At 34.6% G+C, this 130,276-nt stretch overlaps 8 protein-coding genes, 1 long non-coding RNA gene and 5 other non-coding genes across 14 annotated transcripts; 5 read left to right on the top strand and 9 right to left on the bottom strand.

Moving 5' to 3' along the window:
* The first annotated feature begins 9,103 nt into the window (after nt 1-9,103).
* On the top strand, nt 9,104-9,613 carry LOC131182286 (pectinesterase inhibitor 6-like). Its single transcript, XM_058151278.1, has one exon. The coding sequence runs from the start codon at nt 9,104-9,106 to the stop codon at nt 9,611-9,613; it is 510 nt and encodes a 169-aa protein (XP_058007261.1).
* Nucleotides 9,614-12,187: 2,574 nt separating this feature from the next.
* Nucleotides 12,188-13,529, top strand: LOC110637921 (agamous-like MADS-box protein AGL62). Its single transcript, XM_021788305.2, has 3 exons — nt 12,188-12,341; nt 12,582-12,907; nt 13,197-13,529. Exons 1-3 carry the CDS (start codon nt 12,275-12,277, stop codon nt 13,527-13,529), a joined length of 726 nt encoding a protein of 241 aa, XP_021643997.2. The 5' UTR covers nt 12,188-12,274.
* A 5,565-nt stretch (nt 13,530-19,094) lies between these two features.
* Nucleotides 19,095-19,382, bottom strand: LOC131182028 (protein PELPK2-like). Its single transcript, XM_058150650.1, has one exon. It carries the CDS (start codon nt 19,380-19,382, stop codon nt 19,095-19,097), a length of 288 nt encoding a protein of 95 aa, XP_058006633.1.
* Nucleotides 19,383-38,606: 19,224 nt separating this feature from the next.
* Nucleotides 38,607-39,560, top strand: LOC110637917 (agamous-like MADS-box protein AGL62). Its single transcript, XM_021788301.2, has 2 exons — nt 38,607-38,927; nt 39,228-39,560. Exons 1-2 carry the CDS (start codon nt 38,607-38,609, stop codon nt 39,558-39,560), a joined length of 654 nt encoding a protein of 217 aa, XP_021643993.2.
* A 3,891-nt stretch (nt 39,561-43,451) lies between these two features.
* Nucleotides 43,452-43,805, bottom strand: LOC110637916 (protein PELPK1-like). The gene has a single exon (XM_021788300.2). It carries the CDS (start codon nt 43,803-43,805, stop codon nt 43,452-43,454), a length of 354 nt encoding a protein of 117 aa, XP_021643992.2.
* A 364-nt stretch (nt 43,806-44,169) lies between these two features.
* LOC110637915 (protein PELPK1-like) lies at nt 44,170-44,556 on the top strand. Its single transcript, XM_021788298.2, has one exon. It carries the CDS (start codon nt 44,170-44,172, stop codon nt 44,554-44,556), a length of 387 nt encoding a protein of 128 aa, XP_021643990.2.
* Nucleotides 44,557-49,289: 4,733 nt separating this feature from the next.
* Nucleotides 49,290-49,361, bottom strand: TRNAS-UGA (transfer RNA serine (anticodon UGA)). Its single transcript has one exon. It is a non-coding gene; the product is annotated as a tRNA-Ser (tRNA).
* A 583-nt stretch (nt 49,362-49,944) lies between these two features.
* On the bottom strand, nt 49,945-50,016 carry TRNAS-UGA (transfer RNA serine (anticodon UGA)). Its single transcript has one exon. It is a non-coding gene; the product is annotated as a tRNA-Ser (tRNA).
* Nucleotides 50,017-62,893: 12,877 nt separating this feature from the next.
* TRNAS-UGA (transfer RNA serine (anticodon UGA)) lies at nt 62,894-62,965 on the bottom strand. The gene has a single exon. It is a non-coding gene; the product is annotated as a tRNA-Ser (tRNA).
* A 550-nt stretch (nt 62,966-63,515) lies between these two features.
* On the bottom strand, nt 63,516-71,549 carry LOC131182285 (uncharacterized). Its single transcript, XR_009150562.1, has 2 exons — nt 70,732-71,549; nt 63,516-63,845 (listed from the first exon to the last, which is right to left on the bottom strand). It is a non-coding gene; the product is annotated as an uncharacterized LOC131182285 (long non-coding RNA).
* TRNAS-UGA (transfer RNA serine (anticodon UGA)) lies at nt 68,929-69,000 on the bottom strand. The gene has a single exon. It is a non-coding gene; the product is annotated as a tRNA-Ser (tRNA).
* TRNAS-UGA (transfer RNA serine (anticodon UGA)) lies at nt 69,588-69,659 on the bottom strand. Its single transcript has one exon. It is a non-coding gene; the product is annotated as a tRNA-Ser (tRNA).
* Nucleotides 71,550-106,995: 35,446 nt separating the features above from the next.
* Nucleotides 106,996-107,382, top strand: LOC110637913 (protein PELPK1-like). Its single transcript, XM_021788296.2, has one exon. The coding sequence runs from the start codon at nt 106,996-106,998 to the stop codon at nt 107,380-107,382; it is 387 nt and encodes a 128-aa protein (XP_021643988.2).
* Nucleotides 107,383-115,959: 8,577 nt separating this feature from the next.
* Nucleotides 115,960-116,307, bottom strand: LOC110637912 (protein PELPK1). The gene has a single exon (XM_021788295.2). The coding sequence runs from the start codon at nt 116,305-116,307 to the stop codon at nt 115,960-115,962; it is 348 nt and encodes a 115-aa protein (XP_021643987.2).
* Nucleotides 116,308-130,276: the final 13,969 nt, after the last annotated feature.

Genomic DNA, 130,276 nt, shown 5'->3' with positions numbered 1-130,276 from the left:
ACCGCATGTATTTCTATAATAATATTATGAATTACAGATAGTGGCAGTCCAGAAAAATTTTATTTTTGGAGTCAACATATAAAAAAATATAATAAATAGACTTATTATATATTTAATTGATTGTATTATAGAGTGATGAAATTAGAATATGTTCATTTCTCTCATTAAATTACTTTATGAGATGACAAATAAAAAATATATATTACATTTAGTTTCAATTTTTTTTAATAAAGATATAGATCTATTAATTGTTTGGCTATATTATTTGAGCACACATTATTCAGCAACACATTATTTATCTAAAAGATAGTTCAGCAAAATATTGTTCAGTCACAAATGATTCAACCACACTAGTTCAGCTAGAAAATAGTTCGGTTACATACAGTTTGGCTAGAAGATAATTTAGTCATAAATTGTTCAACCATGCATGGTTTAGCCATATATGATTTGGCTACAAAATAATTCGGCCACACATAATTTGTTCATAAATGGTTTAGCCACAAGATGATCCAGTTAAAATATAGTTCAGCCACATATGATTCGGTCATATATGGTTTGACCAAAAGATAGTTCCACCATACATTATTCGGCCACATATGATTCAGCCAGAAGATTACTCATCAGCTAAATTGCTCATTTGGAATAGATAGCTCATAAATTATATTACTTGTCCAAAATAGATAGCTCATTAGCCCCATTGCTCATCAGAATAAATGGCTCAACAGCCACATTACTTATCTAAAACAGTTGGCTCATTGTTTGCTTGGAAATTAATTTGACTAGATAACAGTTTAGGAAATGCAAGTGTAACAGATACTGAGTGTATCAATTACTCATTTTTTGACTTCTATTAAACGGTTGTGGGAACTTGATTAGACTGAATACAATTTTATCAAAATCTTACATAGATCAGATAGTAAAATAAAAGGAAATTGTATTGATTGCTGGGAAAATTAAATACAAAGCTTGAAAATTAAATATAAGGCTTGGGAATTTAAAAGACAGATAAAAAAAAATAGAGCTGTTGTTATTGTTATTGTTGAATTAATTGGGGCTTTGAATGGTTTACTGCAGATTTTATATTTAGCTGCACTTTGAACATTCTGGAACCAGCAATATTTCTTATCCACACATCCAAGAAGTTACACAACCGCTATCAATGATCTTTGCCAACCGTTGGTAACTTCCTCTGCTACTACAGGTAACTTCAATCACAACTAAGTAACTTCTTTTTGTCAGTTGATTAACTTCCTCTAATAAATATTTAATAATCACCAAAATAATAAATCACTTATTTCATGCCTCATAATTAAACTAATACAACAAAATTAATTAAATTAATTCCACAAAAAATTAATTTAATTAATCATAAGCTTAAAAATAATTAATGAGTTGATTAAATTATTTTTAGTGCAAATAATTGGCCTCACAGATTGATTGGCTGGTTAGACCTTTCTAATGTGGACAATTAATCTCCTCAGGACTTTGAACTTCACCTACTGCCCCTTCTACTTAGAAAACTTAACATGGAACTTACCTAAGGTTACTAATTCCTCTTTTAAGAATTTAAATTTAAATAAAATTCAATCTCTATGAAGTTTCCTAATGCCCATAAAATTTTTATCAAAGTCAAATCAATTTTTTACCTTCCTAAAGTAATTATTTGAGGGGTGGAAATTTGAAAAGGATTTGAGGGAATTTTGAAATAGTTCGAAAGAATTTGCAAGTGTTGTAAACTTTGTCATTTTGGGAATGGAATTGGTACCTTTGTGCTATTAGGTTTGTTTACACATTTGAAGTGTAATGGATACTCTATTGGTGTTGTGCTTGTCTTTAGATTTTGTATTGTGAAAATGTCATCCACTGCACCCATCACAACACTTGCCACCTTATCTGGTATTGCACTTGGTACCACACCTACCATTACACCAGCCATAAGTACTGGTGTGGTGTCTCCTCTGGTGGTTTTAGCCTTAAGTACTTTTGTCTCTAGCTTGTACTGCTCTGAAAGTTTTCTCACCACCAAGCTTCCCCATGTCCAATATCAACCCCTTTTTCCATAATGGCTACTGTACTTGTACTTAAATATGCGCTGCAGCTAGGTTGAGTTGTGTTATCTATTGCTCTTGTGCTTCTATGTTTTTCCTGCAGGTTGTGTTTATTGCTTTTTTCAAAGATTGGCCTTAAATTTTAATAGGCCAATTTTTATCCCCTCTAAGTACAGGGAAAACTCTGCTAAAATTTTCACTAACTAGGTGTTATTACTGCTTTTATAGGTGCTTCCTTAGGTTTTTTTTGTTCCCTTCTTCATTTGGCAGTTCTTTGAGTGCTGGTCCCCGCACAACAAGTTCATCTATGACAATAAGCATTCTTATCTCATTTTATAACTTTTCTGCCCATTTCTCCTAATGTTTTCTAATTGTTTTAACTCCTCCTTCATTTTCCTTTTGCAAAGCCTGGGCGTGGCCAATGTTAGCATTGGTCCTTTGCATATTATTACTGATTTTTCTAATCCTTCTTTCCTACTTGGCCGAATTGATGAGTTACTTGCTTGGAAGACCTTGAAGGCTATTCCTAAATTAGAGAAGATTAACTTTTGGCCGAGATAGACATTTAGATGGGCTGAGTGGATTGACAGATTATCTCCTATATACTCAGGCCTCTGGCCGAAGGCAGGCATCGAGAAGTTTATTTACTTGACTCACTTTGCACCTCCATTATGCCTCGGACTCATATCAAGTTCTTTCCATTTCTGATCCCGCACTTGCAACTTTTTTATCCTTCCTGTGGGACCCATCTCCATTACACTTAAGGATATCCACATGTTAACTAGTTTACTAGTAACTGGGAATAATGCACCCAACTGGATCACAAAACCTGACCCAAAATATCAACACAAGGGAAAGTTCACTTCTTACAGTGCCTTAATTACAACTAGGATAGGCAACACTACGGTTAATCACATTATTTTCTTCTAGTGCCTCCTTTGCAAGTACTTATTCTATTCTACATCTAGTCACCCTTCTGTTAAGCTCTTTTCACTGGCCCATTTTATAGCCATAGGAGGTGAGTGCGCCCTGGGGAGCATATTACTTGGTTCTAACTACCAGGCTCTAGCTCAGATGGTTCATGATGCCCCCTCTAAGGAAAATGAACTGGAGATTTTAGGTGGTTCAGATGTGGCTCTTCTCATACTTTTATTGTGCAAAATTTTGTGAGTGCTCAGATAGTAACAAGTAATAAAGTGATGAATGAGTATTATTCTCACAAAGACTATGTTGAGTATTAAATTAAACAATAATTACAACTATCTAAACAATCGAATCATAGAGAAATAGTAATTAAATGAAATAAAATCTAAAACAATTAACTAAACTTAAATGTCAATTAATAAAAGCATTTTAGAGCTAAGGGTTCACACTTCAATCAATGATACATTTAATATAATTCATTAAATAAATGGGAGATTATTACTTTGAAGGAAGTTAGTTCTAAGTTATCTTAAGCTTCTCTCAAGGCACTCAAGTTGTATTTTAATTAACCTAAATCCTACTTAATTTTGTGGCGATTAAATTAATTAAAACCCATTATGTTCTTTGACTAATTATCATTTTCACATAGAACTCTAGCCTATCTTTAGATGAAGAGTCTTAAGTTCAAAATCCTATTATTTCAATATTAATCTTTACCTTTTAGTCTCTCAATTAATACCCAAATCAATACTAAGTGGAGCTCAATAAAAAGTATGCATTAAGAACATAAGAGATTGAATCAAAGATTAAAATCTCAATTTATTAAAATAAAATAAAACTAAATCCATAACTGAATTGAAAGTGTTACATCCCTAACCCTAGAATAAAGAAACTACTCATACATGATGAGTTTTACAATCAAGTTTATAAAATAAAAGAGGAAAAAAAAAAAGCATGAGAACCTAGATAGAGAATTATAGCCTTGAACTTTTGGAACTTTAGTTGGACCTCCTCTGAAAACCTTGCAAATTTGTTTCTTCTTTTGCCTGTCTTGAAGGTAATATACTCTCCTGAATGCAAAAAGGTTCATCCTCCTTGAAATCCTAACTTATTATATTTATATCTGCTGAAAAACTCTTGTTTCATAGTTCTAAAGGCCTTAAAAAAACCTTCAGGAATGACTAGGAGTCATATGGGGTTGAATTTGTAATTCTGTTATTGACAACAGCATGAGTTGTGTAATGGGTTTAATTTACACAATCCTGCCCCATGTAATTCTCTGGATCTTTAATTTTCAATGTTTTGAGGCGCAAAACATGACGCATGCTTGTTATTTTAGGTACAAAAGAACATAGGCCATGTTATTCTCTGGCCCCATTTTTCGCTACACTTTTGCATTCCAACACTTCTCCAATCACCTCCTGACCATCTTGAGCCATCAATGCACACCTAATAAAGGTTAAAAACTAAGAAATCAGACCAATTTAACACAAAATTTTAAAAGAAAACTAAAAACACTCGAAAATAAGCATGAAGGTAATAAAATACTAACAAAATGCAATGAAAATAATAAAATACTAACAAAATGCAATGAATATGCTTTCTAAATGCCTATATAATTTGACTGTATTAACTGTCCCCTGTTATAAAGTTCTGCTCTAGCTCTAGCTCCTTTGATCAAGATCTTTGGGTCTCAAGTCGTGTCCTTTACCTATGATTAGAGTATAGAGCAGGTGTTGTAGTTTTTCCTTACCCTCTCTCCCAAAGACTTTGGTGATTTCACACCTTTTGACTCTCTAAAGGACCTTGCCACACTGCAACTACCATAGTGGTTGAGCTAGCATGATATGGCATCGAGTGAGACCTTTGTCCACATCTGGGACTCTTGCTACTGCGAGGCTATGTCTCTGTTTCTTTCTCTCTCTCTCTCTATTTTTTTTTTTTTTTTTTTTTTTTTTTTTTTTTTTTGCGGGCTCTATTCAAATAGGTGTTTTTCTTGACTACCTAATAATTACCAATTCCTATTGCCATAACACTTGCCTAAATCTTCAGCTATATAAGTTCATTCATAGCGCTGCTTTTTTCTTATCGAAAACCACAACAATTCAACAAATTATTCCCTTAGTACTACAACAACATCTTCTTAATTATGGCCACTTTCAATTGTTTCATCCTTGCTTTCTTTGTTTCTTTGTCATTTTTAAGCATGGGTGTTAGCTTAGCAGCTCGCAATCTTTTGCAATTGCTGTCTTTGCTTTCGATGCCAAATTTACCAAAGCCTGCAGTGCTACCAATCCCTGCTATTCCAACTCTCCCATAGCCTTCATTGCCAACCTTGCCAACTGCTCAACCTTCCTGGCCCAACCCACTCTATCTCCACTTCCCAGCTTGCCCACCATGCCTGCTGCGCCAAAGGTCACCTTGCCATCATTACCAAACATCCCCTCAATCCCCAATATCCCAACTACAATTCCCTCTATCCCATTCCTTTCCCCATCACCAGCTGGAAACTAAACCTTCATATCATGTGTTTGGAGTTTGGACTGTATCTCACCATTGCTTTGGACTATTGAACATCGTATTACAAGAGTCCATGTCTCTTTAGTTGCATCTCTTGGGACTTGGGCAATTTCTGTTTCTGTTTTTGCCTATTTGGGCAATTTAGTTTTTACTTTCATCTTCTTACTGTTCACTTTATCGTACTGTGAATGATTGCCAGTTTCAAATTCTTAGATGTTCTGAATTTGAGACATGAGTTGTCACTTCATATTTTTATGTTTAATAACTAATGGTTTTTTTCATCCTCTTTTACTATATAAGCATGGTAAAATTAATAGGTATGACTTATTTTCTAATAATTTATTATTATTTTTTAAGCAAATTTATTAATAGAAAGTTCAAGAAAAACTTAATATGTAACATCTGCCTAACGTTCTTTCAGTAAACCTTCTCACAATATCTAATTTAGGATGATAAATGTTAAATGAAAAATTCTGAAATCAAAACAACAGACAAAAGTTCTGAAAAGAAAAGGAGCCCCACGGCTAGAGAACAAAAATTCCAGAAATTAATTATTTGCTTTCCAATTGATTTATAATATATAAATTTCACAAATTAATCAAAAACAAAAAAAATATAATAATTACAATTACCTAAATTTGAATGCTTAACTCTATATTTTTCAATGTCGTGATCCAGCGAATGATGTATCGGTTGGATAATAACACTGTGACCCTGGGATGACAGCATCCCAAATTTAAGATTGAGGATGTCACTCTTTCTCCATGCCTTTAAGGTAGTCAGGCTCTTCCAAGACGTTTAGGGGTGACAAGTCCAGTGAATACGAGGCACACCTCTTGTAAATTAAAAAAAAAAAAATTATAATCCAATAGATAAGCAAGGCTGTGTTTTCATAGATATTTTAATTATTTTTAAATATAATGATAAAATACGGAGTGATACTTTAATAAATAATTTTTTTTCTCAAGTGAACAAGAAAAACAAACTGCAAAATAACATCAAGAAGGATTGTTCATTAAAAAAAATAAATAAATATTTGAATTTGTTAATGATTAATGAAAAAAAAAAGAATTAGTTATTGTTAATTTAAGAAAACAATGGAGTTGTTAGACCCTTAATAGGGCACCATTAAATGCTGCCACGTAGTGATTGTAGGAAAATATTATTTCATGACGGCGTAGGATGCTGAGGTTGAAGGAATAGGAAATATGTCCCATTACTCCTGCTTACGCTTTGAATCTCGATTGTTGTTGTTGAACCCAGTAACGAAGAACTAGCACGCAATTCCAGTTGATAAGGAGAAGACTATTAATTGTATTCCTATAAGAATCTACTTGATTTTCAATCAGCAGTTTCTTGGATTTGGTACAGAAATCTGACAAGAAGCAGCTTCATCCTGAGGATTGCAAACATTACCAGATTGCCTGAGGATATCCTTTTTGATTCAAGTAGATGCAGAAATCTCTGGACATTCTGTTCTGCTAAATTTCAATTTCATGCCTCGTCAAGTAATGGGAAGATCCGCAGAGTTGTGAACACTCTGCACGAAGTCTTGAAACAGCTTCAAGTACAATTATAGATGAATTTGAGATTTGACAGGGAATTCTCGGTTAGGTGGCGTTTATTATCATGAGGTTCATAGTTGGATAAATATTTCCATCAAGAAAAGAGTTAAGAGGCTTTGGTTAGACTTCAGGATTGTCTGCCTGTGTCCTTCACCAAGCAGCTACGCTAAAATTCTCTTCCAACACAATCACTTGGTTCTTTCAGGTTTAGCTTACTTATGGAACTCCACTCGGAGCTTGTGAAAGTGTCTAGCCATATCATCGAGTTCCTTTAAGTAGCTATGTAGGTGGCTTTAGCCAGCATTTGAAACTCTCTGGTAGTCCTTCACTGAAGCACCTTGATTTGCGTTGGATTGACATCAAATCTATTCACATATCAGCATTGCCAAATCTCATATCTTTCAACTATGCTGGGAAAAGGGCAACTGTGTGTTTACATGATATCCCTTATCTTGCTGACTTAGCTCTCAGGGATGGCTCTTCTCTGGCACTTACACATGATCTGTTTCATCTTTCCAATTTTATTTCTCAACTGGAGTCACTTTCATTGGACTATAGTCATCTATTTGAGTATGAGGATGAGGACTCTCCAATAATGTTCCCTACAATGAAAAATCTTAAGTTAATGCAACTCAAATTAGATGGGTATTCTGAACAAGGCTTAATCCAAGCACAGGGGAATTTGCTAGGCATCAAAAACAGCAATGACTTCAAAGACCTTTTTAGATAACCCACCAATTAGATCACAAAAGATCAACTACCAGTACACTCCAAAATTTATATTTTATTAATTTCTTTCCAATAACCACTATATATGTCTATTTTTAAGTAGATGAGATTGATGAGAAGGTGAACTTAAAATTGAAACTAATGGCCAATCGAAAAGAAGCTTCAGCTATATAAGCCCAAAATAAGACCTTGATTTCCTTATTCAAAACCATAACAAATTATTCCTTGCATTTAGCACTAACACTTGCAAATTGTATTGATGGCCTCTTCTTCATCCTTGCTTTCTTCATTGCTTTGTCATTTTCAAGCATGGATTTAGCTTTGCAGCTCGCAAACTTTTGCAATTACAACCTTTGCCTTCGGTGCCCAATTTGCCAATGCCTACACTGCCTCCATTGCCCACTATTCCGAATCTCCCGCAACCCACATTGCCAACCTTACCAACCACCCAGCCTAACCCCACTCTGCCTCCACTTCCTAGCTTGGCCACCCTGCCTGCTGTCCCAAAGGTCACCTTGCCTACACTGCCAAGCATCCCTTCAATCCTTAATATCCCAACCGCAATTCCCTCCATCACATTCTTCTCCCCACCACCAGCTGGAAACTAAAGTTACTAAACTGTATGCCTTGTGTTTGGAGTTTGGACTGTATTGAGATACAGTAGAAGTTCGTGTCTCTTTTGCATATCTTGGGAGTTGTTTGAGCCATTCATTTTTTTTTTTTTTTTTTTAATTCTATCTGGTTTTGCTCGCCTATTTGGGCATTATCAGTTTCTAATGTCACCTTGTAGTCTTGCGGTTTCATTCAATTATGTCATGTATGAATTCTAGTTTCCAATTCATGGATATGTAATAAACTTGATAATGAGATGATATGTTATCATGAGTTGTCATTTTATATTTTTATGTTTATTATGGTTTCTTCTATAAATCCTTATTTAGTAAATAATTCTGGTAAAATTAACAAAAGCATAATCATTTCATTCCAGCAATAATTTAGTTCAAAATATAAATCCCATAAATTAATTAATTGAAAAGAAAAAGAAAAATATAACGATTACAGTTCCCCTAGCTAGCTAGGAGCCGTCCATTAGCAACAAAAAGGAGGGGGCAAAAAGAATGTATGTTATTAGTTTGCTTTTGGATGGTTAAGCTTCTCTCATGGAAGATCTCAGCCACATAAAATCCTTTTCTTTAATTACAACATTATCTACAAAGTATATAAATTCCCTTTAAAATACCAAAACTTAAGATCACAAAGCAATCTTAATTTCTCTTGTATCTATATTTAAAAAAAAAAAAAATCCCACTAAACATCATGTCTCTCTCAATCTTCTTCTTTGTTCTTCTTCTTGCAATTCCTACTCTCCATGCCTCAGATTTAATAACCCAAACTTGTGACAAAACCTTATACAAGGACCTATGCATATCAACCCTAGGATCAACGAATGTAAAAGATATGCAGAGTCTAGCCGAATTAGTACTAAATATCACATCATCAAATGGAAGTGAAACGCAGAAGCTCATCGCCGAAATTCTTAACAAAAGTTCAAATAATAATAATTTCATGAAGATATACCTCAGAGATTGCTCTGAGGCCTATCAGAATGCAGTTGATCAGCTTAATAAATCCATGGCAGCCTTGAAATCTAAAGCTTTCAATGATCTTAATACATGGGTTACTGCTGCCATGTCCAATGCAGAGTCTTGTGAGAATGGATTCAAGGAAAATCCAGGGACTGTATCTCCATTCACGAACAGCAACAAAAAATTTAGCCAGCTTTGCAGTATTACTTTAACAATTACCAATCTCTTGGCTAAAAATTAACCTCTTACCCTCTTATATAATCTATGTATTTTATCATGTTAAGGTTTTATCTAAGAAGAAAAAGATGGCATTAATGAGAATATAACAGCAACTGTTGCTGTTGCTGTTGTTGTTGTTGGCTAATAGTGAAGTTGAATATAAGTGTTATTATATTATCCTTAATTAGTATAAGCAATCAGACAATTGATCTATATGTGTTTCCTTATCTAGCTGATTTGAGTTCATAAAATAAGTCCTTTAAATTGATTAATTGATTGTACACTCTGATACTAATTGTTAAAAATTGAATAACATTTTAGGTTGAATAAAGATTTTTTTTTCTTTAATGATCTCAATTGTTTATTAAAATTCTAAATGTGAATATATTTTACAAATTTTTTAAGATTAATTAGATAAAAAAAATTGCGCTAATTTACAATTTTATCTAAATATTTTAATTTTTCATCGATTATCATAACCTTTCAATTTTGAATAAATTTTTGGTAAAATTAAAATCAATTGACCAATTGACAATATTAGGAAACTTGAGCTATGTGTTTATGAATGCTTAACAAAATACTTATGAATCATGTTTCACAAAATCCTCATATACAAAATCATATTCTTCCAAAATTGAATTTCAATTTTGAATAATTTCTTTTAAAATTGAAATATTTAAATAATTGGATAGAAATTGAAACATTTGAATAAAATTATAAATTGAGGCAAATTTTTATCTTCTTTTTTTTTTTAAATTTCTAAATACATCCATATAAAAATGAACGCTAATTATTTCATGGCAGAGTTATAAAAGTGAACACTAATAAAAAACTTTCCTTCTCTCTCAAATGGGGGATGATTTATCTCAAACTAGCTAGTAATCTATTAAGCTGGATAAATTAATGAACACATTGATTTCCTGTACATGTGATTAAGTGTACAACAATAATAGTATTATATTCTACCTGTTTAGCCAACAATTCAACGACAACAACCTTCAACAAATGACACTATTTCAACGGAATATTGATAAGAACAGGCTTTGTGCCTCTTCTCCAACCACACTTCTATTCGTCATAGGTACTCCCCATTTGCATCTATATATAAACCCCAAGCATATTCTTATCTTGTTAAGTTTTTTCCTGGTTTATTAATTAACAAAATCTTATTTATTAAAAAAAAAAAACTAAACCAGTAACATGAACACATCTAATACATATATGTGTATATAAGTTAAGAATTCAAAACTTTTAACAAAAATTTGACACTTTAACTTCACTATTAACTGACATCTGGCATAATAAATAAATAATAATTTTAAATTTCACTTTAATTTATTTTTTAATTATAATTATAATTAATACTATTACATAATGTTTAATTGAATAATTTCATCTTAAAATATATAATTATTGAAATTAGAAATATAAGATAAAAGGAAAGATAATGTTTAAATAATATTTTTAAAAAATATAAATATTTAAAATTTAAAAAAGATAAAACATTTGAAATTTAATTAAATTTTATATATTTATATGTAAAGGTTTTGATGGTAAAAAAAATTACTTTTTAATAAATTTTAATCTGTCATTGTAAAAAAAGCTAAAAAGACAAGAATAAAATATAAGAATATTATAAATTGATTTTGTATATCTCAAATTATTGTTAAAAATTAATTTAAGAAAATAATATAAAATGTTCATAATGAATTTACATTTCTTGATTCATCGTAATTTTTTAACTAAATTTAATAATTTATTTATAATAAATTAATTTTTTATCATAAAATTAAGTGGTTAAAATTAATTTATTTATAATAATTTACATTTTAAAAGTGAATTTAGTTTTATCAAAACTAAACCAAATCAATAAAATCAGTTTTTAAAAAATTCAAAATCATCTAAATCTAATTATTGAATAAGGAAAGTATTGGTTCAAAATTTTAATTTGATCAGTTATTTTATTTTAAACAAAATATTTCCAAATCAATATATACGTTGGTATGCAAATTAATATAATAACTCAAATTTTTATCAATGTATAGAGAATATATAAAGAAAATAAATAATTTAACTAATTAAAGTTTATTTAATTTAGGTTAAATAAATTTAGGTTAAATAAAAATTAGAAGTAAAAAAGTTTAAATTATTACCGTACAATGCGCGAGTGTATGACTAGTATTAATATAATTAATATGAGTTATACATGTATATATATCATTTGAGATTAACCCATTAATATACGATCATTATACTCTAATTTTTTTAATGGAAAATTTTTTATTCACGTGTTGTGCTGATATATCTTAATTTTATTGATTTGGAATGCGGCATCATATATATTATGATCTAGTATATCAAGATTATAGAATAATTTCTCCTAATTATAGAAAATTAATTATTAAAAATGTGAGCAAAAATTACCATCTGAATGCAAGTTCAAGAAAAAGGTTTATATATGGAGAAATATGAGGAATTTAATTGCTGTTTTCAATGGTTACTTACACCTAAATGACATCATGAACACAAATGCTAAGCAATTTGTCGAAGCAAATTCTTCATTGTATCTGGTTAAGAGGGTAAGTAACTCATGAAGTCTATACCAAATTTACGAATCATACACTTGTTGGTCATAACTGGATACACCTACACCACCTTATCTTCATCCAATGAAATAACACCTATGCATAGCCAATCTTCACTGTATCTTGCTGTTAGTGATGAAATGGCGAATGATGTAAAGAATGAGAGTAGCTTTATTTGTTTATTACTCATTATTTTTATACCAAATATGTTATTTTTTAGGAGATTCTGGGAATGCCAAAACTAGTAAAATAATAAATGCAAGAAAAGTACAAAGAATTATCACCAAGAACACAGGAATATGGACAGTGATTCTGCATGTCAAATCTAGAATAGATGATCCTATAAATGCTGATTCATTTCCCTGCTTTGCATACTATTCCAAGAAATCTTTTCACTTTGATTAGCAGCCATATCAAGAAAGAGCACGGGTCGCCAAAAATTGGATATGGTGAAAATACCTAGAGAGAGTAACCTTTTGGTTACCTTCTCCAAACGTAGGTATGGCATTTTTAAGAAAGCTAGCGAACTTACCACTCTTTGTGGCGCTGAAGTCACCGTTATAATCTTCTCCCCTAGCATGAAGGTCTTCTCCTTTGGTCACCCTTCTGTTGAAGCGGTCATCGATCGTTTTCTCGCTGGAAACCCTCCCCAACCTTCGTCGTGTGCTCTACAACTTATCGAAGCTCACCGGAATGCCAGGGTCCGGGAGCTCAATATGCAGCTCACTCAGGTACTAATATTGTCCTAAACTTATAAAGAAAAATCTTTTCTCCGTAAGCATTTAAACCCTCTCTTTGCAGAAATGGTGACTTTGGTATAACGGTATAGTTACTCTATTTATGACTTAGACATCACAGTTCAGAGACAAAAACAGCCTTTCTGCAAACAAGGATAAGACTGCATACAAGTGTGGGATGTTTTGTGCATGACTCACTTTTTTCTGCATTAAAAGACTGGCACTCGGCTATTTATAGTGCTAGTATTAGCCACTAATCCAAACTATTATAATGATGCACTAGGTTATGAACCAATTGGAAATGGAGAAGAAGCGAGGTCAGGAGCTTGACAAAATGAGGAAAGTTGGCGCGGAACAGCGCTGGTGGGAGTCTCCTATAGAGGAACTAGACGTGCCAAGGCTTGAGCAGCTTAAGGCAGCTTTAGAGGTGCTGAGGCAAAATGTGGCAAAACTAGATGATCGGCTTCTGATTCAATCCACAAATCATCCTTACTTCTATAATTCAAAACTTGAAACTGAGGCTTTTCCTTTTAATCTAAGGAATGAAGGGTTCAACACAAACATGATGCCTTATAACTTTGATCTTGGATTTCCAAGCGGAAGTGGGTTCTCTTAAGGGGAAATTCTTGTTTACGCTCAATCTATTATAGATTTAAGACACAATATGTATAGTGAAACCTATATATAAAATAGGTGACGCCCACATATTTGTGTATTAGGTCTATGATAAATTAAGTCAAAGCAAGTTGTTCTTTTTAAAGTGGTTTAATAATTGGATTGTTGAAATTGGAATCCTTAACTAGCCACAGACCACAGTGTGTGTTTGTTTTTTTTTTTTTGTTTTTTTTTTTTTTTTTTTAAGAACAACAGTGTTTGGTTATTTCATTATCATCATGTACAATTTTTAGGTTGATTTGTGCATTTGTGCGTTTGATAGGAATGACCACAGTGATTTTAATAAAATTTGCTCAGACATGTTTAGCTTAATTAGATATGGGAATTAAGTTTGCAGAATATAGAATTAGAGATTTCATTTTCCATTGGAAAATTAAAGAGAATTCTGGACCTAATTAACAATTCACCATTAAAGTTTATAAATATGTCAAAGTGTGCACTTTTATATATAGCATTATTAATTTTCTTCAAAAATCATTAAAGAGTACATCCATTTGTAAAATAGAAATTTTTTGTTCATACCAAAATTATATACTCATTAATAATTGACGTATCATTAAAAGAGGAAGTCGCTGCTTTTATTGTATGTTCTTGCTTTTGGTATTCTTTGTAACACTTGGAGCATAAATTTAGATTCTGTATTGATCCATAGAAGCCACAGCCATAAGCGCAGAGTGGTGGTTCCATATTGTGTTGTGACTCCATTCTTTCTTTCTTTCTCTCTTCTGTCTTGATGATGTTGATTTTGGGATTTTGTGGGGAAATATATATATATATATATATATATATATGGGGAGTAAGTTTGCGTTTGATTTCACAATCTTTTTGGGATTCCAAGTACAATTGGATTTGAAAGAGGATGCAACTCTTGGAATATTTTTTTTTGAAGGTTATTTAATTTTATTTATAAATTTTGACAAACAGATTATTTATAGATTGCAGTTACTTTTTTAGTTATTTCTCATTAATTTATAGTTGAGTTGATTTAAAATTTTATTTAGACCATATTATCTTTTATAAAATTTATTAATTATAAGATTTTTGCCTTTAAATTAATTTTCTTGTATGACTAAATCTTTTAAAATTATAAGAAATAATAGATAAAAATATGAAAAATTTACAATTTAATCTATGGATTTTATTTTATATTACACTTTAGTCTCTAAATTTTTAAAAATTATTTATTTATTCCTAGGTTTGCATTATATTACATTTTAGTATCTGAATTTTAAAAAATTAATTATTTAGCCTGTAAATTTTGTATTATATTACACTTTAGTCCCTATAATTTTAATATATAAAACAATTTACTTCTTCTATTAATGAATGAAATTTTTATAAATTTTAAAATCACATTGACTAAATTATTCTATATATTAAAATTATAGGGACTAAATAATTTATTTCTCAAAATTCAGGGAATCAAGTGTAATATATTACAAAACTCAGAGACTAAATAGTTAATTTTTCAAAATTTAGAGGCTAAAGTGTAATATATGGCAAATTTCAGGGACTAAATTGTAAATTTTCTTGAAAATATTATAAATAATAATTAAATTAGTTATAAGGTTAATCTTGTATGATAAAAAATGTATATATATAAAAACAATTATATTTTTAAAAAATATAATATTACTGAATTCCTTATTAATTGAATTTTAATTTACTAATTAGATATTAGATTTGATATCAGTAAAATCAAATAGACAAATTTGATTTTGTTGAAGAATTATTAAAACATTCTCTAATTTTTAAAATTATATAAAAATATAATTTATTCAAACTTTTCGCCATGCTTGTAAAATTTTTCTACTTTAAGAGAGATAAAATCCTACTTAATATAGATAAATAAGATTTATTTATATAATTATTTTTCAAAATGGAGTGTGTGCATATACCTTGAATTCTTATTATGATTTTCTATTGATCTGTTTTCAGCATTCATATCAAATAAAGATGGCGGCCCAAAGAAGCAGCAAACGAAACATTCATGGTAATTGAGATTTAGATAAGAAGCCACAGTTCACTATATAGTAAGAGAAATTCTATGATAAATTCAGTAGAAAATAGCAATAGCCCTCCAGTATATAACCACGCTCAGATAGAAACAGCGCTCCAACTAGTAGAAAATACGAACTTCAACAGAACCAACACTCAAGAAATTGAAACAACATGTGTATATATATATATATATATATATACATGAACAAGACACTCAAGATGCAACATTTTCAGGTTTGATATTGTAACGCCCTCGCCGTAGATAGTCCGTACATTTTACTGTTCTGATAACTAATATCTGTTCGGACAGTCAAAATGTCTGGAACTACACCTAAACTATAGTGAGGAGGCATAAATTGAAGAAATAAATGTTAAGAAAATATAAGAAAAATTTAGAGAAAAATAAATTAAAGTTTAGAGGATTTATAAATTAGTACAAAAATAAAATTTAGAGAATAAAAATAATTAACACAAATTAATATTATGAGTTGAATTAGGAAAGAAGAAGAAAAGCAAAAAAAAAAAAAGAAAAATAAGCTTATGAAAATTTAAAACAAAATTAAATACAATAAAAATATAAATATATAAGCCACATACGACAAACCCCCAACCACCTTCATCTTCTTCCTCCACTTCTTCTCTCTCTCCCTCTCCCTTGTGCCGCCCACCTTGGCCCCTCAAATCCTCCATTGATATTCAAGCTTCCAAGCTTGATTTCCCAAGCTTTCACTCACCAAAACCCATAACACTCTTCATTAAAAATACTCCCCACACCCTAAGAAAGCTATAGATACCAAAAAGAAGCAAGGAAAGTGAAGTTTAACAAGTTACAAAAAAGGTTAGTGCTCAAAACTCTTGATCTCTTTTTTAAGCATGAAAATCATGCTAAAGCAAGTGAAGATTTACAAGAAATTAAAAAGAAAAATTTGGGAAAGAAATCCTTGAATTCAGTAGCCCTAGAGGAACCATGAAAATGATGGATTTTGTTGGTTTTAGTTTAGTTAGGGAAGTTAATTAACAAGGTATTATATGTGGGAATTGATTTCATGGTTATATATGTGAATTTGATATTTGAAATTAGGGTTGTGTACTTGAAATTGGGGATTTTGTGACATTTTTGAATTTGACCTAATTGTGTTGAGATTGATGCTAATAGAAGTGACATGTATGCTTATTTGGAGTTTGGAGAAGGAGGAGATTGAATTTTGTGAGTGTCAAATTTTCTGCAGGTTGGGACTCAATGAGTCCAGTGTGTTTGTTGAACCCTAACCGACAAAGTGTGACTCCAATTAGTATGAGGCCAATTGGAGGTGTTTTGGGACATCCAAATCTTCATTTTTCAAGAAGAAACCCTACCCAAATTTTGTCAAAATCATGACCAATTCTCTGCTAAAACCCGGATGACCAAACACTGCCAACCCAGAAAATGACCAAATGAACAGTACGTGTTCATTTGGTCATAACTCTCTCTATACTAGTCCAAATGATCTAAAATTTCATCAATGGAAAGCTTAGATATAGGGCTACACTTTTCATGAAGACCACTTGACCCAGTTTTGCCTTTAACCAATTCAAATTGTTAGCATAACTTGGGTCACTAAAACTGCCAACCCAGAAAATGACCAAATGAACAGTACGTGTTCATTTAGTCATAACTCTCTCTACACTAGTCTAAATGACCTAAATTTCATCAATGGAAAGCTTAGATATAGGGCTACACTTTTCATGAATACCACTTGACCCAGTTTTGCCTTTAACCAATTCAAATTGTTAGCACAAGTTGGGTCACTAAAACTGCCAACCCAGAAAATGACCAAATGAATAGTACGTGTTCATTTGGTCATAACTCTCTCTATACTGGTCCAAATGACCTAAAATTTCATCAATGGAAAGCTTAGACATAGGGTTAAACTTTTCATGAAGACCACTTGACCCAGTTTTTCCTTTAACCAAATCAAATTGTTAGCACAAGTTTAGTCACTAAAACTGCTAACCCAGAAATTGTCCCAAAATACTATTCCTTTGGTTTTTTGACCATAACTTGAGTTCTATAACCCCAAATTCAGTGATTCAAAAACTGAAATTCAAGTGGAAGTGTGACTAAATAGACATCCTAACTTAGTCATATTCCTAGATAAAGATAACACATCAACATGAACCTAAAGAAAGGTTCATGGGAAAAATGTTATATAGGATAATTAAAATACTCATAAGGAAAATTAAATATTAAAAATGATATGAATATGTAAATTAGGACTAATGTCCTATTAATATGAAATTAATGGTACCAATGAACAGTACTAAAAAATAGTAATAGTGAATAGTGCTAAATTAATTAAAAATGTTTAATTGCCCATAGTATACCTAGACTTATTTATTTAGTTTGGATAAATTGGTATACCAATTAGAGACTACAGATAGCAGTACTGCCTACTGAGAAAATCATGAACTGACAATATATGTCTAGTATGATTGTTCTACAGGCTATATGCTTACTTACTAGCCATTGTGCCTACTTTATTTCTGGCTTTACAAGCCCGACAACGGGTCTCGTGCCCAACAACTAGCCTTGTGCCTAACAGACGTATACTGGATAGACATACGGCTGTCTAACCAGTATACACTCGTGCATCCAGCTTTTATAATTTGTTATAGGTTTCTTGGGCACTGATAAAAAATTAATTAAGACTTAAAATATAATAAGTAATCATAAAAGATCCTGATAATGTTAATTGTTCCCAAAGAGCAATAAAAATATAAAAGACCCAGAAATTATGAGTTGCAGATATTATTTCATATGTTAAATTATTGTTATTATAAATTATGCACCACTAAGTGTTATGCTTAGCGTGTTGGTTTTCCATCGCGTAAATCGGAGATCGGTCCAGCAAGAATGACAGCAGTGAGTGCAGCGTGAGCTTTGACTAGATCTGCCATTGTCCAGAGTCACCTCACCAGTCTTTTGTATTTTTGTAGGGCCCATGTATAGACTAGTATTTTGGTTTATTATGTTTAGTCATTATGGAATTACTAGTTTATGATATATTTCATTTTGGACTTGAAATGAAAGCTTGTAATTTATTATCTATGAATTTCCATATGAATGCAATAGATGATACTTCATTTTGAGATCTCATAAATAGTTATGAATGATATGATAAAAGAGAATATGATATGGAAATATGTGAGATGACTATGAATATGTTAACAGGTGATAGTGGAACCCGCCAGATGCTAATAAAACAGAGGAGGATTTGTCCGGGTCTCCACAGAAACAAGATATATAAAAAAAAATTTACACATAAATTACCTGACTTAAATGACATTAAAATTTACAATAGATATGACAAGACAAGATAGGGTGCTCCGGCACCGAATGTGGCACTTCTTGCTCGGCTATACAATAGACTGGTAAGGGGCATCACAGATATCATATATGACACTGGAAATGTAGAAAAGTAATCAGAAAATAAAATATTGAAGCATAAATGGTATGGCTATTAATTTAAGGACTAGTAGTTGACTGAGGTGGTGTGACGTCCTTGGGAAGCATTGGTATGGTAGGCAATGTGGGCTTGGGCAACTCATCAGGAAGATGGGGAAAAGGTGGCAATTCAGGTTTTGGCAGAGTAGGAATTTCAGGTTTTGGCAAGGTTGGAACTTCAGGTAATGGTGGAAGCTCAACATTAGGCAGTGGTGGCAGCTCGAACCTTTCAGGTTTAGGAAGCTCGGGTACCTCGGGCAATGTTGTCTCCGGAGATGACGCCTCTACCCGATCAGTGTGGCGATTCATCGGGCAAATCGACCTTGATGGAAATATGAAGAATGAGGCATGAATTTTGGCCATAACTTGGAGCAGAGACAAGGACTACTTTAAAAGGTATAAAGAGCTTGCAGCAACTACTAAATGTTGAAATCTGTATTGAGTCTTGCTTGTGTTAATTTTGCACTTGTGCTGGGCTTTTATAGGGATATTGGGAAGTGGAAAAATTGGGGAGTTTCAAGTTTGAGTCGGTAGGAAAGCTTGTACGCAGGCAGTTCAACTCCTCACCTGTAAAACTTCCATGTTGGATATAGAAAGTTATCTATTTGACATATTCTTGTTTTATATCTATTTATGTGGAGATTTGTTGGCTATTTTCCTGTTTGCTGCAACCAAACGAAACATTAAACGTCTCCATTAGTTTAACTAAACAAGAGGGAAGATTATATTCCAAGCTAAACTATTACAAATATGGAAGCTAGGCTAGCTAGCTGTTGCTTCTTATTCCATATATAATCAATCAAAAAGCACAAGTCAATTATAGATGTCAAACTTACATATCTTGTAAGTACTGATGTGGCCCAACCGCAAGTGCACGGGTTGTATAAGTAATATAGAAAAGATATTGTTCCTATGAAGAGTTGTGTTAATGATTGAATTGTTGATATAAAAATTTGACTAATTTGAACTATTTTTAAAATTAAAGCAATATATTGATAGATATTGAAGTGTGAAATCTATATATGCAAAATTAATAATCTAATTAACAATGTGAAGATTCAATTAAATTTGCGGCAAATTAAAATAAGCAAATTGAAATATAGCAAGATTTGAAATGGCAAGCAATTAAATTTGATTAGAAATTAACAATGATAAAAGGGCAATTCCGGAGTTTGGGAGTTCATATTCAAGCTATGTTGGGATTTTTAAATTGGTTATCCAATCTTATGGAAAGTATGGGTTTTAAGGAGATTAATTCTTAAATCCTTTGAATACTCTTTCGAGTGAGACAAAGAGTGCCTTAATCAATCTAATTCTACTTTCGTAGAGTTAAAATTAATCAAGACCCATTAAGTTCCTTAATTAATCTGTAAATCCTCTTAATCCCTAGTCTATTTCTAGATCTAAGTTAATTAAGTCTAATTTCTTGCTTATCTATCACAAGGCTTTCTCTTTTCGGTGCTTCAACCATGGATTAAAAATAATACTTAATGTGATCCTACACTAAACATGTCATTGAGCACACAAAAAATGGATAAAACTTCATTAAAACCACAAAATATGGATTACCCAATCAAAATCCATAAAATATCTCAAATATTACATCTCAACTCCAGAATCTATTGAAAACTATTCACTATCCATAATATTTACAAGAAATTCTGAGTAAATATGGAAATAAATCTTAAATCTAAGCTAAGAACTAAGAAACCCAATGCCAGAAAGGTAGGAAATAAGGAAGAGAGGAAGAAAACTCCAAATCTGGTTCAGAAATGGAGAAGTGACGTTTTTGCTCTGTTTTTCTGACTCTTCCTCTGCTGCTGCTCTTTTCTTTCCTTTTTCTCTCTCCTTTCTGAAATGAGATAATGACATATTTATATCTTTTTGACAAGTAGCCCTAAAATGGTGTGTTTGAGGAGGAGTTCACGTGAGGGAATCTTCTGCCAGCTCATTATGAAGAGTTGCACAAGTTGTGCAAGTTTCTTATGCAGGTTCTATGCAAAATTGGTGGTTCCAGGTGCTTCCCGTGATGTTGCATAAGCTATGCAAGTTAGTTGTGCAGTTTTTTTTCAAGTTTTGGAGTCTTCTATGAAACTACATAAGTGGACTGCATAAATTATGCAGGCCCTTATGCAGTTTTAGGCAGGCTTAGGGCTCTCTGCGTGAAGCTGCATAAGCAAAGAATGGATCTGCATAAGTTATGCAACATCTTATGCAAGTTTCGGCCATTTTGATTGTCTCCTCCATGAAGCTGCATAAGCAGAGTGCGAGACCGCATAAGTTATGCAGTTTTCCGTGAGTTGCATAAGAAGGGCGTAAATCTGCATAAGTTATGCAGCAAGTTATGCACATTTCCGTAAAGCTGCATAAGCATGGAGTAAATCTGCATAAGTTACGCAACAAGTTATGCACATTTTCGTGAAGCTGCATAAGTAAGGAGTAAATCTGCATAAGTTATGCAATAACTTATGTAGGTTTTGGCAGATCTGGAAAATTGCTTCTTCTCCTTGTGCAGAACTGCACAACTTACGCAGTAAGTTATGCATATTTCGACCACTTTGCATTCTTCAACTTTCAAGCTTTGTTTTTGATATTTTTGGCTGTAGGAATCACTCTTTATTGGCATAATTTCTTTTTAGTCCTTTAAAAACACCATTTTCCCTACAAAACAAAGCAAAATTACAAATTAACCCAAAAATTGACAATTATGGAAAACTATCTAAATAACTAATAAAATTGGCTAAAATTAACTAACAAGTGACTGAAATGGCTATGAAATTTAACCTAAATGACTATACAAAATACATGTATCAAGTACATGTACATCTCTTGGGAAATTTAATTAATAGGAACTCTAACTTTCAAATTGGGTGTTTTATTAATATGTATGGTAAGCTTATCTCATAAAACAACAACATCTAAATCTTAAACCCAAATTAATTGGAATAAGCTATATGAATCAGCTTGTTTGGTCATTCAACTTTGTTATCACTATGTCTGTTATTTGATAAAAAAAAATAATAAAAAATATGAACTTTGGCAAATCCTTCTTAGTAATTAGCAAAAAAAATTTATTGGATAACATTGCCCTTTGATAACATTGTGTAAATATTAAATGATGCTAAGTTTATTGGATAAGCACCTTTATTTATTTTGATGTCTTTCATATTCTTAATATTTGATTTCATTGTTGGTTTCTTAAAATAATTGTGTTATATTTTTCAAAATTTACATAGATTATGCATATGTTAGTAAGGAAAATTTTAGCTAGAAACCAGTATTTTATATTGGAATATCTAATAGCATTGCTTTTTTTAGTATCTGAATATATATTGATTTTATTTTTCAATTAATTTTTTTATAAAATTAAATTTGTAGCATATACTTATTGTTAATTAGTTATTGTTTAGAGAAAATACTGTTAATTTAGTTACAGGTTACACTGATCCTATTTAAGAAGGATGGACATGACAACCAATTTTTTGACTCTAAAATTAGCAATTAAATTTTTTTATTGCTAATTTTTTTTATAAATTTATTTTTTATTGCTAATTTTTTTTATAAATTTATTTTTTATTTTATTGTAAATTTATTTCTAATTAGCAACAGAATAATTTATTATTAATTTTTATGATTAATCTATTTATTTTTTTTATGACTCTTGATATTCAGTGACTATTTTTGGAGCCGAGCTATTGTCAAGCCCATATAGAGAACTATTTACTTTTTTTACTGTTACTAAAAAGAAAACTTCCTAATAGAATTGAAAAAACGGCCAAATTAAGATTTTTTTCTTTCAACTAAACCAATATTTATTCCACCATTGAAATCTTTTTGTTATTTAGAAAATGTGTATGATAAAAAAAAAATGAATAAGGCAATAGTGCCACAATGTCATTTCAATAAAAATACAATATAATAGCTAGTAATTAATCACCATGAAAATCTCAAATTATTATTACAATCATACAACCAATGTATCATAACAAGCAGCTAAAATACTCAAACCCATAAAATAAATGAAGAACAAGCTATCAGAGACTATATGAGTCACAAGGAACTCTGCAGAAAGTAACAAAGGGAAGTAGTAGCAGTCTTCCAATATGCATATATAATTAATCTAGTCCAAGTTTCGAATCTCCTCCCACAAAGTGAACTGACGACCAATGAAAATATCAATGATTTAGTTACCAGGTGGTGAAGAAAGGAATGGGATGGAAGGAATTGTTGGGATAGTGGGGATTGTGGGGATGTTTGGCAATGGAGGCAAAGCAACCTTCGGAACGGTAGGCAAGCTTGGAAGTGGAGGCACTGTAGCGTTAGGCAGAGATGGGTTTGTAGGCAAAGTGGGCTGTGGCAGAGTTGGAACACTAGGCAATGGTGGCAGTGTAGGCTTTGGAAATTTTGGCACTGAAGGTGGCAATTGCTGAAGATGACGAGCAGCTAAGCCAACATCAAATGATAAAGCAATGAAGAATGCAGCAAAGATCAAGAACTTGAAAGAAGCCATGGTTTTGATATAGATCTCAAAGGAAATTAAAGATCTTTGTTATGTTTAGAATGAGGAAAGCAAACTCACGTTTTAGGATTATACAGGAACTGAACTAGACTTTGGTGGGTGATGTAGTTGGGGAAAACTGTGAAACTCTTCAAGTTAGTGTTTCTGGTTAGCTAAACTTCCAGTTACAGATTGACAATTTTGTAGTTGTAGTTGGCTAGATGTTGAAGTTAGAATATTCTCAAATGCAAGCAGGTCAAAATATCCAGGGAATGATCCTCAATTTTGCCCCTATACTCATTAGTATGTCCAATTCAGTTTATTTTGAAGGTTTTTCTTTTTTTTTTTTTTTTTTTATCAGATTTGCATAGAGGTTTGTATTAAAGTTCAAAGTTCAAACAAGCCTAATTTTTAATGGCTTCGTTTGAAATAAATTATTTATAAGAAAAAAATTCAATTGAATTCTCACAAAATTATACTTATTAATTTAATGATGCTACACTTATCAGTTATGTACCTTTATTCATTTTGTTATTTTTTTTATATATATTCATAGTATTTCATTTGTTGATTGCTTAGAATAATTGTGTTGTATTTACTTAAAAAATTTTTAGATTTACATAGATTATACATATATTAGGAAAAGAAAATATTGGCTAATCTACTTGTGTTGTTTTATTTTTAGTGTCTTAATACTAATTAGTTGTTTGATAAATCTATTTTTATAATAGATACTTACAGTTAGTTAGTCGATTATTTAGAAGAAACTGTTAGTTTAGTTTCAAGTTACACTTATTAAGTAAATGGGTGTGACATTTAATTTTTTAACACTAAAATAAATAATGAAATTTTTCGATAGTTAATTAATTTTAAGTATAAATTTATTTTTTATTTTTATTGCAAATCTGTTACTAATTTTTATTGTTAAACTGTATTTTTCTTTCAGTATTGTTAAAATTAAATTTTCCAAATACAATTAAAAAAAAAAAAACTACATAATTAAGATTTTTTTTTCAACTAAATCAATATTTATTCACCATTAAAATTTAAGACGTATCTTTTGTTATGTAGAAAATACGTAATGACATTTAAGACGTATCAAAAAAAACAAGGTAATAGTGCCATAATGACATTCAAATGAAAACACAATACTAATAGCTGGTAGTAATCATGAAAATCTCAAATTATTACAATCATACAACCAATATACCACAACAAGCAGCTATAATGCTCAAACCCATAACATAAATGAAGAACAAGCTATCAGAGACTATATGAGTTACAAGGAACTCTACAGAAAGTAACAAAGGGAAGCAGTAGCAGTCTTCCAATATGCATATATAAATATAGTCCAAGTTTCCAATCGCCTCCCACAAAGTGAACTGAAGAACAAAGAAAATATCAATTATTTAGTTACCAGGTGGTGGAGATAGGAATGGGATGTTGAGGCAGTGGGTGTAGAATAGGCTTTGAGGCGTGATGAATCACTATCTTTAAGGTATTAATTGCCCCCACTAGATTGCTGCAAGGTTATGGCAATATACCTCCAGGATACAACAAAGCCTGAAATCTGCAGACAGCAACTCCTGAAGATTTCCCTTAAGAACTCTTTATATGAACTGAATTTAGAGAGATTAGAAGAAAAGAAGAAGAAGTAGAAGTAGTATATTTCTGGATTGAAAAAACTCATCCATATTTATAATGAATGAAAAGTCATGGCACCTTTACTAGATAGACACATCTGTCTATCTCCAATAGATACAACTGTTTATGTAATAGACATGCATTTATTAAAAGATACCTATACAAATAGTTGTGACTATTTGTATAGAATAGACATGTCTATTTATTAACAGATACCTATACAAACAGTTGTGACTGTTGTATAGAATTGATATGTCTGTCTATTAACAGACACATCTATTTGTTAAGTGCCATAATAGAATAATATATATTGAATTATATATATATAATTCTATACATATTTCACTCTTGCCATTCCTTCACTTTCTTATATTTTAACAATATAGAAATTTTTCCTCTCTATACTATCTAACATACAAGCTATTTATAACAATCCCCCACTTAGCTTGTATTGTTAAATCCCATTGTTTCATGCATAATGAAAAGTATCTTTCGATTTAAACTTTTCCTTAGTGTAAGTATTTCAAAGTTCTAAAGAAATCATGGTGGCCTTAGCTTAAACCTAGATTCCTATTAAATAGAACCGGAAATACTACACACACGAATCAATTAGTTCAACTTAAAAAGTTCACCAAAATTTTAGCACGAATATGGCCTTGTGCTACCTCCTGTTTTCATGAACATTTACAAAGTTATTCTCACTTTTGTTGAAGCGGCACCACTTCCTATGTTCATATAGGTGAAGTTTCCTTTGTAATAATTTTAAACTTCATTAAGAGTATAAATACTCATCCTCATTCCATTAACTTAATACATTAAGTACTTAATTACAACATTTACTAATGACTTGTTGTTACCCTTTAAACTTTATTTAGTAATAATACTATAAAGTAGGGTTCCCATCATTAGTAAATTTAATGGAATATTTTTAATCCTAATCCAGCACATGTATTTTTTATCATATCTCTCGAGAGCCCTTTTGTAAACGGATCTGCCAGATTATTACAAGACTTGACATAAGTAATAGTAATAATTCCATCAGAGATTAATTGTCTCACATACTCATGTCTTAAGCTAATATGTCTAGACTTTCCATTATAAATTTTATTATAAGCTCTAAACATTGTTGCTTGACTATCACAATGTAAGGAAACAGCAGGCATCGGTTGTGGCCACAACTTGATATCTAGTAAAAAATTTCTCAGCCATTTTGCCTCCTTACCAACTGCTGCTAAAGCTATAAATTCTGATTCCATTGTAGAATGGGTTATACAAGTTTGTTTCTTTGATGCCCAAGAAATAGCACATCCTCCTAAGGTAAAAACCCAACCGGAAGTTGATTGATTATCATTAATACTAGTTATCCATCTAGCATCTGTATAACCTTCTAACACAATTGGAAATTTATTATAAAATAAACCAAAGTTTATAGTTCTTTTTAAATAACCAAGAACTCTTGAAATTGCTTTCCAATGTTCAATACTAGGCTTACTAGTGTATCTTGATAATTTACATATTGTAAAAGTAATATCGGTCTAGTGCAATGCATAGCATACATTAAGCTACCAATTGCACTAGCATACTCAATTTGAGCAAGCGCCTGCGAATTTTGATTAATTTGGAAGAAACATCATATGGAGTTTTGCTTCTTTGACTTTTAAATGATTAAATTTATTTAATATTTTCTCAATATAATGAGATTGGCAAAGAGCAAAACCCCCACTATGTTTTTTTACTTTGATACCTAAGATTGTATCTACCTCTTTTAAATCTTTCATTTTAAATTTTGAGGTTAGATACTTCTTTGTATCATTCACACCTTCCATATTTGTTCCAATTATAAGCATGTCATCAACATAAAGACAAATTATCACACCAAAATGATCTGTAAATTTGGAATAAATACATTTATCAACACTATTATGTTTAAAGCCATATTCCAAAATTGCGAATCAAATTTCTAATGCCATTGTTTCGGTGCTTGTTTTAAAACATATAAAGATTTAATTAATTTACAAAATTTTCTTTCATTCCTGGTAAACCAAATCCTACTGGTTGCTCCATATAAACTTCTTCTTCTAAGTCACCATTTAGAAAGGCTGTCTTAACATCCATTTGATGTACATATAAATTATATATTGATGCTAAAGATAAAAGTACTCTAATAGATGTTATTCTAGCCACTGGTGCATATGTATCAAAGTAGTCAATTCCCTCTTTTTGTTTAAAACCCTTTGCAACCAATCTAGCTTTAAAAGTTTGAATCGATCCATCTGTGTTATATTTTCTTCTGAAAACCCATTTACATCCTATTGGTTTAGAACCAGGTGGCAAATCAACTAGAACCCATGTATTATTAAATAATAATGAATCCATTTCATCATTGATTGCCTCTTTCCAAAAGGCCACATCCCTTGTAGTCATTGCCTCTTGAAACGTTTTAGGATCATCTTCTACATTTAACAAAATTGGTATTTTGTTAAGTACAACTGACCTATTGCCTTCTACCAGAAAAACAATAGCCTGAGAAGATATAAAATCTGGATGTAAATTATTTTCTTTTCTAATACGTTGACTTCTTCTAATTTTATTAGAAGAATCTAACTTTCTTTTGTTGCTAGACGTCGATTCAAAATTAATATCAATACTAGAACCATTGCTTTGACTTGAACTATTCATGGGCTCATGTATAGGGTCATTATGAAATTTATTTTCAATAAATTCAACATCCCTAGATTCTACAATTACATTTAAGTCTAAATTTAAAATTCTATAAGCTTTGGAATTTTCGGCATAACCAACAAAAACTCCTTTCAAAGCTCTAGGACCTAATTTAGTCCTTTTAGGATCTAAAACTCTATAATATGCTAAACAGCCCCACACTCTTAAATAGTTCAAGTTAGGTTTTCTATTTTTCCATAATTCATATGGAGAAATCTTAAATTTTCTAGAAGGAATTCTATTATGTAAGTGACAAGCAGTAAGTAAAGCTTCTCCCCATAAGTTTGTTGGCAAATTAGATTTCACAAGCATAGAATTAAGCATATCCACTAAGGTTTTATTCTTTCTTCTGCCTACCCATTTTGTTGTGGTATATAAGGTGCACTAATTTGATGTATAATTCTATTTTCTTCACAAAATGAAGAAAATTCATTGGAAAAATACTCACCACCTCTGTCACTTCTCAAAATTTTGATTTTTTTTCCTTTTTGATTCTCAACTTCAGATTTATAAATCTGAAACATTTGGAATGCTTGATCTTTATTTTTCATTAAATAAACATAAGTATATTTGGAGAAATCATCTATGAAAGTTATAAAATATCTATTTCCTCCTTTAGTCAATATTCCATTTAATTCACAAATATCAGAATGCACAAGTTCTAATAACTTAGAAGATCTTTCAACTTTTGGAAAAGATTTCTTAATCATTTTTGCTTGTATACAGATTTCACAAGATTTTTTATTATCATCTATATATGAAATTAAACCATGTTTAGCCATAAATTTTAAAGATTTAAAACTAATATGTGCTAAACGATCATGCCATAAAGATAAAGATGACTCAACAGTATAAACAGAAATATTCATATTATTATTAATACTGAGTTTAAACATTCCATCACATGAGTAACCTTTTCCCACAAATAGTCCATTTATGGACACAATTATTTTATCGGACTCCAGAACAGCCTTATAACCTTTCTTACACAACAGACTAGCAGACACAAGATTTTTCCTTATTTCTGGCACATACAACACATTTACTAATAATAGCTTCTTTCCAGAAGTGAAGTTTAATTCAACACTTCCTTTTCCCACCACTTTAGCGGAATCATGATTGCCCATTAGAACTTTCTGCCCATTTACAACTTCTTCATAATTTTTAAATTGAGTCTTATCATTGCAAACATGAACAGTAGCTCCAGAATCATACCACCAATCATTGGATTTGGTTGTTGTAGCCATATTGAGTTCTGTTACCATTCCAATATGCAAATCTGATATCATTGCAATCAATTCAGTAGTTTGTTCAACTATATTTGCTTTATTGGAATTCTGAGCACTATTATTCGTATCTTCTTTCTTATGTTTCTTTAGAAACCTGCATTCACGTTTGTAGTGCCCTTTCTTGCCACAATTGTAACAAGTTCTTCCTTTCTTTGATTTCTTTATTCTTGCCATAACTAAATCTTGTTACTGCTTTGCTTGAAAACTTTCTCTTACTTCGAATTTTCTTTTGAAAATTCGACTTCATACAAAATTAACTTTTGTAGTAGATTCAGAAACAAATTTCTTATCACGATTTCTTGTCTCTTCTTCAATGCGCAAGTGTTTCTGAATCTGTTCAAGAGAAAAATCTTCTGTGGTATGCAATAATTTCTTCCTATAATCATTCCAACTAGGAGGAAGTTTTGCTATTATTCCTCCTACTTGCAATGATTCAGGAACTATCACTTTTAAATCTTTAAGTTTTGAAACCAGGACATGTAACTCATGGACTTGATCCATAACAGATATATTATCAACCATTTGGAATTCAAAATATTTCATGATGAGAAATTTATCCACACCTTGTTTTTCTGAGTTGTATTTGAACTCTAGTGATTTCCAGATTTCCATTGGAGACTTGACAGAAGTAAATAGATCATCTGACCTATCGACAAGTTGTTAAGAATATGACCTCTGCATAGCAATTCATCTTCTTCACGTTTGTCTCGATCTGCTTTCACTTGTTCGAGAATCTTACGGTTGGTGGTGAAATAGCAGGCAGACTTGGATCAAGTATATAAGAAATCTTCAATGTGGTGAGTAAGAATAGCATCTTGTCTTTCCAGCGAACATAGTTTGTCCCATCAAAACGATCAAGTTTCACAAACTCTTGATTCATCATGGAAACAGCCTTGGACTCCATTGCGATTAATACCTTAAAATTGTTGAGGCAGTGGGTGTAGAATAGGCTTTGAGGCGTGATGAATCACTATCTTTAAGGTATTAATTGCCCCCACTAGATTGCTGCAAGGTTATGGCAATATACCTCCAGGATACAACAAAGCACGAAATCTGTGACGGCAACTCTGAAGATTTCCCTTAAGAACTCTTTATATGAAGAATTTAGAGATTAGAAGAAAAGAAGAAGAAGTAGAAGTAGTATATTTCTGGATTGAAAAAACTCATCCATATTTATAATGAATGAAAAGACATGTCAACTATACTATATAGACAAATCTGTCTATCTCCAAAAGATACTATTTGTTTATGTAATAGACATGTCTGTTTATTAAAAGATACCTATACAAATAGTTGTGACTATTTGTATAGAATAGACATGTCTATTTATTAACAGATACCTATACAAACAGTTGTGACTGTTGTATAGAATTGATATGTCTGTCTATTAACAGACACATCTATTTGTTAAGTGCCATAATAGAATAATATATATTGAATTATATATATATAATTCTATACATATTTCACTCTTGCCATTCCTTCACTTTCTTATATTTTAACAATATAGAAATTTTTCCTCTCTATACTATCTAACATACAAGCTATTTATAACATGGGATGGAAGGGATTGTTGGGATAGTGGGGATTGTGGGGATGTTCGGCAATGGAGGCAAAGCAACCGTCGGAACACTAGGTAAGCTTGGAAGTGGAGGCAGTGTAGGCTTAGGCAGAGATGGGTTTGTAGGCAATGTGGGCTGTGGCAGAGTTGGTACAGTACTAGGCAATGGTGGCAATGTAGGCTTTGGAAAATTTGGCACTGGCAATTGCTGAAGATGACGAGCAGCTAAGCCAGCATCAAATGATAAAGCAATGAAGAATGCAGCAAAGATCAAACACTTGAAAGAAGCCATTGTGTTGATATAGATCTTAAAGGAAATTAAAGATCTTTGTTATGTTTAGAATGAGGAAAGCAAACTCAGGTTTTAGGATTATATAGGAATTGAGGTAGACTTGGGTAGGTGATGTAGTTGGGGAAAACTTTGAAACTCTTCAAGTTGGTGTTTCTGGTTAGCTAAACTTCCAAGTTACAAGTTGGCCAATGTAGTTGTAGTTGGCTAAACATTGAAGTTAGAATTTAATCAAATGCAAGCAGGTCAAAATATGCAGATACATAAATGGAGCAACCATGCATGCCACCTAACAAATCATCAAAATAGCTTTTTGTCACTGCAGGTCAATCTAAACATCCTCTTGGAAATCCTTCTTGTGTAATGCGTATTTGGCTGTTTAGCTATACAAATATTATCTCTCTTTTAGTCAAGGTTTTCTGGAGAGTTCGGGGTTAAATCAATAGACTATTTATCGTGAATACTGTTTAATAAATATTAAATTTTATGTAATTAATCCATTTTATAAATATTAATATATTAATTTTAATATTAATATATTGAATTAATATTATATTATATATCATTTAATAAATATTAAATTTACGTTATGTAACTAATAATTTTTTGCACATTAATATTAATATACTAATATTAAAATAATATAAAATTAAATAAATTAATAATATAATATGTCAAGCTTTAAATTATTAAATATAATATTTTTATAAATGAATTTTAGTACATTAACTTGCATATGAAAATATGTCCTTTTAATGTTTGATGAAGTTGTCTATTTTATTTTTAAAGGAAAACTACTATTTAATCTCCATATTTTAACGAAATTACTATTTCATCATTGTATTTTAAAAAAATATAATATTTAGTTTATATATTTTATTTTCGTTAAACTATTTACTCCCTCCTTCAAATTTCTCATTATTCACATTATTCAAACTACTATTTAAGTGATAAACCCATTTTATATAGATATTTTAGGATAGTTTTGCATCTATTTTATCATTTTTAGTTTAGTAATTTTATGCTTTTAATGTTTATTTTAGTTAATTTGTTAATTTTAGTTTCATTATATTTGATTTTTGGAATTTTAATGTTTTTTATTGGTTTTAATAAGGTTTAAAGGCAAAAAGGTCCATGTAGAAGAAATTCAAAGTGATTTGGAAGCTTAAAGTAGAGTGAAAAGTGAAGAAAATTTGCTTAAAGTAGAAGACCAGCTGAGACTTGTAAGGACCTCCACATGCCCCGTGTTGAAGGTCGTGTGAAGATAAGAGTTACCCAGCAGAAATCAACATGAGGGATATAAATTCACACTTGATCGTGTAAACGGAGACTTCGAAAGAAAACATGCCAAAAGTTTCATGGGCTTCCACACGCCCCGTGTGGCAGGTCGTGTAAATAGAGATTTTAGAATAAAACACGCCGAAAGTTTCATTGGCTTCCACATGCCCCGTGTGACAGGTCATGTAAATAGAGATTTTGGAGCAAAATACGTCGAAAGTTTCAGAGACTCCCACATGCCCCGTATAGCTGGTCATGCAGAATCTAAAGGCTCCTCCTCCGAATCAACATGAGGCATGTGGAAAACAGCCTAAATCAACATGAGGCATGTGAGATGGCGCTGGCAGATTTGCTGACATAGAAAAATTTTCTCTTTTCACACCTTTCACACCTTTTGTCCTTATCCCTTTAGAGACTATTTTTAGGGCAACCCTTGAGGGGATATAAAAGCATCATATTCTCATTTTTACCATAAGGAGAAAGAGAGAGAAAAATCAAAAGAGAGAGGAAGAGGGAATCACGCCATTTTTGGAGGAGAACACCTGCAGAGTGATGTTTTCCAGCTTCCATTTTTAGAGATTTGGATCTTCTTCTTCTGAGTTCTTTTATTTTCAGTTTTATTTTCATATTTTCTTACTCTATTTCATATTTTCTACTTGTAAATACAAGCATAAGTGAGTAGATACTTAAGATTTTAGAGTTGGGTGTAATGATTTAAGTTTTATTTGTGGATTTGGACTGGTTTTAATAAGATTTTAGTATATATAAGTTTTGATTCTTATCTTGTGTGCTTATTTACATACTCATTGTTGGTACCCTTTGGGTTTTGTTCTTAATCTTATATTGAATGATCGAGAGGTGAAAATCTATGATAGATAATCAAGATAATGAACTTAATCACCTAGTGTTAGAAATAAACTAGTGGGTTAAGAGGAATTTCAAGTTGATTAAAATGCTTAAAGGGTTTTGGGTAATTAAACATTGCATGAGAATGGGGTTTAGTTTCCTTTAAAACATTCTTTAGTTTGCTTGAAAGAGAAATTAAAGGAAATCAGAATCAACTTCCTTCAAACTTGTATTTTCCTTAATCTTGGCTTTGCCTATCCAAATCCCAATGAAATTTACTTCATGAATCTCAACTCTGGAATCAATTTTTACCATTAATTAATTAAATCTTTTGTCACTTGCTGAAATTTTAATAAATTAGTATAGTGCTTAGAATTTTAATTACTTAATTCATTATAATTTCCTTATTTTCCCAATTTAATTTGCTGCACCTTTTACTTTATTTTTTGCACAAATTATCGATAGTCCAAATAATCGTGACTTTTATAATTTGGTACTCAAACAACAATTCTCCGTGGGACAATATATTTTCTTTACTACTTGAATGACCGGTATACTTGTGGAGTTCGCAACCATTAAGCCCTCTATTTTAAGAAAATTAATTAGTTGATCCCTGTATTTTGAAAAATATTATTATTTAGTTTTTTTTATTGTAATTAAACTAATTAATTGGTTCAAGAATTTTGAAAAATATATTTTTAGATAAAAATAGAAATTTCATTATGTGGAGATTAAATCTGGATTTGTATTTTTTTTTTTTAAATTTCTAATTTCTTGGACATTATTTTTATATTTTCTATATTGGGAAATAACTTTCCTTCATTACTTAGAAATTCAATAAAATTGAATAACTATTTTTGTCTAGATAATTTGTACAATTTTTATCGATAGATGAGAAAAGAAAAGAGAAAATGAGGAGGAGAAAAGTGTTGGTGTAAAGAAGAAGAAACATAAAGAGAGGGAAATAAGGGGCGATAATAAAAAAATAAGAGGGAGAGCATTATGATAGTGTTTATATAAAAAATAATTATAGAATTAAATAGTTAATGAAGTTAAATTACAGAGACTAATTAATGTGTTTTTTCAAAATATGGAGGCTAACTAATTAATTTCACTAAAATAAAAAGACTAAATAATATGTTAACTTGTATTAAATAACAAAAAAAAATGACGAATGAACTAAATAATTTAACAAAAATAAAATATATGAATTAAATAATATATTTTTTAAAATATAAAAATTAAATAATTAATTTCATTAAAATATAAAAACTAAATAATAATTTCCTATATTCTTAAACTCTAATCAATAATACTTAATTTTAGTGGATTATCTTTCTTCAAAATTGACTATCCAAAAATACTAATAATAAACTTAGATTATTCAAAATAGGAGTTTAGAGTTTTGTAGAATCAACATTAACATTGCGACTGAAAGGTCAAAAAACCATAAAGTATAGTTATACAATGTTTTTTTTTCCCTGTTGAAGATTATCACGTGTCACTAACTACAACTAATAATTATCACGTGTGTAAAATGATTTTTTTTTTAAAATAATTAAAAAAAAAACACAGATTGAAACCCATATAATCAATGAATGGGTCGCCCAAGTCACCGAGTTTGGCAGAATTTCATAAATTTTCATTTTTGCGGATCATAACTCAATTCCATTCTTAATTGAGCCAACTGGACCGATCAAAATTTAAAACAATGCTTTTAATCATCAAAATTTATGAAAAAGTTGACAATCAAGGATGATTGATTTTTTAGTCCACTTGACTTTATTGCAAACTTTAATTCAAGATCTCATATCACTAATCAAGGATGATTGATTGTTTAATATATTTAGCTTTATGGCATGCTTAAATATAATACATTTATAAAAAAATTAATTTTTATTAAAATATAAAAAAAAATAAATTCTACATGATTATTAGAAAGACCGGTGACTTTAGCTAACCTCACCCCAAAATCCATGGTAGATAACCCACCGATTAGATCACCATAATATCAATTACTGAGCATTAATTTTGGATGATCATGGTGTGACTTTGTCAGTTATCTATCCATCCCACAACTTCACTTGTCAACATATAGGTGGAAAGACTATGAGATGGTGGTTGGTGTGCTGACTAGTTATCATCATTGCTTAGGTAGCATGCAACTTAAAATCAAATCCGAATACTTATATTTTTTATATTTTATAAAAATTTATAGTTTTAGATGAATTTTTTATTTTTTAAAATAAATTATATATATACTTTTTAATTTATTTAGAATTTTAAAATATTACTTCTATTTAATTTAAGTATGTAAATATATTTTCTATTTAAATTAAGACTCTTTAATTTATTCTTATCCAAATTAAGATTTGAAATTCTATAAATATCTATTATATTTTTATTATGTAGAAAATTTTTAGATTTATTTAATGAAATTTTCTTCTTCACGAAACTATTTTGCTTTTTTTATCCTTAAGCTTTGGATTAAGTTTTATTTATTTTAAAATCTTGGATTAGTTCTTGTTTAATTTTAAGAGTTTGATCATGTATCGATATTTTTTCGCCCTGGATGCTGTCTCAGAAATGACTTTTGTTCTTCTATTTCAAGGACTTTTGATCCTTAATTAGTATAAGCAATCAGACTGTTGATCTATATGTGTTTCCTTATCTAGCTGGTTTGAGTTCACAAAGTAAGTCCTTTAAATTGAATAACATTTTAGGTTGAATAAATTTTTTTTTCTTTAATGATCTCAATTGTTTATTAAAATTCTAAATGTGAATATATTTTATAAATTTTTTAAGGTTAATTAGATAAAAAAAAAACAAATTGCACTAATTTACAATTTTATATAAATGTTTTAATTTTTCACTAATTATCAAAACCTTTAAATTTTGAAGAAACTTTAGTTAAAATTGAATATCAATTGACTAATTGACAATATTACAGTACTTGAACCATGTGTTTATGAATACTTAACAAAATACTCTTGAATTTTGTTTCACAAAATCCTCATATGCAAAATCAAAGTCTTTCAAAATTGAATTGCAATTTTTAATAATTTTTTTAAAATTGAAATATTTAGATAGTTGGTCAGAAATTAAAACATTTGAATAAAATTATAAATTGAGGCAAATGTTTTTTTTTTTAAATTTCTAAATACATCCATATAAAAATGAACACTAATTATTTCATGGCAGAGTTATAAAAGTGAACCCTGATAAAAAAACTTTCCTTCTCTCTCAAATGGGGGATGATTTATCTCAAACTAGCAAGTAATCTATTAAAGCTCGATAAATTAATGAACAAATTGATTTCCTCTACCTGTTTAGCCAACAATTCAGTTACAACAACCTTCAACAAATGACATTATTTCAACAGAATATTGATAAGAACTGGCTTTGCCTTTTCTCCAACTACACTTATATTCTTCATAGGTACTACCCATTTGCATCTATATATAAACTTGATTTCTTTCATCCAATTCCACGCATAACTCTTTCTTTGCGCTTATTTCTAGCTCATATACACAATTTCCTCAAACCCTAAGCATTTCCTTATCTTGTTAAGTTTATCCCTGGTTTATTAATTAATAAAATCTTATTTATTAAAAAAAAACACTAAACCAGTAACATCAAGACATCTAATACATATATGTGCATGAAAGTTAAGAATTCATAACTTTTAACAAAAATTTGACACTTAACTTCACTATTAATTGACATCTGGCATAATTAATAAATAATAATTTTAAATTTCACTTTAATTTAATTTTTTAATTATAATTATAATTAATACTATTACATAATGTTTAATTGAATAATTTTATCTTAAAATATATAATTATTGAAATTAGAAATATAAGAAAAAATGAAAGATAATGTTTAAATAATAATTTTGAAAAATATATAAATATTTAGAATTTAAAAAATGTAAAATATATGAAATTTAATTAAATTTTATATATTTATATTTAAAGGTTTTGATGGTAAAAAAATTTAATTTTTAATAAATTTTAATCTGTCATTGTAAAAAAAGCTAAAAAGACAAGAATAAAATATAAGAATATTATAAATTGATTTTGTATATCTCAAATTATTTTTTAAAATTAATTTAAGAAAATAATATAAAATGTTCATAATGAATTTACATTTCTTGATTCATCGTAATTTTTTAACTAAATTTAATAATTTATTTATAATAAATTAATTTTTTATCATAAAATTGAGTGTTAAAATTAATTTATTTATAATAATTTACATTTTAAAAGTGAATTAGTTTTATCAAAACTAAACCAAATCAATTAAATCAGTTTTTAAAAAATTCAAAACCATCTGAATCTAATTATTGAATAAGGAAAGTATTGGTTCAAAATTTTAATTTGATTGGTTATTTTATTTTAAACAAAATATTTCCAAATCAATGTATATTTTGGTGTGCAAATTAATATAATAACTAAAATTTTTGTCACTATATAAAGAATATATAAAGAAAATTAATAATTTAACTAATTAATTTTTATTTAATTTAGGTTAACTAAAAATTAGAAGTAAAAAAGTTTAAATTATTATCGTACAATGTATAAATATATGACTAGTATTAATATAATACTAGTTATATATGTATATATATCATTTGAGGTTAACCCATTAATATACGATCATTATACTCCAGGTTTTTTAATGGAAAATTTTTTATTCACGTATTGTGCTAATGTGTTTTAATTTTACTAATTTGGAACGCGACATCATATATATTATGATCTAGTATATCATGATTATAGAATAATTTCTCCTAATTATAGTAAATTAATTATTAAAAATGTGAGCACAACTTACCATCTGGATGCAAGTTCAAGAAAAAGGTTTATATATGGAGAAATATGAGGAATTTAATTGCTGTTTTCAATGGTTAATTACACCTAAATGACATCATGAACACAAATGCGAAGCATTTTGTCGAAGCAAATTCTTCATTGTATCTGGTTAAGAGGGTAAGTAACTCATGACGTGTATACCAAATTCACGAATCATACACTTGTTGGTCATAACTGGATACACCTATACCACCTTATCTTCATCCAATGAAATAGGCCTATGCATAGACAATCTTCACTGTATCTTGCTGTTAGTGATGATGGCGAATGATGTAAAGAATGAGAGTAGCTTTATTGGTTTATTACTCATTATTTTTATACCAAATATGTTATTTTTCAGGAGATTCTGGAATTGCCAAAACTAGTAAAATAATAAATGCAAGAAGAGTGCAAAGAATTATCACCAAGAACACAGGAATATGGACAATGATTTTGCATGTCAAATCTAGAATAGATGATCCTATAAATGCTGATTCATTTCCCCGCTTTGCATACTATTCCAAGAAATCTTTTCACTCTGATTAGCAGGCATGTCAAGAAGGAGCAAGGGTCGCCAAAAATTGGATATGGTGAAAATACCTAGAGAGAGTAACCTTTTGGTGACCTTCTCCAAACGTAGGTATGGCATTTTTAAGAAAGCTAGCGAACTTACGACTCTTTGTGGTGCTGAAGTCACCATTATAATCTTCTCCCCTAGCATGAAGGTCTTCTCCTTTGGTCACCCTTCTGTTGAAGCGGTCATCGATCGTTTTCTCGCTGGAAACCCTCCTCAACCTTCGTCGTGTGCTCTACAACTCATCGAAGCTCACCGGAATGCCAGGGTCCGGGAGCTCAATATGCAGCTCGCTCAGGTACTAATATTGGCCTAAACTTATAAAGAAAAATCTTTTCTCTGTAAGCATTTAAACCCTCTCTTTGCAGAGAGGGTCACTTTGGTATAACGGTATAGTTACTCCATTTATGACTTAGATATCACAGTTCAGAGACAAAAACAGCGTTTCTGCAAATAAGGATAAGACTGCATACAAGTGTGGGATGTTTTGTGCATGACTCACTTTTTTCTGCATTAAAAGACTGGCACTCGGCTAGCACTCGGCTATGTATAGTGCTAGTATTAGCCACTAATCCAAACTATTATAATGATGCACTAGGTTATGAATCAATTGGAAATGGAGAAGAAGCGAGGAGAGGAGCTTGACAAAATGAGGAAAGTTGGCGCGGAACAGTTCTGGTGGGAGTCTCCTATAGAGGAACTAGACGTGCCAAGGCTTGAGCAGCTCAAGGCAGCTTTAGAGGTGCTCAGGCAAAATGTGGCAAAGCTGGATGATCGGTTTCTGATTCAATCCACAAATCATCCTTACTTCTATAATTCAAAACCTGAGACAGGGGCTTTTCCTTTTAATCTAAGTAATGAAGGGTTCAACACAAACATGATGCCTTATAACTTTGATCTTGGATTTCCAAGCCGAAGTGGGTTCTCTTAAGGGGAAATTCTTACTTACACATGATTTATTATAGATTTAAGACACAATATGTATAGTGAAACCTATAAATAAAAATAAAATAGGTGACGCTTACATATTTGTGTATCACTTCTATGATAAATTAAATCAAAGCAAGTTGTTCTTTTTAAAGTGGTTTAATAATTGGATTGTTGAAATTGGAATCCTTAACTAGCCACAGACCACAGTGTGTGTGTTCCTTTTTTTTTTCTTTTTTAAGAACCACAGTGTTTGGTTATTTCATTATCATCATGTATAAATTTTGGGTTGATTTGTGCATTTGTGTGTTTGATAGGAATGACCACAATGATTTTAATAAGATTTGCTCAGACATGTTTAGCTTAATTAGATATGGAAATTAAGTTTGCAGAATATAGAATTACAGATTTCATTTTCCATTGGAAAATTGAATAGAATTATGGACCTAATTGGCAATTCACCATTAAATTTTATAAATATGTCAAAGTGTGCACTTTTATATATAGCATTATTAATTTTCTTAAAAAAATCATTAAAGAGTACATCCATTTTTAAAATAGAAATTTTTTGTTATGCCAAAATTATATACTCATTAATAATCGACATATCATTAAAATAATATTGAATCATCCTCTACAAGATATAGTAAGTCTAATCATAAAATATATATTTTTTTTCAATTTATGATTAATTGGATGTATAAAATAATTTATACAATCTGGTAAAAATAAAAATTTTCTTTTGAAAACGTATATAAAAAAATAAAGGATTTAAAAAAAATTCTGAAATATATAGAATTATCTTCGATTTATGGCTATCATTTATAATATTAGAATTTAATATATGCTTGCATAATTTAAAATTTCAATCGAAGTCTTCATATTTTTTTTTCTTTAAATCTCAATATCTTTCGTATTAAATCATGCAATATTAAATATTAAAATAAAAAAATATTTATTAAGTAGAATGAGCTTAAAATTTATTATTATTATTATTATTATTATTATTATTATTATTATTATTATTATTATTATTATATAATGAGATTTAATTTAATTAAGTCATGTTTATGTGAATATATTAAGATGTTATGCCCTGATTAATTTTTCATAAGAACTGAATCATTCTTCATTTATCAACTAAACTAATATATAAATTGTTTATTTGATGTAGTTTATGCATCAAGCTATGATGGTCGCAAGAATACTTTCTCTACGAAATTTTCTTAGGATGTTAATTTTTTATTAATTTTTCGCCAGGATTGAATAACTTCTCATGTATTGAGTGAACTAATATATAATTGAACAGAGAAGAGATATAATTTTTTTTATTGTATAAGTAAATTAGTTCTTAGGAAATGTAAGATTATTTTAGATTATTAATATAATTAATAATTAAGATACCTAGAAAAATGAAAAGTTAAATACATGTACTAAGATGTTTAGATAATGCTTATGATTGGATAATGATTCATATACTTAGAGATGTAAGCAACGTATTTATTAAAGGACATAGATGCATGTATAATATATGCTATATATATGTACCTAAAGTGATTGTATTGTATATGGAAAGGTAATGAAAAAGGGAATGGAAAAGAACATGGAAATGAAGTGAGGGGTTATAATTTTTGCTGTCACGTTTATCTTATTCTTATCCTTCCCTTTTATCTATCCATTCATCTATCTTTCCATTTGGAATTGGCTAGCAAGTGGGATCAGAAGGTCTCCCTTTTTAAGGGACTCTTGAGCCATTAAAGAAATTTTTTTTAAAGTGTTTGTAAGGAGAGATATCAAGCAATTTGAGAGAAAGAGAGTGAACATGTCTGTTAACAACTTTGAGGAACTTAACCTCCAGTCTCTACAGTTGAAATTATCACATATGGGTGATAAAAATAAAGGCATATTTGAAGGCTCTAAACCTATAGAAAGCAGTTGAAGTTAGTGATGATTCTCCTAGACCAGGGACTTATCCAACCATGACTCAAATTAAAATATGCCAAGAGGTGATGGCTAGAAAACCAAGGGCACTCATTCGTATTCATTTAAAGTGTCAAAAGTCATTTTCACCAGGATAACAACCTGTGAAACTCTAACGAAAGCATGGGAGTAAAGGCAGAATTTGAAGAGAATGAAGAATGGAAATTTGCAATGCAGGAGGAGTTTGAATCTATTGAGAAAAATAATAAATGGGAGATGGTGCATGAACCTAAATTCAAAAATGATATAAGGCGTCAAATGGATGTCAAGGCCATTGCCAACCAAGTTATTTTGCTAAATGAAGTTCTTAATGAATAGTGTCAATATCAAAATGAAGGAATTGTCATCAAAGTAAATAATTTGTTATTGAGATGGCTTAAAATCTAGTGCAACATGGACATACAAAGCATATTAATGTCGAAGTGCATGCTACAAGACAAGCTGAAAAGGAAGGAGAAGAGCAATTGATTCATTGAAGTTTAGATGATCAGTTAGCAGATAATGACAAACTTTAGCTGTTGAAAGATTCGAAGTTAAGAGTTACTAAGGAAAAATCTTAAAGAGATTCTCAGGAAATGTAAGATTTTTCAAGATGATTACGATAATTAATAATTGCGATAAGATAAATTAAATTCACGTACCTAAAGGAAATGAAAGGTTCAGTACATGAACTAAAATGTTTAGATAATGATTATGATTAGATAATTATTCATTATTTTGAGACGTGCAACGTGTGTGTGTATATATACCTAAGCTATTGTATTATGTATGGAAAGGGACCGGAAAAGGGAATAGAAAAGGAATTGGAAATGAAATGAATGGTTATGATTTTGCTATCCTATCTATCATGTAGCTCAGCCATTAAGTCATCAAAACTCAAGGTGTAGATAAACCAAGGCACAATCTTCAAATGGTGGAAGAGTATATTAAGGAATGAGGAATTATTGCTACCAAAATAAGAGATGAATTTGAAGTTGCCAATGATCCCACGAAAAAATTTTGCCTAAACCTAACCATTATCATATATAAATAATATATATAGTGAAATTCACATGAAAATAAATAAAACTTATATATTTGTATTTAAAATTTATCATAGACCAGCATAAGTAAGTTATTCCCTTGATATCACATTATACATGGAAGCAATTAAAACTATTTCAGATGTATCTAGGATATGCAAATTTTATTTTTTTTTCTCATGTTACTCAAAACTGTGCGCTTGTGTTCGCTTTCACTTAACCACACAAGTTAGATTTAGAGGAGGGAAAAAAATAGCTATAATGTCTGCAAATTTAGGGAGAATAGTGACTAAATCTTAACGAAATTATGTTAGAATAATGGAGACTTCTCTTTATTTTGGGTTGGTATTTGGTTGACTCTCTGCTTAGGGGGGGGGGGGGGGGGGGGGGGTGTGGTTGTAGGCGGGGAGCATCAACATGTTAGTTGGACTTGGCATATGAGTAGCCTAAGTAATGGGAAAGACATACTCCATCACAATCACCATTAGTAACAACATTTTAATAGTTAACAGAACATATACTTTTTTTGCCTTTAATTTTTGCCCTGAACTTTTTTAAAAACCAACACTTCCTATTTATTTACTTATTTTCACTTTTTAGGTTGGAACAATAGGAAAGGGCAGCAATGAATTTTATTTTAATAGTACTGAGTCATCTGCATGACTATGAAGTCTTGAATATAATTCAAGTCCTGAGTGAAGCTAAATGAATAAAAAATAATAATTTAAATGAAAGTGAAGATAAACTTATAAATCCATATTGTACATTTTATGGAAAATGGCAGTAACACAGTATAATCAAACCATACAAATAAATGCAACCATAGTAATATGAGAAAATAATTAACAATAATGAAACATATCAACTAAACCAGAAACAAACTCCCAGAGGACTTAGTTTCCAGGTGGTGGAGAAAGGAAAGAGTTGGAGGGAATTGTATTTGGGATTGTGGGAATGGAAGGAATGCTTGGCAATGGAGGCAAGGTGACCTGTGGAACAGTGGGGGTGGTAGGCATGCTAGGAAGCGGAGGCAGGGTGGGCTTGGGCGGAGAAGGTTGAATGGTTGGCAATATAGGCTGTGGAAGAGTTGGAATGGCTGGAACTGGTGGCAGTGCAGGCTTCGGCAAGTTCGGCACTGAAGGCAATGGAGGCAATTGCAGGAGATAACGAGCCGCTAAGCCAACATCCATGCTTGAAAATGACAAGGCAACAAAAAAGGCCAAAATGAAGCCGTTGAAGGAGGCCATTGTTTAATTTTTAAATCTGGAAAATTGACAAATGTGGTTCTGGATGGCAAAACATTGATTACTATTATAGCATATTTAAGGAGTCAAAAGGGTATGGTATTCAATACTTCAGAATTCTGATTGGCAGGCAATCTAACATTCAGTTTAAAGGAGGGAGGAACACCAAGCAACCTCATTCTTTACTTTGTTTTTTGTATTATCTCAATGGAAGCCATTGATCTTCTAGACCTAAGTTGAACTAACAAGATATCAAAAGGTGGTCAGCTAATCCTACATAAGCCTGTTGGTGTACCTTGTTTTCCTAAAAGCCTTACAGAGCTGCTCTGCTCAAGATCAAGAGGCTTGAAAGAATAATCACTTAACAATGGCCTCTTTCAATTGCTTCATCCTTACTTTATTCATTGCTTTGTCATTTTCGAGCCTCAATGTGGCTGTAGCTGCTCGCCATCTTATGCAATTGCCACCTCTGCCTTCAGTGCCTTCTTTGCCAAACCCCACAGTGCCTTCTTTGCCTAAACCAGCATTGCCGCCATTGCCTTCTATGCCAACATTGCCACAACCCACATTACCAACTTTGCCAATCACTCAACCATCGTTTCCTAAGCCCACACTGCCTCCACTTCCTAGCCTGCCAACCACGCCTACCATTCCCAAGGTCACCTTACCTCCACTGCAAAGCATACCCTCCATCCCCACAATTCCTACTACAATCCCCTCCATTTCATTCCTCTCCCCACCACCTGGAAACTAGTGCGGGATAATGTCCATTTTATGTTCCCTTTTTCTATTAGAAAGAGATGAATAAATTGCTCTGGTCTACCATGTACTAGAAGCTCGCGCCTATTTGCTCTATCTCCACGAAATCATATGTGACATAGAATTGCTTGTTCTTATAGTTTGTCTTTTAGCATTGTACACTCATTTCTTTTTTTGTTGGCATATGATATGGATTTTCCTATGTTTTCATGATCACTAGAATCTACATAAAAACTTTGTTCTATTTTGTTACTCAAAGCTTCTAAATTTATTCAATAACTGCAAACCATCAAACAGACATCATTCGCATAATAATGGGCATGCTTGACACAGTTAAATTCAGTTGATATAATTAAAATGCAAACTACTCCATGAGTTTCAAAGGCACAGAAAGCCGAATGCTTAATTTTCTTCTATATTTGAAGTGTTTCTAAACAACTAGCATTCTTTTCTCCAAATTAATAAGTTCCAACTACAAACTACATCCATAATATAACAGTAGTCATACTGCTAAGGGAGGGAGAAAAAGAAAATAAGAATCTCAGTGATGAGAACCTTTACCTGGTTTTCTTTCTAAGAATTTAATGACTAAGAAAAACCATAGTGAGCTTGAATAGTACTACAAATCATATTCATATCAACATACTCCAACTAGATGTCACACTAGTAAATGTTTTGAGAATATAATTTTTTACAATGGCTAATAAATCCTTTATCATACTAATTAATGTACACATGGAAAAGATAAAACAAAAAAATAAACAAAGGAAGAGAGAATCTCAAGTTGATTGAATGACTCATAAGATTAGGTTGCTACAACTGTGACTGCTCTATGTGTGTGTGTGTGTGTTTGATAGAAAGACAGAGAGGGAGAAATGATAATAGTCAAGAGAGGGACACAGATTTACATAGAAAAAAAAATGCAGTTCTTCAAGTGTTATTGAAATATAAATAAATAGCAAACTAGTTATAGTAGATGATGTGACGCCCCTTATTCGTCTACAGTGTAGCCGAGTAAAACGTGCCACATTCAGTGCCGGAGCACCCTATCTTATCCTATTTTGTCCATTGTTAATTTTAAATTTCATAGAAAATCTATGGTAAATTTTTTTTTTATCACAAACTATTTCTGTGAAAACTCAGACAGAGCCTCATCTGTTTTATTAGCATCTAGTGGGTTCCAATATTTACCTGTTAAAAACAATTTCATATGTATCTCATATTTTCCATATACATCATGTCATTCACAAATTTTCATGTAATTTCAAGAAAATATTACAACTCATTCATATGGAAATTTATATGCAAAAGCTTACAACTTTATTTACAATCCAAAATATAATTACAATTTTTTTACAAAGTTCAAAATGAATTACATTGTATCTACTTATGTACAATAAACAAAATGCAAAATCTAATAACATGGGCCCTACTAAAATAAATACTGCTGAGGTGACTAACAGACACTATCAGATCTGATCAAATCTTTGTCAAGGCACTACTGCTGCGGCTGCTGCTGTGGCTGTGTTTGGTCTCCAGTACCTACGCGATGGAAAAACTAATGTGCTAAGTGAATTGCTTAATGGTGCATAACTTTAAAGAAAAATAACTGAGTAATTAAAAATAATTATTTTAGGCTAATTTCATAAATTCTAAGTCTTTACAGATTTATTTGACTTTTGGATCAATTTATTTATCAGGATCTTATCTATACATTTATTTCATTTTAAGTCTCTTAAAATCTATATCAGTGCCCAAGTAACCTATAACAGACTATAAAAGCTGGATACATTGGAGTATACTGATTAGACAACCATATATCTATCCTGTATACAACTATCATGTCAGGCACAAAGCCAACGGGCAGGCTTTTAAAATCAGAAATGAAATTAAGCTCAATGGTCAACAAGCAAGCATATAGCCTGTAGAACAATCATATCAAACATATTTTATCGATCAATGATTATTCATGTAGGCAGTACTGCTATCTATAGTCCCTAATTGATATACCAATCGATCCAAACTATATATATATAAGCCTAGGTTTACTTTGGGCAATTAAGCATTATCAATTACTTATTAGAAATTTCATGTCAAATTGTAGTGAGAAAGTGGGTCCCACATACCTGTTTCATGTAATTTAGTCTTTAGCAACATATTAGGGTTAAAACCCTACCATAAAATAGTTTGTCTTGTGAACCTTTCTTTATGTTTAGTTTTAATGTCTTAATTTTACCTATCAATTTGATCACTTTGTAGCCACTGTTTGGCCATACTTCCTTCATGGAAGTTGTTCCTCTATGTCTTGTCTTGTTTTTTCTTTTTGAATCATATCATTTGGATTTCTGAAACTCAAGTTATGATCAATTAACCATAACTGGTTTATTTCCTAATTCTGACTCTTTAACTAGGCAGATTTTGGAGTCACGCTTTACGAATTTAATTGGACATGTTGCAGTCACTCTTAGGCTTAGTATTCTTCATAGAGTTTGTTGCCCTATGTCTTATGGTCACTCAGAATTTTAGATTGCAATTTTTCAAGTTTTGTAGAATTACTTATAGCCGAATCATTGGCCTGGACTCAAGTACCCTATGCCAATAGGATTCCAGTTCAGGTCAATGACTTTGACTCAACTTTTAGGATTCTTACATTCATAATTTGAGGAAAGTGTCTAAAACAAGATTAGAGTCCTATTTTTTAGGTTTCCAGAACAATATAGCTCATCCCAATTGGAGTTTCCTAGCGGGAGATATGACTAAAAGACTATTCTGGGGGTCAAATGGTCACTTAGGCAATTTCCAGAATTTGCATACTAACTTGACCTAGTTCCCTTGATTTCTAGATTTTGGTCAAAATACTAATATTGTAGATTGATATCTTGTAGACATTTTGCCACTGGTTTCATTGCATTTGGATTTCTGTAGACTAAGTTATGGCCTCTTTGCCAAAACTGGTCAAGTAAGCCTATATCTACCAATTCCTGGGCAATATGGTTCAGAGTAGCTTTGTGACCTAACTTAAGCTAATAATTTGGATTGGTTTAAGGCATTTATGGGTTCTATAGTCTTCATGAAAGTTGCAGTCTTATATCTAAGTTTTTCAATGGTATAAAATTCAGGTCATTTGGACCTATCTAGTGGGAGTTATGGCCAAATGAATGTGTACTATTCATTTGGTCAATTTTCTGAGTTCATCATTTGGTCACCCTGATTGGGATAACAATTTGGTCAATTTCTAGGCAGAATTTGAGCATAGCTTCTTCATGAAAAATGGAGCATTTTAGGTCTAGTTTCATCTCCAATTGGCCTTATACCAATTGGAGCAACACAAATTCAATTATGGCTCAAAATATTCATTGGATTTTTTAAGTCTCAACCTGCATGGAAAAGTACACTTCCAAATTTCATTTCCTTCAACTCCCAAACTACAATTTAACATTCATGGCACTTCTAACATCATCAATTCATCTCAACACTATCAAATTCCAGCAACAACACAACTCTCCAACAATTAGGTCAAAACCGTAACTCCAATTTATCACTCACAATATACACATGCAATTAAATTTCCCACAACTATAACTTTATCTACATTTCCATTAACATCACTAAACACCATTTACATGCATGAAAATATTAAACTCCCATATATCTCAAAGCTGTCGAAATCTAGAGTTCTAAATTACTAATCATTTTCTTCCAATTTCATGTTATACTCACTCATTTCAACCTCAATTCAAGCTTTAACAGGAAAAGGAAAAGAAAGCTTGCACTAACATTGAATGGACAATTCTTCAATTTGCTAAAACTTCACCAATCCTTTCTTTCTTGGCTGCCTCTAGTCTTCCTAAGGCGTGGTGATTAATTTTTGAGAAGAAACTTGTAACGTTTATGATGAGAATGGGAGAGATTTGGAGCTTGCATGAAAGCATCCACGAAGGAAAATGGGAATACAAGGTTCGGCCATGGGAGTTGAGATGTGGAAGATGATGTTGAGTGGATACATTTTGTCACTTTATGGCTATTTATATCCCACTAAGTTTTGTTTATTAATTTTAATACTTAAAGTTTTAATATTCCTAATAATTCCCCCTCATGTTTCCTTTAATTACATTACATATAGTTTCATATTTTCATGGAATTTTCAAAATTTAAATATCACTTATTTTAATAGACATTTAGGTTAAAAGTCGACTCTAGGTGCCAAATGACCAAAATGCCCCTCTTCTGATTGCAACCAAACTTTTTTGGTAATACCGACTGAATTCCCGATTCGACAGTTCCTTTTATTTTTATACTTTTTACTTCATTTTTATTTTTACCTGTACCAATAATTAAATTTTCTTCAACATTTTCAATGTCATTTATACCTTAGTAAACCTTTAATTACGTCTCGAAAATTATTCCGTAGGGTTCCTCGCAGATCTGGGGTAGTCAACTGTCTATGCAGTAACTTCCTAGTACAGTAGCCCATTGTCGTGGTTCCGGCTCCTTTAACCTAGTTACTTTTCATTTCTTTTATTTTTCCTTAATTTTTCTTGATCTTTATTTCATCAATTTATGTCTCCTCAACTTAGTTTAAGTGTAATTTCAGATATTCTGGCTGTTCGAACAAATATTAGTCATCGGAATAGCAGGATGTACGGACTACCTACAGTGAAGGTGTTACAGATAAAGTAGCTTCAGGTGTGGAAAGACAGCATCGTAGAAGCAAAAAATTCAATTCCAGGTCCCTATGTAGAATCGAACTACAGCCCTTCATTTCTCAAGACTGACGCTCTGCCATTGAGCTATAGGGACTTTTATGTTTACTATGATATCTTAATTTATTATTGATTAATGGGATGATAACAAAAGCAGTAGGTCCCCATCAGCTAGACCAATGGAAAGCACACTAAATATTGGTCTCCAAGCAACTCATCGCTTGCATCCACTATGATATTTTATCCCACAGCTACATATAAAAAAATATGGGGAAATGATCAAGAGAATGGGTCTCTTCAGAGACTTCTTTTTGAATTATATATATTCAGTGAGAATTTTTCATTTTTCTCCAACAATCAATATGTAGCGAAAATAAAATATAATAAATAGGTAGTATACCAAAAGGCATCTTCATGCACAAGGATCATAGCTTTGTAAGATGATTGGAGTTCATCCAAAGTGTCATTTTCCATTGGTATCATTGGGGAACACAACCAAAATAGCAAGTCCCTGTAGAACCTCCATTTCTTACTTTTGCTAGGATATCATTTTCTACCATACCACAAATGGAGGTCCCCATGCATCATTGCATAAGAACATCACAAAAGAACAAAAACAGAGTCCACAACAGATCTAGGCACCCATGTCTTATATAGTAATGAATGTGATAAAATCAAAAGGTCCCTATGTAGAATCGAACTACAGCCCTTCAGTTCTCAAGACTGACGCTCTACCATTGAGCTATAGGGACTTATTTGCTTTATACTTGCTAAAATTTTTTATCACACCATTTACTGACATCATGCAAATAGTCAAAAGTGAAAGGTGCCTATATCTAGAATTTAAAGGTTTAATCATAGGCCCTTTAATTCTCAAATCTAAAGTTATATGTACCTGTGTCACTTGCATTCACCTCAGCACTTTACCACAGTCATTCACAGCTAGTGACTATGAGATCATAATATAAATAAATAAGTAAATAAAAATGACAGGGTGAGCATAACATGCGATACTTCATTCTACCTTAGTGCATATAACAAATACGAATGGTCCCTGTACAAAATGTGTGGTGCCGGTAACCCTTCATCTTGTAAGTTCCCTTGTAAAAATGTTAAGAGGCAGAGGAAGTGGTATATCTTACACTCGACCAGTAAGCTAAAGAAATTAGCATGTCTTGCATTTGCTATAGGAGAGACATAATAAAATAAGGGCTAACAATATGTAGCACAATCATGCCAACCACTCAAACATCATTGCCTAAGGCCACCCACTTCCTAGCCAGCCTACCATTCCCAAGATCACCTTGCCTCCACTGCCAAGCATGCCCTCCATAGTCCATCCCCACAATTCCCACTACAATTCTCTCTATTCCATTCCTCTCCCACCACCTGGAAACTAGTGCAGGATAATAATATAATGTGCACTGGTCTGACATATACTAGAAGCTCGCACCTCTTTGCTCTATCTCCACGAAATCATGTGTGACATAGAATTGCTTGTTCTAAGAGTTTGTCTATTAGCATTGCATACTCATTTCTTTCTTTGTTGGTATATAATAAGGATTTTCCTATGCAAGTGTATATGATAGAAAGAGAGGGAGAAATGATAATAGTAGAGAGAGAGATAGTTTTACATAGAATAGAAAATGTAGTCCTTCTAGTGCCATTGGAACATAAATTAATAGCAAATTAGTTATATAGAGATAAGGGGCTTCAGGTTCGGAAAGAGAGCAAGAAGCAAAAAGGTTCTATTCTAGGTTACTACAGCCCTTCAGTTCTCAAGACTGACACTCTACCATTGAGCTATAGGGACTTTTATGTCTTATGTTTACTATGATATCTTCATTTTTTATTTACTAATGGAACAATAACAAAAGCAATAGGTCCCTATCAGCTATACCCATGGAAAGCACACTAAATATCGGTCCCTAGGTAACTCATTGCTTGCATCCACTATGATATTTTATCCCACATCTATAAATAAAAAATATGGGGAATGATCAATAGAATGGGTCTGTAACACCCTCCCTGTAGCAACTCCGTACATTCTACCGTTCCGGTGACCAGTGTTGGACTGGACAGCTAGAACGTTCAGAAAAAAATATTTAAACTAAAGTGAGGAACCATAATTAACTCAAATATTAATAAGAAAAATTGAGGAAAAATTTTAGAAATAAAATACAACCAAGTTAAATGAGCCGGTGCCCTAACGATGGGTAACCTAGTGGGAAGTTGCGGTTCTCGCAACTAGGAGCCCTGGACCCAGGGAAAAATTCATAAAATAATTTTTGGGACTCCAGAGAAGGGTCATTGAGGTTCCTATGGCATTAGAATGCCAAGAAAATATTTAGAAAAATTTTTCAATCGGTACAGACAATTTTGACCTATTAAGCCAAACGAAGGGCATTTTGGTCATTTCGCCTTCAGAGGCGATTTTTGGCCGACTTGTCCAGTTAAGTAAATAATTATTATGATCTAAAATATGAATAAATATTGCTAAAAATTGAATTGAAAATGAGTAGAAAAGAAAAGAAAAGAAAAATGAAAGAAAAGTGGAATTATGACATCACATGATGTCATTAGTTAGGTCTCCACCAATCACAACTCACCAAGCCAATTAAAAAGAGTTAAATGAGGCAAAATTGGAAAGAAAAATCTGTCTTCTTCTTCTTCCCAAAAAACCAGCTGGAACTCCTCTCATCCATTTAAAAATTTCTTTCATTTTTCTCTCCCAAAACCTAGATTTCTCTCCACCAAACCCTAAGATACCTTTATTAAAATTTATCTACACCACTTGGGAAGGTGTTTGGCAGCCAAAAAAACAAAAGAAAGTGAAGAATTAACAAGAGAAAATTTTGCCCTACTAAGGTTAGTGCCATATTCTTTACTTTTACATCTTTCTAATCATGAATTTGAGCTAAGTTAAGTTGAAAATTTGATAAAAATTGAATTAATGAAGCATGGTTATATTCCATGAAATTTTGGCAGCCTTGACATGAGTTAGAGTTAGGAGAATTCTTTAGTTTAAAGTAACATATTAGCTGCCCCTCTTATAAATTATATGATTAGTATAACAAATTAGGAGTAAGATGCATGAATTGGAGGCTTGGTCAATTAGGGTTAGGGTTTTGAAATTTAATTTTGGTGGTGGATGAAAATGGACATAAACTAAAGTTTTAATGGTCAATTACTGACCATTTGGCTATTGGTAAACAAGAAATGAAGTGTGTTTAGTGATAGGATTTAGGTTCAGTGTGGCTGCCCTAGGTGATCTGCAGAATTAGACATGAGTCCAGCAGGTTTGGGCAGCCATAACTTGAATTGTAGAGGTTCAATTGGTGTTTGGCCAATTGGACATGAAACTAGACACATAATGGCACAACTTTGGTGAAGAAATTATGCCCATAAGACCAAACCAAGTGGACCAAAAACTTGCCCCAATCCGGGTGTCCTGCAACCTGTTTCTGCAGAATGATCAAATGAACAGTGGCCATAACTCAGCGTAGAATGGCCCAATTGACCTGAAATTTTACCAGAAACAAGCTAAGATATAGATCAACAACTTTCATGAAGAAACCCACCCCAAATTATGACCAGAACCTATCCAACAAGGGAGTTGTAGTCACTGCTCATCGTGATTGTAGATATGGTCAGTCCAGAAAAATTCCAATCCGGCCAGTTGTGGTTTTTGGACTATAACTTGAGCTACAAAACTCCAAATGGAGTGATTCAAAAAAAGAAATTCAACTAGACAAAATAAGGAACAACTTTCATGTTTATCATTTTCCCAAATTCCCACCTCAACAGTAACTAATGGAACAGTAAAAATAGGGTATGAAAACTAAAAATTCTGCTCCATTAATTTTAAGCTTAGAAATGGTATTGGTAACCAATACCAACAAATTTTGAATGCAAAATGTGGTATGTTGGGAGTGTTAAAAAAAATGTATCTATTTTCTATGCAAAAGTCAACATTTTTGTTGACTAATGAAGGGAATAGTAACACCAAAACTTGAAATTCAAAAATTAAAAAAATTCAAAAGTGTCAAATGCCCTAGTATACCTAACAAGATTGGTTTGGATTGTTTGGCATGCCAATAGGGTTCAGTTAGCAGTACTGCACATGGCATTATGCCATTCTGTGATTTCATGGCTTTTAGCCATTCTGACATTATGTTGATACTTGGCCTTGTGCCTAATGTTATTACAGCTTATTAGCTGTTCTGTTGCACACCGGGAGACACATCTGTGACCGATGGTGTGACGGCCCAAGGTACTTGATACCTAGTGCCAGTTTACCTGTTTATCCAATCCAGTCGTCCAGTATAGGTTACTTGGGCAACCAAAAATGAAAGTGGATAAATTTTATGAAATAATGAATATAACAAGTATAAAATAAGTAAGACTATAAATACTCATCGAAAATTTATTTGCAATAAGACATCGATACATTCACTGCATAGTTATTTTCTGTTATTTCTTTTTATTTTATTATTGGCACCACTAAGCATTATTGCTTAGCGCGTTGCTTTTGCCACGCGTAGGTTCCGAGAATCTTGGCGAGAGCCCAGAGACCACGGCATGGGTGAGACCTCCTGCAGCTCTGCATAGTGTCCGTGCCACCTCACCGTCATCAGTGCATTGGTAGGACACTGGGTTTATTTTGATATTTTGTAATTAACTTTTATTTTCTCATATGTAATTGAAACTTATGTAATGTATTTTGGTATTAATGTAAATAGTAGAAATTGTGTTTATGAATGAAAAAGTGAACATTTATTTATAACTTTTACATGATTATCATATGAGATGAATGATTGAGAAATGGAAATATTGTTGAAAAACATATTGAGATTTTGTTGATGAAATGGAGTTTGGGATTGATTGAAAATATTGGAAGTGTTTTTCACAGGTTTCGAAGAACTGTTTTCTCCATTTTTAGCCGGTACTCTGTCGGATTTTCTATAAAATTTTCGGAATCTCAAATAAATTATAATTTCAATAAATGACTTAAATGAATTATATTTCACAAGTTATATTCAAAACTATGATAAAAATTAATTAAGGAAGAATAAAAATGATTAAGATAAAATAGAGTGTTCCGGTACACCGTGTGACATATCTTACTCGGATATACTGTAGACGGGTAAGGAGTGTCACATTTAGTGGTATCAGAGCACGGTTTAGGCGTTTCTGGGCCTAGATTGAGTCCATACCATGCATTGCATTTGTAAGAGTTGAGGTGACACTAATGCAGATCTGTTTGTCTTTGTTATTTTGAATAGGATATGGACCCTACATCACAGAGAGCAGTTGAGGAAGAAGTGGAGAGTCATGCTCCACCTGCAGTTGAGACTGGGGGTAGGGGAGAACCTACTCCGCCAGCTCAAGCAGAGCCTGCTCAGCCTCCACAGGCCATGTTCCAGCAAATGGCCGAATTCTTCAGACAAATGGCTGGGGTAATGCCAGCACCACCACCACCACCACCTCCACAGCAGAAATCACACCTGGAAAGACTAAGAAAATTTGGAGCAGTGGACTTCTTTGGCAAGAGAGAAGATGATTCTGTTGCAGCCGAAAATTGGTTGAACAGAACAGACAGGGTTTTAAAATAACTCCACTGCACTCCAGAGCAAAATCTAGAAGCTGTTGTATCTCTGTTGCAAGATGATGCATATGAATGGTGGGATATGGTGTCCAGTGAAGTACAGCCAGAAGTAATAACTTGGGACTTCTTCCTCTCTGAATTCAAGAAGAAATATGTGGGTAGTGTATACTTGGAAGAGAGCAGAAGAGAGTTCATTAACCTGAGGCAGAGACAGCTAACAGTGGCCGAGTATGAAAAGGAATTCGTCAGATTGAGCCGCTATGGAAGGGAGATAGTCCCTAATGAGGCCGAAAGGTGTAAGAGATTTGAAGAGGGATTAAATGACAACATAAAGATCATGATCACTGCCTTGGGAATCACCGACTTCACCAAGTTAGTGGAAGCTGCAATAAAAGTTGAAAAGGTTAGAATAAGTGAGCAGACCAGAAGAGAGAGACAGCAGAAAAGGGGCCTAGGTCAGTCTAGTTCATCTCCTGCATCTGGGAAGAAGTTCAATGGTCCACCTACACAGAGTTTAGGTCAACCACAAGGTCAGGGTCAATCCCAGGGCCCCAGGCCACAGTTTACCCCTAGGAGAGGTCAGTCCACACCATCAGTGGGTAGCTCTCCAGGGATGGGGTTCAGGGGACTAGCCCCAGCATCTTTCGCACATTGTCTGAAATAGCATAAGGGGGAGTGTTGGAGAGTGACTGGTGCCTGCTTAAGGTATGGGTCAACAGAGCATCAGTTGAGGAACTGTCCACGCAGAACTACTACAGCTGCTCCAACACAAGCAGAGAGACCTGCTCCTGCACCACAAAGGGGTAGGAAATTTGGCAAATCTGAGGCAGTGGGACCATCACAGAGGCCTGTATTTGAGCCAGAAGAGAGGCCTGAGGGCAGACCACCTGCCAGAGCATATGCTATGAGAGCTCAGGAGGAGCAAGAGGCCCCGAATGTCATCAGGGGTACGTTCTCCCTCTACAATACATCTGTGCATGCATTGGTGGATCCAGGATCCACTCATTCATACATCTGCATCAACTTACCTATAGAAAGGGGGATATTAGTAGGGGAGAGTGACCAAGACATTCTGGTCACTAATCCATTGGGCCACAGTGTAGTGGTGAACAAAGTATACAAGGGTTGCCCGTTAAGGATTCAGGGGCATGAATTCTTGGCATACTTGATTGAGTTGCCTTTCCATGAGTTTGATGTGATTTTGGGAATGGACTGGTTGTCACGTCATCAAGCAATAGTTGATTGCAAATTGAAGAGAATTTCTCTGAAAACTTCTGAGGGTAATGAGATCACTGTTGTGGGTGAAAGGATAGATTTCCTGTCCAATGTTATCTCAGCCATAGCTACAAGAAAACTGATGAGAAAAGGCTGTGAAGCCTACCTAGCACATGTGGTGGATACTAGGCAGGCTAAGCCAAATCTGTGTGACATACCCACAGCAAAAGACTTCCCAAATGTGTTCCCTGAAGAATTGCCTGATTTGCCACCAGAAAGGGAAGTTGAATTTGCTATTGAGACACTGCCGGGTACAGCACCAATATCTATTGCTCCTTATAGGATGGCACCCACAGAATTGAAGGAACTGAAAATCCAGTTACAGGAGTTGCTGGATAAGGGGTTCATACGCCCTAGTGTGTCACCATGGGGAGCTCCAGTGCTGTTTGTAAAGAAGAAAGATGGGACTTTGAGGTTATGCATTGATTACCGGCAGTTGAATAAAGTGACTGTGAAGAACAAATATCCGTTGCCTAGAATTGATGATCTGTTTGATCAGTTGAAGGGAGCAGGAGTATTTTCTAAAATTGATCTCAGATCAGGGTATCATCAGTTGAGGGTGAAGGATGCAGATGTGCCAAAGACTGCATTCAAGACCCGATATGGGCATTAAGAGTTCCTAGTGATGCCCTTTGGTCTAACAAATGCACCAGCGGCATTTATGGACCTTATGAACCGTATCTTCCATCCATACCTAGATCGGTTCGTAGTGATCTTTATTGATGATATTTTGGTGTATTCCAAGACCAGGGAAGAGCATGATGAACATTTGAGGATTGTTCTGCAAACCCTGAGAGAAAAGAAGCTGTATGCTAAGTTGTCAAAGTGTGACTTCTGGTTAAATGAAATTGCATTCCTTGGACACATAGTGTCAGCTGATGGGATTAGAGTGGATCCCAAGAAAATAAAAGCAGTGATGGAATGGAAGCCTCCCAGGAATACAACTGAGGTAAGAAGTTTCTTGGGACTAGCTGGGTATTACAGAAGATTTGTGAAGGGATTTTCCTTAATAGCTGCTCCAATGACCAAGTTGTTACACAAGAATGTTAGATTTGACTGGAATGACAAGTGTCAGACCAGTTTTGAGAAGTTGAAGGCTATGTTAACAGAGGCACCAGTGTTAACACAGCCAGTGTCAGGAAAGGACTTTGTGGTCTACAGTGATGCCTCTCATAATGGGTTAGGGTGTGTATTGATGCAAGAGGGGAAGGTGGTCGCTTATGCTTCCAGACAGCTAAGGCCACATGAATAGAATTACCCTACCCATGATCTAGAGCTTGCAGCAATTATCTTCGCACTGAAGATATGGAGGCATTACTTGTATGGTGAAAATTGCTACTTTTACACAGACCACAAAAGCCTGAAATACTTGCCAACCCAGAAGGAGCTCAACCTTAGACAGAGATGATGGATTGAGTTCCTGAAGGACTATGATTGTGTAATTGACTACCATCCTGGGAAAGCAAATGTAGTTGCAAATGCTTTGAGCAGAAAATCCATTACAGCTTTGAGATCATTGAATGCCCGTCTAACTTTGGTTCGAGATGGAGCTATTTTGGCTGAGTTGCAAGTGAGGCCAAACCTGTTACAGCAGATTTTAGATGGGCAGAAGGTAGATGAGAAGCTAAAGGCTATTATGAGAAAAATCCTAGAAGGGAAGGCAACTGACTATGAAGTGAAAGCATATAGGTGTCTATACTACAAAGGAAGAGTATGTGTACCAGATAATGGGGAATTAAAAGCCAATATTCTGAAAGAAGCACATGCCAGTGTTTATGCTATGCACCCAGGAAGTTCAAAAATGTATCATGATCTGAAACTTCAGTATTGGTGGCCTGGTATGAAAAAGGACATAGCTGACTATGTGACTAAATGTTTGACATGTCAGCAAGTCAAGGCAGAACATCAAGTTCCATCAGGTTTGCTACAGCCTATACGCATACCTGAATGGAAATGGGATCGGGTCACCATGGATTTTGTAAGTGGTCTACCTCTCACCCAGAAGAAACATGATGCAGCATGGGTGATAGTGGATAGATTGACGAAGTCAGCACACTTTCTGCCAGTTAGGACTGACTACTCACTGGAGAAGTTAGCAGAATTGTATATCAGTGAGATAGTTAGACTGCATGGAATTCCACTTTCCATCATATCTGATCGAGACCCAAGGTTTACATCGAGATTTTGGAAGAAGTTGCATGAGTCTTTGGGTACACAACTCCACTTTAGCACAGCTTTCCATGCTCAGACGAATGGGCAATCAGAAAGAGTAATCCAGGTAAACAATTGAACCAATTGAATTAATACAAATATTGAACTAAAATGATAATAATAACATGAAATATATGTCAGGTCCTTGAGGATATGCTGAGGAGTTGTGTCATTGAGTTTGAGGGAAGTTGGGATAGATAGCTCCCATTAGCAGAATTTGCATACAACAATAGCTACTAAGCTAGCATCCAAATGGCCCCGTATGAAGCACTGTATGGGAGAAAATGTAGAACTCGGTGTCTTTGGACTGAATTGGGCGAAGACAAGGTAGGGCCGGACACAGTGAAACAGATCGAGGAGAAAGTAAAACTAATCAAAGTCAATCGAAGGTTGCCTCGCATGCATGTAAATCCTATGTCGACTTGAAGAGAAAAGAAATAGAATATGCGGTTGGCGATAAAGTGTTCCTCAAGGTGTCACCGTGGAAGAAGGTACTGAGGTTTGGAAGAAAAGGTAAGTTAAGCCCTAGGTTCATTGGCCCATATGAAATCATTGAACGTGTGGGTCCAGTGGCTTATAGGCTAGCTTTACCACCAGAGCTGGACAAGATCCACAATGTGTTCCACGTATCTATGCTAAGAAGATATTGCTCAGATCCTTCACATGTCATCTCCATTGAAGAAATTAAAGTACAACCGGATTTGACATATGAAGAAGAACCCATACGGATCCTAGCTCGAGAAGTGAAAGAGTTGAGGAATAAGCAGATTCCACTAGTGAAAGTGCTTTGGAGGCACCACAACACCGAAGAGGCAACTTGGGAAAGTGAAGAGACGATGAGGCAACAGTTCCCTCAACTGTTTGCATTAGGTAAATTTCGAGGACGAAATTTAAATTAGAGGGGAAGAGTTGTAACACCCTCCCTATAGCAACTCCGTACATTCTACTGTTCCGGTGATCAGTGTCGAACTGGACAGCTAGAACGTTCGGAAAAAAATATTTAAACTAAAGTGAGGAACCATAATTAACTCAAATATTAATAAGAAAAATTGAGAAAAAATTTTAGAAATAAAATACAACCAAGTTAAATGAGCCGGTGCCCTAGCGATGGGTAACCTAGTGGAAAGTTGCGGTTATCGCAACTAGGAGCCCTAGACCCGGGGAAAAATTCATAAAATAATTTTTAGGACTCTAGAGAAGGGTCATTGAGGTTCCTATGGCATTAGAATGCCAAGAAAATATTTAGAAAAATTTTTCAATCGATACAGACAATTTTGACCCGTTAAGCCAAACGGAGGGTATTTTGGTCATTTCGCCTTCAGAGGCGATTTTTGGCCGACTTGTCCAGTTAAGTAAATAATTATTATGATCTAAAATATGAATAAATATTGCTAAAAATTGAATTGAAAATGAGTAGAAAAGAAAAGAAAAGAAAAATGAAAGAAAAGTGGAATTATGACATCACATGATGTCATTAGTTAGGTCTCCACCAATCACAACTCACCAAGCCAATTAAAAAGAGTTAAATGAGGCAAAATTGGAAAGAAAAATCTGTCTTCTTCTTCTTCCCAAAAAACCAGCTGGAACTCCTCTCATCCATTTAAAAAATTTCTTTCATTTTTCTCTCCCAAAACCTAGATTTCTCTCCACCAAACCCTAAGATACCTTTATTAAAATTTATCTACACCACTTGGGAAGGTGTTTGGCAGCCAAGAAAACAAAAGAAAGTGAAGAATTAACAAGAGAAAATTCTGCCCTACTAAGGTTAGTGCCATATTCTTTGCTTTTACATCTTTCTAATCATGAATTTGAGCTAAGTTAAATTGAAAATTTGATAAAAATTGAATTAATGAAGCATGGTTATATTCCATGAAATTTTGGCAGCCTTGACATGAGTTAGAGTTAGGAGAATTCTTTGGTTTAAAGTAACATATTAGCTACCCCTCTTATAAATTATATGATTAGTATAGCAAATTAGGAGTAAGATGCATGAATTGGAGGCTTGGTCAATTAGGGTTAGGGTTTTAAAATTTAATTTTGGTGGTGGATGAAAATGGACATAAACTAAAGTTTTAATGATCAATTACTGACCATTTGGCTATTGGTAAACAAGAAATGAAGTGTGTTTAGTGATAGGATTTAGGTTTAGTGTGGCTGCCCTAGGTGACCTGCAGAATTGGACATGAGTCCAGTAGATTTGGGCAGCCATAACTTGAATTGTAGAGGTTCAATTGGTGTTTGACCAATTGGACATGAAACTAGACACATAATGGCACAACTTTGGTGAAGAAACCATGCCCATAAGACCAAACCAAGTGGACCAAAAACTTGCCCCAATCCGGGTGTCCTGCAACCTATTTCTGCAGAATGACCTTGTTCATTTGGCCATAACTCAGTGTAGAATGGTCCAATTGACTTGAAATTTTACCAGCAATAAGCTAAGATATAGACCAACAACTTTCATGAAGAAACCCACCCCAAATTATGACCAGAACCTATCCAACAAGGGAGTTGCAGTTACTGCTCTTTGTAGATATGGTCAGTCCAGAAAAATTCCAATCCGGCCAGTTGTGGTTTTTGGACCATAACTTGAGCTACAAAACTCCAAATGGAGTGATTCAAAAAAAAAATTCAACTAGACAAAATAAAGAACAACTTTCATGTCTATCATTTTCCCAAATTCCCACTGCAACAGTAACTAATGGAATAGTAAAGATAGGGTATGAAAACTAAAAATTCTGCTCCATTAATTTTAAGCTTAGAAATGGTATTGGTAACCAATACCAACAAATTTTGAATGCAAAATGTGGTATGTTGGAAGTGTTAAAACCAATGTACCTATTTTCTATGCAAAAGTCAACATTTTTGTTGACTAGTGAAGGGAATAGTAACACCAAAACTTGAAATTCAAAAATTGAAAAAATTCAAAAGTGTCAAATGCCCTAGTATACCTAACAAGATTGATTTGGATTGTTTGGCATGCCAATAGGGTTCAGTTAGCAGTACTGCACATGGCATTATGCCATTCTGTGATTTCATGGCCTTTAGCCATTCTGACATTATGTTGATACTTGGCCTTGTGCCTAATGTTATTACAGCTTATTAGCCGCTGCATTTATCTGGAGACACATATGTGACCGATGGTGTGACGGCCCGAGGTACTTGATACCCAGTGCCAGTTTACCCGTTTATCCAGTCCAGTCGTCCAGTATAGGTTACTTGGGCAACCAAAAATGAAAGTAGATAAATTTAATGAAATAATGAATATAACAAGTACAAAATAAGTAAGACTACAAATACTCATCGAAAATTTATTTGCAATAAGACATCGATATATTCACTGCATATTTATTTTCTATTATTTCTTTTTATTTTATTATTGGTACCACTAAGCATTATTGCTTAGAGCGTTGCTTTTGCCACGCATAGGTTCTGGAGATATTGATCGAGCCCGATAGACCACGGTCGGGTGAGACCTCCTGTGACTACGCATAGTGTCCGTGTCACCTCACCGTCATCAGTGCATTGGTAGGACACTAGGTTTTATTTTGATATTTTGTAATTAACTTTTATTTTCTCATATGTAATTGAAACTTATGTAATGTATTTTGGTATTAATATAAATAGTAGAAATTGTGTTTATGAATGAAAAAGTGAACATTTATTAATGACTTTTACATGATTATCATATGAGATGAATGATTGAGAAATGGAAATATTGTTGAAAAACATATTGAGATTTTGTTGATGAAATGGAGTTTGGGATTGATTGAAAATATTGGAAGTGTTTTTCACAGGTTTCGAAGAACTGTTTTCTCCATTTTTAGCTGGTACTCTGCCGGATTTTCTATAAAATTTTCGGAACCTCAAACAAATTATAATTTTAATAAATAACTTAAATGAATTATATTTCACAAGTTATATTCAAAACTATGATAAAAATTAATTAAGAAAGAATAAAAATGATTAAGATAAAATAGAGTGTTCCGGTACACCGTGTGACATATCTTACTCGGATATACTGTAGACGGTTAAGGGGTGTCACAGGGTCTCTCCAGATACTTTTTTGAATTATATATATTCACTGAGAATTTTTTATTTTTCTCCACCAATCAACGTATGGCAATAGCATTACACATTTTCGAGTATTTAACCCAAAATCGTTTAGAGTAGAGAAAGATAATCCATATAGTCGACCCCAAATTTTTAGGATAAAGGCTTAGTTGAGTTGAGTTGAATCAATGTATGACAATAATAAAATATAATAAATAGGTACATGTATACCAAAAGGCATCTTTATGCTCAGGGATCGTAGATCTGTAAGGATGGTGGGAGTTGGTCCAATGTGTCATTTTCACTTGACATCAATGAGGAACACATCCAAAATAGTAAGTTCCCGTAGAAGATATCATTTTCTACCATTAATGGGAGGGACCTCCATTGTTAGTACATAAGACAATAACAAAAGAACCAAAACAGATTCCAGAACAGACCTAGGCATCCATATCTTATATATTAATATGATAAAAGCAAAAGGTCCCTATGTAGAATAGAACTACAGCCCTTCAGTTCTCAAGACTGACGCTCTACCATTGAGCTATAGGGACTTATTTGCTATATACTGTTAAAATTGTCTATCATGCCACTGAGATCATGCTAAAAGTCAAAACTAAAGGTCCTTATGCACATAACAAAAGCAGAAGGTTCCTATAGCTAGAGTTTAACGGTTTAATCAGAGACCATTTACTTCTCAAGTCTAAAGCTAAAGGGACCAGCGTCACTTACATTCACTTCAGCATTTTACTCTACCAAAATTGTTCAAAACTAGTGACTATGAGATCATAATAAAAATAAATAAGAATGACAAGGGGAGCATAAAATGGGATACTTCATTCTACCTCTAAATACAAAAATGTAAGGTAACCCTCCAGTTCTTAAACTCCCTTGTAAAAATGTTTGAGCTAGAGGAAGTGGTGTATCTTACACTCTACCAGTAAGATAGAGAAATTAGCATGTCTTGCATTTGCTACAAGAGCAACCCAACCTTAAATTACATAGAGTAACAATACGTAGTACATTCATGATATCCTTAAATTACATAGGCCAACCATCTACTTCGAAAAACTGCACAAACACAACACTAACGTAGCAACAAAATAACAGCAATAGCAATTCTTATTCCTTGTATTTATTCAAGCATTTAATTATCCTTACAATATGAACCACTGTGCTAGTATATCAATAGTCGAGTGCTTGCATCTTCATGGAGGAGATTGGAGCTTCAAACTTTGACAGCCCATTTCCCCTTTAAAAAATTCTGAAATGCCCACATATAGATAGTTCCAATACGAAACAACAGGATTCTACTTTCCCAAACAAGAAAACTAGCAAACGACCGAATATCTCTTTGCTACATCATCTAAATCTCAACTTTTCAAGTTCAGCCAATAGAAAACGTAAGTGTCACTAACTAAAGCTTCATATTTCCTACAAAATGAAAGAACAAAATCCAAATTATTCACAACCCATGAACCATGATCCGTAATTAACAGTCCCAGAATATATACATAAGCAACTTTTTTTTAAGCAACCATCAGCAAATTCCATGCTGGCATTTACACTCGCAGACATACATTTCACAAGGAAACTTGTTTAATGGCAGAAATAATATAATGGTTATAGAAGATTCGAACTGAAATTGAATACCCATATTTTCTCAACTTCAAATTAAAAAAAAAAAATGAAATGGGAAAATTACCTTGCCAGTTGAGCATTGAATTTCTTGGATCTTCTCACGGAAATCGTGGATTTACAATTCTATCGTTCTTTCTCGTCTTCTCTTCCCTCCTCCTACTACTGCTCATATGAATATGCACTAGTTCTGATTAATTTTTTAATTAGGAAAATCGCTCCAACGTTCTGACCATTATCGATATGTTCTTTTAATTAAGAAAATCGAAAAATTTTAAAAAAATCTTTAGCCATCTTTATAATTTTACCCTTTTTTTCTAACAATTTCTCTATAATTTATAATTTATAATGTAATTAGTATTGTATTACATATTTAATTATATCATTTAATAATAAAAAAATTTAATATAATGAAATGACATATACAATCTAATATAATTAATTATATTTAAAGTAACCTAATAGTAATTACAATATAAAAATTAATGTAACCATTATTTATCGTCAATACTATTATTATCACCACTTGACCACAATTGTCAACCACCACCATCACTATTATCATCATTGTTATCACGTTACTTAACCATTATTGTCACCACTTAATTATCTTCACATCTTTCACCACTTGGCCACTATTACTACCACTACCTTACCTTACCACCACCACTATGGCATTATCACTTGACTACCGTTTACTTTAACTATTATTACTTAATATTAATATTATAAATAAATTAAATATTAAAATAAAAATTATCATTACATTCACTACTTATACTTTTATTTTACAATCAAGTAGAGAAATATAATAATAATTATATTATATTATAATTTTAATTGTATTACATAAATAATTATATTATATTACATTATTGTATTACATTATATTCTATCAAACGTAACCTAAATTTAATCCCACTTTGCTATTAAAATCAGCTGTTAAACTTAATAACAATGGCCACGTCAATATATCTAATCACCATTTAATTATTTAAGAAAAAAGAGAGAGAATTCAAAAATAAATTTACTTAAAAGTTAGAGTTATTTAATTAGATTAAATTATAAAATACACAAAACATTAAATAGATAAACTATATAAAAAAATATTCCCTATAATTTTGTTGTTAAAATATATTTTAATCATTTAAAATTTAAAATTTTATTTTTGTTATTTACTAATGAGTGTATATTTTAATTTATTTTAAAACTATATCCTTTTCAGTAGTACGCCTAATGGAAGCTGCACAAGTGTTAAACATGAAAGGCTCGTATTCGAACCCCTCCCCTACCTATGTAATAATAATAATAAAAAAAAAATCTAACCTTTTTCTTTTAGTATCTTGAAATTTATTATCAAAAGTTCCTTTTGTTGCAGTATACTTTGGTATTTATTTGGGTACACTCTTTCTTCTATTGCTATAATAAGCATGATTGTAATTTTTTTTTCCATTGAATATTTAAATTTGTAATTCCGCCATCATATCACACAGCAATATAAAATGGAATGGTAATTTCAGAGCACAGGATTGAACAAGAAAATAGGAAAGGACAATATTGTAGAAGAAGTGAAGTTTATTAATTACATTTACTCTTAATTACGTTTACTCGTCTATATAAAAAAGAAAATGGCAATCAACTAAATCAGAAACAAATGAGCTAAATATTCAACTGAACTCCTAGAGATGAACAAGTTTCCCGGTGGGGGAGAAAGGAATGGGATGGAGGGAATTGTAGTTGGGATTGTGGGAATGGAGGGAATGCTTGGCATTGGAGGCTAGCCGAACTTTGGGAAGATGGGGAAGGTGGGCAAACTAGGAAGTGGAGACAGAGTAGACTTGGGAGGAGAAGGTTGAGTGGATGGCAATGTAGGCTGTGGGAGAGTTGGAATGGCTGGCATTGGTGGCAAGTTCGGCACTGAAGGCAATGGGGGCAATTGCTGAAGATGACGAGCTGCTAAGCTAACATCCATGCTTGAAAATGACAAGGCGACAAAGAACACAAAATGAAGCCGATGAATGAGGCCTTGTTAAATTGAACAACAAAAGGGAATTTTTGTATAAGTTTAGATGAGCTAAACAAGGTCTGGTTCTATCAATATATATACATAGGCGGACCCACATTAGGGCCAAGGGGGCATTGAGTCCCCTGAAATTTCTGAATTTTTTAGGGGTATATTAGTAATTTTACTAAATTAATATAGAAGTATCACTTTTTTTTTGTCCTAGACTTTGATAAGCTAATACTTATTATTTTACAATATTAATGTATGGTTAGTGAATTAAACAACCCATTTTCTAGCCTAGAGGTAATCATAGGTTATTTTATTTTTTGTTTATTTTGTCTCCAATCATCAACAAGGAGGAAAAAAAAAAAAGTTCTTATCCTTTTAGGGGGATAAGGTTCTTGACTGCTTATTATAATTGTATCCTTAATTATATTTTTTTTAATCAAGAGAAAAAGTACAACATATATCATAATTATAATCAAACAAAAATATAATTATGAAAATAAAGTCTCTTTTTTTAAGAAAAAAAAAATAAAGTCTAAGAGATTAACCATATATTCCTTACATTTATATTTTAATATACAAAATAAAATTAATGTTAAATTAATATTTTTATATTGTTAATTATAAAATTAAATGGTCAAAGTAAAATTGATCATTAATCTTATCAATTACATAAAAATTCACTTCACAATAGAATAAGAAATAAATTATTACATGATTATTTGATGAATTACATTAAAAAATATATATTTATAAGTATTAACAAAGAAGTTATTATGATTAATTAGATTTCAATTAATAAAAAATAAATGAAAACCATTGTAATTTACTTATAATATCTTTTTAACTTCTCATTAGAAATTCTTTTATCAACTTATGTCTATTTCATGTATGTTATTTTTATAAATTACATATTTTAATTAGACCCCTCAAATGAATTTCTCCCTCAGCGCGCGAGCGCTTGTTTGTATATATATAGCTGCTGCAGCCTTGAGAACTTAGCTTGGTGTCGTGGTAGATGATAAGGACACCACGTTTAGCTAGGTGTCGTGGTAGATGATAAGGATACGATGTTTGTTTGGGGAAAAAAACATGTCATATTGGGTTACTTGTTAGTTCACCTTCTTATCAATTTTCAACTTAGAAAATTGACAAATACGGTTCTGGTTGGCTAAATATTGTTATTATCATAGCATATGTACGGAGGTCAAAAGAGTGTGGTAATCAATACTTCTGTATTCTAATTGGTGGGCAATCCAACATTGAGTTTTAAAGGAGGAACACCAAACAACCTCACTTTTTACTTTGGTTTTTGGTGATATTATATCAATGGAAGCCGTTAATTTTCTAGACCTAAGTTGAACTAAAAAGAAATCAGAAGGGAGTCAGCTAATCCTATATAAGCACATTCCGGTACCTTGTTTTCCTCAAAGCCTTACAGAACTCCTTTGATCAAGATCAACAAACTTGAAAGAATAATCACTTAACAATCGCCTCTTTCAATTGCTTCATCCTTATTTTATTCATTGTTTTATCATTTTCAAGCCTCAATGTGGCTCTAGCTGCTCGCTATCTTATGTAATTGCCACCTCTGCCTTCAGTGCTAAATTTGCCAAACCCCACAGCGCCTTCTTTGCCTAAACCAGCATTGCCTTCTTTGCCAACATTGCCACAACCCACATTTCCAACTTTGCTAACTACTCAACCAACGTTGCCTAAGCCCGCACTACCTCCACTTCCTAGCTTGCCAACCATGGCCACTGCTCCCAAGATCACCTTGCCTCCGCTGCCAAGTATGCCCTCCATCCCCACAATTCCTACTACAATTCCCTCTATCCCATTCCCCTCCCCACCACCTGGAAACTAGTGCAGGATAATGTTCATTTTGTGTTTCCTGTTACTATTAGAAAGAGATGAATGATATAACATGCTCTGGTCTGCCATATATTAGAAGCTATCACCTTTTTGCTCTATCTCCACGCAATCATACGGGACATAGAATTGCTTGCTCTAATAGTTTGTCTTTTAACATTGTATACTGATTTTTTTTTTGTTGGTATATGGTATGGATTTTCCTATCTTTTTATGATCACTAGTATCTAGATAAACAATTTGTTCTATGTTGTTACTCAAAGCTTCTAAATTTATTGTTCAATAACTGCAAACCATCTAACAGATATCATTTGCATAATAATGGCCATGCTTGACACAGTTAAATTCAGTTGACACAGTTAAAATGAAAACTACAACTGCATCGGCACAGAAAGCCAAATGCTTAATTTTCTTCTGTATTTGAAGTGTTTCTAAACAACTAGCATTCTGTCTCCATAAGAGTAGTTCTAACTGCAAACTACATCCATAATATAACAGTAGTCATACTGTGAATAATTTCTACTATAACTAAGGGTAGAGAAAAAAGAAAGAAAAGAATAATCTCAGTGTTGAGAACCTTTTCCTGGTTTTTTTTCCTTCAAGAATCTCAATGACTAAAAGAAAAAAGAAAATCATAGTGAGCTTGAATAACACTACAAATCATATCAATATACTCTAACTAGATGCCGCAGTAGTAAATGTTTTGAGTGTATAATTTTTCCATAATGGCTAATAAATCCTTTCTTGTACTAACTAATGTACGTATGGAAAAGATAAAACAGAGAAAAAGAAATCCCAAGTTAATCAAATAACCCATAAGATTAGGTTGCTACTATCATAACTGCTGTGTGTGTGCGTGCATGATAGAAAGACAGAGAGGGAGAAATGATAATAGTCAATTGCTATTGAAATATAAATAAATAGCAAATTAGTTATAGGTTGATGAAAGTAGCTTCAGGTGTGAAAGAGAGCATGAAGCAAAAGAGTACAATTTCAGGTCCCTATGTAGAATCGAACTACAGCCCTTCAGTTCTCAAGACTGACGCTCTAACATTGAGCTATAGGGACTTTTATGTCTTATTTTTACTATAGTCCCTTAATTTATTATAGGTTAATGGGATGATAACAAAAGCAACAGGTCCCTATCAGCTAGACCCATGGAAAGCACACTAAATATTGGTCTCTAGGCAACTCATCGTTTCAACCACTATGATATTTTATCCCACATCTACAAATAAAAAATATGGGAAATGATCAAGAGAATGGGTCTCTTCAGAGACTTTATATAGTCACTGAGAATTTTTTATTCTTCTCCGACAATCAATGTGGCAATAATAAAATATAATAAATAGGTACATGTATACCAAAAGGCATCTTCATGCACAAGGATCATAGCTTTGCAAGGATGGTGGGAGTTCATCCAATGTGTCATTTGCCCTTGACATCAATGGGGAACACAACCAAAATAGCAAATCCCCCTAGAACCTCTCTTTCTCACTTTTGCTAGGATATAATTTTCTACCATTAACAAGAGGGACAGAAAATGGAGGTCCCCATGATTTATTACATAACACCATAACAAAGAACAAAAACAGAGTCCACAACAGACCTAGGCATCCATGTCTTATATAGTGATGAATACGATAAAAGCAAAAGGTCCCTATGTAGAATCGAACTACAGCCCTTCAGTTCTCAAGACTGACGCTCTACCATTGAGCTATAGGGACTTAATTGCTTTATACTCACTAAAATTTTTTATCATGCCTTTACTGAGATCATGCTAAAAGTCAAAACTAAAGGTCCTTATGACCATAACAAAAGCAGAAGATTCCTAACATACTATAGCTAGATTTTAACGGTTTAATCATAGCCCCTTTAATTCTCAAATTAAAGCTATAGGGACCTGTGTCACTTGCATTCACTTCAGCATTTTACTCTACCCCAATCGTTCACAACTAGTGACTATGAGATCATGATAAAAATAAATAAGAATGACTTGGGGAGCATTACCTGCAATACTTCATTCTTCCTCTAAATACAAAAGTCCTTATACATAAATGTGAGGTAACCCTTCAGCTCTAAAGCTCCCTTGTAAAAATGTTTGAGCCAGAGGAAGTGGTATATCTTACATTCTACCAGTAAGCTAGAGAAACTAGCATGCCATGCATTTGCTATAGGGCCTAAATTACATACAGTAACAATATGTAGCACATTCATGATTTCCTTAAATTACACTTATTTCTTGTGTTTATTCAAGTTTTTAATTACCCTTACAATAGCATATCAATAGTCGAGTACATGCATCTTCATGGAGGAGATTGGAGCTTCAAACTTTGACAGTCCATTTCCCCTTTAAAAATTGCTGAAATACCCAACCATAGATAGTTCTAATATGAAACAACCAGACTCTACTTTCTCAAACAGAAGCGCTAGCAAACAACCAAATATCTCTTTGCTACGTCATTGAATTCTCAAGTTTTCAAGTTCAACTAGTAGAAAACGTCAGTGTCACTAGCTAAAGCTTCCTATTTCCTACAAAATGGAAAGAACAACCACCAGATTATTCATAGCCCATGAACCATGATCCGTAATTTGCAGTCCCCAGGATATATACATAAGCAATTTTTTTTAAGTACCCATTAGCAAATTCCATGCATTTACACAAGCAGACATACATTTCACAAGGAAACGTGTTCAACAACAGAAATCGTATGATAGTAATAGAAGATTCGAACTGAAATTGAATAACCCATATTTTCTCATCCTCAAATTTAAATATAAATGAAATGGGAAAATTACCTTGCCTGTTGGGCTTTGAATTCCTTGGATTTTCTCACTGAAAATGTGGATTTTGGTCGACACTTTTATCGTTCTTTCTCTTCTTCTCCTTTTGCTCCCTCACTTTATCGGTTTATCACTCTCAGTTTCTCTGTTTTGCTAATGCGTGTACATTTTTAATTTCTTTTAAAAATCAAATCTTTCTTTGAACATCTGGAAATTTATAATCAGGAGTTCCTTTTGTTGAGATGCAATTTATTTGGGTACACTCTTTCTTCTATTGCCATGACAAGCACAATTGTAATTTTTTTAATTAAAAAATTAAAATTTCTAACTCAGCCATCATATCATACTGAAATACAATCGATTTTTAATGTAAAATGGAATAGTAATTTTGGAGCACAGGCTTGAAAAAGAAAGAAGGAAGGACAGTAGAAGAAGTTACTCGTATACATAAACAATGCTTAAACGTATCATCAACTAAACCAGAAACAAATGAACTGAATAATTCAACTCAACTAACCTCCCTAGAGGTGGACTAGTTTCCCGGTGGTGGAGAAAGGAATGGGATGGAAGGAATTGTAGTTGGGATTGTGGGAATGGAGGGAATGCTTGGCAATGAAGGCAAGCTGACCTTTGGGATAGTAGGGATGCTGGGCAAACTAGGAAGTGGAGGCAGAGTAGGCTTAGGAAGAGAAGGTTGAGTGGTTGGCACAGTAGGCTGTGGGAGAGTTGGAATGGCTGGCATTGGTGGCAAGCTCGGCACGGAAGGCAATGGGGGCAATTGCTGAAGATGACGAGCTGCTAAGCCAACATCCATGTTTAATAAACAATAATTGTACGTTATGCCTACCACAAAAGGCTTGACCCCAAATACTAAAAGTGATTTAATTTGATTAAAATTAAGATGGATATAAATTATGTCATAAAATATGGGCTTAAATATATAAATATTCTATATATAATTTTTAATTTTATGATGGGTTGTGTCGACACCATATTTTGGCCGACCTCCGAAGTCAAGGGATTTAAAAAAAAAAAATCGACTTCATCATCCGCTCCCAACCGATGTCATTCGATCACAAATGACTCTTCTGAACTAACTGATTGCTCGACCACGGAATAAACTGATCCACGTTTAGTTAATTGTTTTCGATCTCTTATCAGATGAGTCCGAATCAATATTGGGTTTCCAGGCTTTCTAGTCTTGCCAACCGATGCTCTCAGATCCCTCCGTACAAATATTGGAGAACTTCATTTGACTATTGAGGTGTTTTGAATTTCTCGTTTGAAGACCCATGATGTTTTCAAAATAAAGTTACGGTTTCTTTCTGATCTAATGATGGTTCCAATCTTAAAGGTTCAAGTCAATGTCAAGTTTTTCAATTCTAATGTTTAAAGTTTTACCCAGTGATTAGTCGTGACTTAGTCCTATTTCAAGCTTAAGTTTAGTCCGATCTCAAGTTTACATTTAATCCAATCTCAAGCTTACGTGTAATGTCTTGCCGATCTCTTATACTCTGATTAATGGTTGCTTTCAAGTTTAATGTTCAAATACATGCAAACAATTAAGTACTCATATGACTTGGGCGCTTTCTGATCTCAACAAAGAAAGTAAATAAAAGGACTTCTATTCATTTCAAGGAAAATATATACAAGTCACTCAGCAGGTGGATCACCCCCAGCCTGCTCCCCAGGTACATCCTCCACTCTCTGATTCTCTCCCCCTCTCTCTCTCTCTCTGGTTCCTCGTTGCTCTCCTCTTCGGCATCTGGGGGGAGCTCATTCATCCAGGAGAAGTCCTCTTCAGGATACCGCTTCCTTAGCTCGGCCAGAAGGGTATTATGGGCGTTCACATAAGCCCCGACCTCTTTTATGGTGCTCTCCTCTTCCTTGGCTTGGAGCTCCTCATCCTTGGCTCGGAGCTCCTCCTCCTCCTTGGTTTGGGGCTCCTCTTCCTTCGCTCGAAGGTCTTCAGTAAAACGAGAGAGATTGGCAGATCGACCAGCCTGAGAGTCTTCAAGTTCCCGCTCCACCTCCGCTATCCTCTCCTCATAATGCATCATCCGATCTTCCATTCCAGTGATGTAGTCATTAACAGAGGAGAGTTGAGCTTGTGTAGCTGAGGCGTCCTGGACCGCCGTAAGGATCTCCCTCCTTAAGGTGTGGGCCTTCTCTTTGATTACGTGTTGATTTGCAATGGCCTCCAAGCCCAAGCTCATTGTTTGAGTTAAGATATCATCGATGCTCTCCTCTGCTAACCTGTTCCGATCTTCTTGGAAGCAGATAGAAGCGCTCATAACCTTGGCTAGCCCGGGGTTCCCTCTGGTAGAGCGGTTTCTTTCTAGCGATTGGATCAGAAGTTGAGCACCCCAGGAAAGTGTCCTAACCGTAGGACTCGAGGACTCCCCTTCCACATAGGAAGAGATCGAAGGAGGAGGGGGAGGCGGAACTTCGATCTGCTGAGGAGCAGGAGCAACGATCTCTACCTCTGGGATCGGCTGCTCCCGAGGTCGGGGAGGTGAGCTCGGTACCTCTACCAATTCCCGCTGGGGGGTCTGAACATCAGCAATGGTGGCCCCCTTTATCGCCCGCACTTTTCGGGAGACCTCCCTCTTTCGCTTGCTACTCTCCTTGGAAGCGTCGTCGCCCGCCATACCTGTACAAAAAAGAAGTTAGTGAGTTCGCTAAGATTCAGAGGCGAGAGATATGGATAGTACCAGGGCTGAGGTCAGAGAGCTGAAGCTCATAGTCTTCATCAGTGATCAGCTATATCATCCAATACTTCAGTTTGGCCATCACCGCGTCTAAGCAAGAGAATTTCTAGGTGGACGCTTGAGACTTTAACCCTTTCACCATGGCATCTTCGTCCTTATTTAAGGCGATCTTCTTCAGGATCGAAGTGACCAAGTGTTGCCAACTCTGTGGGATACCCTCAAAGCCGTTCGAAATCTCGCTCCTCAATATAAAAAAGCGATCCTTTCAATTCTTTAATGAAGAAGGGAGATCGGTAAAGAGGGAGCAGTTCGGCTTAGCATGAAATAACCAAAACTCATCATCCTTCCTTTGGGCAAGCCTATGTAGCTCGGCAAAGACTTTAGCTATGGGTTCCAGTCCCTTAGCTTGGTAGAGGCCCCGAAAAGCTATTAAAGTCCACCAGGAGTTCGGATGCACTTGAGCTACCGAGACGTGGTGGAACTTTAGGATGGCCTTGTAAAACTCGTCCAAAGGAAAACAAAGTCCTGCCTTCAGCTGTTCTTCATATACTATAAGGAGATCGCCTTCATCAAAGAAGTGATCGGCTCGAAGGTCGCCATGGCACTTGATCAGCTCGAAAGAGTTGATCCGCAGATTGTACTATTGGCTTATAGATTGGAGATCGATTTCTCTCAGGACTGAAGGCAACTCATCAACTGGCAAATTTTCTCTTCTCAAAGATGCTCCTCGCCTCAGTCTGGTAGCTGGACCAGTAATCGGAACGATGGCCGTGCTGGTTCAACCGCCTGATCTAATCACATCGCCCTCTTTTGAGGTCTACAAAACATGGACGAAAGGCAGGCTGCAACTCTCTGACCCTCGGCGCCGCTCATTTTCAGAGAAAAACAAAAGAAATTAACCGAAAAAAGAATCAAAATCTTTACCGGAATGTGATCAGTGCCGGAAAAACTTGAGAAAACGAGAGAATGTTGAGATTGCTAGGGAAGTTCTGAAAATGACAAAAGGAAGCAACTGACTTACCCTCCCCCTATTTATACCCGTATGAGCATTTAATGCTCACGAAGTCCCAATCGACGCATTGGTTAGCGGAATCAGTTCACTTTCCTGACACGTTGTAGGAAGGTTCCAGAAACACAATAATAAAATCGAATAAATGAGATCGTTTAGTTAGGGTTATCGGATTGAGAAAACTTTCAAAACCACAGATCGGTTAATGGCGATTCATTTAGAGATCAGATCGGATATGCATATCAGAAATCGAAAAAATAACTAATGCAGTAATAAAATAAAAACCTTCTAATAAAATTTCATTTAATTTCAAAAAGATCGGATTACATTATTTGGGCTATCTCAAGGGATCGAATTACATCATTGGGGGAATCTTTAAAAATAGGATTACATCATTTGGGCGATCTCTAAAGATCAGCACTACATCTTACCTAATAAATCAGCACTACATCTTACCTAATAATGGCCTATGTTAAAGCATAGTCTTATGGCTGAATCAAAAGATGTGTTTGATCAGAAAGCCAGCCACAAGTATTGGATAGATGTGCAGCTCAGATAGGATGACTATGACTCTCATGATATTGAGTGGAGTCATCGCCGATGTTATTGGCCAGAACCAAGTTGCAGTCGAGACGCCCGATGCAGTGAGGGACCAAATGAACTTCAAGAGGCGATCACCAACATTAAGATTGAAATTAGCAGTCCTCTTGCCCGAAATCAGTCCACCCATTACATTGATAGACCGATTCGAGATCGGCACGTTCGTCACTTTCGATCTTGATTGGTAAATTAGTCCGGTTCCATCACTGTCATCAGATAACGTCCTTATGGTTCTCCGATCGCCGGGGTCATAAACTTTCAGGTGAAGGGCGAAGGAAATAGTCGGGAAAAGATCAAAAGCGGCCATAATTAGAATTTTTTTACCGGAGAAGCTTGAACTGGAGAAAAAGAGCATTGAAAAAAAAACTGAAGGAGAAAAGTGAAGTGTGAAGGGGATTTCCCCGTTGGTGCATATATATATAGGGGGTTGGGCATTTATTGCATACAGAAATCAAAGCGGATGTATCAATAACTGAAGAATTAATTGCGTTGACCAATGCAAGTTAGATAAGAAAGAAAGATCTAGAATGGGAGAGATCGGGAAATGAGAAGGGACTTGATACTAGAGAGATTGGAAAAGGAGAGGGTCATAATAAGGAGATCGAAAGAAATAGAGATCGGAGAGCACGGAGAGATTGAATAGCCTTCAGATAACTCTCTTCATAATCAGAGCCGAGTTAATTAAAGTGTTGCAGGCGTGATCAAATCTTTACCGCACGCCTCATTTGCAGAAACGCCTACCTAGCTGACAGACGCCAAAATAGTTATGACAGTCCTGTACATTTCGATCTCCACCGATGATCACAATTGTAAGGATAGACCCAGAGCCCTTGGATCAAAAAGTAGATGACAAGTTCAGCGCTTTTTATTCCTAGCTTTTGGATTCATCTTATAAGGCAAGACCCTGAGCCGTTGGATTAAAAGAAGAAAGGACGAATATTCTGAATAAAATCCTAACCCTCCATTTTGATTCTCTTTAATTCTCAGGCATCGGATTGTGTCCTTTTGAATCTAAACCCTCCGTCTCCCTTGATCAGATCCTAACCCTCCATGATGAGCACCCGTTCCCTATAAATACCTGCATGCAATACTATAGAAGGGACAGACAAAAAAGGTAGTGGTGATTATAGTGGAAAGACTCTGAAACTTGATTCAGTCTTGCTACTTTGCCATTCTGAGCTTTTGAGAAACTTTAGAAACCAGTTTTATTAAGTATCTTCATCGAAGGAGTTCTGAACCCTAAAATTTTCATTTTCAGTGCCTATTCATTGCTCTGTAAGGCTATTTTCTTTGTTCAGTTTCATTCTCACCTCCCTAATATCAGTACATTACCCTCCAAACTCAACTTCATTCCGACCTGGTTCCCGCTACTTCGAGTAAGTATTAGTTTTTTGGCCGTCAGCTTTCACCTCTATAAGATTTGCGGACGCCGGATTTAGCCCATTAGTCTCCTCGACTCCTCACAGGTAAGTGTCTAGACTGTCATTTTGTCGAATACTCGTGCTTTAATTTTCTCCGTTATTATTCTTAAAACTTTTGTTATATTCAGTCGCACTAAAATCCTAAAGTAGATTGTCCAGGCCAATAGTCATTTCCCGAGTCTTCTTTTTCTATTCATTCGTAAACTCTATTTATCTCCTCATAGTTTTCATTTCCTTTAAACATGGATGTTCAGGTCATGGACAACATGTAGATAATCTAAAAGATATCGGTAGAAGTATCTTAACATGAGAGCTTCAGGCCTGAATGAATAAAAAAAATGACAAAAGATAGGCGTAGCAAAAGGTTAAATAAATCAGAAATCAATAGGTCAAATAAAAAAGTTATGAGATCAGGCCTTAGAAACAAAACTAGGCAAAAGTACTATAGATCGAGGATTAAGATGAAATCAGATCCCGGGCTAGCAACAATAGAGATTAGATATTGCTAGTCGAAGAGTTCTAATAAAATGATCAGACGAAAGATCGACAAAGAGTTCAGTCTTTAGTCCACTATCTAGTTATAGGGTCCTGAAGGCTAGGAAAAGCTTTACCCGAACTTCCTGTGTTTTTTGTACCCTACCCCCTAAAAATGAAGGCGTCAAGAGAGACCCTTTACTTGAATTCTTAGTCTCAAAGTCCTTACAAAATGCCATTCTAGCAAACGTTAAGAGCTCGAGAGAGAGTTCTTACCCGAGCTCAGCTTAATTCTTAAACACAATTTATAGGGAGATCGAAGGAGAGTTCTTATCCGAGATCCCTCACTTAAAACTTTAAACATAATACTTAAAGAGATCGGGGGAGAGTTCTTACCCGATTCTCGTCCGAAATTTCAATAAAATATAGAGAGATCAAAGGAGAGTTCTTATCCGAGATCCCTCGCTTAAAACTTTAAATAGAATACTTTAAGAGATAGGGGGAGAGTTCTTACCCGATTCTCATATGAAATTTTAATAAAATATAGGGAGATCAGAGGAGAGTTCTTATCCGAAATCCCTCACTTAAAACTTTAAGCAGAATACTTAAAGAGATTAGGGGAGAGTTCTTACCTGATTCTCGTACAAAATTTCAATAAAATATAGGGAGATCGGAGGAGAGTTCTTATCCGAGATCTCTCACTTAAATCTTTAAACAAAATACTTTAAGAGATCGGGAGAGAGTTCTTACCCGCTTCTCATCCAAAATTTTAATAAAATGTGGAGATCATATGAGAGTTCTTATCCGAGATTCTTCACCCAAAACTTTGAATAGAATACTTTAAGAGATCGGGAGAGAGTTCTTACCTGATTCTCAGCCAAAATTTTAATAAAATATGCGGAGATCAGAGGAAAGTTCTTATTCGAAATCTTTCACTTAAATTAATATATCAAGAGATCGGGAGAAAGTCCTTACCTGAATTCTCTCAACTAAAACCCAAATTAAAACACCACAACTTCGATACACAAAGTAACCCCTAGACAAAATCTGCTACCCGACACTTACTCACTACGGGTCATCTCATGTACTCATATCCTTGAGCAGCCCTGAAAAGTGAAATATCAAATATTCCTTTTACTCTTATGAAGGATTAACATCGTCACTCTAACCCCCAAATTACCAATTTCAATTTATAAAGAGCATAATGTTAAATCTGCTTACCCTCGTTGAGGGATAAGGTGGGGTGCCTAACACATTCCCCACCCGTATACGGATCCCGAACCTAGAATCTCTGTTTTCAAAGTGATTTCTTTTTAATTTACCTTTACAAATGGTTTTCTTTAATTTTCCTCAAAATTAAAGTGGCGACTCCTCACTTTTCCCACTTCAGTGAGAGCTCGTCCAGGCGACCACAAAAATCCTTGCGACAGCTTGGCGACTCCACTAGGGACTTGTCACCTTAATCCTGATTTAGAGGTCCAAAAGCAGATTTAATTTTATGCTCATTAGGGGGTTTAATTTACAAAATTTGAAAATCCTGATATATTAATTATTATTCTATCTAACCATTTTGCTTACTTTGGCTGTCTTATTTGTCACAGCAATTTTTGTCTAAAACTTCCCCCATACAGGGAAGAGATAAATATGTCCCTTCACACACTGATCACTTATACAACGTCCTCACACACTTCAGCCCTATACCCAGGCTTTCTTACCCTTTTAGGAAATAGGAGGGAGTCATGTAGCGGTACCCGTGGGTTTTACCCCGTTAGTATTCGTGAAGGATTCTGCTCAGATTGGAACTTGTTCCATCTACTGTGATACCCGTGGAATTCTCCCGTTAGTATTGTGGTGATGGAATGGGGCTCCACTGTTTACAGTAGGGATAACTTGGGAACTTTTGGCTTTTAGAAAATTAGACCTTGAGCTAAACTATCACAGTATCTGAAATCCATAGCAAACTACCTCATAAGATAGAACTATTCAATTAGATAGGACTTACCCGGTACTAGGGTTCTCCCTATTTTAGGACAAAAGGGACATACTTGCTTTCATCTTACTCCATTTGTATTTTTAAAATTTTAAAATAAGGGGTAATTTTGAATCATACTGTTAGAATGATCTAACCACCTTCCTACTTTGATAGGTGTACGAATATCGCCATGCCAACAGTATAATTCAAAATTATCTGAGTTTATTCTGCTAACAAATTTTCTCCGCAGGCGTTATAAATTGGGGTCTGTAAAAGGGTAAAACGGAAACTTTAGTATAGCATCCTCGAGTCAGTCAACAGAAGAAGTTCCAAGGCAGTAACGGAATGCTAAACAATGGCCCGAACCGCTTCATAGTTCAGAATCCCCTCAGATTGATGACATAGGGGCGGACATCGGCCCATGACCTCCATTCGATCCAAGCAAGTTTGAGGTTAGAATGATCGGTCTTGAGGATCTATCCAGCAGTTGGAAATCACTTCCTGATCATGTCAAGGCAAAGTTTAAGGAAAAGTATGGAAGGATTGCAACCTTGATACGGGTTAGAATACAAGTTCCAGTATTGAAAGCCATGCTATCTACTTGGAATCCCAAGTATGGGGTGTTCTCCTTCAACGACATAGATACAACTCCCACTATGGAAGAATATTAGACGCTGTTAGAAATCCCTTATGTGGCACAGAATCGGATCTACCTACACCTTGAGCATAGACAGACTTGGAAACGGTTAGCACATATACTGGGAGTCTCTGCTGAGGAAGCGAGGGAAAAGGAAACTGTCAAGGGAAGCACACATGGCTAGTATTGGACTTACATCAAAAAGCATTTGGACCTGCACATTCAGAACAAACAATGGGAATAGGTTTCAATGGCATTAGCTCTGGGGATTTACAGCCTGATCTTGTTTCCCGGACCTTTGGGAGTCGTAACTCACAGCATCATAGAAATGTTTTGGGCAGTAGAGAAGCAAAACGTCAACCCAATACCTGCAATCCTTACAAAGACCCTTTTGACCCTAACCTATTGCCAACAACAAGGTAAGGGAACCATCAAGTGCTGTTCTCAATTGCTACATCTTTGGATCCTCAGCCACATCTGCCCTTTGGAAACTAGGGGATTAACTTGGTATCCCAACCAGCTGCTCATTGAAAAAATGGCTAGACTGACAATAAGTCCAAAGGATGAGCTGCAATGGCAATAGCAGATTCTAAGTTTTAACAGTCACAACTATTGCTGGAGGAAGCTATAGACTATGGGTCAGCCTATTTTGTTCAGTACGGGGAGTAGTCACTCGATACCTTTGATCAGAGTGACCGGATACACAGGTTACATCCCCGCTTTGGTAATGAGGCAGTTCAGTTTAACCCAATTCGTGCCCAATGTTGAAGAACTCCATCAAGCTCATTTCTACCATAAACTCAGCTGAGAGGAAGAACTGAAAGTATTTTGCAAGTCCTGGGAAAAGGTCACTATGATTGAATGGTCGCCTAAAGGGCTAAGCACCACAGAAGATTACCTCAGATGGAAGGCAAGTAGAGATCAGGGATACCCAGTTTTCGAACCAACAGAACCAAAGGGCAGCACGCCTCATCGGGAAGTACTTTCAAAAGAAGTTAATGTCGAGTTAGTCAGCTCTCTACAGAGTTCGAATGTCGAGAACCAGCAACTACAAGAACGGATAAGGCAGTTGGAAGACCAATAGCAAATCTTGAAAAAGGAGGTGAAAAGGCTTAGGGAAGAAGTGACTACAGAAAAGGCAAAATTTGAGGAACAAGAAACACGGTGGGAAAAAGAAAAGATTTCCCTCCAAGGTGTAATAAGAGAGGCAGGAGTTCAGAAGGGCAAGTTACAAGAGAAAATGGAATATCAGGAGATACTCATGGAAGAGTATAAATAAGAAAGCAAAAAGAAGAAGCTTGAACTAAAAGAAGAGGCACAGCTGATCAATGACATTTTGAAAGAATGTGCTAAAGAAAGGAAAGAAAAAGAAAGGCAAGCAACCCTTAACCAAGAGCTGAGAGAAAATATTGACCAGCTAGAAAAAATGATAGCACAAGGGAAACAAGAGCTCCTGCCAGAATCTGAATATGCCTTGAGGATATTTAATCCCGCCATACAAGAAGAAAGACTCTATGAGTACCTCAAAAGATGTCATTGTATTTTAAAGAGTCTCCCTGAGCCTAGGCAATTGTAAAAGAATGTTATGTATGAACTGTTTGATTAATGTATCGCTTTGGACCATTGTTTAGCGAAATGTGAATGAATAGTATGACTCCCGTAGGAACTATCCTCGCTAGGGTTATGCGAAAATACGAATGTGCTATATGGACAAGTATCATAGACATGCATCCGATCCAGTCATTCACCGTTAGACTATCGAGTGATGCTATAATAAGATTGACGCAATTATCCTTCTACAGATTCCATTTTTTTTTTTTTTTTTGGCTTTTATACGCCACCGTATCCTTTGTCCAAGTTAGGACCTTTAATTTTAACAGAATTTAAAATTCATTTAACAATTTTCCTCACAGGAAATCAACATTGCTCTAAGCAAAGTAAGCCTGACAGAGCAAGCAGTTCGACCGAGATGAGTGTACTTAATGAGATCTCGGACAAAGAGGATAATGGAAGATCAGAAACAAGTCCAGAACCTACAGGGATAAGTTTTCGAATTAAGAGACCAAGTCTCAGAGCTCATGAAACTAATGAAGGAGATATCCCAAAATAAGCCTGCATCAGAACCAAATTTGCCACTACCTCTCCCACTTCCTACAACGGTTGATTCCCACCAAGCTTCAACCTCTTTCACTTTTTAACCACCCATTTCGGATTCGACAATCACTGTCAATCTGACCCTCCTAAATAATGACTTACCTTTTCCCTATTACCCAGCTGTCTCAAATGCAGAGTTACACCATTCTATCCCAATCCCTCCATTTCACCCTGCCCCTTATTTCCCAACTGGGGGAATAGCTCATGCAATAGGAGGAGAAAGTAAAACAAGAGAGAATGAGAAGTTATCCGCTCTAGAAGAGAGATTAAGAGCAATAGAGGGACTGAATATGTATGGCTCAGTAGATGTGTTGTTGCTGAGATTAGTACCAGATGTGGTGGTGCCACCAAAGTTCAAAGTTCCGGACTTCGACAAGTATACCAAAAATTCAGATTCCCGCATCCATCTGGCAACTTACACAGCCAAGATGTCTGCCCTCACTGAAGATGACAGGGTTCTGGTCCACTTCTTCCATGAGAGTCTCTCCGGGGCAGCCCTGCGATGGTGCATCCAACTAAATAGGAGCAAACTGCGCTCCTAGAAAAATTTGGCTGACGCTTTCCTGAAACAGTACAAATTCAACTATGACATCGCCCGCACAAGGAGAGACCTCCAGAATCTGGTGTAGGGAGAGAGGGAAAGCTTTAAAGAGTATGCCCAGAGATGGAGAGAGAAAGCAGCGGAGGTATATCCTCCGGTTACTGACAATGAACTCTGCTCTCTGTTCATTGAGACGTTGAAAGCTCCGTATTTCAATATGATGATTGGAAACACCTCCAACAGCTTTTTAGACATTATCCAAGTTGGTGAAAGAATTGAAGCTAACCTAAGGTTAGGACGATTGCAGGAATTGACTGAGAATCTTGTGAATAAAAATCCCAGTTTTGGAAAGAAAAAAGAAGGTGATGTGCATTCCATCACCTGACAAACCCAACCTCCATTCTCCCAGAATAATTTCCTGCCGTACCCTCCTGCTCAAGGCCCGACAATAGCTAACATTCCACCTCCTTTTCCAAATTATCCTCACCCTCGCCCACAATATCCACTGCAAGCAACTTACTAACCCAGACCGCCTATTCAACTTGTTCAACCATGACCACCTCCTCCCCAAAACAATCCAAGACTACAGAGAAACCCTGATCCTCCTCTCCCCCTTCCACTCAGTAAAATATAACAATACATCCTCGGTATAAATCAGATAGTGCTTATCCCCCTGGACCCGATTCAGCCACCATATCCTAGGTGGCATGACGCTAGTGCCCAATGTGAATATCATGGCTGGGCACTTGGGCACTCAACTGATAACCGTGGAGCTCTCAAGGGAAGAGTACAGGCCCTCATCAAAAACCTGTGGCTAAAGATTGAAGGAAATGGTTCTCTCCCCAATGTCACTTCAAACCCATTGCCCAATCATGGTGCTGGTAATGGCATGAATATGATAGACCTTGAGGATGAAAAGTCAACTTTGGAGGTAGATCAACTGATTCCTCACTTCGAGGAAATTTTTGCAATGGCAGTATGAGAAGGTTACCTCTGCCCTCAGACACCGGGATCAGAAAGTGATACAGGATGTCCCTACCACGGAGGAGCGACTGACCATGAGCTGCAAAACTGTGATGAATTCCGGCAGGAAGTCTGAAGAATGCTGTCACTCAAAACTTTGAGATGCCAGTAGAGGCCAAGAATGGAGGGCGAAGTAAATACAACCAGGTTCGGCCGAGATGTCTCTACCCCCAACCCGAGATTAGTCTTTTCTGCTCCCAACACCACCAACACGTCTAATAATAATAATTCGAACCTCGCCTCAACTCCCAGTCACAAACACCCATGCAATGCCTTGGAACTACAATCTCCAAGTACTTACTCAGGAGGCATCCAGCAGCACTTCAACTCCTAGCCTCAACCATACCCACACTCAACCCATCACTCCTCCCAAACCATGCTTTGCTCCTCACGAGCATTTTAAAATGACCTACATTGGACCCTCCAAAGATACTTCTCCCTAACCAAACTCAACTAGTAGCTCCTCTCCACCAGATCAAGAAGTAGAATTTATAACCAGAAGTGGGAGATGTTACGAGAATAATGAGGCTGAAAAGAAGAAGGGCAAAGTAAAAATGGGAGAGTCACAAGAAAGTATTGAGGAGAAGGCTGTAAGGGTTGAGAAAGAGGAGTCTGCTGAACAAAAAGAAGAGGAAGAATTGCTGCTCCAAATAATGAAGTAGAGTGAGTATGACGTCGTCGAGCAATTGAGAAAGACGTCTGCTCGGATTTCATTACTGTCACTGATTCTAAGCTCGAAAGTGCATCGCCAAGCCTTGTAGAAGATTCTGGATCAGGCCTTTGTGAACCCCGATATCACTTTGGGGCAATTTGAGAAAATTGTTGGGCAAATTCAGGCATCCAGCTTTATTACTTTCTCAGAAGATGAGATAGATCCGGCTGGTTTGAAGCACACCAAAGCTCTACATGTGACAGTCAAATACAAAGGATGCATAGTTACTAAGGTTTTGATTGACAATGGCTCAGCTCTCAATGTCTTGCCTAATGCCACCTTGGCAAGACTACCTGTTGGCTCATCAACCATCCGCCAAAGTGCCATGGTGGTTAGGGCCTTTGACGGTACGAAGAGGGAAGTACTCGAGGATATCGATTTACCACTGCAAATTGAGGCATGCACCTTCAACGTCACTTTCCAAGTGATGGATATCGAGCCTGCATACACCATGCTATTAGAAAGACCCTGGATCCACTCGGCAAATGCTGTGCCTTTGACCCTGCACTAGAGAATTAAATACATTATGGGTGGCAAAATCATCATAGTGATAGGGGAGGAAGCCATGTTAGTCACCAAGCCACAATCAGTTCCTTTTGTGGAAACAATTAAAAAGTCCTTGGAAAGTTCTTTTCAAGCACTAGAGTTATAAGAAACTACCCTGAGGGTGGTTGCAAAGGTGATGCTTAAGAGCGGATACGAGAAGGGCAAGGGATTGGGCGCTGCGTTACAGGGAATTGTTGACATACTGGCTATTCAGAAGATCGGTCACTTCGGCCTGGGATATGAGGAAGATGCTCTCATGGATGGGCGATTCTGGATGAGGAACACGCTCTGGGATCAAAGGTTCGACCGAAGAGTAAGGAAAATGAAAGTTGTGCCAAAAATCACAGATGTTTTCACCAAACCTATCATTGAGAATCTAGAGGAAGGTGAAGAATCTCCTGAAGAACTATTCGTTGATGTCATACAACTGGAGTCCCTATCTGAAGCCCTGATCTCACTGATTGCTGAGGGGCAAGAGCTGGATAATTTGGCAGCAGAAGACATTCCTGTGCTCAATCTTGAGTAAAGTACATTTTGTTATCAACACTTGATCACTTTGTCCATGGTGACAAGTGTAGTGCTGTAAATGGACCCTTTTTTATGATAAATGAATTAATGAATTAATAGTGCGTTTTGCATCCAATTCTCTTTTCCTTAAAATTCATTCTTTTAATATACTCCACTCTCATTTCTTCAGGACCATTGACCGACTCACACCTAATAAGTCAATTGACTCAGAAGTTCCTTATGTTAATTTTGAAACTCCCATAATTGCCATTACTTTAAGTGATTCTAAAGAAGAACCTGTAGAAGAACAGGGTGAAAAAGACGAACCTTCCCTAGTGCCTTGTGGGGATGAAACACACACCATAAATCTAAGCACTGAAGAAATAAAGAGGGAACTTAAAGTAGTAAATAATGGGGAATTTCAGAGTATGGTTAGCTTGCTCAAGGAATTCATCGATGTATTCTCATGGAGCTATGATGATATGCTTGGATTGGATCCTCAAATAGTAACTCACAAGATCCCTTTGATTCCTAAGATGGTTCCAGTAAAATAGAAGTTGAGAAGAATGAACCTCGGCACACTGCTCAAAGTTAGGGACAAAATCGAAAGGCAGTATGATGTTGGATTCCTGGAAGTAGTCAAATACCCTCAATGGATAGCCAATGTTGTCCTGGTAATAAAGAAGGACAGAAGAGTCAGGGTGTCTGTCGATTATAGAGATCTCAACAAGGTGAGTTTAAAGGATGATTTCCCTCTCCCTCATATAGATGTGTTGGTAGACAATGCTGCCGGACTGGGGAGATGTTCATGTATAGATGGAGCATCAGGGTATAACCAAATCCCCATGGATGACGAGGACAAAGACAAAACTGCTTTCATCACCCAGTGGGGGGTATTTTGTTATCGGGTTATGCCATTTGGGTTAAAGAATGCTAGAGCTACCTATCAACGCGCCATGGTCACATTATTCCACGACATAATGCACAAGGAAGTGGAGGTGTATGTGGATGATATGATCATCAAGTCCAGAGAGGGGGAAAGTCATGTAGAAGTGTTGAAAAAGGTATTCGAAAGGCTCAGAAAGTATCAACTGAAATTGAACCCAGCTAAGTGTCTGTTTGGGGTCAGGTCGGGTAAGCTATTGGGATTCATAGTAAGTGAAAAGGGAATAGAAGTAGATCCATATAAGGTTCGAGCCATTCAAGAAATGCCATCCCCAAAGACAGAAAGGGAGGTGCGTAGTTTTCTGGGAAAGCTGAATTACATCTCAAGATTCATTTCCAACCTCACGGCTAAAGCTGAGCCCATCTTTAAGCTACCCAGGAAGAATAACACCGCTCGATGGGATCAAGATTGTCAAGAGGCTTTTGAGAAGATTAAGTAATACCTGTCAAATCCGCTAAAATTGGTTCCTCCAGTGGCGAGAAGGTCGTTAATTTTGTACATGGCAGTTCAGCTGAATTTGATGGGTTGTGTTTTAGGGCAGCACGACGACACAGGGCGAAAGGAAAGAGCCATTTACTATTTGAGTAAAAAATTCAATGATTGCGATTCAAGGTACTCATCCTTGGAGAAAACTTGTTGCGCATTGGTCTGGACGGCAAATCGGCTCAAACACTACATGTTGAATCATAAGACATGGCTCATCTCTCGAATGGATCCGTTCAAGTATGTATTTGAAAGCCCGTTTGTGCCAGGGAGAATAGCAAAATGGCAAGTCATACTCTCTCAATAAGACATTGTCTATATGACCAGAAAGGCGGTAAAAGGAAGCGTAATTGCTGATCTCCTAGCAGAAAACCTGATCTAAGATTATGAAGCCCTGGATTTCAAATTCCCCAATGAGCATGTTGATGAGGTCGGCAGCGAGGATAAAGAACCAACTGATGTATGGGAAAAGTATTTTGACGGAGCAGTCAATTCATCTGGTAATGGGATCGGAGCTGTGTTGGTATCCCCTAACGGAAAACACTTCCTGATAACTATCAAACTAAGATTTGACTGCACCAATAATGTCGAGGAATACGAAGCCTATGTGATGGGTTTATAGGCCGCCATTTAAATGAAGGTCAGAAAGTTAGAGGTGTATGGAGATTCGGCCTTGATCATTTATCAAGTCAAGGGAGAATGACAAACCAAGGATCCAAAGCTGATCCTATATCAGAAGTACCTACTGGAATTGATTAAGAAATTTGAAGAGATTTCTTTCACTCACCTCAGTCGGAACAAGAATCAATTAGCGAACGCATTGGCCACTCTGATCTCAACAAAGAAAGTAAACAAAAGGACTTCTATTCATTTCAAGGAAAATATATACAAGTCACTCAGCAGGTGGATCACCCCCAGCCTGCTCCCCAGGTACATCCTCCACTCTCTGATTCTCTCCCCCTCTCTCTCTCTGGTTCCTCGTCGCTCTCCCCTTCAGCATCTGGGGCGAGCTCATTCATCTAGGAGAAGTCCTCTTCAGGATACCACTTCCTCAGCAAGGCTAGAAGGTCATTATAGGCATTCGCATAAGCCCCAACCTCTTTTGTGGTGCTCTCCTCTTCCTTGGCTTGGAGCTCCTCATCCTTGGCTTAGTGCTCCTCCTCCTTGGTTCGGAGCTCCTCTTCCTTCGCTCGAAGCTCTTCAGTAAAACAAGTGAGATCGGCAGATCGACCAACCTGGGAGTTTTTAAGTTCCCACTCCACCTCCGCTATCCTCTCCTCATAATGCTTCATCCGATCTTCCATTCCAGCGATGTAGTCATTAGCAGAGGAGAGTTGAGCTTGTGCAGCTGAGGCGTCCTAGACCGCCTTAAGGATCTCCCTCCTTAAGGTGTGGTCCTTCTCTCTTATTAGGTGTTGATTTGCTATGGCCTCCAAGCCCAGGCTCATTGTCTGAGTTAAGATATCATCGATGCTCTCCTCTGCTAACCTATTCCAATCTTCTTGGAAGCAGATAGAAGCGCTCATAACCTTGGCTAGCCCGGGGTTTCCTCTGGTAGAGCGGTTTCTTTCCAGTGATTGGATCAGAAGTTGAGTGCCCCAGGAAAGTGTCCTAACTGTAGGACCGGAGGACTCCCCTTCCATATTGGAAGAGATCGGAGGAGGCGAGGGAGGCAGAACTTCGATCTACTGAGGAGCAGGAGCGACGATCTCTACCTTTGGGATCGACTGCTCCCGAGGTTGGGGAGGTGAGCTCGGTACCTCTGCCAATTCCCGCTGGGGGGTTTGAACATCAGCAATGGTGGCTCCCTTCATCGCCCGCACTTTTTGGGAGACCTCCCTCTTTCTCTTGCAGCTCTCCTTGGAAGTGTCACCGCTCGCCATACCTGCACAGAAAAGAAGTCAGTGAGTTCGCTAAGATTTAGAGGCCAGAGATATGGATAGTACCAGGGCCGAGGTCAGAGAGCTGAAGCTCATAGTCTTCATCAGTGATCAACTGCATCATCCAATACTTTAGTTCGGCCATCACCGCGTCTAAGCAATAGAATTTCTGGGTGGATGCCTAAGACTTTAACTCTTTCACCATGGCGTCTTCATCCTTATTTAAGGTGATCTTCTTTGGGATTGGAGCAACCAAGTGTTGCCAACTCCGTGGGATACCCTCAAAGCCATTTGGAATCTTGCTCCTCAATATAAAAAAGAGGTCCTTCCAATTCTTCAATGAAGAACAAAAATCAGTAAAGGAGTAGTTCGGCTTAGCCTGAAAGAACCAGAACTCATCATCCATCCTTCGGGCAAGCCTATGTAGCTCGGCAAAGACTTTAGCTGTGGGTTCCAGTCCCTTAGCTCGGCAGAGGCCCCGGAAAGCTATTAAAGTCTGCTAGGAGTTTAGATACACTTGAGCTATAGAGACATAGTGGAACTTTAGGACAGCCTTGTAAAACTCGTCCAAAGGAAAATGGAGTCTGGCCTTCAGCTATTCTTCGTATACTATGAGGAGATCACCTTCATCAAAGAAGTGATCAGTCGAATGTCGCCATGACACTTGATCAGCTCGAAAGAGTCGATCCGCAGATTGTACTCTTGGCTTATAGATTAGAGATCAGTTTCTCTCAGGACCGAAGGCAACTCATTAACTGGTAGATTTTCTCTTCTCAAAGACGCTCCTCGCCTCAGTCTGGTAGCCAAACCAGTAACCGGAATGATGGCCGTGCTGGTTCGACCACCTGATCTAATCACATCGCCCTCTTCCGAGGTCCACGAAACATGGACAGAAGGCAGGCTCGCAGCTCTCTGACCCTCGGCGCTACTCTTTTTCAGAGAAAAACAAAAGAAATTAACCGAGAAAAGAATCAAAATCCTTATCGGAATGTGATCGGTGCCAAAAAAACATGAGAAAATGAGAGAATGCTGAGATTGCTAGGGAAGTTCTGAAAATGACATAAGGAAGCAACTGACTTACCCTCCCCCTATTTATACCTGTCTTAGCATTTAATGCTCACGAAGTCCCAAGCGACACATCAGTTGGCAGAATCAGGTCACTTTCCTGACATGTCGTGGGAAGGTTCTAGAAACACAATAATAAAATCGAATAAATGATATCGTTTAGTTAGGGTTATCGGATTGAGCAAACTTTCAAAACCACGGATCGGCTAATGGCAATTCATTTAGAGATCAGATCAGATATGCATATTAGAGATAAAAAAAAATAACTAATGCAGTAATAAAATAAAAACCTTCTAATAAAATTTCATTTCATTTTCAAAAGATCAGATTACATCATTTGGGTGATCTCAAGGGATCGGATTACATCATTGGGGGAATCTTTAAAGATCGGATTACATCATTCGGGCAATCTCTAAAGATCAGCACTACATCTTACCTAATAATGGCCTATGTCAAAGCCTAGTCTTGTGGCTGAATCAAAAGATGTGTTTGATCAGAAAGCCAGCCACAAGTATTGGATAGATGTGTAGCTCAGATAGGGTGACTATGACTCTCATGATATTGAGCGGAGTCATTGCCGATGTCATCGGCCAGAACCAAGCTGCAGTTGGGACGCTCGATGTGGTGAGGGGCCAAATGAACTTCAAGAGGCGGTCACTGACATTAAGATTGAAATTAGCAGTCCTCTTGCCCGAAATCGGTCCACCCATTACAATGGTAGACCGATTCGAGATCGGCACATTTGTCACTTTCGATCTTGATCGATAAATTAGTTCGGTTCCATCACTGTCATCAGATAACGTCCTTATGGTTCTTCGATCGCCGGGTTCACAAAATTTCAGGCGAAGGGCGAAGGAAATAGTCGGGAAAATATCAAAAGCAGCCATAATCAGATTTTTTTTTTACCGGAGAAGCTTGAATTGGAGAAAAAGAGCATTGAAAAAAAAACTGAAGGAGAAAAGTGAAGTGTGAAGGGGATTTCCCCGTTGGTGCATATGTACAGGGGGCTGGGCATTTATTGCATACAGAAACCAAAGTGGATGTATCGGTAACTGAAGAACTAATTGCGTTGACCGATGCAAGTTAGATAAGAAAGAAAGATCTAGAATGGGAGAGATTGGGAAATGAGAAGGGACTTGATACTAGAGAGATTAGAAAAGGAGAGGGTCATAATAAGGAGATTGGAAGAAATAGAGATCGGAGAGCACCGAGAGATTGAATAGCCTTCAGATAACTCTCTTCATAATCAGAGCCGAGTTAGTTAAAGCGTTGCAGACATGATCAAATCTTCACCGCATGCCTCATTTGCAGAAATGCCTACCTAGCTGATAGACGCCAAAACTGTTATGGTAGTCCTGTACATTTTGATCTCCACCGATGATCACATTTGTAAGGATGGACCCAGAGCCCTTGGATCAAAAAGCAGACGATAAGTTTGGCGCTTTTTGTTCCCAGCCTTCGGATTCATCTTGTAAGGCAAGACCCTGAGCCGTTGGATTAAAAGAAGAAAGGATGAATATTCTAAATAAAATCCCAACCCTCCATTTTGATTCTCTTTAATTCTCAGGCATCGAATTGTGTCCTTTTGAATCTAAACCCTCCGTCTCCCCTGATTAGATCCTGACCCTCCATGATGAGCACCCGTTCGCTATAAATACCTGCATGCAATACTGTAGAAGGGACGGACAAAAAAGGTGGTAGTGATTATAGTGGAAAGGCTCTGAAACTTGATTCAGTCTTATTACTTTGCCATTCTGAGCTTTTGAGAAACTTTAGAAACCAGTTTTCTTAAGTATCTTCATCGAAGGAGTTCTGAATCCTGAAATTTTCATTTTCAGTGCCTGTTCATTGCTCTGTAAGGCTATTTTCTTTGTTCAGTTTCATTCTTACTGCCCTAATATCAGTACATTACCCTCCAAGCTCAACTTCATTTCGACCTGGTTCCCTCTACTTCGAGTAAGTATTAGTTTTTTGGCCATCAGCTTTCACCTCTACAAGATTATGGACACCGAAGTTAGCCCATTAGTCTCCTCGACTCCCCATAGGTAAGTGTCTAGACTGTCATTTTGTCGAATACTCGTGCTTTAATTTTCTCTGTTTTTTTTCTTAAAATTTTTGTTATATTCAATCGGACTAAAATCCTAAAGCAGATTGTCCAGGCCAATAGTCATTTCCCTAGTCTTCTTTTTCTATTCATTCGTAAACTCTATTTATCTCCTCATAGTTTTCATTTCCTTTGAACATGGATGTTCAGGTCATGGACAACGTGTAGATAATCTAAAAGATATCGGTAGAAGTATCTTAAGATGAGAGCTTCAAGCCTGAATGAATAAAAAAAATGACAAAGATAAGCATAGCAAAAGGTCGAATAATTCAGAAATCAATAGGTCCAATAAACAAGTTATGAGATCGGGCCTCAGAAACAAAATTAGGCAAAAGTACTATAGATCGGGGGATTAAGATGAGATCGGATCCCAGGCTAGCGACAATAGAGATCAGATATTGCTAGTCGAAGAGTTCTAATAAAATGATCAAACAGAAGATCGGCAAAGAGTTCAGTCTTTCGTCCACTATCTAGTTATAGGGTCCTGAAGGCTAAGAAAAGCATTACCCAAACTTCCTGTGTTTTTGGTACCCCGCCCCCTAAAATTGAAGGGGTCAAGAGAGACCCTTTACTTGAATTCTTAGTCTCAAAGTCCTTAAAAAATGCCGTTCTAGCAAACGTTAAGAGCTCAGGAGAGAGTTCTTACCTGAGCTTAGCTTAATTCTTAAACACAATATATAGGGAGATTGGAGGAGAGTTCTTATCCGAGATCCCTCGCTTAAAACTTTAAACAGAATACTTAAAGATATCAAGGGAGAGTTCTTACCTGATTCTCGTCCAAAATTTCAATAAAATATAGGGAGATCGGAGGAGAGTTCTTATCCGAGATCTCTCGCTTAAAACTTTAAACAGAATACTTTAAGAGATCGGGGGAGAGTTCTTACCCGATTCTCGTCCGAAATTTCAATAAAATATAGGGAGATCGGAGGAGAGTTCTTAAACGAGATCCCTCGCTTAAAACTTTAAGCAGAATACTTAAAGAGATAGGGGGAGAGTTCTTACCTTATTCTCGTCCAAAATTTCAATAAATTATAGGGAGATCGAAGAACAGTTCTTATCCGAGATCCCTCCCTTAAAGCTTTAAACAGAATACTTTAAGAGATCAGGGGAAAGTTCTTACCTGCTTCTCGTCCAAAATTTTAATAAAATGTAGAGATCGGAGGAGAGTTCTTATCCGAGATCCTTCACCCAAAACTTTAAACAGAATACTTTAAGAGATCGGGGGAGAGTTCTTATCTGATTCTCAGCCAAAATTTTAATAAAATATGCGGAGATCGGAGGAGAGTTCTTATCCAAAATTTCCCACTTAAATTAATATATCAAGAGATCGGGAGAGAGTCCTTACCCGAATTCTCTCAGCTAAAACCCGAATTAAAACACCACAACTTCGATACACAAAGTAACCCCTAGACAAAATCTGCTACCCGACACATACTCACTAAGGGTCATCTTATGTATTCATGTCCTTGAGCAGCCCTAAATAGTGAAATATCAAATATTCCTTTTACCCTTATAAAGGATTAACATCGTCCCTCCAACCCCCAAATTACCAATTTCAATTTATAAATAGCATAATGTTTAATCTGCTTACCCTCATTGAGGAACGAGGTGGGGTGCCTAACACCTTCTCCACCCGTATACAGACCTCGAACCTAGAATCTCTGTTTTCGAAGTGGTTTCTTTTTAATTTACCTTTACAAATGGTTTTCTTTAATTTCTCTTAAAATTAAAGTGACGACTCCTCACTTTTCCCACTTCGTTGAGAGCTCGTCCAGGCGACCTCAAAAACCCTTGCGATAGGCTAAATTAGAAATATAGAAAATATATCCAGATATAAAAGGGTTATGGTCCCAAAATTATAAAAACAATTCTTTTTTGACATCTCATCATTAGAAAAAATAGAATTCTCTCTCTTGATTATGCATATCAATTTGGAAGACCTAAAACTACAAGATCGCAAAATTTTATCAGTATCATGGATTCAAGTACACTTTCGCATTCAGTTTAATTTCTTGATGATTTGGCATTATGGATTATGGCTAGATGAAATCTAGGGTTTTTACAATAATTTGGGTTTCTACAACAATTGGTATCAGAGCCACCATCATATTGATTCATTGAGATTTGATTTTTTAGCTTTTGATTTTCATAGCTCCCATTGGTATATTTATTACTGGTTATATATTATATTTTAATGGCCTTGAAATTCGTTGTTTTTGGTATTGCCTTGGACTTTGATATTTATGGTATTGGGCATGTATGTATAAATATTTTATTGGTTTGTTATTTTCGAGATTTGCAACAACCATCTATTGCTTTGATTTGTTTCTTTATTGCTTTTGGCTACTGTACATGTATATATATAAAAATTGAATTTGTTTAAAGTACAGTAAATTTGATTGGCCTTTTAAATGTTGTAACTGCACGTTTTTTTTTTTTTTTGTTGCCTTCCTTTATAAAAAAAAAAGCCAATAGGTTCAGATTTTATATAAAGTGCAGTGAACTTTGGGATTTTATTTGGAATTTAAATTTGAATATTGGCACGTGAACTTTGGGATTTTATTTGGAATTTAAATTTGAACTTTGGGATTTTATATATATATATATATATATATATATATTTATCTGTGTGTGTGTGTGTGTGCGCGCACGTGCCAATATTCAAATTTAAATTCCAAATAAAATCCCAAAGTTCACTGCACTTTATATAAAATCTGAATATATATATATATATATATATATATATTTATCTGTGTGTGTGTGTGTGCGCTCACCTGCCAATATTCAAATTTAAATTCCAAATAAAATCCCAAAGTTCACTGCACTTTATATAAAATCTGAACCTATTTATATATATATATTGAGATGAATTAATTAATCTAACATGTTGTCAAAGTGACCTCTGTGGAAATAAATTAATTTATTTTGAAATATATAAAAGATTGAGTGTATGTATATATATATATATATATATATATATATATATATATATATATATATATATATATATTGAGATGAATTAATTAATCTAACATGTTGTCAAAGTGACCTCTGTGGAAATAAATTAATTTATTTTGAAATATATAAAAGATTGAGTGTATGTAATTTATGTGAATATTGATTGGCCCAAAGGAAAATCTATATTTAGCATGATTGCATATGCACTTGTGGTAATAAACACGCGATAATTATTTGGTTTTTGCATGTGAGTAATGAATTGACCCAAAGGAAGATTTATTGTTTGACATGTTATCTTATTATCAGTGTTTGATTACTACATCAAGATATCACTTACAAGTTACTATTTTGTCCAAAGATGAAATATTAATGGAGTGCACGATATCTTGAGATGGGGTTTTCCATTTTTTGAATTTATTATTCCTTTTTTTTTTGGAACTTATGTGAGTTTGTTTGTTTTATTTATTTTGTTCTTAATTCAGTTTCTACTCCTGCTGCTAATATCACTGCTAGTATCAACTCCATTCCTATGCTAAATGGCATGAATTTTAAGGCATGGCAAGAGAGTGTAATGATCGCTCTCAGAGTCATAGATCTAGACCTTGCATTAAGAGTTCCCAAACCTACTAATCTCACTGATAAGAGTACCTCTAATGAAAAGAGGGAGATGGAAAAGTGGGAAAAGTCTAATCGCATAGCTAATCGCATAAGTCTTATGGTCATTAAGCGTGCCATTCCAGAAGCTTTTAGGGGCACTATGTCCGATCAGGTGGATACAGCTAAAGCTTTCCTTGAGGACCTTAAGAAGAGATTTGCTAAGAATGAAAAGGCTGAGACTAGTACAATCTTAGCAAAGCTCATCTCTATGAGGTACATAGGCAAAGGAAATATAAGAGATTACATTATGGAATGTCTGATCTTACTTCACAATTAAAGGCACTCAAGTTGGATTTATCTGAAGACTTGTTAGTGCATTTGGTTTTGATATCCCTTCCAACACAGTTCAGTCATTTGAAAGTGAGCTATAACTGTCAAAAGGACTCTTGGTCCCTTAATGAGCTCATCTCACATTATGTTCAGGAGGAAGATAGATTGAAGCAATAAAGGACACCGAGTGCTCACTTGGCCTCTACCACAAAGGACAAAAGGAAAGACAATAAGAGAAAGAAGAAAAAGGAAGCTGCGGAAACAACACTGCAAAAGAAACAACATAAGGAACCAACTCAGGATGGTTGTTTCTTCTGTGGAGCGGCAAGTCATAAGAAGAAGCGGTGTACCAACTATCATGCATGGCGTGCATAGAAAGGTATGCTTCTTAACTTTGTTTATTCTGAGGTTAATTTGGCTTCAGTACCTAGACACATATGGTGGATAAATTATGGTGCAACAACTCACATCAGTGTGTCCATGCAGGGTTGCCTGAATTACCAAAAGCCTAATGATGGTGAAAGATACATCTATGTTCGTGATGGCAAGTCGGTAGAGGTCGAAGCAATTAGAACTTTTAGATTATTGTTAAGAACTGATTATTATTTGGATTTGATTGAGACTTTTGTTGTACCGACCTTTAGACAGAATTTAATTTCTATTTCAATATTGGACAAATTGGGTTATTGTTGTTCATTTGGAAATGAAAAATTTAGTCTTTTTCAAAAATCAAATTTGGTTAGTTCCAGTTCTTTATTAGGTTGTGATAGTTTATATTTGCTTGATACAATTGCTTCATTCTATGAATCCTTGCATGTTAATGTAATGGATAAAAAACGCAAATTAGCCAGCGAGAATTTAGCTTCGTTGTGGCATAAGAGATTAGGTCACATCTCTAAAAAGAGAATTGAGAGACTTGTGTCCAACAGTATTCTCGATCCCCTTGATTTTTCAGATTTTGATATGTGTGTGAGTTGCATTAAGGGGAAACAAACAAATGTTAGGAGATTTGGTGCCAACAGGAAATCAGACGTCTTGGAACTAATGCATACAAATATTTGTGGACCATTCCCTACCGCTTCTTAGAATGGTCAATAATATTTCATAACGTTCATAGACGATTTTTCACTATATATCTACCTTTATCTCATTCATGAGAAATCGTAATCACTAGACATGTTCAAAAGTTATAAAGCTGAAGTTGAGAATCAACTCAACAAAAGGATTAAAAGCGTTAAATCTGAACGAGGTGATGAATATTATGGTAGATATGACAGATCAGGCGAACAATGTCCAGGTCCATTTGCAAAATTCTTAGAGGAATGTGGTATCGTCCCATAGTACACTATGCCAAGTTCACCCACTATGAATGGTGTTGCTGAAAGATGAAACAGAACACTTAAGGATATGGTAAGGAGTATGATCAGTCATTCTATCTTACTTGAATCACTCTGGGGAAAGGCATTAAAGGCCGCATCATATATACTCAATAGAGTACCAACTAAGGCAACTGAAAAGACCCCTTATGAGCTTTAGACAAGTAAAAAGTCTAGTCTAAAGCACCTTCGTATTTAAGGATATCCAGCTGAGGCAAAACCTTATAGACCAAATGAAAAAAAACTGGACTTCAAGACTATCAGTTGCTATTTCATTGGATACTCTAAAAGGTCCAGGGGTTACAAATTTTATGATCCCATGAGTAAGTCCATTTTTGAGACAGGTAATGCGCGATTCTTTAAGGATGTTGAGTTTGCGGGGGGAGAAAGACTTAAGGACTTTGTCTTTAAAGAGGAATATGTCGATATTCCTTTAATTGCTATAGACAATGACCAGGAATAGTTTCATATACCTAACATTGTTCAAGAAGCAACTCCAGATCAAGACAATGTCATTGACCCTCGTACTCAACCTCAAGAAGTTGTTCCAGAAGAGCAAAATTTACAGCCTCAAGAACCATTGCCATTAAGGAGGTCCACTAGAGAAAGGAGAAATGTGATCCCAAATGATTATATTGTGTTTCTCCAAGAACATGATGTTGACATTGGTGTGATGGAAAATGATACAATCAATTTCCATCAAGCCATGGAAAGTTCCAATTCTCAAAAGTGGAAAGATGCCATGAATGAAGAAATTAAGTCTATGAAGGATAATTACGTATGGGATCTTAGGATACCCATGGAAGAAAACAGTAAACCCACAATCGAACACCAAAGAAGACTTAACCCAAACATGAAAGAAGTAGTCAAGACATAAATTTTAAAACTATTAGATACAGGTATCATATACCCAATTTCTGATAGTAAATGGGTTAGTCCAGTACATGTAGTTCCTAAGAAAGGTGGGACAACTGTTATCCAAAATGCAAACAATGAACTAATCCCTATTAGAGTAGTCACTGGATGGCTAATGTGCATAGACTATAGAAAATTGAATAGTGCTACCAGAAAAGACTATTTCCCTCTTCCCTTCATAGACTAAATGTTAGAAAGGTTAGCAAAACACTAGTACTTCTGTTACCTAGATGGGTATTCAGGATTCTTTCAAATTCCTATTCACCCAGAAGACCAAGAAAAGACGACATTCACTTGTCCCTATGGAACATTTGCATATAGAAGAATGCCTTTTGGTCTTTGTAATGCCCCTACTACCTTTCAAATATGCATGATGGCTATCTTTTCTGATTTTATTGAAGATATCATGGAAGCTTTTATGGATGATTTTTCTCTCTATGGAACTACTTTGGATGATTGCCTAGCAAATTTATCTAAGGTGTTACAAAGATGTGAAGAATCAAACCTGGTCTTAAATTGGGAAAAATGTCATTTCATGGTAAGGGAAGGCATAGTTCTGGGACATTTGATATCAGAAAGAGGAATTGAAGTTGATAAGGCAAAAATTGAGATCATTCAAAACATGCCACCCCCAACATCAGTCAAGGTGGTGCAAAGCTTTTTGGGACATGCAGGATTCTACAGAAGATTCATCAAGGACTTTTCCAAAATAGCTAAGCCACTTACTAATTTGTTAAGTCAAGATGTTCCCTTTGAATTTGATGAAAATTAACTGGATCAAATAAGCCCTGATATCAGCACCAATAATGTAGCCAACAAATTGGGAGCTACCATTCGAGGAGATGTGCGATGCGAGTGACTTTGCAGTTGGAGCAGTGCTCGGGCAAAGAAAAGATAAAAAGCTCCATGCTATCTATTATGCTAGCAAGACACTCGACGATACAGAAATCAATTATGCCACCACAGAGAAGGAATTCCTAGCAGTGGTGTTTGCAATGGACAAGTTTAGATCTTACCTCATTGGATTAAAAGTCATTGTATTCACAGATCATGCTGTAATCCGGTACCTTATGAATAAGAAGGAAGCAAAACCAAGGCTGATTCGATGGATTCTACTCTTGCAAGAATTTGACCTTGAAATCAAGGACAAAAAGAGATCCAAAAATGTAGTAGCTGACTGTCTTTCCAGACTAAAATTGGAATACACAGAGGACTTCGAAGATTTGCCAATCGATGATTCATTTCCTAATGAGCAATTACTTGCATTCTCCAAGGCTCCATGGTACACTGACTTTGTTAATTTTCTTATATGCAGGGTACTACCTCCAAACATGACTTATCAGCAAAGGAAGAAATTCTTACATGATGTGAGATATTACTTATGGGAGGAACCCCTACTGTATAAGAGATGTAATGATGGGCTGATAAGAAGGTGCATACCAGAGGAAGATATGGAAAGTATCATTTATCACTGCCATTCATCACTATATGGAGGACATTTTGGCACTTCAAAAATCGTAGCCAAGATTTTACAAGCAGGATTTTATTGGCCACATTTGTTTAAGGATGTAAGATCCTTTGTGCTAGCTTGTGATCAATGCCAAAGAACAGGTAACAGTTCAAGAAGGAATGAAATACCACTGCATGGTATACTTGAGATAGAATTGTTTGATGTATGAGGAATAGACTTCATAGGCCCATTTCCCTCTTCCCGTGGAAATAAGTATATTATGGTCGGAGTTGATTATGTGTCAAAATGGGCAGAAGCAATTGCAACACCAACCAACGATGCTAGAGTGGTCACAAGGTTCCTTAAGAAGAACATCATCACAAGATTTGGCACACTACGAGCAATAATCAGCGATGGAGGAAGTCACTTTTGCAACCAACAATTCGAAACACTACTGAAAAACTATGGAGTGACTCACAAGGTGGCCACACCTTATCATCCTCAAACCAGCGGTCAAGTAGAAATCTTAAACAAGGAACTGAAGCAGATTCTGGAGAAAACTGTAAACAGATCCAGAAAGGATTGGTGCATGAAGTTAGATGATGCACTATGGGCATACCACACTGCATATAAAACCCCGATTGGCACAACACCCTTTTGACTAGTTTATGGAAAATCATGTCATCTCCGTGTTGAACTTGAGCATAAAGCTTATTGGGCAATTCAGGTACTAACCTTTGACCTCAAAGCTGCTGGTGAGAAAAGACTCCTACAACTGAATGAGTTGGAAGAAATCCGACAGAATGCATACGAGAACGCCAAAATCTTCAAAGATAAAACCAAAAAATGGCATGACAAGCGCATAGTAAGGAAAGAAATAAAAGAAGGAGACCTTGTCCTCTTATTCAACTCTAGATTGAAACTCTTTCTAGGGAAGCTTAAATCAAGATGGTCTGGACCTTTCAAGGTTACTCAAGTCTTCCCACATGGAGCAGTAGAAGTGTAGAGCGAAACCTCAAGTGCATTTAAGGTCAATGGAGAAAGGCTGAAGCCTTACTTTCAAGGAGAACCCATAGAAACGGGAGTAAATTACACCGTCGATCATCCTACCAATGAACTATAAACAAGCAAAGTCCAGCTAAAGACTATAAATAAGCGCTTTTTGGGAAGCAACCCAAAAGTTTTTCTGAACTTTTCTTTTGTTTTTATTCTTATTCATATTGATTTTTTTTGTTTCATACTCATTAGCATTTCATTTTGTAGGATTTTTGAAAGAGGAGTAGAGATCACGAGAGGAAAGGAATCACCAAGTCAAAACCACAAAAGGGAAAATTGGAGAAAATCAGGGAAGTAGCTCTATTACTAAACGTTACATCCATTTTATGTGTTGTGATGATAAACATTTTTCATTTGACAAAAATTTGGAAAATCATAATATTACACGGGTTGTGTATTGGTTTTACACGCCCCGTGTAATTATCTGGAAGTCCGTAAATTTCTTGCATTTTTTTAACTCTTCGAGAGACAGAAAGTTACACAGGTCCATAACTCAATTTACACAGACCGTATAATGTCTCTAGCAGAAAAACTAAAAGCGAGAAAGTTACACGAGCCTCCTTGTATTTGGCACGGGCCGTGTATTATGTCATAGATGCGACTCCTGGGGCACAAAATGCGCGAAATGAGGAGTCCTAACAACTCTTTAAATACACCCCTAGCATTGAAACTCTTCATAAACATAAAACCCTTCATCTCCTCCCTTACTAGCCTATAAAAACCTCTCAAATCTCATCTCCCTTCACCAAAACCCAACTCTTTTTCTTCCCAAAAACTCATCCATGGCTCTTGCAAAGAGATCTACAAGAAGGATCAGCTCTTCTTTAAGGCAAAGAGGAGAATCCTCACCTTCTCCACCTCAGCCTCCACCCTAACGCCCAAGAACAAGGGTAGCCACTCCCAAACCATCCCAACAAGCCCATCCTCCACCACAACCGCAATTACAGCCACAACCCGCCCCACAACCCGAAATCTCTATTCATTAGGGATTTCGTGATGATGCTCACAAGGCAATGTGCACCCAGCTTCATGCCCAAAAAATAAGCTCCATAAAATACATGGATTTTCCTCTTTTGGAGCAAATCGGGCTGCAAGATGAAATCAATGGGCTACTTGACAGCATCGGGTGGACAAGGTTCGCCCAACTCCAATTCCCAGCGTACAAGGACACCACGCTGGAATTTTTAAGCAGCTTCAAGGCCACATTATGGCTTACCGACAGGGAGGACAGGGGCAGGATTGAATTGCATCTCGTTGGTGTCGACCGGGTGATGAACATTGATGAGTTCAACACCATCTTTGGCTTTGACAGCGCCGGCCACCAAGAAATTCCCAGGAACTGCATGCTTTATAACAACTTTAACTTTTGGAGTTCCATTACCTCGAACTCAGAGCCGTATAACTCCAGCAAATCCAAATCTACGGGCATCACTAGTCCAGCCCTGCGCTACATGCATCGATTCACAGCCCACATCATCATGGGTCGTGGCGACAGCCTTGGCGTGGTAAATGCCGGTGAACTATTCTTTTTATGGTGCATGGTAACCGGGCAATGCTGCAGCACCGGCTTCTTTTTATGCAACCATCTCCGACGCCTCTGTCAATAGTCTGGTGGCCTTGTCACAACCATTGCCCTCCACTTCGACTTCGTTCTAGGACGTCACAAGCTTTGCTTTGTCATTAGAATGTCAAGAATCAACGAAACTATCTGCATATCCATGGGGATATGTAAGAAGATGGGCAACACATGCTACCTACTAGATGCTGAAGGAAAGACCATACCTTAGAGAGACGAAGCGTGGGAGGGACTCAGTGAAACTTCGCAACCTCAAGAAGAAGGCCAAGAGCTAATGTTTCAGGAGTCCCTCGCTCGAGTGCCTCCATACACACCACCACCTATAGACCCGGTACTCACATACCTACAGTGCATGGAGACTACAATCAATAATAGGATGTGAGCTATCGAGGACAGCCTCCAGGAAGCCCACAACAAATTGGATATGCTAATGGACAAGCTAGATGAGGAGGAAGAGGAACTAGCATCACTAGCATCACCATCATCATCATTAGAGGCCTTTTAGACCTAGGACTATAGGATAGGATCTTTATTGTAATATCTTACATGCCTAAGTCCTAAACTGCAATCATAGGTCTCTTTTATTTGCTTTATGTCCAAAAGTTTTCCATGCTTAATAAATAATATGCTTCCTTATAATCTTCGTACATTTTCTCTACTTTTGCATATTATTTTAACATTGAGGACAATGTATGATTTGAGTTTGGGAGGGATACAAGTGCATTGCATATCATTACATTTGCACATCATTACATTGTTTAAATTCAGCTACATTATTCTTATGTATCAAAATTTTTGAAAATTTTTGAAAAATTTTGAAACGTAGCACTATAACCAAATTCTAGTAAGCTAATAATTGGACTCCACGGGATAGAGGAATGAATGTATCTAGATAGGTAAAAAGGGATTCTAACATGTTGCTTGTGAAGAAACTAATCTCTTTAATGGAACTAAACTAGTTAAACCTCTTCATAACTATTAATTTATCACATTGAACTTGTAAAATTAAGAGAACAATTTTTGAAATACAAGCAATCCTAAAAATGCCTCACTAGCTCTAGAACATATCTCTTGGACCTATGAAGGCGAAATCCTAGCATATGCTTGATGAAGAAATGATTAAGGCATTCTTTGATATAGCCTCACTAAGCCTTAGTCATCTCTAATTAAAATGTATATCCCTTGTAGCCAACTTGAAGCCTATGTTTATCCCTTAGAATTTATTGATTACCCATGTTATTTACCTAGCCCTTAGTCTAAACACCTACCATACCTTTTTGAGAAAGCAATATGCATAAGGAAAATGAAGAGAGGATGTAGAACTCAAGAAAGAGTGCAAGTGTGTAATTGAAATCAAAGAAAAACTTACCTTTCCAAACCAGCAAAAGAAATGAGTTTGGGGGAGAGGACAAAAGGGACATAAAAAGAAAGAAAAAAAAAATGAGAAAAGGAAAGAAGTCCCAATATAAGTATCATGGAAGCATGCTTGGCACTGTAAAAAGCCAAAAGCCCTTCCTCTCCATACAAAATCAGTGCTTTATGCATACATGCTACCCTCATATTTGCATTCCATAAAAACCTTTCATTGGCAACCAAGTCATTATCCCCTAGCCCCATTACAACCCTTTTTAAAGACCTTTTGATCTTTTGAAAAGTGCATGCTATAATAGTGTAGATAGAAAATTGAGATATACCTATGGAGTTGGAATTGAATTACTTCTCCACAATTACTCACAAAAGAGGCAAGTTTGGGGGAGTTAGTGTTTCTCAAATCTATCCCGATAAAACAGGTTATTTGTGGCTTATTAATGGTCTTGTATAGAGGAATGATTAATCGAAACACCATGAAAGGAGGTGAAGTTCTAAACAGGCAGCTATTAGAACCCTTATGCCTTTGAAGAGGGAAATTGGAATGGAGGTTGGAGGAGTTCAATTCTATGCTTATTAAATTATTGGTTATACTCCTAAGTATCCCCTGAAATGTATTTTAAAACAGAATTTTACTTTGCTTGAGGACAAGAAAAAGTTTGAGTTTGAGGGTATTTGATACACTTGAATTGTATAGATGTTTTTAAGCACATTTGTATATTATTTCATAGCATTTAGACAAGTATTTCCATGTATAGTAGTTGATTTCATTAGTTTTTTTATAATTTCTATTGTCAAGCCCTTAATTCCATGTTTTCTGCATCATTTCAGGTGTTTGAGTGAAGCCCCAGAGTATGGGAGTGCAAAGAAAAGCTTGGAGAGGCCAAGAGACAGAGAATTGCTGCTGATACAAAGCACACGGGCCGTGTAAACCAAGCCCCAGATCCGTGTAACTCTCTGCCAGAAGAAAGCCAAGTGAATTAATGGAGAAACACAAGTACACGGGTCGTGTAAGTAGAACTGTGTAATCTGCAGAGACCCGTGTAAGTCTCTGCCGGGAAATAGCTTGAAGAACCTTATGGGAACAATAGTACACGGCCCGTGTAACCAGGCCCGTGTAATTGGCGTAAACCAGTGTAACTCTTTGTGCTAATGCAAGATTCTGCGATTCTCCTCCAGCAAGTTACACGGCCCTACACGTCGGGACCCGTGTAGTGACACACGGGCCGTGTACTATGCTGCAGCCAGTTTTATAACTCAAATTCCCCTCCTATTTTCGGATTAAAACGAGACTCCTAAAGCCTTTTGGACTCAAAAAATGACTTAACCCTAGAGCAACCAATATAAATAGAAAAGAAAACACCAGGAAAATGGGAGGTCTATCACTATCGTCGGGACTGCTGCTGAAGGCTGCTGTCGTCGGGCTCTACATCAGCACCAAAAGAAGTTTTCCAGCTGAAGCTCTACAAGATCAAAGCTGCAAACTCTCTTCGGTTCCTTCGTTTCATCTTCCTAGACAAATTTTTATTATTTTATTTCTTCTGCACAATTTTATTTTTATCGTTTTTACCTTTTATCATGATGTTTGCTGAACTCACCATGAGTGAGTTGTTTTCTTATTCTGGATTTGGGAGAGTAGCTCTTGTAATTATTATTATAGATGAACGCTGAGTTTTATTTATTGGATTTGAGATTCGTTGCTTAATTTAATATCTTGTGATCTTAATGCATGTTATGTGCTGGTACCCACTTAGCCATGATTGTAGATGTTAATTGAAGGACTGAAAGGTGAAGATTAACATTAGAAAATCAAGGTCTTGAACCTAGCAATTCTGACCTAGACATAGGCTGATACCTTTGTGGAACTTCAAAATCGATCAAAAATCCTAAGGGATTTTAATTAATTTAATCGCCACGAAAGTAGGGTTTGAGTTAATTAGAATACACCCTAGATGCCTCGAGAGAGGATTTAGGATAGCTTAGGACTGATTTCCATCAAGGAAAACAACCCTCAATCCAGTAAATAAGTTAGATAACATCCCTAGTAAGATTCAAGTGTGAAATCTTAATTTCAGAATTGTTTCAAATAAATCATTTTATTTTAAGTTTACCATTCTAGTGTTTAAAGTTAACAAACTTCATTCCCTAAGTATTCGATAGCCTAGACAGTCAAAATTTCTGTGTAGATTGGTACTTGCTAAACAAAATTCCTCGTGGGAATGATACTCTACTCATCACTTTATTACTTGTTAGCGATCCTTGCACTTGTGGTGGTTGCAAAAATAGCGAAACAGCATACTACTATATGGGCATCATGTCTTTTGAGGATATTCAGTTTTAGTGGGAGTTTGTATTTTTTCTTTTCTATTATAGACACATTTTCAGTTTTTAGTTTATGGATATATTAAGGATATTTTCTGCAGAAATAAAATTTCTTTCAGTTATTCATACTTTGATTTTAGTATGGTTTGATCTCAATAAGGTTTAAAGTGGACCAGTTGAAAATAGACATGTTCAGATCACATTGCATGTAATTTTCATGCTACACATCCATACTTGATCTATGTCATTTGATTATGTTAATATACATGATTAGGGATGGACTTAGTTACGACATGTATAACGAAAGTTGCCTTAGTTCTATGTTGGCATAATTGATGGATGAGATTGCTTAGAAATGCCTTTGAATCATGATAGTAAAATTTTGAGTTCATAAGGTTATACTATGACATACAATTATAAAGTAATATATATATATATATATATATATATATATATATATATTAAGATTAACAATAATTGTATGTTATGTCTATCATAAAAAGCTTGGCCCTAATAGTAAAAGTGATCTAATTTGGTTAAAATTAAGATGGGCCTAAATTATGTCATAAAGTATGAGTTTAAATGTATAGATACTCTATATATAGTTTCTAATTTTATGATGGGCTAAATTAGAAATAGGGAAAATATATCCAGATATAAAAGGGTTATGGTTCCAAATTATAGGCACGATTTTTTTGACATCCTATCATTAGAAAAGATAGAATTCTTCGTGCATATCAATTTGGAAGACCTAGAACCACAAGATCACAAAATTTTATTAGTATCATGGATTCAGGTATGCTTCCGCATCCTGTTTAATTTCTTGATAATTTGGCGTGATGGATTATGGCTAAATGGCATCTAGGGTTTCTACAATAATTTGGGTTTCTACAACATGAAAATGACAAGGCGACAAAGAACAAAATGAAGCCGATGAATGAGGCCATTGTTAAATTGAACAAAAGGGAGTTTTTGTTAAGAAGAAACAAGGTTTGGTTCTAGCAATATATATATATATATATATATATATATATATATATATATATGTAGTTGTTGCTGCCTTAAAAACTTAGCTTGGCCTCATGGTAGGTGATATGGACACCGTGTTTATTGGAGAAAAAACACATCATATTGAGTTGCTTGTTAGTTCACCTTTTTATCAATTTTCAACATAGAAAATTGACAACTATAGTTCTGGTTGGCTAAATATTCCTATTATCATAGCATATGTAAGCAAGTCAAAGAATATGGATATCAACATGAATTACAATTGGAGGGCAATCTAACATCGAGTTTTAAAGGAGGAACACCAAACATAAACAAACTCATTCTTTACTTTGTTATTGGCGATATTTTGTCAATGAAAGCCACTTATCTTCTAGTCCTAAGTTGAATTAACAAGATATCAAAGTGTCACAGTTTCCCCAACCACGTCACGTAATCTAAGCCCTATATAAGCCCATTGTTATACTTCGTTTTCCCTCATTCAAGATCTTCTTTGCTCAAAATCAACAAACTTCACAAGAATCAAAATATTCACTCAACAATGGCCTCTTTGAACTGTGTTATCCTTGCTTTACTTGTTGCTTTGTCATTTTCAAGCATCAATGATGCTATAGCAGCTTGCCATCTTCAGCAAATGCCGCCTCTGCCTTCACTGCCAAATTTGCCAAACCCTACTGTGCCATCCTTGCCTAAGCCAACATTATCGCCATTGCCTTCTTTGCTAACATTGCCACAACCCACATTACCAACTTTTCCAACCACTCAACCATCATTGCCTAAGCCCACATTGCCACCACTTCCTAGCCCGCCAATCATGCCTACTGTCCCCAAGGTCTCCTTGCACCCGCTGCCAGGCATGCCTTCCATCCCCACAATCCCTACTACAATTCCCCTTATCCCATTCCTCTCCCCACCACCTGGAAACTAGGCGCAGGATTTGTGTTCCCTAGTATGTGACAAACATGATGTGCTTTAATCTGCCATATACTAGAAGCTCCTTTCTCTTTGCTCCGTCTCCATGTGGAACCATATGTCACATAGATCTTTACTTGCTCTAATAGTTTTCTATTAGGCATTGTATTCTTGTTTTCTTAGTCTGTGATCAGTAATATGATATGGATTTCCTATGTCTTCATGATCATCAGTCTCTTGAAAAACATTTCTTCTATTCTGTAGTTATTCAAAGCTTTTGAATATATTCCATAACTGCAAAACATCCAACAAAGATCAGTTGCAAACTTATACTGCATAGATATTGTCAAAATAATACCCATGGTTGATACTTGTGGAAACCCATATATATTTATTATTTATTATTATTTTATTTTAATTAGCTAACAATAATTGTATATATTTATAAAATATATATATATATATATATATATATATATATATATATATATTATTAGATGACTTGCTTATTTATTTTTAAATATATATATTATTTTTGAAATTAAATATATATCTGCAATCTGAACAATCCAGTTCAATAATAACTCTTATCACATTCTATACCTAATAGAACTCTTGAAATATATATATACCCTAATCATCTCTCTCTGCTAAACTTTGCTCTCAAGCCTGTTTATCACCTCTTTTTTTCTACTAAATACTCTCAACAAGTATTTTCATCATCGTTTATTTATTGTTATATATGTATATATATAAATATATAAAATTTATAATTTATAATCTGATGTGCGTAGAGAATTCATAAATTCTTATTTCTCTATTCATCACCTTCGATTCTGTTTTCAAGGTAAAAATTATCATTCTTTGTTCAATAATTGGTGAATTTGATTTTATTTTCTTTCCTTGATTTATTACAACTACTCTAGAAATTTATTTTCTCTTTGACCATTGATATTGAATTGGGTTGATCATGATTAATAGTAACCTTGAATTTAGATTATATATATTAAAGTTATTTTATTTTATTATTATTTGATATTTTTCTTTTATATTTTGGGTATGTAAGAGATTCAAATATTCATTCTGTCAGCTGAAATTGTCTCTCTTTTATTGAATCTAGCTATTGTTTTAGAGGTTCCAGGTGAGTGGTAATTATAGTACATGGCACAATTTTAGTCCCTTTTAAAATTTCTTGGCATTAAATTTGTTATTAAATGAAATTTTAAATTAGTATTTCAATAATTATTTTTACATGTGATTTTCTATAGTTTTATTTTATTATTGAATTTTATTCCGATTTTGACTAAATAATTGACTTTGTCAATTATCTCTGCATTAGAGCAATTAGGATTTCGAGAACAAGCCTTTAGTGTCTTTATATTGAATGATATCTAACTATAAAATTTACTGATGTGCTACACTAAATTTATTTGAGATTGATTTGATCTTATTGACTCTCTGAAATTATTGAAATAAACTATTGGAATTGCACTATTAGTTATTATTTGCTATATGAAATTTTTTTGTTGATTTTGATTGATTTGTACAAATTGATTTTCTATTTTAAATTGGTACATGTGCCCAGTATCTGTTTTTGTTATCTGGCCCCACCGTGTGGACTATCACGATATTATGTTGCATTGTCGAGTCATACATCATTGCAGTTTATGGTTTGCATTAGTATCTTATGCATTGATATCTGTGAAGGAGGAGGAAGGTATCTAATATCTAGTAGCGCGCTTACCATCTGGCCTTTGGTGATGTGGGGTATCATCACCCTAGTGCACTGTACCATAAAATTTTTATTGAATGAATTTCTTTTATATATATGTTTTATGAAATTATTTTATTAATGTTTGATAGCATGAGCATGATTTATTTAAATTGAAATTTATTGTGAAATTAATCAAGCGTCTGCCTGTTCCTATTTCGTTGTGTGCTATGATTATCATTCACTGAGCATTAGCTCAAATCACGTTTTCTCTGTCTGTTATCTGTTTCAGATCAGTAGAATTCTATAACTGATTCAAATATTCAGTCCATCTTCTGAAGAAGGACAATCTTTGATTTGTTCTCATGGTATGCCCGAATTCATGTTTCCTCGAGTTAATAATTAGTTTAGTTTATTGAACAGTTTAAGTTTTTATTTAAAATCTGTAGAGACTCTGCAGTTTACTTATGGGATATTTATGATATTTATTCAGCATTTATTTATTTGGATTTTGTCTATTTTTTGGGATTAGTAAGTGACAATATATTTATTCAAGATACTCAGATAAGGCTTGCATGATTTAAGAATACTTAAATTATGCACCGGTCACGGTTCATAATTTTGGGCCATGACAAAGTTGGTATCAGAGCCAGGTTTAGGTCTAGTAAACTTACGAAGCATAGGATCCTTAACGTCTTTTCATTTTATCATTGCTTTAGATATCTGCGTCCTTCATAGTTTTTCACTTGTCTTAATTTGGCTCACATTTTCTGATTTACTGCTTATCTATTAAAATGAATAGGTGTCTGGGTCTGTTAAACGTAGGAGGAGAGCTAGGGTCAAGGGTCTTAATGGTGCAAACCTTTATCCAATAGGGGAGGTACCACTTCAAACTATTAATCAGACATCTGAACAGACGCCTATGGCTAAGTGGGCACAATCATTCGTTTCTTTCTCCATACTTTTCCATGAGATTTAGTACAATGCCTACTTTGTTAGAGTATCCTTTATCTGTATCAACACCTATGGGTAATGCAATAGACACTGATATGGTGTATAGGGGATGTATAGTTCACATTGGAGATAGGGACTTAGTTGTAGATCTTGTTTCTTTAGATATGTTTGAGTTTAATGTGATTTTAGGCATGGACTGGTTAGCCACTTATCACATTTCATTGGATTATCATAATAAAGTTGTGTTCTTTGAAATTCCTGAGGAGACAGAATTTCAATTTCAAGGAGATCGTAGTATAGCCTCTAGTAATCTTATCTCAGTAGTGAGTGTTAGATCATTATTGCGAAAGAGGTGTAAGGGGTATCTAGCTTATGTTAGAGATGTTCAAGTAGAAGGTGCAGGTTTGAAGAATGTTACAGTGGTTAAGGAGTTTCCTGATGTGTTTCTAGAAGATTTATCAGGTTTACCCCTGGAGTGAGAGGTAGAGTTTGGTATGGACTTAGTTCCTGGAACTAAGCCCATATCTATGCCACCTTATCGTATGGCACCCGCAAAACTTAAGGAGTTGAAGGAGCAGCTATAGGACCTGCTAGATAAGGGGTTTATTCGCCTTAGTGTTTCTCCATGGGGTGCTCCTGTGTTATTTGTACGGAAGAAGGATGGGTCTTTGAGAATGTGCATTGATTATAGGCAATTGAATAAGGTGACTGTGCGTAATAAGTATCCTCTTCCACGTATAAATGACCTGTTTGACCAACTTCAAGGTGCAATGTATTTTTCCAAGATTGATCTTCGATCCGGGTATCATCAATTGAGGGTCAAGAAAGAAAACATACTCAAAACGGCCTTTAGGACTAGGTATGGACACTATGAATTTCTTGTAATGTCTTTTGGTCTTACCAATGCTCCAGCCACTTTTATGGATCTCATGAATAGAGTTTTCAAGCCTTTCTTAGATCAATTTGTTATAGTATTCATCGATGACATTCTAGTGTACTCAAAGAGTAAAAAGGAGCATGAGCAGCTTTTGAGAATTGTCCTTCAGACCTTACGTGAACACAAGCTATATGCCAAGTTCTCAAAATTTGAGTTCTGGTTAGATAGTGTGGCTTTCATAGGCCATACAGTATCTAAGGAAGGGGTGTGCGTTGATAAGAAGAAAGTTGAGGCAGTGCTTCATTGGCCTAGACCCACAACTGTGTCAGAGATTCGTAGTTTCTTTGGTTTAGCGGGGTATTATAGACAGTTTGTTCAAGACTTCTCTCATATTGCAGCACCTTTAACTAAGTTGACACAGCAGAATGTGAAATTTCAATGGTCTGAGGCTTGTGAAAAAAAGTTTTCAGGAGCTTAAGACTCGTTTAACTACAGCACCAGTGTTAGCCCTTCCGTCTGGATCAGGGGGGTTATGTAGTGTATTGTGATGCTTCTAGGATTGGTTTAGGATGTGTTTTGATGCAGCATGGATGGGTTATTGCATATGCTTCTCGTCAGTTGAAAAGCCACGAGCAGAATTATCCAAATCATGATTTGGAAATGGCTGCAGTAATTTTTACTTTGAAAATCTGGAGGCACTATCTGTATGGTGAGACTTTTGAAATCTTCACTGACCACAAAAGTTTCAAATACATCTTTAACCAACGTGATCTTAATCTAAGGCAAAGGAGATGGGTAGAATTGCTGAAGGATTATGATTGCACCATACAGTATCACCCTGGAAAAGCTAATGTGGTGGCTGATGCTCTAAGCAAAAAGTCTTCTGGTAGTTTAGCCCATATATCTACCAAAATGAGGCCTCTGATTGGTGAATTACATGAGTTGCTAGATCAGGGAGCAGAGTTTGAAATCATAACTAGATCATTCTTAGCACATTTTCGAGTTAGGCCTAACTTGATTCCTTGAATTAAGGCTGCTCAGAAGAGGGATTCGTAGTTGTGTGAGATTATAGATACTATTCATCAAGGCCAAGCTTAAGGGTTCATGTTAAATGATGATAGAGTTCTTCGTTATGGCACTAGACTTTGTGTCCCCAATGTTTATGAGTTGAGAAGAGAAATCATGGAGGAGGCACACCATTCTGCTTACACAGTACACCCAGGTTCAACTAAGATGTACCGTGATTTATGGGAGCATTATTAGTGGGGTGGCATGAAGAGGGATGTTGTAGACTTTGTTGCTAAATGTTTGACCTGTCAACAGGCTAAGGCAGAATTGGTCCATTTGAAATTTTGGAGAGAATTGGAGCAGTTGCTTACCGTTTAGCCCTTCCACCTAGTTTTACACATGTACATCCAATTTTCTATATTTCTATGCTTAGGATGTAACAGATCCATCTCATGTTTTACAACATCAAACCATGCAATTTAGGGATGATATGTCATATGAGGAGCAACCAGTAAAGATTTTAGATCGACAAATTAGGAAACTCCGGTCTAAGAAAGTGACTTTGGTCAAAATCTTGTGGCATAATCACTCAAGTAGTGAGGCCACATGGGAGGCAGAATCTGAAATGCGAGCCAAATATCCTCACTTATTTGATTCTTCAGGTAAGAATTTTGTTTATTCAAATTCGGGAACCGAATTTGAATAAGGGAGGAAGTATGTGGAAACCCATATATATTTATTACTTATTATTATTTTATTTTAATTAGCTAAGAATAATTTAATATATTTATAAAATATATATATATATATATATATATATATATATATATTTTATTGGATGGCCTGCTTATTTATTTTTAGATATATATATTATTTTTGAAATTAAATATATATTTGTAATCTGAACAACCCAATTCAATAATAACTCTTATCCCATTCTACACCTAATAAAACTCTTGAAATATATATATACCCTAATCATCTCTTTCTGCTAAACTTTGCTCTCAAGCCTATTTATCACCTCTTTTTTTCTACTAAATACTCTCAACAGGTATTTTCATCATCGTTTATTTATTGTTATATATATATATATATAATTTATAATTTATAATCTGATGTGCGCAGAGAATTCATAAATTCTTATTTCTCTATTCATCACCTTTGATTCTGTTTTCAAGGTAAAAATTCACATTCTTTGTTCAATAATTGGTCAATTTGATTTTATTTTCTTTCCTTGATTTGTTACAACTACTCTAGAAATTTATTTTCTCTTTGACCATTGATATTGAATTGGGTTGATCATGATTAATAGTAACCTTGAATTTAGATTATACCTTGAATTTAGATTATATATATATATATATATATATATATATATATATATATATATATATAGACACACACGCAGGGACGTCATTGTCCCCTGTTCATCCACGTCCACGTCCACCGAATACATCCCTGCGTGTATGTATATATATATTAAAGTTATTTTATTTTATTATTATTTGATATTTTTCTTTTATATTTTGGGTATGTAAGAGATTCAAATATTCATTCTGTTAGCTGAAATTATCTCTCTTTTATTGAATTTAGCTATTATTTTGAAGGTTCCAAGTGAGTGGTAATTATAGTACATGGCACAATTTTAGTCCTTTTTAAAATTTCTTAGCATTAAATTTATTATTAAATGAAATTTTAAATCAGTATTTCAACAATTATTTTTACATGTGATTTTCTAGAGTTTTATTTTATTATTGAATTTTATTCTGATTTTGACTAAATAATTGATTTTGTCAATTATCTCTGCATTAGAGCAATTAGGATTCCGAGAACAGGCTTTTAGTGTCTTTATATTAAATGATATCTGACCATAAAATTTACTGATGTGTTACACTGAATTTATTTGAGATTGATTTGATCTTATTGACTCTCTGAAATTATTGAAATAAACTATTGGAATTGCACTATCAGTTATTATTTGCTATCTGAAATTTTTCGTTAATTTTGATTGATTTGTACAAATTGATTTTCTGTTTTGAATTGGTACCTCTGCCCAGTATCTGTTTTTGTTATCGGGGCCCACCATATGGACTATCACGGTATTAGATTGCATTGTCGAGTCATGCATCATTGCAGTTTATGGTTTGCATTAGTATCATATGCATTGATATCTATGAAAGAGGAGGAAAGTATCTAATATCTGGTAGCGCACTTACCATCTGGCCTTTGGTGATGTGGGGTACCATAAAATTTTTATTGAATAAATTTCTTTTATATATATGTTTTATAAAATTATTTTATTAATGTTTGATAGCATGAACATGATTTATTTAGATTGAAATTTATTGTGAAATGAATTAAGCGTCTGCCTGTTTCTATTTCGTTGTGTGCTATAATTATCATTCACCAAGCATTAGCTCAAATCACATTTTCTCTGTCTGTTATCTGTTTCAGATCAGTAAAATTCTGTAACTGATACAAATATTCAATCCATTTTCTGGAGAAGGACAATCTTTGATTTGTTTTTATGGTATGCCCGAATTCATGTTTCCTCAGGCTAATAATTAGTTTAGTTTATTGAACAATTTAAGTTTTTATTTAAAATCTATAGAGACTCCGCAGTTTACTTATGGGATATTTATTATGTTTATTAAACATTTTGTTTATTTAGATTTTGTCTATTTTTTGGGATTAGTAAGTGACAATATATTCATTCAAGATACTCTGCTAAGACTTATATGATTTAAGAATACTTAAATTATGCGCCGATCACAGTTCATAATTTTGGGTCGTGACAATACTTTTGTTTAACTAGCTTCAAGCGTGATACAGTATATGCGAACTGCTGCCTCAGGCTAATAATTAGTTTAGTTTATTGAACAGTTTAAGTTTTTATTTAAAATCTATAGAGACTCCACAGTTTACTTATGGGATATTTATTATGTTTATTCAGCATTTTGTTTATTTGGATTTTGTCTATTTTTTGGGATTAGTAAGTGACAATATATTCATTCAAGATACTCTGCTAAGACTTGTATGATTTAAGAATATTTAAATTATGCGCCGATCACAGTTCATAATTTTGGGTCGTGACAATACTTTTGTTTAACTAGCTTCAAGCGTGATACAGTATATGCGAACTGCTGCATGATTTTCAAAGGAACAGAAAGCTAAATAATGCTTTAATTTTCTTCCAAGTATTTCTGAACAATTCAGATTCTAAGCACAAACTGTGTCCAATAATATAACACTAATCACACTGCTAAGAAAGGGGTCCTTAATGCACTTCTATTGATTGTTCTATAAAATCAAGGAAAAGAAAGGAAGGAAGAATTTCAGTGAACCTTTTTCTGGTTTTTTTCATCTGAGAATCTCAATGAATTCAAAGAATTTTAGTGAGTTTGAACAACAAATTAAATCACTATACTCCAACTAGTAGCCACACTTTAGAGATTATAATTAATTAGATTATAATGGCTAAAGAATATTTATCGTACTAATTCATAATACATTAATTGTTGAATTTTCTAATAACATACAGCCATCCTTATCTCTGTAAGGATTATGGCAATTTGGTCTCTTTCTTCTACTACAATAACAAGAACAATTATTCTTCCACTGCATCACACTCATGTTCAATTATAGACCACAGGCTTTATAGACTAAAGAGATGATTTCTTACGTTCTCAAACATTCTGATAGTTAGTATTGCAGAAATTATAATCACGTTCAAATTAAGTTTTTCAGATGGTCTTTAGTGCCAATTAAATGGAAAGCATGATTGCATTGAAATTTGAAAAAGAAAATAGGAAAGGACAATATGAAAGAAGTGAAGATAAGTAAGTCCACATAGTGTCGTCTCCAAGTACAAATGTAAAATGGCAATCCAATCATCAAACCATACAAATAATTAACGATGCTTAAACAGATGAACTAAACCAGAAACAAACGAACTGAGTAATTTAAATCGACTCCCCAGAGATGGACTAGTTTCCAGGTGGTGGAGAAAGGAATGGGATGGATGGAATTATCGTTGGGATGGACTAGTTTCCAGGTGGTGGAGAAAGGAATGGGATGGATGGAATTATCGTTGGGATAGTGGGAATCAAGGGAATGCTGGGTAAAGGAGGCAAAGTGACCATTGGGATGGTGGGGACAATGGGCAAGCTAGGAAGAGGAGGCAGAGAAGTTTGAACAGTTGGCAAGGTTGGCAAGGTTGGCTGTGGGAGAGTAGGGCTGGCTGGCATTGGTGGCAGTACAGGTGTTGGCAAGTTCGGCACTGAAGGCAATGGAGACAATTGCAAGAGATGACGAGCTGCTAAGCCAACATCCATGCCTGAAAATGACAAGGCAACAAAGAAGGCCAAAATGAAGCAGTTGAAGTTCTCCATAATTAGATTCGTAAATCTTGAACAAAGGAAATTTTTGTTACGAGTCTGGATGAGAAACGAGGTCTGGTTCTAGCAATTTATACAGGTAGCTGCAGCCTGACTTGGCTTCGTCTTATGGTAGGCGATAGGACACCATGTTTAGATAAGAAAAACTCTGAATCATATTGGTCCACTTGTTAGTTCACCTTATGAATTTTCTGCAGAAAACTGACAAATATGGTTTTGGTTGGCTAATATTGCTATCTACCCACATCTATTTATCTATAATCTATAATATATATAACATATAATATATATAAATGCACGAATGAGATATAAACTTTTAAACGAATAAAAATATCCTTAATATAATTATAATATTACTTTATTACTAATTAAATATTTATTTATTTATTTATTATATATATTTTAAAATTTTAATTACGAATTTTTTTAATAAATTTAATTATTTATAGTCCATATTTAATTCAACTTTCACATTTCTATTCATACACATAATTGAAATTTACTAAAAATTTATAGATGAGCATCCGAATAACTGATTTATGAAATCAGGGTCATGCGGTTTAGAAATGGTCCAAGCAATCCCGCGTAGCTCGAACATAGGGTCGAGCTATCCCTCATAGTTTGGACGTAAGCCTTGAGTTATTCCGAGTAACTCAGGCAATCATACTATGATAAGGTTTCCCAAAATACTCGCCACACAGTCCTAGCCTCCAAAGGAATCCTACGCTGTCTAGACTTCATGTTCTATCTTAACATCAACTCCTACTTCAGTTAGAGTTAATGTCAAAGCCTATAGAAATGGTTGAAAGGTACTCATATCCTAACTTGATTTACTTTCTCATTATTATATTTAAGACCAGCTGATTGAACCTGTGAACTGACTCTTAAACCGATCCAAGTTTTTAATTGCATCAAATAAGAAAGTGACCCATCGTGATTCGATAGAGCTAGCGGTTGAACCATTGAACCGGTATGACCTAGCCAGTTCAATTATTTAATAAAATATCCTTTTTTTAATTTTTAATATTGAAAATTAAACTCAAAACATCATAAAAAAATCTTTAAAATCAAAATTAATTGAACTAACTTGGTAGCTATGTGTTTTATATTTTAATATATTTATTTTTTAATATATACTTAATATTTCATAAATATTAAAAAGAGAATTATACACTTATAGAAATTTTTATGCATTATATTACTTTAATATTTTTATATAAAATTTAAAAACACTATTAAAATTTATTAAATATAACTTAATATATGTTAAATTTTTATTTTAAATAATTAAAATTTTATTAATTATATTATTTATATTAATAAGTGTTATATTTAATTAATTTTAATTAATTTATATATTTAATTAATTTTTAATGACCCACTGATTAAACTATTAACCCATTCACCCAGTCCTTTTACCCGGTCAACCTCTGGATCGGGTTTAATAACACTAATTGCAGGTTCATACCCACAGAGATCCAATAACAGCATTATGCATATTTAAAAAAAGATTTTAGTTTTTTTATCCCAATAAAAATTAAAAAAAAAAAAACCCTTACAGATTAAGTATTAATCGATACCATAAATAGGATTTAAAATTCTTTGCTTTATTGCTTTAGTTATATATATATTTTTTTTTATCTCCACATAAACATTTTGTTTATTTTTGTAGTTACTGAAAGCTTTTGAATATATTCAATAAATGAAAACTATCTAACTCAGGTCATTTGCATGCTTAAACTGCCTAGATATTGTTAAAATAATGGCCATGCTTGATGCTCCAAACAGAGGATTAAAATAAAAAAAAAAACAATGGCCCTCATGTCTCATATCATAGTGAACATTGTAAAAGCAAAAGGTCCCAATTTAGAATCAAACTAAAGCCCTTCAGTTTTAAGGACTGATGTTCTAGCATTGAGCCATAGGGATTCATTTGCTTTGTTCCCTAGAATGTTCTATTATACCATTGAATGAGATCATTCTGAAAGTCAAAACTAAAGATCCTTATGTGCACATACAAAAAAAGAAGCTTCCTATACGTAGAATCAAACTATAGCCCCTTCAGTTCTCAAGAATCAAGACTAAAACAGTACCACCAATTCAGCATTTTATTGTACCACTTGTCCCAGCCAGTGAGATCATAGTAAAAATAATAGCAAAATATTGAGAAAGCATAACCAGCAATACTTTATTCCATCTCTGTGTGCATAACAGAAACAGAACTGGTGAACATGATAAAGCAAAAGGTATGTAGAATCTAACTACAGCCCCTTAGTTTTCAAGGCTGATGCCCTACCATTGAGCTATGGGGACTTGCATGTCTTATGTTCCTGCATATATTTTATTTTACCAATAATTAATGGGACCACTACAAAAGCCAAAGGTGTCTATAAGCAAATCACATGTAAAGCAAACTAAATATAAAATTTTGCTAGGCAACTTGTATCTTACATCCATTGTTTTATTCTATCCTATCCTATGTCCACAGATAAGAACAATGAAGGAATGGCAAACAAAAAGGTCCCTAAAACAAAAGGGTCCCTTAGGGACTTGTTTGTATTATATTCACAATGAGAATTTTTTTCCTACCAATTGATTATTGCCATAATAAAAACAAAGGTTCCTTTCATTTGTCATATATGCTTGATAAGACCATAAGCAAAATAAATGTTCTTGTATGACTATATTAAAAAGGCATCTTCATGCACAACGATTCCTGCTTAGCAAGAATGGTGGGAGTTTATCCAGTCTGCAATATTACCTTGAGATCAGTGGAAACACAACAAAAATCGTAGGCACCCAGCGGACATCTGCTTCTTATGATTTCTATGAAATCTGATTCCATCATTAGCTAAAGGAACTATATATATAAACAAAGGTTCCCATGTGTTTATAAACCCAAGACCATAACAAAGACCAACAACAGACCTCTGCTTCCCTTCCCATTTTTTCTATGATAATTAATTGTATCATTAACTAAAGGGTCCACAAACAGAAGTCACCATTTATTTTGACATGTAAGACAATTTAAAAAAAAACAAAAAAACAAAGGCGCCCATGTCTTGTATGGTGGTGAACTTGAAAAAATCTAAAGGTCCCCATGTAGAATCGAACTACAGCCCTTCAGTTTTAAAGACTGATGCTCTACCATTGAGCTATAGGGACTTAACTGCTTTATTCCCCAGAATAATGTTTTATTATACCATTGAATGAGATCATGCTAAAAGTCAAAACTAATGAACCTTATGTGCACATAACAAAAACAGAAGGTTACTACAGGTAGAATCTAAGTAAACTAAAGGGGGGAATCATTAATTCAAATCTATTAATTTTTCTTTAAAAAGCATGGGAAGAGAAAATTGAAATAAAAATCTCAGTGGACCTTTTTTTGTTTTTCTATTCTGATAATTCCAATGAATTCAAAGAATCTGAGAGAGTATGAAGCACTACAAAATCATGGACTATAATATAATGAGTTGCTGCACTGGTAAACGTGTTGAGACTATAATTTGTTACCAGGGCTAATGAATCCTTTCTCATACTAATGTCTGCACAAAAAAGACATTAAAAAAAATCTCAATTAGATTGAATGACCACATACTCCAATTAGGTAACTACATGAGTAGGAGCTCAGTGTGTATATGATAGAGAGGCAGAGAGAGAATAGTAAATATGTTGGAGAACAGAGATAATAGTTGTTAATAGAATAAAAAAATGCAGCCTTTTGGGCTATTGAGATATAAATGATAGCAAATAAAGTTGACAGTTTCAGTTGCAGCAAATTGAACTACAGACCTTCAGTTATAAAAAGTGATGCTCTACCATTGAGCTGTAGGGACTTCCGTGTCCTATGTTTCTGTGATATTTTATTGTCCATTGATTAATGGGATCTTTACAAAAGCAACAGGTTCCTATGAGTGACAGCCAAGGAAAACTAAATATAAAAATGGTTTCTGCAATACTTTATTCTGCCATAGGCTAAAGGGTCCACAGACAGATCTACGAAATAAAAAGGCAGGCATGTATTACATGGTAGCGAACACAAAAACACTAAAAAGGTCCCCATGTAGAATCGAACTACAGCCCTTCAGTTTTAAAGACTGACTCTCTACCATTGAGCTATAGGGACTTGCTTTGTAATTCCCTAAAATATTTTATTATACCATTGAATGAGAACATGCTAGAAGTCAAAACTAAAGATCCTTATGTAAGCATAACAAAAACTGACGGTTCCTATATTAAGCTCCAGTCAGCATAGGCAAGTCAGTAGATGGCCATGTGGTTATTATTATTGACAGAAATTTCTATCAGTTTTCTGTCAGTAATTCATATAAAAATAGCATCTAATAATAATAGAGAAGGCTTGTAACTGAAATCCATTATCAGAATTAATACAAGAAATATTCCTTCTCCTGAGTCCCGATTGAATTTCTCCCTCCCTCTCTCTCTTCTTCTCTCTTCTTTTCTTATCTCTTTCCCTCAGTTTCTTCTCTCTTCACTTCCTTTTCTCTCTTCGTTCCCTGCTTCCAAACAAGAGTTAGACCCTCCAAATCCCCAAACAAACATCCTATAGGTAGAAAACTACTATAGCCCTTCAGTTCTCAAGACTCACACTCTACCATCAGGCTGTAGGGACTTTTGTCCCTTGCATTTGCTTCTGTAATTTATTCTATTACAACTTGTCCACAGCTATTGAGATCATAATAAAAACAAAAACAAAAGAGCAAGAGTGTGAGTAGTTTACAAGCAAAAGTTTCTAATCCGGATCCCTATATAGAAATGAACTACATGCCTTCAGTTTTAAAGACTGAGGCTATACCATTGAGATATAGGAACTCATTTGCTTTATTCCCAACAAAGTTTTATTATATACCATTGAATGAGATCATGCTAAAAGTCAACATTAAATATTCTTATGTACACATAAAAATAAATAAAGAAAATAGAAAGTTTTCATCTTACACGTGGGCGTAGACCCTTATAGTCGAACCATGTAAATCTTGTGCCTATTCTTCTTCTCTTCTCCATATTGTTAAACTTTAATATATATTATATATACACACATAACTTACTATTGTTTTTATTTTTTAAAAAACATAATATTATTTTTCATTTATTTTTTTAAATAATTTTAATTATAAATATGATAAAGCAAAAGGTATGTAGAATCTAACTACAGCCCCTTAGTTTTCAAGGCTGATGCCCTACCACTGAGCTATGGGGACTCGTATGTCTTATGTTCCTGCATATATTTTATTTTACCATTGATTAATGGGACCACTACAAAAGCAAAAGGTGTCTATAAGCAAATCACATGTAAAGCAAACTAAATATAAAATTTTGCTAGGCAACTTGTATCTCACATCCATTGTTTTATTCTATCCTATGTCCGCAGATAAGAACAATGAAGGAATGGCAAACAAAAAGGTCCCTTTAGGGACTTGTTTGTATTATATTCACTATGAGAATTTTTTTTTCTACCAATTGATTATTGCCACAATAAAAACAAAGGTTCCTTTCATTTGTCATATATGCTTGATAAGACCATAAATAAAATAAATGTTCTTGTATGACTATATTAAAAAGGCATCTTCATGCGCAACGATTCCTGCTTAGCAAGAATGATGGGAGTTTATCCTGTCTGCAATATTCCCTTGAGATCAGTGGAAACATAACAAAAATCATAGGTACCCAGCGGACATCTGCTTCTTATGATATCTATGAAATCTTATTCCATCCTTAGCTAAAGGAACTATAAACATAAACAAAGGTTCCCATGTGTTTATAAATCTAAGACCATAACAAAGACCAACAACAGACCTCTGCTTCCCTTCCCATTTTTTCTATGATAATTAATTGTATCATTAACTAAAGAGACCACAAACAGAAGTCACCATTTATTTTGACATGTAAGACAATTAAAAAAAAAAACAAAAAAACAAAGGCGTCCATGTCTTATATGATGATGAACTTGAAAAAATCCAAAGGTCCCCATGTAGAATCGAACTACAGCCCTTCAGTTCTAAAGACTGATGCTCTACCATTGAGCTATAGGGACTTAACAGCTTTATTCCTCAGAATGATGTTTTATTATACCATTGAATGAGATCATGCTAAAAGTCAAAACTAATGAACCTTATGTGCACATAACAAAAACAGAAGGTTACTACAGGTAGAATCTAAGTAAACTAAAGGGGGGAATCATTAATTCAAATCTATTAATTTTTCTTTAAAAAGCATGGGAAGAGAAAATTGAAATAAAAATCTCAGTGGACCTTTTTTTGTTTTTCTATTCTGATAATTTCAATGAATTCAAAGAATCTTAGAGAGTATGAAGCACTACAAAATCATGGACTATAATATAATGAGTTGCTGCACTGGTAAACGTGTTGAGACTATAATTTGTTACCATGGCTAATGAATCCTTTCTCATACTAATGTCTGCACAAAAAAGACATTAAAAAAAAATCTCAATTAGATTGAATGACCACATACTCCAATTAGGTAACTACATGAATAGGTGCTCAGTGTGTATATGATAGAGAGGCAGAGAGATAATAGTAAATATGTTGGAGAATAGAGATAATAGTTGTAATTAGAATAAAAAAACGCAGCCTTTTGGGCTATTGAGATATAAATGATAGCAAATAAAGTTGACAGTTTCAGTTGCAGCAAATTGAACTACAGACCTTTAGTTTTAAAAAGTGATGCTTTACCATTGAGCTGTAGGGAATTCTGTGTCCTATGTTCCTGGGATATTTTATTGTCCATTGATTAATGGGATCTTCACAAAAGCAACAGGTTCCTATAAGTGACAGCCAAGGAAAACTAAATATAAAAATGGTTTCTGCAATACTTTATTCTGCCATAGGCTAAAGGGTCCATAGACAGATCTACAAAAATTAAAAGGCAGCCATGTATTACATGGTAGCGAACAAAAACACTAAAAAGGTCCCCATGTAGAATCGAACTACAGCCCCTCAGTTTTAAAGACCGACTCTCCACCATTGAGCTATAGGGACTTGCTTTGTAATTCCCTACAATATTTTATTATACCATTGAATGAGAACATGCTAGAAGTCAAAACTAAAGATCCTTATGTAAGCATAACAGAAACTGACGGTTCCTATATTAAGCTCCAGTCAGCATAGGCAAGTCAGTAGATGGCCATGTGGTTATTATTATTGACAGAAATTTCTATCAATTTTCTGTCAGTAATTCATATAAAAAGAGCATCTAATAATAATAGAGAAGGCTTGTAACTGAAATCCATTATCAGAATTAATACAAGAAATATTCCTTCTCCTGAGTCCCGATTGAATTTCTCCCTCCCTCTCTTTCTCTTCTTCTCTCTTCTTTTCTTATCTCTTTCCCTCAGTTTCTTCTCTCTTCACTTCCTTTTCTCTCTTCGTTCCCTGCTTCCAAAAAAGAGTTAGACCCTCCAAATCCCCAAACAAACATCCTATAGGTAGAAAACTACTATAGCCCTTCAGTTCTCAAGACTCACACTCTACCATCAGGCTATAGGGACTTTTGTCCCTTGCATTTGCTTCTGTAATTTATTCTATTACAACTTGTCCACAGCTATTGAGATCATAATAAAAACAAAAACAAAAGAGCAAGAGTGTGAGTAGTTTACAAGCAAAAGTTTCTAATCCGGGTCCCTATATAGAAATGAACTACATGCCTTCAGTTTTAAAGACTGAGGCTATACCATTGAGATATAGGAACTCATTTGCTTTATTCCCAACAAAGTTTTATTATATACCATTGAATGAGATCATGCTAAAAGTCAACATTAAATATTCTTATGTACACATAAAAATAAATAAATAAATAAAATAGAAAGTTTTCATCTTACACGTGGGCGTAGACCTTATAGTCGAACCACGTAAATCTTGTGCCTATTCTTCTTCTCTTCTCCATATTGTGATTGTCCGATTGTGTGTATGCGCCTTAGATTTGTTTGTCTATTGTAATAATAATAGTAGTAGATCAACTAGATACTAGAGACGCAGAGAGATAATAGTAGATCTGTTAGATAATAGAGATACTAGTTGTAAGTAGAATATAATAATGCAGCCTTTTGGGCTATTGAGATAAATTGATAGCAAATTAAGAAGTTGACAATTTCAGTTGCAGTAAAGGCGTAAGTAGCTCACAAGCAAAAGGTTCTACTCCAGATCCCTCTGTAGAATCAAACTACAGAGCCTCAGTTTTAAAGACTGATGCTCTACCATTAAGCTATAGGGACTTCTGCGTCCTATGTTCCTGTGATATTTTATTGTCCATTGATCAATGGGACCATTAGAAAAGCAACAGATTCCTATAAGTGAGAGCCAAGAAAACTAGATAAAAAAGAATTTTCTGTCATATTTTATTCTACCATTAGATCAAGGAACCATAAACAAAGGTTCCCATATGTTTATAATCTAAGACCACAACAAAGACCAACAACAGATCACTGCTTCACTTCCCACTTTTTCTATGATAATTTATTTTATAATTGACTAAAGGAACCACAAAACAGAGGTCACATTTATTTTGGCATGTAAGACAAAAAAAAAATAAAGAAAATACCAAAGATGCCCATGTCTTATATGGTGGTGAACTTCACAAAAGCAAAGGGTCGCTATGTAGAATCGAAGACCTTCAGTTTTAAAGACTGATGCTCTACCATTGAGCAATAGGAACTTCTATTTCGTATGTTCGTGTGATATTTTATTGTCCACTGATTAATGGGACCATTATAAAAGCAACAAGTTCCTATAAGCGACAGCCAAGGAAATATAGAAGAGGTTTCTGCAATATTTTCCTGCCATTGACTAAAGGGACCACAGACAGATCTACGAAAATTAAAAGGCAGCATGTATTATATTTATATATGGTGATGAACAAAAATGCTAAAAGGGTCCCCATGTAGAATCGAACTACAGCCCTTCAGTTTTAAAGACTGATGCTCTACCATTGAGCTATAGGGACTTGCTCGCTATATAATTCCCTAGAATATTCTATTATACCATCGAATGAGAACATGCTAGAAGTCAAAACTAAAGAACCTTAAGTGAGCATAACAAAAACAGATGGTTCCTATATTAGGATTCAATCAGCATAGCCAAATCAGTAAATGGCTGTGTGATTATTATTGTTGACTGAAATTTCTATCATTTTTGCCAGTAATTCAGTTAAAAATAGCAGCAGATAATAATAGAGAAGGGTTGTAACTGAATCCATTATCAGAATTAATACAAGAATCTTCCTTCTCCTGAGTGTTGATTGAATTTGCTCCCTCCTTCTCTTCTTTTCTTTTCTTTTCTCATCTCTTTCCCAAAGTTTCTTCTCTCTTCACTTCCTTTTCTCTCATCTTTCCCTGCTGCCAAACAAGAGTTAGACCCTCCAAATCCCCAGACAAAATAAATAAATAAACAATATATATATATATATATATATATATATATATATAGAGAGAGAGAGAGAGAGAGAGAGAGAGAGAGAGAGAGAGAGAGAGAGAGAAAGATAATTAGTCCGTCTATAGTCTATAGAAAAGGGGAGATCACATGAAAAATGTAAGCGATTCTTTAACATCCTATAGGTAGAAAACCACTATAGCCCTTCAGTTCTAAAGACTAATACCCTACTATCAAGCTCTAGGGACTTTTGTCCCTTGCATTTGCTTCAGTATTTTACTCTACCACAACTTGTCCACAGCTATTGAGATCAAAATAAAACCAAAAACAAAAGAGCAAGATTGTGAGTAGTTTACAAGCAAAAGGTTCTACTCCAGCCTCCAGGTCCCTATGTAGAATCGAACTACAGACCTTCAGTTTTAACTCTACCATTGAGCTATAGGGACTTCTGTGTCCCATGTTCCTGTGTTATTTTATTTTCCTTTGATTAATGAGACCATTAGAGAAGCAACAGGTTCCTGCAAGTGAAAGCCAAGGAAAACTATATATAAAAGAAGTTTCTGCAATATTTTATTCTACCATTAGCTCAAGGAACCATAACCAAAGGTTCCCACGTGTTTATAATCTAAGGGCATAACAAATACCAACAACAGACCACTGCTTCCCTTCCCACTTTTTCTATAACAATTTATTCTATCATTGACTAAAGGGACCACAAACAGAGGTCACCATCTATTTTGGCAAGTAAGACAATTAAAAAAAAATTAAGGAGAAACCAAAGATGCCCATGTCTTATATGGTGGTGAACTTCACAAAAGCAGGGTCCCTATGTAGAATTGAACTACAGACCTTCAGTTTTAAAGACTGATGCTCTACCATTAAGCTATAGGAACTTATGTTTCATATGTTCCTTTGATATTTTATTGTCCATTGATGACCATTACCAAAGCAACAGGTTCCTATAAGTGACAGCCAAGGAAATATAGAAGAGAGGTTTCTGCAATATTTTTTTCTGCCATTGACTAAAGGGTCCACAGACAGATGTACGAAATTAAAATTCAGCATGTATTATATATGGCGATGAACAAAAATGCTAAAAAGGTCCCCATGTAGAATCGAACTGCAGCCCTTCAGTTTTAAGGACTAATGCTCTACCATGGAGCTATAGGGACTTGCTTGCTATATATTTCCCTAAAATATTCCATTATACCATTGAATGAGAACATGCTAGAAGTCAAAACTAAAGAACCTTATGTGAGCATAACAACAACAGACGGCTCCTATATTAGCATTCAATCAGCATAGCCAAATCAGTAAATGGCTGTGTGGTTATTATTGCTGACTGAAATTTCTATCACTTTTCTGTCAGTAATTCAGTTTAAAATAGCAGCTGATAATAATAGAGAAGGGTTGTAACTGAAATCCATTATCAGAATTAATACGAGAAATCTTCCTTCTCCTGAGTGTTGATTGAATTTGCTCCCTCCTTCTCTTCTTCTCTCTTCTTTTCTCATCTCTTTCCCAAAGTTTCTTCTCTCTTCACTTCCTTTTCTCTCATCTTTCCCTTCTGCCAAACAAGAGTTAGACCCTCCAAATCCCCAGACAAAATAAATAAATAAATAATATATATATATATATATATATATATATATAGAGAGAGAGAGAGAGAGAGAGAGAGAGAATTAGTTGTCTATAGTCTATAAGAAAAGGGGAAATCACATAAAAAATATAAGCGATTCTTTAACATCCTATAGGTGGAAAACCACTATAGCCCTTCAGTTCTGAAGACTAATACTCGAACATCAAGCTATAGGGACTTTTGTCCCTTGCATTTGCTTCAGTATTTTACTCTATCACAACTTGTCCACAGCTATTGAGATCAAACTAAAAACAAAAACAAAAGAGCAAGATTGTGAGTAGTTTACAAGCAAAAGGTTCTACTCCAGCCTCCAGGTCCCTATGTAGAATCGAACTACAGACCTTCAGTTTTAAAGACTGATGCTCTACCATTGAGCTATAGGGACTTCTGCGTCCCATGTTCCTGTGTTATTTTATTGTCCTTTGATTAATGGGACCATTAGAGAAGCAACAGGTTCCTGTAAGTGAAAGCCAAGGAAAACTAGATATAAAAGAAGTTTTAGCAATATTTTATTCTACCATTAACTCAAGGAACCATAACCAAAGGTCCCCATGTGTTTATAATCTAAGAGCATAACAAAGACCAACAACAGACCACTGCTTCCCTTCCCATTTTTTCTATAACAATTTACTCTATCATTGACTGAAGGGACCACAAGCAGAGGTCACCATCTATTTTGGCAAGACAATTAAAAAAAATTAAAAAGAAACCAAAGATGCCCATGTCTTATATGGTGGTGAACTTCACAAAAGCAAAGGTTCCCTATGTAGAATCGAACTACAGACTTTCAGTTTTAAAGACTGATGCTCTACCATTAAGCTATAGGAACTTATGTTCCGTATGTTCCTTTGATATTTTATTGTCCATTGATTAATGGGACCATTAAAAAAGCAACAGGCTCCTATAAGTGACAGCCAAGGAAATATAGAAGAGGTTTCTGCAATATTTTTTTTCTGCCATTGACTAAAGGGTCCACAGGCAGATCTACGAAAATTAAAAGGCAGCCTGTATCATATATGGGGATGAACAAAAATGCTAAAAAGGTCCCCATGTAGAATCGAACTACAGCCCTTCAGTTTTAAGGACTAACGCTCTACCATTGAGCTATAGGGACTTGCTCGCTATATATTTCCCTAGAATATTCTATTATACCACTGAATGAGAACATGCTACAAGTCAAAACTAAAGAACCTTATTTAAGCATAACAAAAACTGATGGTTCCTACATTAGGATTCAATCAGCATAGGCAAATCAGTAAATGGTTTTGTGGTTAATATTGTTGACTGAAATTTCTATCAGTTTTCTGTCAGTAATTCAGTTAATAATAGCAGCCGATAATAATAGAGAAGGGTTGTAACAAAATCCATTATCAGCATTAATACAAGAAATCTTCATTCTCTTGAGTCCTGATTGAATTTTCTCCCTCCCTCTTTCTCTTCTTCTCTCTTCTTTTCTCATCTCTTTCCCTCAGTTTCTTCTCCCTTTACTTCCTTTTCTCTCATTTTTCCCTGCTGCCAAACAAGAGTTAGACCCTCAAAATCCTCGGGCAAATAAAAATAAAATAAATATATATACATGTGTATATTGAGAGAGAGAGAGAGTTAGTCTGTCTATAGTCTACAAGAAAAGAGGAGATCACATGAAAAATGTAACCGATTCTTTAACATCCTATAGGTAGAAAACTAGTATAGCCCTTCAGTTCTGAAGACTAATACTCTACCATCAAGCTATAGGGACTTTTGTCCCTTGCATTTGCTTCAGTATTTTATTCTATCACAACTTGTCCACAGCTATTGAGATCAAAATAAAAACAAAAACAAAAGAGCAAGAGTGTGAGTAGTTTACAAGCAAAATGTTCTACTCCAGATCCCTATGTAGAATCAAACTACAGACCTTCAGTTTTAAAGACTGACGCTCTACCATTGAGCTATAGGAACTTATTTGCTTTATTCCATACAAAGTTTCATTATATACCATTGAATGAACATTATAGATTCTTATGTGCACATTACATATTAAAAAAAATTAAAAAAAAATAAAAACAGACGCAAGGTTCTGATAGGTAGATTATAACTACAGTCCCTTCAATTCTCAAGACTAACACTTTACCATTAAGCTATAGGGACTTGTATCCCGTGCATTTGCTTCATTATTTTATTCTACAACATCTTGTCCACAACTAATGAGATCATAATAAAAACAAGAACAAAAATTGAACACGCATTTAACAAGAAAACCATAGCAATAGCTCCTTCTGTTTATTCAAGTATTGAATTATACTAAAAGACGGAGTCTATTTTCTCAAATAGAAGCATACTGAACTGACATACCCGTCCAAATATATCTTCTTTTTACATGATTGAATTCTCAACTTTTCAAGTTTAAAACTTGTCACCAGCTCAACATCCCAGTTCCAACCAAAAGGAAAGAACAAAACCCAAAATTATTCATGGCCCATGATCCATAGATCACAATTTCACAGTTCGCAGAATACATCCATTTGCAATTCCATGGCGTCATTTGCACACGCAGACATACATTTCGCAATGCAACGAGTGTAAAAATTACCTCGCTAGGTGGGGCTTTGGATTCTTGTATATTCTGTGTGCAAATATGGGTTTTGGCCGCCACTTTCTCCTCGTCTTTCCCGCATTGCTGTCTTCAACATAATTTGAGGAACCGTAGCAATACCAGCACGTATATAAATGAATGCGCAAATTATTTATTATTTCATTTTAATAATATAATTAATATATCATATTATAAGATTTTATTTATAATAGAATTCTTAACAAATTATATTTTATTTTAAGTACTAAAAAATTAAATAATAAGTTATATAATTTTATATTTAATAAAAGATATACAAATATGTATTATTTAATTTTAAATTTTAAAATAAATTAATGAATATAA

This window comes from Hevea brasiliensis, chromosome 8 (genome assembly GCF_030052815.1).
Source record: "Hevea brasiliensis isolate MT/VB/25A 57/8 chromosome 8, ASM3005281v1, whole genome shotgun sequence".
NCBI lineage: Eukaryota > Viridiplantae > Streptophyta > Magnoliopsida > Malpighiales > Euphorbiaceae > Hevea > Hevea brasiliensis.
This window is presented reverse-complemented; position numbering and strand designations above follow the sequence as displayed.

Coding starts and splice junctions, on each gene's coding strand:
- LOC131182286 (XM_058151278.1), top strand. CDS start 9,104: ATGTCTCTCTCAATCTTCTTCTTTGTTCTTCTTCTTGCAATTCCTACT.
- LOC110637912 (XM_021788295.2), bottom strand. CDS start 116,307: ATGGAGAACTTCAACTGCTTCATTTTGGCCTTCTTTGTTGCCTTGTCA.
- LOC110637916 (XM_021788300.2), bottom strand. CDS start 43,805: ATGGCCTCCTTCAACGGCTTCATTTTGGCCTTTTTTGTTGCCTTGTCA.
- LOC110637917 (XM_021788301.2), top strand. CDS start 38,607: ATGTCAAGAAGGAGCAAGGGTCGCCAAAAATTGGATATGGTGAAAATA. Junction 38,928..39,227: donor TCAATATGCAGCTCGCTCAG/GTACTAATATTG, acceptor ATGATGCACTAG/GTTATGAATCAATTGGAAAT.
- LOC110637913 (XM_021788296.2), top strand. CDS start 106,996: ATGGCCTCTTTGAACTGTGTTATCCTTGCTTTACTTGTTGCTTTGTCA.
- LOC131182028 (XM_058150650.1), bottom strand. CDS start 19,382: ATGAATCGCCACACTGATCGGGTAGAGGCGTCATCTCCGGAGACAACA.
- LOC110637915 (XM_021788298.2), top strand. CDS start 44,170: ATGGCCTCTTTCAATTGCTTCATCCTTACTTTATTCATTGCTTTGTCA.
- LOC110637921 (XM_021788305.2), top strand. CDS start 12,275: ATGCATAGCCAATCTTCACTGTATCTTGCTGTTAGTGATGAAATGGCG. Junction 12,342..12,581: donor GAATGATGTAAAGAATGAGA/GTAGCTTTATTT, acceptor CACTTTGATTAG/CAGCCATATCAAGAAAGAGC. Junction 12,908..13,196: donor TCAATATGCAGCTCACTCAG/GTACTAATATTG, acceptor ATGATGCACTAG/GTTATGAACCAATTGGAAAT.